Source organism: Eleginops maclovinus, chromosome 12 (genome assembly GCF_036324505.1).
Source record: "Eleginops maclovinus isolate JMC-PN-2008 ecotype Puerto Natales chromosome 12, JC_Emac_rtc_rv5, whole genome shotgun sequence".
Classification (NCBI taxonomy): domain Eukaryota; kingdom Metazoa; phylum Chordata; class Actinopteri; order Perciformes; family Eleginopidae; genus Eleginops; species Eleginops maclovinus.
Window position 1 is genome coordinate 1,309,028 of NC_086360.1, and position 144,179 is coordinate 1,453,206.

Below are 144,179 nucleotides of genomic sequence, written 5' to 3' on the forward strand. Positions count from 1 at the left end.
CATAGCACTGTAATGACTTTACATTGCTTATTCTGTCGCACAAACAGTAAAAGTTATTTATATCAGAATCGCTTAATGCTATGTTTACACATTTGGTGTATGGTGGTGCAAACATAAACAACATAAGGAAAGTTGTAAGAGAAGATTTAAATGGAGAGAAGCAACTCAGTGTCACTATTGTTGCTTTGCTTGTTTTTCTCAAGTCTTTAGATGGTTTATTATATTTTTTAGATTCTATTGAATTATTATTATTATATAAAGTGTCAACTGTCAGAATGGAACGAGGAACACAGCAGCTCTGTACAGTGCAAAAAAAGACCACCAGGAGTCCCACCAATCAATAAAAAGAGAATAACTTAATGAATCATCAATCATCCAACTATTTAGGGACATTAGACTGCTATTTCCAAACCTTTCACTACATCATTTATCTTCCATCAAGTGTGTTTTCCTGATCATACAGCCCTGAGGCCAACAAATGTAAAGACTTAAAGTTGAATTTACAATGAGTAATTTTCCATTAGTTGTTGTTAGTACTGATAATCTAATGGACAACACTAGAGCACCAGCAGGTTTATCTGGTGATATTACTCCCAAGGTTGAATTTAAATGCCCTGCTGGCGTCATGTGAGGAATGTACCGGAACAGAGGAGGAGGATCCACTTTAATAACCAAGCTAGCTGTGAAACCCTAGCTGTACTCTTCTTCCCTGTTGCACTAAGCACTTAAATGTGTTAATGTCTGTGTGTTTTGTCAGCTTGAACCTGTGTTTATGCTTGGACATGCACTTTGGTCCTCTTCAGAAGGGCCAGAGGCATGGTGGAGGGGAGGGGAGGCTAATTTGGGTGGGAGGGTGTTGGTGGAGAGTAGTATTGTGGAACGGCAGCGAAAATAGGACTATCAGTTCCACTCAGATAACCCCTAGCTGTCATTGGACCTCAAGCCAAGCTGTGACCCCAGGGCTTGAACTCTGGTCATGTGACCAGGCAGTAAAGTGACCAGTGGTGTGGCTCTGCTCTGGTCAGAGAGGGGCAGGCTGTCCATGAAAGAGGTTGCTGGGAGAGGAAACGGAGAGGCAGAGGAAGACAAGAGAGACATGATTAGACCGGGCCCACTGGCTTTCTTTTAGCCAAGTCTGTGTTTGAATGGGGTCCAGGCACACTGGGAGAAGCATGAAATGGATACATGGGAAGGTAAGAGCTATTGCGTCCTCTTAATGAGTCATACTTAAACCTACCAGTGTGAATGGGAGAAAAGAATTGTTATTAACAAACGCTATCTATTTAAACGGTTTTCTGGGATCTTAATATTTCCATTGTATACCTTTTTTTGTTTGATTGAGGCTAGGTTCTGTCTCTTTCAATATGTGTTATAGAATGGAGCTAATCTATAGCTACATATCTACCAATGCCTGCATGATATTTGAGGAGTAGTGGCTTTTGAAATACTATTAATGGATATAATACCACTATTGAAAAACGTCCAATTACTCCTTTAATCGCTGCTAAAGACCCTTTCTGTACTTTGAGTAGATAAATGCTACAATGCTTTTCCATGTGTGCTACATTTGATAGGATTATCCTTTTATGTTGAAGGTTGTTAATGATTCTCAGGCCAGGCTAATGAGCTATTGCAGCTTTTGCTTGTGATCGATGCCTTCAAGTGCCTTGTTTTTGTGTGGGTTATGACATGTCTTGGTGCGGTGGTGATTTGCACAGTGAGCTTCCATCTGTATTGATCTTTGGTATGTGTGTGTGGTTTGTACAGTGGTGATGTGATGGAGCTCCACTCTGATGGACCATCACAGCCAGCCCAAAAGAGAGTGCTTTCACATATTGCTTTTCTTGCCCTTTTGTCTTTTTAGTTACTTCTAATTTTTTTTTTTTTCATGCTGCTTCAATCTTTGTGTATTTTCACACAAAGCAGTTTTTCAGGTGTGTGACTGTTATGAGGAGATCTTCCCTTGAACTTTGTTAACGATGCTTTCCCCAGCTCACTTTTAGCTCGTTGTTTTTCTGTTGCTTCATTTGGCTGTTTACTTGAATTATTTTAAGTGCTAGAATAAAATAACCTTCCTTTTGCAGTTTTTCACTCCCCCCCTCCCCTTTGTATTGCAGGAGTTTGGAATTTGAACCTTTTGCACTCTTAAGATATTGCCCACATGGCAAAGCAAAGTGTCCGGGTCTCCTCGTCACTAAATGTCCTTTGATAAGCGTTTATCTCGCTTATTATTGATCGTACAGTTCACTCACATCGCTTTAGCCCTAACTTGCTTATCCTCAAATCAGAATGGCTCAGGGAGTTGAGACAATGGAAGCACGTCTGTTAGTATCTCCTTGGTTGGATGTATATTCCTTCAAGGTCTTGAGTGCAGCATTTGGAGGAACCATGTTACTGTATTCGTCCCATCCCCCTCCGTTAATCCCTCAGCCAGAAGCTACGTTGCTTTTGCTCCAGCTGGGGGAGGCTTTACTCCTCACTCCTGCTATAACACACTACATCACCTTGCTTCTGCAGGAAACCTTTGTGTTTTAAATTAAGTATTTATTCAGAAGAGCAGGCAGAAAGGAAGCAGAAGAGGCCAATGTGGAGAGAGAGAAAGGGAGCATGGGAGGTTGTTTATGTGGATATAGGTGCAGGGGACAGCAGCAGTGTGAAGATCAATAGTGACAGAGGGGGAGGTCAGGGACTCGTGTGACTCTGTAATGCTCGACTATAAATAGCCATTGACCGAGGCAGCTCTTTCCAGTCATGCTCGTTCCTTTTTCCTAATTTCACTGAAACATATCCATCTCCGGGACAGAGCCTTGTCAAAGCAAACACCACACACAGGTCCATCATGTTACAGATCTTTGTCTTCCGAGGGGAGTGTTATTTCAACTGCTATTCACCCTCCCCCAGCTCATCCACACTCAGAGGGTTGGAGTTTGCAAATGTTTTTTCTTAATGGAAGCACATATTTCTCCTATGATCAGCAGAGGCACACACGACTCCACATTTTACAGAATTTTGCTCCATGGGAAATATCAGTGGGAGTTTGTCTTGAGGTCTCTGGGAAGTCCCCTCCCTCCTGTTAATGAAGGGGAGACTCAACATTCATTAACAGCACGTGTGTGTGTGTGTGTGTGTGTGTGTGTGTGTGTGTGTGTGTGTGTGTGTGTGTGTGTGTGTGTGTGTGTGTGTGTGTGTGTGTGTGTGTGTGTGTGTGTGTGTGTGTGTGTGTGTGTGTGTGTGTGTGTGTGTGTGTGTGTGTGTGTGTGTGTGTGTGTGTGTGTGTGTGTGTGTGTTGTGTGTGTGTGTGTGTGTGTGTGTGTGTGTGTGTGTGTGTGTGTGTGTGTGTGTGTGTGTGTGTGTGTGTGTGTGTGTGTGTGTGTGTGTGTGTGTGTGTGTGTGTGTGTGTGTGTGTGTGTGTGTGTGTGTGTGTGTGTGTGTGTGAGACAAAGCCATGGCTGTAAAAACTCACCACATGGTTCATACGAGAGTGTGCTGACCCAACAGTAAAACAGTTCAGCACCAAAAGCAAACCGAACACACTGATCATCGTTCCACATTTTTTTGTACTCTTTATCATCTTTTCTCTTTAATTATACAAAAAATGTTGAATGTAAACATTAATGGGAGATCATTAAAAGTAACAACACACTTTAACACAAATTTAACTGAGAAACTGTTACCTACACACCCTACATTCTTTATTTACATTCTACGCAAATGGAGAATGAAACATGATTAAGTCTAGTGTCAGATTTTACTGACTCCTCTTGTAAAACAACTACGGAAATAGTTTAATGCCAAGATCCTGTTGGGTAACTTTAGTAAACCTTCTGTATGAGAATTTGTGACATAAGCATAATGTTGGTTGGTATCAAACCGTAACACTAATTCTTGATCTTAATGTTAATGTAGCAATAAGTTGCCAAAGGTATATAATAGCAAATCTGATGTTAAATATCAGATTTATTCTATTAATTTCTTATTTGTTCAGATTATTCCTTATTTAAATTCAACATTTTTATCCATTTTTATCTGTATCATATTTTAGAACTTTTTTTTTATTCTTCTGCTGCATCGAAAAAATTGAGATCAATAAAGTTACTCTATTCTACACTTCTTTTGCAAAGTGAAAACAAGTTTTGAGGAAAAAAAAACCTGTTTTAAGTAATGTATTGTTAAGGTATAGGTAAATAATCTTTTCAGATGCAAACAGCGCTGACAGTGTGCCAGACTCCTGCAGTCGCTGCCTTTTCCCACATTATTCAACAAAGTAACATCTCATGTGGCCTGCATTAGCATAACAGTCATATGTAGCCTGTCTTTGGTGTGCTATCACTCAATGCTAATGATTTAGCCTCTAAGCCTGGGTGTATATTATCAAGACAGCAATGTCAACAGGTCGCCATTGTCTCGTGGTTGAGCCTCAATCTGCAACTCCATGCAGGCAATTTTAGAGATTAGCATCACAGTGTGGGCTGCAGGAATGCTGGCTCTGACTCATGGAGGGTCTTCAGATGCCTTAACCTCTCTGTGTTAGATGTGTGGTGTCTCTGTACATACCAGTCATAGTCTTGGGGAAGGGGGGGTGCTCCCTTCAGCCCCAGGTAGGAGAGATAAGTAAGATAGGAGGAGTAGAAGAGATATGAGGAGGGGGAATAAGAAAGGCTTTGAGAGAAGGAGGAAGGGAGGGGGCCAGCAGTAGAAAAGTACAGCACATTCCTCCATCCCCCGCTCTTGTGTCAGCCGGGCATGATTGTGATGGAACGCCCGAGACAAAACCTGAAGAGAAACCCCTTCAGCAGCAGGCCTTGTTGCTCTGTCAGCCTCTCAAAGGTGGCTTTACACTGTGTGTGTGTGTGTGTGTGTGTGTGTGTGTGTGTGTGTGTGTGTGTGTGTGTGTGTGTGTGTGTGTGTGTGTGTGTGTGTGTGTGTGTGTGTGTGTGTGTGTGTGTGTGTGTGTGTGTGTGTGTGTGTGTGTGTGTGTGTGTGTGTGTGTGTGTGTGTGTGTGTGTGTGTGTGTGTGTGTGTGTGTGTGTGTGTGTGTGTGTGTGTGTGTGTGTGTGTGTGTGTGTGTGTGTGTGTGTGTGTGTGTGTGTGTGTGTGTGTTGTGTGTGTGTGTGTGTGTGTGTACAATAGGGAGATTAGGCCAGGATACATCTCTGTTCTTGGCATGACGCAGCTCACTCGCGTCAGATGGATGAACCTGGGCATTGTTTAAACGTTCCCACAGGAGAGCAGGGTCTGGATGTAGCCCAAACATATTATGCTGCTCTGTGCCTTTTTAAGTGTGAAATTAAACAACTGTCCCTAGTTCCATATGACAAGCGATGCGCTGCGCTGCTCTCTCAGCATGTCATAGTGTACATGGGTCTGCACATTTTCGGGGAACTCCAGCGCTGTTTGTCTCTGGCGTTCAGGGGCTGAAACTGCTCCTCTTGCATTTCCTGGTTTGTGTAAAAGTTTGGAATGAAACCCAGGCTGACCCCTGGGAAACAATGCAGCCTTTAATGGGCCTGCGGGGGTGAGAGAGTGGGTGTGTGGAGGGGTGAAACAGAGCATCGGGGGTTTCTGCACCCGAGATAGAGAAACAGAGGGTGGAGTTCAAGATGAAGCACTGCTTTTATAACTCTTCATGGTCCTCCTCACTTCTCACTGACCTTAATAAGGACAGACTGCATTTTTGTAAAAGATGGAAGACTTGCAGAAAGAAGATTTAAGAAACAATGGTGACATGGAAGCCTAGATATCCTGACTTTTAGTCCTCAGTATCTCTCAGGATACTCTATATACTACATGTCCTGTATTTCTATTATTAGCATTCTTTATCAGACCCTCCCCCCTGCCTTGAAGGCATGTCTTTCAAACTCTATGTTTCCAGGCTTAGTTAAACAAAAAGGTTTAATCCCCAACACTGTGAAAAAACGTTATCGGGCACCTTCATGTTCTTTTTTCCAACTCACTCAACTACTCTTAAGAGCCACACAAATATTCTAAAAGGCTTAATATTACTGCAATGATAAAGAAACTGAGCATCATGTTTGAAATGTATTCATTTAAGAGTTAAATCCATTAACGTGGTAATGGTCACGGAACATGTTGTCCAAACTTTGGTTGCCATGGATAGATTTGTGACCACAGGCTCAACCTTTCTTTGTGACTATAAAAAAGTGAGAGAGTTCTTTAGGTCAAATGACCCTTTAAAATAAAATGTGTTTAGGATCTGGCCTAAATCCAACTCTGTTCATGCTTTTTATTTCAGAGATTGAATTTGTTCTATATGTGCTATCTCTGTCTCAGTGGGTGTAACTGGTAGCAAGACGGGCCTTCAGGAAGTTAGTAAATGTCATGAATATTTAATTGTGATCTACAGGCAGGAGGAGGAGGAGTCATAGGATGTGACAATCTGAGATCAAGTGTGTGAAGGTGTGAATCATCCTGTTTATATGGTGGCCATGCACTTGAAAGACAGGGTGATAGATTTGGCAAATAAGCCCAAGTGAAGGCAGCTAATAGCCATTGTTTTTTTTCCTCAGTGTGGAAGTCAGGCGTTTCACATAGGCTGGCCGGAGAAATATATGGTTTTAATGTGTTCCCTCGATGAGCACATGGGCTGACAAATGGCTGGCTGATGAGGTGGCTGTCATTTATTTGATCTTCGTCATGTTTTATGATGCCAGGGTCCCTTCACATGACCTCACGCTCAGCTCTGCTTACAGTACCATGTGCAGAGGGGATCTCTATACAGTGGAGGCTCTCCAGATGAGACTGCACTCCTGTGAGGAGGAAGGTTAAGTCCTCCTCTCAGGCTTCATGGAGGTGTCACTCTGATTCATTCGGAAGCTAAGTAGCTAAAAAGCTCTTTATTAAGACACTTACTAAACCTGTGCTTAACGGTGCCATCAGTTCACACTTATACTGTGGTTTTTAGAAAGTTATGGTGGCCATCTTTCTTCCCCCCCCCCTCCCTTTTCTAGGCCAAAAAAACCAAAAACAATTATGAAAAGAGTTCTGCACCTTTTTATTTAACTATTTCTTCTTTGTTACTAGCATCTTAAGAACAGTGTGTGTTGCCCTGATGAAGGAGCGGGAGATTCTCATTGCCAACAACTCTGTAACTGTTGTGCATATGACACTAAAGCCTGGAATCTTTTAAAGGTTGTAGCCCTAATTATTCTGACTTTTCTGATGATGGAACAGCGTCCGTCACCTCTGTAATGCGTTTAGGTCCCGCCGTGGGCTCTTAAAGAGTGGCAAGTGGCAAGACTAATTCTTCCACTGCCAGGGCTTCCTCTGAGTTGCCTTAACCTCTGTGCTGTATAAAGTTAATCGCCAAAATAGTCCAATTCTAATCCCAGGATGGGCTCCCTGCGTGACGCCCATTGTCTCTGTACAGTGAGGCTGCCGTCCCCACATTTAAATGTTAATCTGTCTCTGGGCATTAGAAGTCCTCAATTCACCATTCATTATCTGTGAGAGGCTTTATGCCATGCACACCCCCACCTACTTCTAATTACCGTTAGTACATCAACCCCCCCCCCCCTCTGGGAGGCTTAGCTCAGTCACATGCCTCTGCTGGGCTGGATCTTTAAGTTATACACACACACACACACGCACACACACACACTAGTCCTGCTCATCTAAATGTTAAAGACAATGTGTCTCTGGCCTGTTTATGTCCAAACCCTGTGTCTTTAATCAGCGGTATGTGGCCGTGTCGACCCTTTGACAATAGGCCCAATATCAGTTAACCTCCGGTCTGTCCCCTGAGATAAACAGTATCATCTGGGGGGGGGGGGGGCTTTGTTGAACCCCTTCACAAGGCTCATGAATCACAACATTTAAAATCAACATATATTTGTTTGATATACTTTATGTTGGAAAACTTGCTAAAGAAGATCCAGATGAGAAGTACTTTATTGATCCCAATTTGGGACATTTTTGCAGCAGAATAAAAAGACAAGGCATTGTACATAAAAAAAAAATGAAAAGACTAGAAATCAACAATGAAATTTAAAAATGTAAACATCTCAATATGAATGAAATAGCATTAAAAAGAAGAAAACATACATGTTGAAATAAAATGTACATTTCACAAAATATACAGCAGGATATATATATATGTATATATATACATTAAGTGTGTAAAGAAATGAGTATTAAATGAAACGGGAAGCTCAGCTAACAAATGTTAAGAAGGGAAATCCTGTTTGGATTAATAAAAAAATCATATTCAACACATTTGTGCAGATAATGAAATATGTTTAGTAGCAGCTTAACACATGCTGCCAAACACACAGCACCTGCACTGGAGTAAAGAAAATGGTATAATATTAAATGTTACTTTCATAAAATAACAATTAACTAATGGGAAGAGGCTATTGTATGATAGCGTAGGGTGGTTCACCTGGCCAGTCCTGAAGTGAGCGGGTTCCATACTGGAGGATTAGAGGCGGTTATTATGGCAGGGAGCTTTGTCTGTTCGATCAGCAGGTGAGGAAACCTGCCTGTTTGCCGTCTGTGTGTGTGTGTGTGTGTGTGTGTGTGTGTGTGTGTGTGTGTGTGTGTGTGTGTGTGTGTGTGTGTGTGTGTGTGTGTGTGTGTGTGTGTGTGTGTGTGTGTGTGTGTGTGTGTGTGTGTGTGTGTGTGTGTGTGTGTGTGTGTGTGTGTGTGTGTGTGTGTGTGTGTGTGTGTGTGTGTGTGTGTGTGTGTGTGTGTGTGTGTGTGTGTGTGTGTGTGTGTGTGTGTGTGTGTGTGTGTGTGTGTGTGTGTGTGTGTGTGTGTGTGTGTGTGTGTGTCTTACATTAATCAGATATCCAGGTTAATCTGGGGCTCAGCAGGCAGCATTAACTGCTGGACCTCAGACCTGTTATGTCTACTTCATTTGCTCTGTGGCTCCTCATGCGCAAACTCCTTATGAGCGTGCTTGCTTCTGTCCCACACATCCTGAGTATGTGTTCATCAGGACAACCACCTTCTGTCAGTCCAGCATAAAAGCTCTTCCTATCCAACAACATTGGTGCTGCCTGAGCCTTCTCCTGTTTAAAACTCAATCACTAAAATCTTGATAACAGCCTTTTTCCACTACAACTATCTTGTATTTGCAGGTTTTTAAATGCAGGATCCCACTGAAATTGACTATAGACTCCTTTCCTATGAGCATTACTCAAATAAGACTTTATTTTGTTCCTTAAGTGTCAGATTACGCGTCCGTTATTGCGTCAAAAAGTAGGTACCATCAGAGCCCAATCTTTTCTTTTTAATATGTTACTGATTCAGTCTGTCTTCAAAACTGTCAAACCAGAGAAGGTGTGTGTTGGGTCCCTGGAGGAACTCCTAAAGATGATTTAATGAGTCTTATTTAGTCTCTGTTGAGTTTCTGATATTCAAGGCACAGTTTCTGTTGTCCGGCTGCAGTACGGTTGTTTCTGAGGCAAGAATAAGTAATAAAGAAATGTTTAGATCCCTGTTGATTTCATGTATTATTCATCCAGCTCAAACGGCTGTCCCAGCCCTGTAGCAGAGAATGAGTCCAGCTGGTGTCATGTTTCCATCACTGCCCATAGAGCTGGAGCAGATAAATACCGTGACTGCTGCACATTCATTGGTCCCAGGAATAAGTGCCGCTGGTAACCTTTCCCACTAAAGACAAAAGCCAGATGTTGGTGGGTTTGTGTTCTTAAAGAATGAAGAGCTCAAGTGTTATATCATTGTAGTTATTTAGAGTTTGATATTTCACAGACGGCAGGAGCTTGCCTGCTCACCAAAAGGGACAAAGAGGGAGTGTTGAAATGAAGAGACTGTTGGAGGATCCTCTCACTCACTGAACATTGGTGGCTTTTGACCCAATAGCCATGTCTGCTTGTGCCCCTCCTCTCCACACAGATGTTAACTTTTCATAAACACTTCAACAAAAAAGTTTTGTTTTTGTTTTTTTATGGAAACGGCATTAAGAGCAGAAAATCACACGTCTATGTTCCCAATTTCTCTGAAGTGAATCCTCTCTCCTCTCATAACATGAGATGTTAGCGCTTTGCTTTTTGGACTATACTGAGGCATAAGCATGGCTTTAAAAGAAAACAACATCCAACTCAATGTTTAAACGATACTGTATTTGTTTTGCATCTTAAGTGAAATACAAATATTGTATTTCCATCACCAGGCTTAAATGTCTAGAATTAAAACAAGATATTTAAAGAAATTAAATTAAGTAGCTGGATGCTCACAGTTTGCATGTCTAACCTCAAACTGCATTGCCCTCATGGTTGGTGATTTATTGATTATTGGCTTTTGTTCAATGTTTTATGAATTTGATATTCCATGCAATGATCCCTGCCCCACAAATACCAACATTACCAATACTGTATCGGATCAGGACTTCCTACGAGAGTGGGAGACCTTTAAAGAAACTGACTCTAAGGTCGTATCAGTCCAGCCTGATCCCAGATCAGCAGCAGGCCACATTCCTGCTTCAGCCAGTCTTTGCACTGCAAGGCCATTCTCCGTAACCATGGAGCCCATCCCATCTGTTCCCAGCGGCTGTCAGCAAGGGGTGGGTGTGTGTGTGTGTGTGTGTGTGTGTGTGTGTGTGTGTGTGTGTGTGTGTGTGTGTGTGTGTGTGTGTGTGTGTGTGTGTGTGTGTGTGTGTGTGTGTGTGTGTGTGTGTGTGTGTGTGTGTGTGTGTGTGTGTGTGTGTGTGTGTGTGTGTGTGTGTGTGTGTGTGTGTGTGTGTGTGTGTGTGTGTGTGAGATAAAGCTTAAGATGTGGTGAGCAGAGAATATGTGCTCCCACTTAATGCTCAGCTTCCTGAGTGAGTTTCATCATGTGCATTCTGTAGCTGGGAGGTAGATGGGGATTAAGGGAAGATTTCCAGCAGCTCTCTCACTTTGCTGTCTTAACAGTATGAGAGTACCTTCACGATTAGTAAAGTAACTTCATGAAGAAGGTCCTCGGTCTCTCTTTGATCCTCTTCCCGCCCTCTCGTATGTCCCCAAACATCCAACGTCTTCATTGAATCACTTTGTTTTTTCTTGCCATTTGAATGTCTCATTTCCAACCTTTATAAACCTGCGACACATACAGTGTAATTTCTAGCACTTGATTCAGGACACTCTGTGCCACACGACTCCCTGCATGGAGCCACCACTTCCTCCTACTTCAGGTCTTTAATGCCCTCACATGTGTTCCACGTTACAGGCCTCATTTATTCCTGTCAGAGCAACTTCTCACAGTTTGCAGTGATCAGCAGAAATTGCACTTTTGGCAAACAGAAGGCTAATGATTGAGAGAGCGCTGTGTGGAACATCCAGGCCAAGACAGGCCGAGATGTGCCGGGCCTGGAGGAGTTTAAGGAGACCAATTGTAAGAAGAAGTCTTAGGACATTTAAAAAGTCTAAATGGATTGATATTTAAATAACCTGAATTGCATGTCTCAAATGGATTGATGGAGCACATTTGAGCAACATTTGAGATGAATAGATCGGAGGTCTCTGCTGAAAGAGGCCTCCTCGCGTGATACTGCTGTTCGAGGAGAGAAAGGAGAGACTGTAAACAAATCAGTCGTGTGGTTTCAGCTCGCTGCTGAATAAAACATGCACAAGACGTCTCCCTCCCTGTCCTGCTGCCTGTTACACCTCCACTTTCACAAAATGAGAGTTGGGGCTTAAGAATTCTTTGGATTAGCCAGCGCCTGGCTAGTGCTTAAGCCCCATCCGCCCCCATGATCTCAATTAAAAACGTGTGCCTCCAGCGAGGTTTTTGCACCCCCTTTTTTTCACGTGTGGATGAAGTAGTGTTAAGAACTGGATGGAAGTGGTTCTAAAAGCCTCCTTTCCTTTTTTCTTTTCTGTCTCTCTGTAGATGATCCAACGGACCAACGTACTTGCCTTATCTGTGGAGATCGCGCCACAGGCCTGCACTATGGCATCATCTCTTGTGAGGGCTGCAAGGGCTTCTTCAAGCGCAGCATCTGCAACAAGCGTGTTTACCGCTGCAGCCGCGACAAGAACTGCGAGATGTCACGCAAGCAGCGCAACCGCTGCCAGTACTGCCGCCTGCTCAAGTGTCTGCAGATGGGGATGAACCGCAAAGGTAACGTGTGGACGCATCACATATTTTAACCCCATAACGGTTATGAGAAGTTCCTTTGTATCCCTTTTTTTCACATTTTTGGCTCCATGTTTTTTATGGATAGTAATGTGAAAACGTCTAGCAATTAAACCTTATACATACTTAGACATATCATGAACATGATCTTTTCTTTTTTTATGAATAAATTAAATGTAATGGATTGACAGTTCCATTTGAATGTTTTAAAACATTTGCTTGGCTGTATTCGTTAAACGCTTGAATCTAGATACAGTCTCTGATGACTGGGCCCCCCATAAATCTTAGTTTATTAGGTTAAACCCTGTATTTATGAGATTATTGACAAAAAACATATTTTTACAAAGCTAAAACGTTCATACTGACATGACTCCATCAAGTCAAATGAAATAACTTTATATTTGTTAAAGTGCCAAAGGTTCAGAACCATGGATCACCTGCTGGAATGCTGTCTTGTTCAGAGACAGATAACAGTACCTGACAAAGTTCTCTTCTGGTTTTATTCCTGCTAGAATTGACAACCATATGATATTTTAAATGTTTGAAAACTAGAACTTTGTGATACACCTACTTCATTATTTTCAGTAACTCTAAATAAACTAAATCAACAAATACATCTACTTATAAAAACTTCAAACATGACGCATGCCAGGGCCAGGCAGAAAGGAAGTCCCCTAAGGACCAGAGATGAGTTAATCCCAGATACCATGCTGCCCCCTAGTGGAGGCTGGTTTTAGATAACCCCTCAGTGCTGCTTCCGCCTGATGGCCTCATTTAAATGATTTATTCTTCAAATACTGGGATGAAAGCAGGCATGTCCTGGCACGAGACATACATTCAATTCCCAGCTTCTAATATACCAATCCCATGTCAAGAAAAAAATCTTAACCTGCGCAACAAAAAAAAGTTGAAAAATTACCAAATCACCCCAAATGTTGTGAAGCAAAGCCCTGTGGGATCCGTCTCAGCCACTAGGTAGAGCTCTGACACCAATCCTGATCCGTGGTGTGTTCATGGACCACGTGTAGATTGAAATTTCTGATCTTTCTTTTTGTCATGCAGCGATCAGAGAGGATGGCATGCCAGGAGGGAGGAACAAAAGCATCGGGCCCGTTCAGGTACATCACTTACTTGAATACTAGAAATGTTGTTTTTGTGACATTCACTGACCCCCGCCGGCTAAGAGTCACTCTATACATGTTATTGTGGCTCAGTCCCAGAGCTGGCTCAACATGAATGCATTGAAAAAACGCCCGCTTCCATTAAAAGACGGCTTTGTCTCTGCGCCCTAATGAAAGCAGGACCTCTGTGGTTCATATGGAGTGAACTGCCGTCTCTGTGTGGTGAATGATAGAACTGAAAGTGTTTTGACCCCAGTCGCAGATACAAGACACCACGTTTTCCGGCATGCTAATGCCTTTCAAAATGCCTTTGTCTATTTTCTCCCTTTATGGACCGGCCAGGATCATATTATTTTAGGTGTGTGTTTATCAATCAGATACACACACACAATTTGCTTTCTTTCTGTCCTTTCTTTTTTCCTTTTTCTACCTTCCTGTTTCACTGTGTCCTTGCTCCTCAACATTTTAGTGAAAAGCAGTCAATGCTGATCAATTAAACTAGGACACGGCGCTTTCCTTCGCTCCATGAGCTCACACCCTCTCCTTCGCTCCATGAGCTCACACCCTCTTTGTTTGTTTGTGCGTGTTTCAGATCACAGAGGAGGAGATAGAGCGGATCATGTCGGGGCAGGAGTTCAAGGAGGACGCCCCGGAGCACACCTGGGGCAACAACGGAGACAGTGACCACAGCTCGCCGAGCAACGGAGCCTCGGAGGGCAACCAGCCTTCCCCTGCCTCCACTCTGTCCTCCAAGTGAGTCCCTCATCAAGTCCTCTCAGCGCCAGCACTCACCCCATCATTGTGATAATGAGCCGGCCCTGACAGCCTAACACCTCATTCCCATCGTTGCCAGACTTTAGTTAAAGTATTCATCAGCTGAAGAATGCATGAATGTGCAGCTCCTTGGGCGCGCAGATGATAGCAAACACAAAGAACCCTCTGCTATCTGCTTTTCTTGCTATGGAGACGAGTGCATTGTCTATCTGCAATCATCAAGGACAGATATTGTCTAGCTACTCGCATGACTGTATTTAATTTAGTCATTTAGAATAAACATCAGCTTTATCACCATAGCCACACAGCCTGAGAGCTATTCAGAAGAATTCTTGAGTTATCAAAAGAAATCTGAGCAGAAATAAACAACAATGACAGAATGCATGTGCTTGGTATGCAGGAACAATGTGAAGTGTGTTGTGTCTACAAGTGTTAATGATGGAGGGAGAGGAGCTCCACCAAAGTGTTAGTTTAAAGTCTTTTTGTCCAGTACGATATCTCAAATCGTTCACTAATGCTTGTAATGTACTGACATATAAAAGAGAACAATGGGAACAATGGAGCGTGAGATGGGCCGGACAATCGGAGCAGCGGGAGCGGTACTGCAGTCGCTTTACCGCACCGTTGTGACAAAGAGAGCTGAACCGGAAGGCAAAGCTCTCTGTCTACCGGGCCATCTTCGTTCCTACCCTCACCTATGGTCATGAAGGATGGGTCATGACCGAAAGAACGAGATCACGGATACAAGTGGCTGAAATGGGATTTCTCCGCAGGGTGGCTGGCATCTCCCTTAGGGATAAGGTGAGAAGTTCAGTCATCCGGGAGGGACTCGGAGTAGAACCGCTGCTCCTTCGCGTTGAAAGGAGCCAGTTGAGGTGGTTCGGGCACCTAGTGAGGATGCCACCTGGGCGCCTCCCTAGGGAGGTGTTCCAGGCACGTCCAGCTGGGAAGAGACCGAGGGTTAGACCTAGGACCAGGTGGAGGGATTATATCTCTTCGCTGGCCTGGGAGCGTCTTGGAATCCCCCAGTCAGAGCTGGTTGATGTGGCTAGGGAAAGGAAAGTTTGGGGCTCTCTGCTGGAGCTGTTACCTCCGCGACCCTGACGGAAAAGCGGGAGAAGGTGGATGATGGATGGAGATATAAAAGGTCCCTTCAACCTGAATTAGCACAAACACTAAAAGGGTTATTAAACACATTGATCTCTGGGAAGCACTTCAATATGATTGACACAAAATGTAAGATTAATCCTTGCTATATGGAAAAATGTTCCCTACATGATGTAATGTCTCACCTCTGACCTTTGTGTGCACCCAGTCGCTCTGTGGAGATGAACGGCTACACGGCGGCCCTCAGAGACCAGTACATCAACAACTCCATGTCCACACACTACCAGCTCCTGCCCCACCTGTTCAGCTACGCCGCCCAGTCCGGCCTGCTGGCCCCCCAGCCCCGCAGCCTCTACCCACAGTCCCACCCACTGGTGCTGCAGCTGGTGGCAGCTGAAGACCTGGCCCCCCTGGGAACCCCTATGCTCATAGAAGACGGGTGAGTCAATGGAGACGCTACATTTGATGCGCCCGGCCCCCTCATCACTGCAAATGGAACACAGATCAGGGTATCCAGCACGTGTTGTTGCTGTGGTGACTAATAAAATGGACCTGCATCATGTTAGAGCAGGGTGTCCAAACTACGACCCGCTGTCCATTTTGAATTGGCCCTCAGCAGAAAGTCTAATGGAATGTGGCCCCCACCTGAAACTTCTTATATTGTACTTCTTAAACATACAGCTCCAGAAAAAGTTCAGAGACCACTCCACATGTTTCTTAAATCTTTATCTCTACATGTATGGCAGCCATTCCAGTGTCTGTTGAATTCCAACACAGAGAAATGTTGTCAAAAGTTAATGGAATACAATAAAAAAATAAAGTAGTATTAATTCAGACATAACTATAAATAGTGAAACCAGAGAAACTGATATTGCTGAAGTGGGCTCTTCATTATTCCCGGGGCTGTGTGTGTGAACAGATATTACACTGCAGTATTCATGTGTTAATAAGACCACTTTGTGAATTCCATCATTTAAAGTTGAAAACTTGTTCTAACAAATATTAGATGATAAAAAAGCCCAATAACTTATTTTCACAACCAGGTTGAAATATACCCTTCATATGTGCCCTTATTATCAGCACTCTGAGGCTCCTGTTTAAGGGATGAGCTGCAACACTGTCTGTAACAAAATAAATGAACCCTACGGAGAGCTGCGATGGAGGCTGTTTTTTATAAAAGCATATTCAAGTATCAAGCAACATTTAGCTACATTTAAATGGTTTTAATAACTTATAACTTAACTTATGAGGCAATAAGCCTCTCCTCTAGTGAGGGGCCCAGCCCTTCATATGTTTTCTCTATGTGGCCCTCAGTGAGAAACACCCCTGTGGTAGAGCTAAGATTTGCTTCCACTACAAACCAATATTTTGGAGTTCTTGCTGAGTTCTACCCCCCTTCCTTGTTTATGACAGGTACAAAGTGACTCAGGTGGAGCTGTTTGCGCTGCTCTGCCGCCTGGCAGACGAGCTGCTCTTCCGCCAGATCTCCTGGATCAAGAAGCTGCCGTTCTTCTGCGAGCTCTCCATAGAGGACTACACCTGCCTGCTGAGCTCCACCTGGCAGGAGCTCATCCTGCTCTCCTGCCTCACCATCTACAGTGCGCAGATCTTTGGAGACCTGGCCGACGTCACCGCCAAGTACACGCCGTCTGACGATGAGCTGCAGGGGTGAGTGGCAGGAAGCTGTGGACAGATGTTCCATAAACTTGGGTCTAATAACTCTGTCTAAAGAAGTGGACAAAGTTATTGTTCACCAGTTTTAAGCCATTTTTAAAAGTCAAATTCCTATCTCAAATTCCAAGGTGGTGTCTTTGGTCAGTCTATAACACAAAGGTATTCATTTTACTATGAGAAAAGCAAAGAATCTTCATATTTGAGAGGCTCAGAATATTTTCTTTGCTACTTCTGAATGAAAAATAAATTCTTTGGATTAAATTATCAATTATGCCGACTTTAAATTGATCATGCAGCAACATATTATTAAGTAACTGAATCATACGTGTTGGTAGTATTTCACGAAGGAGAAAGGTGGATGGAAAAGTAATAATAAAAAGCAGAGTTGCTCCACTCTGACCTCAGTATCTCTGAGAGTTGGATATCTCCCTCATCACAGCAGGGGAAGTATTGTGTTTGGCTGAGGGCCATTGAAGCGGTCCGTGAACGGGGGGGCCTCCTCAGGACAGAGCTGTGGCTAGCACCGTCTGACATGTGAAATACACGCATGTCCCACGCCGGGCAGAAAAGGATGATTGGGGGTTTGTATTTGTGTAAATCACACCAGAATTATCTGACCTCCTGACACACACTCTCCTAATATACGGTGCTGCTCTGCGGCCCCCGTTACTCGCCTGCAGTTTAGCAGTGCATATCTGATTTACAGAGACACGTTTGTGAGGCAGAGAGACAGGGCATTGAGTTTTGAAGGGTGGAATTAAACTTTGTGAACCTTTTCTAACTCCTTCAAACAGCTGTGGGATTAGCAAAATGTTTGTTAAGCACTTTCAGAACATCTGACGTATTCCCTCCCTTATTCTTTCCGTGTTCATTGAAGCATAGAAGCTTAAGATAATGGGGCTTGAGGGATTTTAAATGTTTTGGCAGTGGATTTAAATGTGAATGATATCATTATTTTATACGCGTTCCACTGAATCCCAGTCTTTCTTCCTGCTGCCACTGGGACAAACCCTAAAACTCTTCATTTCTATATTGATATAAATGTTCCTCACCACTGCGTATTCCCAGCATAATGAGCATGTCTGTGTGTCTCCTCAGCTTTAGCGAGGACGGGATGGAGGTGATGGAGAGGTTGATTTATCTCTTCCGGAAGTTCCACCAATTGAAGATCAGTAACGAGGAGTACGCCTGCATGAAAGCCATCAACTTCCTCAACCAAGGTAACGATCTGATTCGACAGAGTTCAAGCTTTTATCAACCCTAACAGTACTCTCCACACTTTCATAACAATAAAGCTTCATTTGTGTAGCACATTTTATACAGCAAGCACTTCAAAGTGCTTTAACAACATGGCACACACTACACAATAAAACAGAGAGCAAGAAGTTCCCGTAGATCAGAGGGTTAGACATAACAACATAATATAACATCTTAACACTTTAAGAGACACAAGGAGGTCAAAGGTGTGATGATATAGTAAAATAAAGAATCATCCCTCTTGGAAAAATGAAAGAAGACATAAGACAAAATGAAAAGATACAGTAAAATATAACAACCTTTTAATAGTTATAATAAAAGTTAAAAGACCAGGAAATGTCGCTAATAAAACTGTTAAATAATACAAATGAAAACCTCTAAAATAAATAAAACCTGTCCTTCTCTGTCTTGTCTGCAGACATCCGAGGACTGTCCAACACCTCGCAGCTGGAGCAGCTCAACAAGCGCTACTGGTACGTGTGTCAGGACTACACGGAGTACAAGTACCCGCACCAGCCCAAACGCTTCCCCGAGATCATGATGTGTCTCCCGGAGATCCGTTGCATCGCAGGTAAAGATTCTGACAGCTGGATAGAGCCACCCTCAGTATTTCTATAGTCTTACTTATATAACGGTGGACTGGAAGACCTCAGAGCGCCACGCAGAGGCCCGTCTGATACATTTAAATGATTTACTTTCATCGATACATTTTGATATTGTGTTGTGCTTAAGAATTGAATCAAGCTTTAACTCGCATCCCCAGGCCAATCACAACACATCCTCAGGTGCAGACAAGCCTGGAGGAGTAGTGGAGATAACATCTGCACCAGATCTCACATTTTTTGTATTTATTGGGGTACTTTTTTGAATGTATTATATGAATTGACTATCAGCATTTCATGCGCAATAACCCACATGTTGCTGTGGTTCTGTGTTTTTCTTGCATCTGTTAGAAATGTTTTAAGTACAAATGTGTATTTATGTATAGATGTCGCAATTGTACAACATCATTATGGTCATGCTTATAAAGTCATTGAATTGAATTGATAAACCCGGGCCAGTATAAACAGAGGATCACAATTCGTTTCTTCGTCCCACAATGGGGAAATGTGCAGTTTTCCAGCAGCAGAGGTTTAGTGCAGATAAAGTAGAGATAATAGGCCTGCATATAGAAAGTAGTATGATATGTTATTTGCTGATAAATTGAGAGAAGAAACAATATACTTACAATGCACAAAGGCTTTGTTTATACAAACGATGCACTTTAGTGAACGTTTACATTTTTTAATTGGTAGAAATAGTATGCCATCTCTGCTCTGCTGTCCGCTGTGTAAGCTAACCCTCCGGTGTTTACAGGGAAGCTGGTGAACGTCCCTCTGGAGCAGCTCCCCCTCCTGTTCAAAGCAGTCTTGCACTCCTGCAAATCCAGCCTGACCAGCTACAGGAGCGGCCCGCCGCCCTGCGTGACCGCCTCCTCTGGAAACTAGACACCCCCCATTGACCCTCCGAGGCGAGGGACTGGTCTCCCCTCTTGTGAATGTGACAAGCAGCTAGTTTGTTTTTTGTAACTTTTTTCTTTATATATTTATTACACGACAGAGCTGAATGTATGCTGATTACACTGTGCACATGCTTCTGTACAAAACAAATGCTCGTAGATGCATTGGTCTTTGGAGTTTACAAGTGTGTATCCAGTTTGCTCAATGTGTCACTGTTGCTATTGTGAGAGCTAGACTTTAAAAGAGTTTATTTTATTCAGACGGGGCGGATAGACACATGTGACGAGTGTTTGAGACTACCTCAGGAAAATGTTGTTGCTATGTTCAGGTAAATTTTCTTTCTGTTAAATGAAGAGTTCCCCGGTCTAAAACCAAATCCCCCAATCAGAGACTGAATGTCCACGGGAGCTGCTTAAATCAAAGATTGAACCAGTGTTTAGCTTCACTGGGAATGCAAAAGTTGAGCTTCTGTCTGCATGGACTCATTAGCCCTGCTTTATGGGAGGCGGTCGTGTCAGTTTAACATTCCATTGGTTAAGGTGACAGATGTTGGATCTGCGGGATCTTCATTGAAAAAGGAGCATACGGGTATTTTTTACAATCAGACTGGGGATGTTAGGCTTTATTGCGGGGAAGGGGAGTATAGTTAGGTTTTTAGTTTTATTGTTTTTCTTTTTTGACCAAAGTGTTATGCAATGCTTTCTTCAAACACCCCTTGATGGGTTGGGGGCTGATAGCTCCACAAAAAATCATTCTTATCAATGAAGGATCAGGATAAGAAATGAATCAATCTGTTTCAGAGGGGCGACCCCCTGCTGGGCAGACGAGTGTGTTGCCGGATTTCATTCTAAATGCTGCTAAACATGCACACATGGTTGTGCACACATATATGCATAGAGCAGATGTGATGAGATTGTTTCTCCCTCTGATTCTTTCAGATGGCTTGTTTTTGCTCAGCTCTCTTCAGTGCCAGGAACCTGAAGCATTGTAGCCTCGACACACTATCAACCGCATGTATCTCTGTTGGTTTAGAGGTGAAGTTTGTGAAATCCTGGATTTTACAATTATTCAGAACAAACCAAAGATCAGAAAGCTAATGCTCGGTGTTTTTGACTGGTTAGAGATCTTCTTGGGTCATGTATACCTGACCAACTAGAACCAAAATGGAACTGACAACAAACACTTGGCCGAGAGTGTTATCTTCTGTCAGCTCATCCAGCTTCAAACCCAGATTAAAAACCACTGGTCCGTTCAAAAGTCTTATTGGGCAGTTTTAGAGGAACTTGGACTGTTTTCAGGTCTTGTCAGGTCCAATCAAACTTTTGCACAGACCCAAGACCAGAAGCAGTTTAAGTTGGACCAGATCCAAATCCAAGAGGCCCTAGATCGTGTGGAGCCGAGCTTCAGGTCCGATTGATTATTGGCTAAGGTTGGCCAAATGACCAATAACCCACATCTCTTAATGAACTGGCTGTTAAAAGTTTGCAGATTATCAGCTTAAAGGATGGATTCAGTGCGACTGTTTCTGGCAGTGTGTCACTGCGGTCGAGGTTCAGAGTTTAAGAGACCACATCGTTTAAAAAAAGCCATATAGAAAATGGTCTTTACTTTTGAAGTTTGAGATGATCATTTCAAGCCGGAGGAGGAGTCTTCCTGATTCCTCAGGTTCTTTGCCATTTCATGACGTACGAACAATTTGAAATGAAGTCTTTGCAACGACTCTCTTTTTTGCACACAACGGTGGGGTTCGGAGACCTTAACCTTTGACCCTGGCCCATACCCACCCAGTGTGTTCCGCTCTCTCAGGTCCCTGCAGACCTGAATCTAAACAGGGTAAAGTGAGTGTTATGTTTTGCATTCAGGAGTTCCTCAGTGACCATGCTGATGAACTTGTAGTATTAGTAGATGTAGGTTCCAGGACATTGTAGGTCCTCTGTAGAAAAGTGTTTTTCTCTCCCCCCCTTCATTCAGTGGATGTAGTTTGAAGATGAGACCTGCAGGGAGAGTTGGTGATGGACGGAGAGGTGGTGGCATGTTCCGCACCTCGCAGCCTCCCACTGCAGGGCTCCGTGCTCATAGTCAGCCGCTTTTCATCTTTTGATTTTTATACATGTTCATGTTCCTTTTTAGTTATAATGTTAATGTTTTGGATTTTTGTTGTTTTTCACGTATTCATTGTCTTTCTTGTGGAGGGGGTAGTGAAAAGAGCCCCTGTCTTTTTCTAAACTTTGAATGAATGCTTTACTTTTTTTTTGACAGGATTTTTAGTACTCATTCCATTGTCCACTATATTTTATGGAACAGTCATACACAGGCGATGTGAGCCATGTTTCACATGGACTATACTGACATCTCGGAGCCTTTATGTATTTCTGAATCATTTTACAATGCAAATGTGATGCTTTGGAGCCATCTGCGGTTCCAAACCTGAGTTAAATTACACTAATGTTCTACCACTAGGATTCTAAGAGCAGCTAAGACGGGTGTGGACATATTTTTGTCTCACTATTTAGTCAAATGTTCATCATGCATCACACAGGCTTCTGAGGTTAAAGGGTCATTTCACCAAAAAGCATACCAAAAGCATTTAATATTTTTTCACTTGCCTTGTAGTTCAGTTTTAGTTTTATTTGTCCAGGCTTTGGGAAATGTGCCTCTATATTTCTGCCATCATCTCTAAAAATGGATGGTGAACGGAATTGAGCTCGTTTTGGGTTGGAAGCAGAAACTCAAGAGACCAATGCCTCCAAATCTAACCGCCAGATTAAACTGGGGAACTGAGAAAGTAAAGAGTGTTCATGTCTTCATGTTGAACTAAACCTAAAAACCACATAATCTCAGGGATATGTTTTTTATGTAAATTCTGAGCGATGCATCATCAAAACAGAACCAGCTCCCCCTGAAATCCTCCTCCACTGTTGAGACACAGCTTCAGTTTAGTTTCATAGTTACTTTTTCTTAAAATTGCTGCCATTTTGGACCTACGTCATCAATCCCACCTACTGTGGATGTATCTGTAGCAGGGTGGTCGACAACAAAGTCACTTCATCTCAAAGTAACTCTAGGAATGCTGAACATCACAGTGCTGAGATCTGACAGTGGGAGAGGATCTGAAGGGGGCTCTTTCTTTAATGTAGCAGCAAATATCAAACGGCTCCTCAACAAATGAGGACTCACCACGGCTACCTTACTGTGACTTCCTGTCAGATTTTGAAACACGTGCTGAAGAAGTGTTCTTTTTTTATTGTCTGTATTTGTAATTTTTTTGCAGACGAGGGATATGTCATTTGCAATTTCTGTACTGAAACTACCTCTTTATTTGTCATCATGTTGCTTACTTTCAAATAGAATTTTTTGTCTTATTTATTGGTTTCATTGCACCAATGTTCTATTTTGTCTTTTTTTTTTTCACTCAGTGACCTCCAGATGAATGACACGCTCTGATACCTGTTTCCTTAATCTTTATTTTTTTTAATCGTGTAAACATGTTGCCTCATAATCCTCTCTACCTCAGACTTGCCTGCTGTCAGCAACTTTTATCTTCTCTGACTTCTGGCTTTCTCTCATCCTCTACCTCTTTCATTCATTTCACTTTTGTCCTGTTAATCATAAGTCCAATACCAATGATGTAAGAATGTCAGTGTTCAGATGAAGCATGGCATCATGCCTTCTTGTTGCAGTAACCAGTGCTTTATTTTGTGTGTTGACTTGTTACCCTGTGGCTGTTTGCTGTGTCCACTGTACTCACCACATCCTGATATGACAGTTATTCCTCTGTGCTCCATGATTGTTTTTCACTGGTAAGAAGGAACGATAGCTAGCCATTTCATATCAGATTCTGATGGACCATCCATCAGACGAAGAGTTTGTGGACAGACATCTCCTCGTGTTTACACGCCTCACTCGTTGTTTGACCCTGGCGCTGCGGCACGCTACTTCAGATAACCGTCTTATCTCTGGGGTTGGACCTGTATGGCTTTTGAACAAATGCTGCCAGCCTAAATTACTGATATATAACGTCATGACACCCAACTATTGTAATAATCTTCCAAACGGCTCTGCCTTTACACCAACATTATGGGTCATATTTGCATTCTACAAACATAAGGTAAAGGTTGTGAAGAAGCATGTTAAAGGCATACTTCAACCCACCCCCACAGTTACCTTGCATTCGTGAAGAAAGTGTGTCTCACATGCCTTGATGAATCAAAGCAAATCAGGTTAGACCTGAATACAACAACAGCCCAAAAAACGAGTACATCATTTTAGGGTCAAAGTTTTCTTTTAATCAACTTTATTCCGCAGCTGTGGTCAGGGGGAATCCATCATCCACCTGGCCATCAAAGCCACACGTCCAGCCCCGCCACAGTAGCACTCTCAGAACCCTGAGAGGAGGAGCTCTGCAGCGCTCGGTTATAGAAAGACCTTGTCGTAAGGTGCCTGTTAGATGTTTCGCTACAAAGTCATGACATCAGTAATGTTCAGCAACAAGCATTGAGTTGCTGCACACTTTTAAAAGCTCTTACTATAACCATGTGCTCCACAATTCCTGCTGCAGCCGTCAGACTGTTCAGGCCCCAGTCTGAGCCTCAGCCCCTGCTGTAGTCCTGCAGGACACGATGAGTTTGGGAGAAGTAAAGGATGATCGTGACATATCTCAGGGAAGAAATATATTTACACACGGTCATCATCTGTGAGCAGACGTTTGAAATGCTTTTTTCTTCAGGAATCTCTTGTCTGCTATTAATACTTTAACTACCTGTGAAGAATGTGATCCATTACGTGTTAAAAGCATGTTTAGAATGTGTTAGAACTTGAAACCAAATAAATGTGAACGTTATGCAAATGTACTCGGACTGTCCTCCATTTTTCTGTCCATCTTTGACTTTGATACGCAGAGGAAAGCATGTGATGAGCAGGTGTGGTGAGTGTTCAGTCGTGGTTATTGGTTCATTACCAGGCAGTGCTTAAGAGCTTCACTTTGTTCGGAGTACGGATAGTTTGGCCCTGACCCACTGCTCAGCGCACACAATGACTTATTCATGGTAGGATAATCTCATTAAAATAGACAGTGTGTTTCCACCTGTGAGGCAGTACTCTGTTCTAAACCTGCCAAATGAATTCATTTACTAGCAACAACAAGAAGCTGTATAATATATTTATACATAATATATTTATATATATATATATTTATATATATAAATTTATATATATTTATACATAATATATTTATATATATAAACAATACATAAACAGCTATAAGGAAATCAAACATAATCTGTTGCTGTTTTTATTCATTTATTGCAGAATTCCCTGATATGAAAATACTTTCCATTCAACCATCTGGTCTTTGTCTTTATCGGTATTTACCTGATGTTTATCTTCTGCAACTTTGAAGTTCATGGTGTATTTTGTAAAATAAATGTTCAAATACAACTCCATATCCATCTTTACCAACATAAAATAGTTGATTCCACAGATGCCTTCACTGCTTTTTTCTAATACTTTATTTTTTAAATTAAGACAATTCTACTTAAGCTGGCAATGGTGAATATTTTCACAAAGTCTAGAAATCCAAAATCAACCATAAATGTATCCATGTACCTTTTGTGTTCAAAGCCTTCCTCCGCCATACAGCTCCATGGCTCCATTAGATTCACAAGAGTGAGAATGAGTGGCATAATGGGAACTGCTCCTACACATCCTTAAGTGCAACTAAAATATTCCAGGAAGATGATGTCACTCTACAAAGAGTGAAATAATGCTTATAAAGCAACGTGTTGAATTGAATGAGGCGGTGCATCGGATAGCTTTCACTCAGTCCAGGGTCAAGGCTAGGATGTATCAATGCTTCAACACACTGACAGCTTTATGAGAACATCACTGTCTTAGAATATTCATTCAAACTGACTCGAATGATAACGTCAATCTATATTTCTTCACCAGCGACACAGGGACTGAGACAGCATGCAACATATAGCATAACAATAACATACAGTTATTGTGAGTTACACAAGGAGGTCCATATTACTTTCATATTAAGAAGTCCCTGTGTCCAGGAAATAATCAGAACCAAACCTTCCGTAAATTGTGATGAAATGTGTGTTTTCAAAGTCTTCCTCTGCTATGCAGTTATCTGTGTGCTCCTAGAAACAAATGCAACTCAATTATTCAAATGTACAGATGGCAGCAACATGTGGAAGATAATATCAGTCACCATACTACTTTGATATTAAGAAGTCCCTGTGTCCATGAAATAATCAGAACCAACCCTTCAGTAAATTATGGTCTGTGTGAGTGTCGATGATCTTTAGTGCCAAACAAAGCTACCTCTCAGCAAACACAGGGTTACAGGTGATACCATCCTCCTCCTAATGTGACTGAGATGAAACAACCATATTGCTCGAAATGTTAAACGATTCCTTTAATATAACACTTAAATTAGCCCTGTGCAGTGCTAAAATTAAGCAGCTGTCCAAGCCTAAACACCCAGTCCCCCTCAACACACACACACATATGCCGATACACACACATCATGCTGTCAGTGAGTGATGGCGGAGGGCGGGCTGCTGATTGCATCATGAGTGCGGAGCAGGCCAGAGGTCCAGGAGGCATCACTTCATCTCCTCAAGGCTGACGGAGGAGACTTTGACAGGCCGTCCTAACCCTTCCACCCCCCCGAAAAGGCCACCAATCAGAAGAGAGCCAGTCAAGGCTGCGGATCCCCCTGGGCACAACAACACCCCTGAGGGCTGGGGTGGGAGTGGGGGCTCGGAGGATGGATTTTGTACATGATTATATAAAAGGGCAGTGTGAAGCGTGTTTATGTTCCCGTGTGTTGGTGTTTCTGGGCTCACCTTGGCACAAAGCAACAGACGCTGCCCTTCACATATGCCAACCCCTGAGATTGTGTTATCTGCTCCTAAAGTCCCACATCCTGTCTCTACGTCTCCACAGGGAGATGGACTTTACTCTCGGCGAGGGAACGTTGATCACATTCAATGAGGTACTCTGAAAATATGAGATTAGATCACAGTTCACCCATTTGACTTGTTTTAGCCAGATCTCTGCAGTAAGGGCAGGAACACTTTTATTGCAATCAATAGAAATAATATCCAAAGATAAGCCATTAAAACAACTTCTTACTCTTTACTTGTTAAGAACAGTTGCCCTATGCTTTAAAATAGGAGGGTTTATGTAACCAAAACAAATGTCAGTTCCCAATCAGTCGATATGTGCATTTTCATTCAAAATAGAAGGTAAAGCTTACTTACGCAGTCAAACAACATGTTGGGGATCCAAGCAGGACAACTAAACATTGTGGTCATGGTTAGAATAAATATTTGTAATATAAATATCATAATTAGTAGTTATGAAACAAAAGTAGGGTAACATACGTTTATACATTTTGAGTTTTGCTTTCACATGGGAGACCAACAGCGGTCTCCTGGGTCCTGTGTTTGTTTGACCCGTCTATCCTCACCTCCGTCAGTTGCTTAGACCGTTTCATAGTGACGCAGATGGGTTTAGATTTGAGTGTAAAGCACTGTGCATCTCATACAGACGCTAGAGGATGTCTAGAGTGAGATCATCATCACAGGTCGTGTTTGGCAACTGCTGTAAAAAATGTAATCAACTGCACATCGCATGATTAGAAGTCGTCACATTACTTTACTAATTACTCATCGTCCAACATGATTGGTTATTGGTCCCAGCCTTTATGTACTCTACTTTTCTTTCTGTGAAAAGGGCTTTAAAGAAGAATAAGCCTCCATACCATCAACTTAACAACAAGATATTGGGTTATTTACTGATGCAACAACCCTTCTCCGCCTGTCCCTGCACAAAGCAGCATCTGAACTCAACTAAACTGATATCAATCTTTCCATCCAGTTTCAGTATGTCAGCAAACAAACTGATCATGTTTTGCTTTTATTTTTTTTCTATTTCTTAGATGCAACACTTTGCCTATTTGTAGTCATTTTGTTTTTGTAGACTTTTGGTAGTTTCCTGAAGGGACATACACCTCTACACACCTGCAGCTCACAGTACTGCACACATATACACCTATCAACAGGGCTGAGCAGTAAAGACAACATACATTTGGTAGCATTTATGATGTTTTCACATCACGATTAAAAGCCTGAAATTGTAAGGAGAACCTCTTGTATCGGGTAAATCTGACCGTATGAGGAGTATGTGAATGCAGCATTGGCTTTGAATGCATTGCAGTGCCATTCTGGTGCTTTCTCTGGGTTTGACTTGTCTTGTGAAGGCCAAGCTCTCTGGCAGCATGAATAAAAATGGCAAATTGTTCATTCATGTCAGTTATTCTGAATGATCTTTCAAAAAATAGCAAAAGTATTAATTTTAAACTCTCTTTATTGCATCCAAGAAGAAAAACATTACCTCGTTTTCTTTTAGCAACGTTTTTACTATCATGTTTTGAGTTTCAGAAAATAACCTTATGTCAGTGAAAGAAATGTTTTGCGTCATTTGTGTCTCACCAACGGAACACTTCTGACATCAGATCTGTGAACTGTCAAAAACACAAAGAGCTGCTTCACTCAGTTTATGGAATAATTTGTACTGCATTATAGAAATACACCACAGTGTGCCCGTGCACGACACTAGAAAAGATGTAAAACCGTTATGTTTAACTGTGGTTGAGCTGATATGTAATCTTGAAGGACTGAAGCTGTAAATCAGGGGTGTCCAAACATGGGCCCAGGGGCCATCTGGGCCCATGTTTAATTTTGATTGGCCCACAGCTAATTCTAAAAGTATAACTGAATATGGCCCGCACCTGACACTTCTTATATTGTACTTCTTATATATGTACAAATATGTTACAAAGCCCAATAACTTATTTGCATAACAACCTTGAAATATCCCCTTCATATTTCAACTTTTTGTATGGGTTATAACTGCAAATCAGAAGCTTTGATTAACTGTCATTTGTCCGAAAAACATTATTTCAATATTCTAAATATCTGTTCTGGTTGTGTTCTATATCTATCAGGAGATGTGGTTTGGGGCAGAACATCATTGAGCATGTATGAGAGGCATCTGAAAAAAATGCCTGAAGGATGATTTTGAAAAAATGTAATCTTTGTACAATGTTGAATTCCACATCGTAACACCTCAAAAATGTCACTCAAAGAGAGACAAACCAACAATGAGCGATTCCAAATGACCACAAAGAAACATTTAAACAAGCACAAAAAGGCACAGAATGACCCCAAAACATCCCACAGATATAAAACAACAACAAAAAACACTCAACAGCTTTAATGGTATGTTTTGGTCCTTTGGGAGAGGTGTTGTCCCGGGGGCCTCTGTCTCTTACATGTCACTAAATGCCTCTTCTTATTCTCTCTCTGTATTATCTGTAGATTCGAAGGGGATTGCAAATGAGGGAAATGTAATTTCTTTACATAGCCCAAACAAAGGAACTGAAACACAGCAAGTTCAACTGAGGCAAACTGAGAGATTTCATGAATTAAAACTGATTTTAAAAAAGGCAGCTGTTGCAGTAGAAGTTTATTTCAGATATGCAGTAGGCCTGTGTTAATCACTAATTTGCCTTTAGTCATAGATTCATCCAGTTGAGAAATATTATACATTGAGGATTTGCTTAAATACGCTGATATATTCAAATGGTGCTATACAGCCGCGGGAAAAATTAAGAGACCACTTCAGCATTATAATTTTCTCTTATTCTCCCATTATTTACAGATTTGTCTTTGAGTTAAATTATTTTTTATTTTATTTTTATTGTATTCTATAAACTACTGCCAATTTCTCTGTGTTGGAATTCAACAGACACTGGAATGGCTGCCATACATGTAGAGATAAAGATTTAAGAGACATGTGGGGTGGTCTCTTCATTTTTTCCGGAGCTGTACATAATGAGTTTTTTTTTACAGAGATACAAGTATTACTGATATTAAATGTGACAAACGGTCCTCCGTCATCACAACCAGATGTTTCCAGAAAAATCCATCCAATCCAATACAACCCTGTACTCAGCAGGGTTGTGTACTGAGAAGACCCCGCTCCCCCTTCTTTGGTTTTGGCCTACTGTATTTACGTCATCCAGACACATGTCAAGGCTAGAACTGGCTGTGCAGCTCTGCCAAAACCCTGCCTCTTTGGCTTCTCCTGGCTGCTGTTAGCAGAGCGTGTGCTCCACCACTCTCCTGAAGCGTGCCTTCACCAGGTGTGGTCCTCCTCCCGCTGCACTCCATTGCGCCCCCCCCCCCTCATCTCGTTCCCCTTGACCCTGATCCGCTGCGACCTAGACGCCGATAACTGGAGAACAGCATTGCCATTCCTCACCCCTCGCCAACTGACACACTTCCAGAGGGGGATAACCTTGTTCCCCACATTTCTCTAAAGCCTCTGCAGCCGTTACCTCGGCGCTCTCCCTGTGTCCTCATGTCACCTTCCCATCTAAGTTACTGACAAATCATGATACAGCCATACAAATGCATAACCAATTGAGTTGAAATAACTACATCAAATATTTTACATTTGTCTCCTGCTTGTTGACCAAAGGTTTCTTCTCTCACAGCGATGCAAACATAGGGGTTTCCTATAACATGACTGTGAATGTGTTCAAAGACTACATAAAAACTGCGCAGCAGATGCCAGATTCATAACTTAACAGTCTTTCTTCACTTGGATTTAGTTCTCATTTTTTTTGCTGTGTTTTGTAAATATATGTATCAAAAACTGTCTTCCTCACCTTAGTGTTAAGCTTGTTCTCCAGTCTCATGTGTGTGTTTTTAGAGGCTTCTTTTATGAAAGCTTATTACCAGCAGCAGGCCTGCTGTGGCCTTGAAAATGAATGGGACAAAAATCTACACTTCAACATCTGGTATCCAAATAATTAAATCCTTCAGCACCATGCTCATAACGCAATAAATAAGTGTTCCACAAAATGATAAGACCGGCAATTATCTGGTCAGAAAAAGCGATTTGAAAAACAAAAGCTGTCAGTTTTATTTCAAATGTTCAGTTGTTATGAAATGCAGGATACATCTTTTAAGATCTCTCTCCAAATTCTGAAAGGGGAGTGTCAGTCAAGGACTGTTTGAAGGGGGTGAGATGAGTGTTTGGCATGGATTATGGCAATATTTGCAATGTAGAACTCTGCAGTACATTTATATCCACAGGTGCTGAAAAAAGTGTGCACAAATGGTGTGTTTTGACTTCAGTTGAACTGCCTGGCAAGCATCTTGTGCAATTAATAATAATTATTTGTGTCAGCCATGTTAACATTAAAGGTGCCCCATTATGCAAAATGCAGTTTTTGCTGTCTTTTATACATAAATGTGTGTGTCCGGTGCACATCTCTAAAAATGGGGGTACAAACGAGCTGATCCAGATTTGCTTCGGTTGTGACGTCATAACCGAAATGTGGGCTGGCTTTACATTGAACTCCTCAAAACGTCCCATCCACGTGACACGTCCCAACCTATCGTCCCCCATATACAGTTGGCGAGCTGAATCTTCCCCCCAGCTGTGTGTGTGTATTCAACAGGATGTCTGCAGGAGGGACTTAAAGTAAAGTTGTTAAATATATATAATATATATAATGTCACTGTTCTAGCGGTAAACACTGGAGAAAGAACAAGCTATGAGCTGTATCAGAAACAATGCGCAACGTGTTCTGGAAGTAATATGGTCTGTGTTTACATTAGCAAGCAGCGCTAACACTCAGAGCTAACGCTGTACTGGAGAGACTGTGTGTAATTAAGGTCCTGTCCTTGTGGTAAACCGAGAGAGAAACGTTTGAGCTCCATACTGTTTCAGAAATAATGCTGGATGTGGTTTGAACATAATATGGGGTTTAATCACGGCAGCGTTTAGCTGAGTTTCTCCCGGTAGAAAACTCTCTTCAGAGGAGAGATCGTGACGCTTCAAAGGGGCGTGGCCAGCAGCTCCAAAGGGGCGTGGCCAGCATTAGCTTCAAAGGGGCGTGGCCAGCAGCAGCTAATTCATTTAAAGCTACAGTCACAGAATCAGCACTTCAGGAACAGGGCTGAGATAGAGGGGGATGAGGCATGCTACAATCTGTAGATTCTGTTTAGTATTTTGAGTAAAACACTTAAGACCTGTTTTGTATAGATATGGCCTTACAATATCTTTTTCAAATCTAGTGTAATACGGGACTTTTAAACATGTCAGATACCGCATTTCGACAGCACATCATAGGTGACAGCAACATACTGCCATACCAAAGGCAATGGTGTTGATGTTGCTTCTCAGTTTGAAGAGGAGCTCTGATTAGGAAAAAATATGTAAAAATGCAATTTGTTTAGATTGGGAAGATACTGTATACTGAACTCCAAATTGACTCTGAAGGCAGAGACAATAATATGAATATGTGTGTGTTATCGGGTAAACATTTGCATCCTCACTTTAAGCCTTTTTGTCTCATGTGCTTTTTGAATGTTGATTATTCAAGCATTTGTTTAAATAACTTGCTTTCTATTTTTGAAACCTCTGTGTTTTATTCTGCTTCCGCTGCCTTCGCTGTGACACTTTTGCTTAAGAAAGGCAGAATTCAGTAATAAAACACTGAGCGGAAATAACGACAAGTTTCACATGTGAATTCTTCCAAATCAAGTGGTTCCGTCCACGCTGCTGCCCACTGTGATGGATTACCCCACAGGAGATATATTTAAGAGCGGGCAAGGTTGCAATTCAGTTCAGCCAACAGTTTCCTATTGTTAACTGAACACAAAAGGCAAGTACAGTGAGGAATACTGTCAACAATAGGCTGTTCAAACTCAGGAACCTTGTCAAGGGCAAGAAGAAGTGGTCATGTGTTACGCACCGGAACTCCCACCCCCTGAATTAAGACTGTATAGCTCCAAAAGTGTACAGCGTTGATGCTAAAATGATGTTTTTGAGCTGTTATTCATTTGGCATTCAGTGTCCTGATGATGAATTTCTCAATACTGAAAAAATGCCATGTTATTTGCCACCAATTTATAAAATAATGCTTATTTTTAGCTGCCAGCTGTATTAACTTCCCAGATAAATACATCCTTTCTAATGAAATATGTGCAAAGATATTTGCAAGCAGTTGAGTATGACTAGAAAAGCTAAACTCTTTAAAGAATGCCAACATCATTAAACTCATTTAAATCAACATACACATTTAAATATTGACTAAATCAAGGCCAAATACACAAGGTACTGTACAAACAGTAGCTAGCTAACGTTAGTAACAGTGTTAGCCACGCTAACAGCAGTACTGACTGAGCTGTCAGCCATTCTAATAGCCCTAACAATGTCCTGACAGAGCTAAAGTTAAAAACACTTCATTTTTCTTATACTGTCGTCCTGAATGGAGTTCTATTCATCATTTGTCTCGAGACTGCTTGTGGGATACCCATGTATGTTGAGAAGCACGGAAGAGGAGAGCTTTTCAGTCCCTTTAAGTACAACCGGAGGTAGTCTAGTTCTCGTAGTTTTGAGAGGAAAATATTGTACCCTGTACTCCCCTTATCTGAAGAGTTACCCTCTACAAACATATAAAACATTCTTATCATAGGTCCATTTTCAACAACTGGCAGATCTTTGAGACTGTACCTCCAAAAACATATATAAAAATGCCTACACAAATACATAGACTACTGTTAACACAACTAATTAATTGAGGGAAGAGTAACGGGCTGTTAACTGTTTCTAAGATCAAAACAGCACTGGTAGGTGACATAAAACCACACTCAGAAGTGTACCACTTGGCCCTGCAACAGCCACTGTCACAGGATGTGGATTGACATGTGCAAGGACTTGGTATTTAAGGTAAAACATATGCCATAACCATTCTAAATCTTGTTAAATTGCCCCCGAGCTACAATGTGTAGTTAGCATGTTGGTTTTATATGACTTTGCCATAAGGATCCTGCAAGGCTAAACTGAAAGCAGTCAACAATGAGCTCCAGGGAGAGGCTGACACCTGGCCCACATGATAAGCGCTATGAATGCGTTCAAGGCCAAGCTCAGTGTTTGAACCTCACTTCTAAAGAACAAGAGGTGTCACTGGCCAACCAACAAAAGGCTGAGCAGTACTGTCTTCTCCTGGACAAAGTAGCAAGAGTTCAATTGAGGTTTTGGTAAGTTATACATCTGGAAGGATTGCTGCATTTGTTTCAAAGCTATCCCTGCACATTTATAAAGAACAGGTAGCATATAAATTACGTCACGTTTTTGTTTTCCAAGCAGAGTTAGTTGATTTAAAAATCACTTACAACTTACAACAGACGAAAACAACCAAATTACAGTATAGGTGCCTTACTGACAGACACCCCACAGACGGCTGACTGGACGAGCCAGACTACAAAGCCTTCACAGACAGCATCCGGTCACATCACACTGACTTTTGCTTTTTGATGGCATTGTGAAAAGTAATGACAATATTGAGCAACCTGCACTTAGCATAACTGCACTTACTGAGAATTTTGTAAACAAACATAGGAGTTCAAATGCTGTAACAGCACAACATATACTTCATAGGAAGTAGAAATAGCAGGGAGCGGGCAGTAAGGGTACAAGGGGAGGTGGCAACTCCACTTGTTTCGGGAGTATGTGCAAAGATATCTTAAAAATATATTTTAGATATCTCTGTTGTCTGTGTTTGTTTTGAGAGTGTGTCAGGATGGATCACTTTACTTTCTGCAAAATAAATCTACCTACGGGTACAAATACATAACCTGAACACATTGTGAGTTGTCAATTAAATATATTCTTTTAGTTACACCATACATAGAATCATATACACAGATGTATTTCGTTTTATTATATGATTAGCAGCAACAGGTTGCTATATGCCATGAAATTAAAAATAAATAAATAAATCTTACGTGGCTGAAAGAGATCAATCCCTTTCGCGCAGTACATGAGTGAAATGATGCTCCAAACGCCCACTTTTCTGAGAACACGGAAAAAAGACTTCTTTTAACAAAGGCAGTTGCCAGAACCCTGTTTCTGTTGAACTTGCTTCGTAGTATACCCCCCAGGAGTCACATTTGATCTAACCTGTCTAACTGCAGCAACAGAAATGTTGATGGACCCACAGGAAGTCGGGCAATAACCTAGGATCAATGGCCAGAAACTGGGGTTTGTGCCTGTTAAATTCAAGCTAACCATCTCAGGTCAAGGTGGGGTACTGTCTCAAGAATGGAGAACAGCTGAAAACACCTACATTCTCACCACCTGTACCATGCACCAGTGTTGTAGTCAAGTCACTATGCCTCGAGTCCAAGTCCAGGTTAAAGTCTGAGTCAAGTCCAAGTCATTAAAAAAAATTCCAAGTAGAGTCTGAGTCGAGTCCACTACTCATCCAAGTCAAGTCCGAGTCCAGTCCCTATTGATCAAGTCCGGAGGGGGACACACGATAGCAGAGCGAACAGGTACAGGAGGTGTAGAGCGATGAAATCATTGTCTACTAGTTAATCGATCGCTGATGGCGTCGTGCTCGCGGACGGATTAAAAAACTAAAACTAAAACTAAATGGGTCACGAAACACACTTGGGCGGCCGTTAGGGCAGCCCTCCCAAGTAAAGCCTATGTGTGGGAAACCCTGTGTTGTTAAACTTCATAAAAACATAACTGTGGTCCCGCAGCTCATAGGCGTGTCCTAATGGTGGGCGCTATGAACTTTCATATGCATTGAAAGGGCGAATAAGAGAGCTTGACACACACATCACTCACAAAGATGTATGCATCAAGCTCTATTATTGCCCCCCTAGCTCCGGCTGTGAATCACGTAGGATCTCGCGGGAGAATGCATCGGAAAAAGAGAGTCTACCGATTCTGGCAACATTTCTAGGCCGTATTATGGCATAAATACTAATAGAAACATATCCAAAACGTTTGCGAAAACGCGCCGGCGCGTTCATCGACCCCAGGGTTTTAATGACAAAGTCAAGTCCTTTCCAGTCATCGCGAATCCGAATGCACGAGTCCAAGTCCGAGTTCAACTCATTAGTGCTCAAGTCCAAGTCAAGTCACGAGTCTCGAGTCCCGGACTCGAGTACTACAACACTGCCATGCACTTAGACTTGCTCACCACCTCCAACTCATCGACTCCTCTCTGATGGCCCTGAGGAGGTTCACTGCCTTGCTGAGTTGTTCTCAGTTATAAGTATACATTTCTGAGGAGAAGAAGGAGCTATGAGAGGCCTTTGCTGTACTGTCCTCAGAGTTGCAAATCTTCATTGCCCAAAAAATAAAATGCTTTCCATTAAAACCACCTGCTGCACCACCATGTTAGAATCAGGGAGAGAAAGATAAGCTATAGGTCAACCATCATCCTCCACCACTGAAGGCAATAAGTGCTCAGGGTGCTTCTTCTTTGGGAGGACTTTTACAAAGATCCTAGCAGACACAGGTGGAGACAGTCTCAGATCTTTACAGATCTTTCCGTCAAGCTTCATTAAATACTATCTATCGGTTTTAGGTGCAAGAAGCTACTGTTGTTAGAGGATGGCTGCAAAAAGGCTTTTTATTGGCCTTGATTACCAAAGGATTGCTCAGAGATTTAGAGCGCCACAAAAAAGATAGCGTAGAGTCAAGAAGGGACTAGAGCGGTGGCGATTGCGGATGATGTGAGAAGCTGGTGCTTTTATTAGTTAGCATACTTTACCAGACTCCTGCTAGCTAAATTGCATGTAGCTGTTGATTTGATAGTTATTGCCCAGTTGCTCTTGATCCATGTGAAGCTTGATTCTCAAATCAGGATAAATTGTAATTGTTTTTTAACATACACACCTGGAGTGATGTTTGGAACCAGAACTAGCCAGACAGCACAAGTTTAGGATAGTCCTTCCTTCTTCAAACAGCATTTCATGTACTCTTCTTTGACGACTTTACCGGCGTTCTAGCACCTGCACATTTTACTTTGTTTGTCCTGGTAATAAGTAGTACTGTCTTTACATTGTGTGTTGGTGTTTAAACATTGTCTGATTTTTCCCACCAGTGTTAGTCAGTGGTTAAAGTATACCAGCAGGGGGCATTAGTCAATAAGACAAGTTAACATCAATTACTTATTATCCTCTTCAATCATCCATCACTCAGTGAAATGGACAGCTCAGTTGATATACTGAATTCATTCTCACGAGTAAGGTTCAGAAGCTGTGTGTTATAGATATCAGAGAGATAAATAAGGTTTTTTGGTTTTTATTTGACCTTGTATGATGACACTGAGGAAAGCCCCTGCCATGTCTGCTTTCTCTCCATGCCATTGTAGTCATTATATTTAATTTCCCTTTTCTAAGTGGTTTGTTGTGGTTGCACTCCGGCTTAGTCAAGGACAGAAATGAAGACGCTGAATGCATGCTGTTTTAGCACAAAATCTCACTATTCTTCCTTCTTATTGTGGAACATGAAGTCCTGTCATTCTCCCTCAATCACAGCTGTAGTATGGATTAACAAGCTAGTTGTGAAGGTTTTGAATATATTTACTAACTTTAACAGTTTTTTGTTTGTTTTTGTTTTATAGGACCAATGAATTAAGACTGTACTGTATATTGCATGTATTTAAATGTTTTTCCCCCCACTTATCGCTTTTACTCTACGTGTCAACCCCTACCCATTCACACACATAAGCCTGCATCAAAGGCTCAGGCTGCTCATCAGAACTTTATTCTTTTACACTCTGTCTGCATCAACATTATTTGGGTGTGACCTGTTGGTTTTGCTTCCTGGGCACTGCCGAGGTTCCCATGAGCAAAGCAGAGTTCCCCACAATGCCCCTGGCCATCAAGTGTAGCTTTCCACAGCCAGCAGAAGAGGCCAACAGCTTAAGACTCATCTTTTAGATTATCTTTGTTATTTATTTATATTTATATTGTTTTATTTATTTTATATGTTTGCAATTTTATTATTTATTTTACTCTTTGATTAGCGACATTCCCTTTTAAGTTGTTATTTTCTTTAACCTTTATTATTCTAAATATTAATTTTATGATTATTATTCATATCTTATTTGGGTTTGTATTTTTATATATTTTTGGTTTATGTATTTTATAGGTTTTTATATGTTATGGTATTTTTTGGTTTTGCCTTCCTTCATTTTACAGAGAAGGATCATTATTTATTTTATTGTGTTTTCTTTTTTATGATCACACCTTTAACCTCCTGTGACTCTTAAACTGTTATATCATGCTGCTATGCTGCACATGTGCTAAAGCAGAATCAGAATATCTTTATTGTCATCATACATTTCTTTGGCATCTCTCTGCAGTAATAGAAATAGACACAAATAAACAGATTTCACTTATGTTGGAACCACCAGTGTTACTAATGATTGTGCTACAAGGCAATTATTCATAAACACTGAAATAAATGCTCCTCATTATTTTATCAGCAATGACTGTGACTGTACACCTGTAGTGGAGTGCGGAGTGCACCACAGCTGAGGAAACATCCATCATTGGTTGTAGAAATGCAACATAACATCAAACAGTATTAAACATTTCAAGAACAGACAGCCCATTGTTTTCAATCATTTCCACTAGAACTGTGCATACCACTGGGCTCAGGCTGGACTGTGGAATAAGGATTGCCATCCATGGGATCATGCCATCTTATATTACAAGCCGGAGTACAACCAAAGTTTTCGCCCACTGGGACTAAATCAGGGAATGGTGTGATCTCTTCCTCCCACAGAAGCTTCCTGGAGCCTGGTACGAGAGGACAGGGGAAATACAGGTCCTACCATCCATCAGCTTGACCCACATGAATTGGCCGGTGCCAGCGTCACATTAGGTCCAAATATTCTGCAACGCCTTAAAATGAAGAGGCATGCAGCGCTGTAGCATACTTACGAATGGATGAAAATCATGGCCAGATCTACCTGGTGATTGACATTGCAAAAATCCAGAGTAGCACCTTAAAGTCTCTGAGCAACTGCACAAAAGAAATTGAAAGGTTGACTTTATTTAAATGTATTATCAACAAATTTCACACAACTGTATATGGTTAGTTGAAAGAAATAATATTAAGTTGAACCTAATATTTTTTACTTTTTTATGAAATCTGTTGACATAATACATTTGATTAAAGTCAACTTCTGAGTTTTTTTAGTGTGCAGTGAAACAACTAAAGCTCACGTTGAAGATCAGCTAGTTCACCTTGCCCCGAGACCGATCCCTTTCTCAGGTGGTATATCTGATTAGTGAGCTCCTTAGCAGAGAAGGCGACACCCTCGGGTTTCGGATGAGCGTCACTTCTGGTCAAGCATCATGAGACACTCTACCGACTTGGAAAGCCCAACAGAAGTGGCATGCCATCAGACAACCTTACAGAGGATAAAGTCAAAATCATGCTGGTAGACCCCAGCTGTTAATGGCACGCTGATCAGATGAGTGTTCAGTGAACACACCGGTGCAGACTGCCATTTAAAATATCTACAGCAGGCTTGTGGCTGGCCCGATTGTCCTCACAGCCATTCCCGACAACAGGCCATCCTTCTTACCTACCACAGAGTGGGTAACTAGGTGCAAGTAGCTATGTCTAATTGGGGGCGGCTGTACCAAAGGCTGTCTATCGGCTATGATTACCAGAGCAGTGTGCTGGGAGGTGGACACTTAGAGCAGAAGGTGAGTGAAAAGGGTGAAAAGTGGAAAAGAGGAGAAACTACTCTGCGTGTGTGTCCTAGTGTCCAGTAAGTCACATCATGCATGTAATCAGCCATTTATACGTATTGTTATATTACTTGATATTTCTTCAACCTTTTAGTAGATGATTTAGCTAAACTAGGGAATATGTTTGCTTGACTCTACACCTTGTTGTATTATTTGGTGCATTGCTTGCATGTAAAGAAGTTACACTGCATTAATGTATTTGTATATATTAACTTAAGGAGGGGAACATCCATATCAACTAACATGGGTATTTGAGTCCATCATGAAAATGTACACGATTTCTATCAAAGTCATAAACTGGTCAGAGTTGACCCGAACATGACAGGTCAGAATAAGGCAGTTGTAGAAGTTACACTTCCAAGACACATCCATCTTTGCGATATACATCCATGTTCCTTTTGTGTACAGTTGAACAAGCTAACTAAAATATAGAAAGAAGTTTATGTCCATGTTTTAAAAGATACTTCTTGAACAAAGGTTAAGCAATCCTTTATTCCTGTCCTCACTAAACGCCCAGTGATTGAAGCACAATCTTCTTTTATCCACAAATATTTGGCCACTCCAGCAGAACAAGGTTGTGGTGTGGGGGTACAAAATTAACAAAATATAAAGGATGAAGTCAAAACATGACCCAGGCCTACACCCTTCCCCTTTTTTTATTTTAAAAATACATCTGGGAGACAGAGACAGAGAGTGTCTGATGCTGGGGCTCCACTGACCTGTAGCCACAGCACACTTGGAAAACAAAATGGTGCCAGAGACAAACAGCAGATAGACCATCATTCTCTGTCCCGGTGACAGAGGGCCCCACTCAGCAGGGTCCTCCTGCTCCATGCAGCCGGGCTTGTTTTCTGGGCTGTGCTCCCTGATAATCCGCTGAGCAGATAGAGGCTAATCGCGGACCTGGCAATGACTCTGGGAGGTCAGAAGTCAAACAGACTGACTGAACCTCCCTGTATGCACATTCTGCTGACTAAACAATCTGATGGAGGGTGCATTTTTTTCAGAGGCTGTGCATCTTTGACAGGGCCTGGGTTCGATGACTGACAGGATATTTAAACGTCAATTCATAATTTATTTACATTGATTCCAACAATTAAAATGATTAAATGTCAGCTCTCCAAGGGTAAGTAGCTAACACGATTGATTGGAAACATGATTATTTGTCATGATGCCACATGTCACTTATTGTTTATACTGTATAACATGAAATACAAACAAGGTAAAAAAAAAACCGATACCTTGTTAAATGATATACATTCTACATATTCAGTTTAAACATGTAGATCATAGGGATAATTACAAATATTTCTGATGTCATTTGTTTTAATTTTAAGAGAACATAAAAAACCCCATTGTTGAGGCCTATTTATACAGTGTCCCCATTTCATACATTTGGAACACAGCATGACCCAATACAGTAAGCTGTCCCATATAATCCAAATAGTTGCACCCTTGTTGTTATTTTTGACTTTATTACTTTTACTTTATATCTGCATTTTCCCTTTTTATTAATACTTTCCCATCCTATTGCGAATCATTCAGCTTTGTTTTTGTTTTTTAATTCTAGTTTTTCAATCAACATCAGGCATGGGTCACTAGTCTTCTAGTATTTGAAACCGCTTTTTTAACGTGTTGGTCTTGTCTCGGAAACGACTGCATTTGTACTCGGTCTCGGAGTGATAGGATTCGAGATTTTATGTCAACACCCCGGCTGTGGCTGGGGATGTGATTGGATATGCGCCACAATGTCTGTTAACATGGGACTTGTCTATACCGGCTGTTCCCCCCTCACCTCTCCCCACCCCGTTCACACACACTCAAACGGTCTTGAAGTGAAGATGTTGGGAAATTCAACAATAATTACATTTGGCTATACAAACCACAACAATGTCAACTGCCCACAAACACTCAAGAAAAAGGAGAGGTAAGTGACAGTGCATTCACATTGACAAGCTAGGTATCGCTAACTATCTCACTTTAGCCCGGTCTGTTCCAAAAATGAAAAATGTTTCATAAATCTCTACCCCCTTACAAAAACATATTTAGCGAGTGTTAATCACTAAAATAATACATAAATAAACATATTTAGTGCCATAAAGTTACACCTTCCAAAAGTATGTGCTGTAAGGTTATGTCTCAGAGGAGCTAGCTTCAGTTGGTTGCCAGCTAACGTCATTTAGCCACCTCTAAGGTGTAAAGACTATGATTGTCTAATCCAAATGTAGCCTAATTTTATTTTGAAAAATGTGGCTAATGTAATGTGTTACTTTCGTAATACTGAGGGAACAAGGCATGTGGTGACAAAATATTTCCAATGTGCCTTTTTGTGTCTGATAAACAGGGACAAGACATGCCTCATAAACTTGTAACTTGCTCATGGATTGTAATGCATCAAGGTTAGCTTGAATATCGTTCATAACATTAGCTCCTCACCACTCCCTCAATTGGGCGACAGAGCATAGAATGGAGATCGTATAACAGAGGGAGAGAGAGAATGTGTGTGTGTGTGTGTGTGTGTGTGTGTGTGTGTGTGTGTGTGTGTGTGTGTGTGTGTGTGTGTGTGTGTGTGTGTGTGTGTGTGTGTGTGTGTGTGTGTGTGTGTGTGTGTTTTGAAGGGTTTCCCTTCATTCTGTGTGTATGTGTGTGTGTTTGTCTGCAAAGCTGGTTCCTGGTTGCTCTGTTTTTTGATTGTTGCTTAGACCTACAGCCCCGGGAAAAATTAAGAGACCACTTCATTATCATTTTCTCTTGTTTTATTATTTATAGGTATGTCTTTGAGTTCAATGATTTGTTTTAATTATTATTACATTCTATAAACTAATTTCTCTGTGTTGGAATTCAACAGACACTGGGATGGCTGCCATACATGTAGAGATACAGATTTAAGAAAAATTTGGAGTGGTCTGTATTTACCTTACAATTTATATTACAATGTATTTGAAAAAATATGATAAGGTTGAATGTATATCTTACTGTTTGTATGTAGATATTTTAATAATGATGTGGATCTTTCAGATGAAATTGACTATGGTGTCTTCCACATAGGTGTATTATGTTGGATTCACGTCTTGATTGGGTCTCACCCTGCCTTGGTCTTGGTCTTGATTCGGTCTCGCCCTACCTTGATCTTGGTCTTGACCTCTTAAAGTCTTGGCATACCTTCAGCATTTTTGTCAAGCAATTGTTAAGATAATGTTGTGCTGCATATATCTCTAAGGGAAAGTTAATCAAATTATCACCAAGGAGCCTGTTGAGATATCTTTAGTTAAAAAAATAAATACATTTAGGGCACTGTATGTTTTTTTATTCCATAGCCAGGTAGAACATTGAGAAGAAATTAGGGATATAAACCTGAAAAAAACATTTCATCATAACATGGAATGGTATAATGTTCAGAAGGACTGATATTGATCGTAGACCCGAAGACAATCTAAGTCTAATTCAGAGAACCGAAAAAATGAGCTAAAGCAACTTTCAGCAACATTCCAGGAAGTAGCATCTTTGATTCCCCCAATTAAGATTTTATAGAAATGGTCAGATTTGATGAAAGAACTCATCAGATCAGTAAAACACACTGACACTGACAGATATGTGGACTTGTTGAGCCATTCCCACAGTGCTCCTCAATCTGCTCAAATAATTATCACAGGATTGAACCTCTGTTATTTCTGTGAATGTACTATTTCAGAGGTTAGTCCTATAAGCTCTGTGAGACCAGTGGTAAGGGTTCATTAAGCAAGATGTGATTAAGACATCTTAAGGTTAAAGTATGGTAATCTATCCATTACTCCTCTCTTTAAAATTATGCAGGGGGTGTATCAGGACCCTCAGTTGGTTTGTGTTTCCACACAATGACGGTCAGCAGCTCACTGCTTCCTGCCTCAGCTAACAATAGAAACTTTGACTTTCCTTAGCGCTTACCAAGCAAAATGCCCTGTCAAAGTCAATGAATATTAATGCCAATGTCTTTCATTCTGCTGATTCATGTATGCTGGGACTGAAGTGTGCAATCAACCAGCAGATAAATATAGAAATGTACAGCCTATTGTTTCCATAGCCATTGTAAAATAATCTTATTAACTGAAAATATATCTGTATCTAAATGATTTTCAGTGATCGAGGGTATTTAAGTACGATTACAAGTACTGTTTAACTTTTATTGTGCTTTCACTTTAAAATTCTACATCACTGCACTTTAAAAATATTATACCTTTTATAGTCCAATATATTTATCTGAGAAATCAAGTTACTTTGCAGGTTCATATTATAAATACAAAATATACTCAACTAATAAATGATGATGTTTTATTAGTAGAACAAACTAGACAGCAATATATAAAGTAATTACCCATACTGCAACAAGGAAGTGCTGAACAAATGAATGCATCAATAATAAATATGGACAGTGATATTGATATTCTCTTAAATGGGCCGTTCTGTATAATCAATCATTTTATTTTGTGTTTTACCATTGTTGGTGCTAATTAGTTTTTACTTTAACAAAATAATCATTTTACTATGATACCCCAAAAAAGTGCAACTCCTAATGAGCATATTATTTCAAAAATACCACTACTAATCATAATATATAAATAACGATAAAACCGTTCTGATTATTATTATTATTATTATTATTATTATTATTATATGAAGTAGTAGTATCAGTAGTTGTAGTAGTAATATAACTACTAGTAGTGCAAGTATTTCTATTGTCATTGTTATTGTTATTATTATTATTATTATTATTATTATTATTATTATTATTATTATTATTATTATTATTATATACTATAATATATATACTCATCATACAGCCTGTGTTCTTATTGTTTATGTTGTTTTGTTTTTCTGCTTGTGTTTTGTTTAGTTTTTGTTTGTATTCTGTGTATCTTGTACCGCAACCTTGAGAGTTTTGAAAGGCACCTAAAAATGTATTTGTATTATTATTTTAATAAAGCTGCATTATGGCAGAACTCGATACTGTATCCGGCCGGATGTATTCACCTCTAGTGAAGCTTATATCGATAGAGTTAAAGTTAGCTTCAGCTGTGTACACATTCAGGAATATTGTAGAGTCTCTCTGATCATGTGAAAGCTCCTCTGCGCCTCCTCCACCCGCAGCTCCGCTGTTTTCACAGAGGAGGCAGTGAGCATCCGTCACGTGACTCCATGTCCACCAATGGCGTCACGGCAGTGTAACTTTAGTGATAAGGGAAGCGCCGTAAAGAGCGAGTGGACCGAAGGAGTTCCACTCTGAGATCTTCATGGTCATCATCACACACGCAGCATAACAGCGGCCCTTCTGGCTCCAGCAGCACACACACTCTGAGCCTCCGGATTTACTGTGTGTTTCATTGTGATCTCGGCAGCAGCCAGGCTGCAGCAACATCAGGTTTCAGTTCAGACACTCATCCCTGACCGGCTGCTGTCTGCTCTCATGTTGGGAGACAAGGCTCACGGTAAGTCTGTCTGCTGATCTGCATTCACAGCTTTCAAATACATAGATCGATATAACATTTGTTATTTACAGTAAATAAATACATTTAAATCCAATATATGTAGGTAATTGCTTTAAATCAAGGGCTAACTGTGGCCTGAACATACCTATTAAAACTTAAGGCATCACGAGTTATTCTCTTCTTAATTATTAAGAAGAACTGTCTTATCAGGGAATTAGAGCAGTTTGTAATAGCCACGTTTCTGCCCAATTAAAAACGTTAAAGCTGAACCAAACAATCCAGTGACAACATTGGCTGTTTAAAATTACATACATAACAACATATTTAAAAATGATAACATAAAGGTAAAATGTTACTGATACAAAAACAAGAAAAGAAACCAAAGATTAATAACTAGTAGCCACAATAATTGAAGTTGAAAGTTAATAAATAGATTATTGCTTTTAAAATGTTAGTTAAAAATAAATTGATAAATAGTAATAATGTTTCAAAATGTTAAGTCCGGGCTGTTCCTGGTACCGCGCGATACCGCTCGAAGCGCGCGTGCCCCATGGACTGCATCTAGCTTGAGGCGGCCTGCACAGCGTTCGCTTTTTACTCACTTCCTCCCGTTTGCTCAGGTCAATGCACATCTTCATGTAGTGTCCAGTGCAGTTGGCAGCAGTTAAATATTCAACACAATAATGTTTAATATAACAATTCACACCGCGCACTGAGGCTGAGCACGAGCCGTCCACGGGACACCGAGCCGCTTCACATCTGCTTTATCATTATATTAATATGATATCTATCACCATGTCGGCTCAGATGCTGAGTGAAGGCTTCATTTTATAGACGTTTACCCTGCTCATGTAGCAGCTACAACTTGAACAGAGAAGTCAATAAAAGACATCCGTGCAGGTTAAAATCATCCAGTTACACGTTGGCAATATTTGATCATACTTTGGAGAATAAATCCAACATAAAGAAAATGCATGCATGTATGGGCAGTTTTACCGAAGTAAAACTCATCATTTATTATTCTTATATTGGTGGTTCAGTGGATACATCTACTTATTTTTATTTTTTTCCATTGATGGGCTGTGGCAAATAAATGCCTCATCATTCCGTGGGTCTTTATATATCTATAATTGATGTATTTATATATGTTAATAGTTTACCATATCGTGGTGTATTTGTATGTTCGAACTTAATCAGACAGGCTAATTCTGAAATAATATGGGTCTAATGTAGGAAAACTTCCTACATCAATATGTATTCTATATTCCACTTTAAAAAAAAAGTGAATATAGATTACTAGCCTATGTTTTGGGCAACGTATTGTCTTTTTATTTTATAAACAGGATTGTAATTAGACCTCATTACAAAGCAAAACAATTATTATTTTTAAAAAGCCTACAAATATACACGCAGTTTATTGTATTTCTTTCTTTATTTTTATTAAAGTTTAAATAGTGTAATTTCGATTAAATAGGCACAAAATAAATACATTGTATTAACGTACGTCTTTTTAGGGAATTTTAAAAAAAATATCAGCCGCAGTCTATTTAAAAATGTTCTTTTATTTTCTTATTGGTTTTGTTTGTTTTTTTGTCAGAATAATTAGCATTAAATGCAACAACACAGAAGAGTAAATGAAACATAAATCACAAAGAAATAAAACCAAGTTTTCGAGAAGATAACGAAAAGAGGCGGCGCGTTATTTTTGCGTAATTAAACAAGATGTGACACCCTTTGAAACACGATCAGATTAAATACCATCCCAGAACTCACATTAAGACTAGCCTACCATGTATTCATTTTTTCGACATTTTCCTACGGACATGCTGTATCTGCATTTTTCAATCATTATGGCGTTGCATTGTGTGCGTGCGTGCGTGCGTGCGTGTGTGTGTGTGTTTAGGTGTCACTTTGAAGGTTATGGAGTACACATATGATGACGACCTGGAGGAGCTGTGTCCTGTGTGTGGAGACAAAGTGTCCGGGTACCACTACGGCCTGCTCACCTGTGAGAGCTGCAAGGTAACCACACAGAAACACTGTGATAGTATAATAACATGCATTCAAACGGGTGATTTCATCGTGGTCGATATGATGAATGATCACAGCAAACTGTTTAAAGGTTATCTCTGAATATTGTGGAATTTAAAATAATATATCTTTGTTTTAAATGTGACTTAAGATATGAATGTGAATTAGAAAATGCAACATTACTATTAGCTTAAATAATGGTTTTTGCTTTTACGCACACCTTGCCTTTATGGAGCATATATTATGGGATAGTAGTCGTTTTTCAGCCGTGACGTTTTATTCCGTGTGTGCTTTCTGAATTTGTAAACACGTGTTTAACAATAATGTCTCCCCCACTGCTCCTCTCAGGGCTTTTTCAAGAGGACAGTGCAGAACAACAAGAGGTACACATGCGCGGAGAACCAGGAGTGTAAAATCGACAAAACCCAGAGGAAGAGGTGTCCCTTCTGCCGCTTCCAGAAGTGCCTCAACGTCGGGATGCGGCTAGAAGGTACACCTTAATAAATATATAAAGATATTAAAATACACCAGGACTATAATAACAATAACAATAATAACAATAATAACAATAATAATAATAATAATAATAATAATAATAATAATAATAATAATAATAATAATAATAATAATAAATAAATAAAAACTGTCACTATATAAATATATTTGAATGCTTTTATTAAGGGGAATAATAAAACCCGGCTTTTTTTTTTCAATGTCTTCTACACTGTTCCAACAATAATTATTTGTATAAAATATTTCCTGATTTGTGGGCTCTCATGTTATTTTCTCTACACATGGGATGGGATTAATTCCCGGACAGCAGAGCAGGAAAGCACCTGCTTCCGCAGCAGAAAAAGGACACATTCTTAACTTGCTGATAAAGCCCCGGAGACTCCCCTGTTTTAAATCAAAAGCTCTATTTAGGCTACAGGGAGGAGCAGAGCTGCAGATTCTTCTCAGCCCTATAAATGGAAGTATGAATGGCCAACATGAACAGACATTCTGGTCCAATGGTAGTTAGGATTGTACTTGTGTGCTGTAGAATCATTCAGAGGTGTTTCATCTGTAAATCTGTTCTTCACCTCTTGTGTGACAGCGGTGCGTGCAGACCGCATGCGTGGGGGGAGGAATAAATTTGGCCCCATGTACAAGAGAGACAGGGCCTTGAAGCAGCAGAAGAAAGCTTTGATACGATCCACCGGCTTCAAGCTGGAGAGCGCCATTCCTCCGCCGGCCTCTCCTCTGCAGACCGACTATGGCTTCACTGGCACCCTGCACAGCCTGCCCACCATCTCCAAGAGCCTGCTCCCCTCCACCCCGAGCTCCATTACCCCTACAGACTACGAGGCCAACCTCTATGGACCCCCATCCCTGGGCATGGCCATGCAGTCCCACGTGCCTCTCACCACTCAGTACCAGTACACAGCCTTCCCTGGCAGGGCAATTAAAGCCGAGTGTCCCGACTACACCAGCTCCCCTGAGTCTCTGACAGGATACCCCTACCCAGACATGTACCCCTCGGCCTCACCACAGCCGCCCAGCCTGCCTCCGCTGGTGCTGGAGCTGCTGCGCTGTGATCCAGACGAGCTGGTGGTGCAGAATAAGATCGTCACCCACCTGCAGCAGGAGCAGAGCGGCCGGGGCCGGCTGGACAAGCCCAGCACCTTCAGCCTCATGTGCCGCATGGCAGACCAGACTTTGTTCTCCATAGTGGAGTGGGCCCGGAGCTGCATCTTCTTCAAGGAGCTCAGGGTGAGTCCCAAGACCTTCATCCTCACACACAGCTTTAGTTTGTCTCTCTTTAAATAACACACTGAAACTTTGATTAAATGTATTATATCAACAGATTTCACACAACTGTATTAGGTTAGTTCAAAGCAATGATATCCAGTTTAAATAAAGAATATAAGGTTCAACTTAATATAACTGCTTTCAAATAACCTAATACAATAATGTGACATTTGTTCACAAAACACATTTAATTAAAGTTTTGTCAGTGCATGTCAGTCTTACATTAGTCCTGTTTTGGTGACAACTAATAAAATATATTTGTCAAAAACTTTAAAAATTCTGAATTCTTTAGAGACTGTAGCTGCACGGGTATCCATCAACTCTTAATTAGTGTAACTCATATGCACTTTGCAGAAAAGATAGAAGGGCCAAGTTGCAAATGGATGAATTGATGCAGGGAACGTTCAGCTGTGGCTCTGCACTGATTCTACTCCTCTCTCATTTTACGCAATACATGTCCATTTGTTTGGTTCGGTTTGTTCTTTCCTCTCACTTTCTTTTTATCACTATTTCTCCTGCTCACCTTAAGATATCATGGCCCTCATTACAATAAAGCAAATTTGAACAATGTTTGAATAAATCAACTGGTTTGGTAGTCGAAAGATCAGAATGATGTCATTCTAATTCCTTGTGAGCCTGTCTGCTCTAAAAGACCTCCTATGATTGCTCTGATTAGTGATGATAATCGTATCACAATAATCATAATGTCTGTCCGCTTGTTTAGGAATTTATGAATCAAAATTGAAATGTGAACTTCAGAAGGACTAAAACCCAGAGAGCTGTGAACATGTGTCCAGAACAAAGCTGGACTTTTTACAAAAAGTAATAGAAAAATTGATCTCGTCTGCCTTTATTGTAGTAATTCCCCCGCTCATAGATTGCCTCAAATTGTATAAATATATGAAATTCACCAACATTGTCAAGATAACACAAATCTTAACTAATGCATTTAAAACAACTTTATTTCTGAAGGTCATTAAAAGTGGTTTTAAAGAGCTGCCTGCCATTGTGGATGTCCCCCCCCAAAAATCATCACGTTAATAACAACTTCCTTTATTCTTCTTATATTTTGCTAGCTTTTCTCTGACAACATAACAAGGAAATAGCATTACAAAATCATGGTTACATAACATTTGCTTTGCTCACAAAGAGGGTTTTGTGTATTTTAAAGATGAGGTGCATGTTTTAGGTCTGTAAAGATCACACAGGTGAAAACATTCAAGTTGATGAAGTTGATTTAAATAAATAAGATTGAGACACTGACTTCTTTAGAATTAACATCCTTGAAGTAATTTCTTTATATTTAGTACCGGGCGAGATATTTATGAAAATGTAATTCACTGTGATGGTTTGGCGGACAACCTAGATCTTTATAAATGTATTTCCATACATTCAACTGGAGACCTGAAGGGAATGCATGATACATGATGTTAGCTGAAACAAAGCTGAAGCATGCACACACACCAGCACAGTCCCGTTTCCAGTGGTGTAATAACTAAGTACATCTACTCAAGTACAAAATAGACGTACATGTACTTTACTTGAGTATTTTTACATTATGACTCTTTATACTCTTACTCCACTACATTTTGTAGGCAAATGTTGTTCTGTGTGTTCCATTACATTTATTTTGCAGATTTAGGTTGTTAATACAAAATATAAATCCACACTTATTAGGTTGTATAATTAAAGGTTTAATGAGGTGAATAATCCCCACTTTACGAATTGCAACATTGAATGATCAACACATACTATGAAAGTATTTTTCGGTGCTAATATTTTTTTTACAAAAAGGTTGAATGTAGGGCCTTGTAACTAAGTATTTCTATACTGTAGTAGTGCTACTTTCAGACAAGTAAATAATCTGAGTACTTCTTCCAGTCATCACCTTGAAACTTCCCCAGTTGATGACTGAAAATAAGGTCAGTGTTTTTACTATTATACATTTTTGAAATTTCGATAACGCAAATCAAAGCATCATCTAATGCTAACTTCATTTTTTTTAAAAAGACACAAATAGACTGAATGTGTGTTTGGGAATCTTTCCTTACACTGAAAAATACATGATATGGAAGCAAAATATTCAATCAAAACTTACCATTAGTAAATATATAGAGTTGCATTTACATAGCACCTCTGTAGCTTTTCACCACTCTATTCACACATTCATCCACTCGAATGACAGTGCTGCCACGCTGATCTTGTGAATAATAGATGATCCACCCTTCCTCCTAGGCCACTGCCGACACACAGTGTGCAAAACAATCATGTTGAGTGTCTCACAAGCTCTGTAAATCAGATTTAGCTGTGCGCTAAGAGAAGAAAAATATAAATTAAGCTTCACGATCTTACAAGATGCACACTGTGTTCAATGAAAATGTAAAAAAGGAATCTTTCTTGGCCACTGTGAAAGGAGAGGACGGCTGCGTCTTAATGTGATGAGCTGTACAGACACACAGGGATGAGGAGTCACTACGTGTTCCTGGCCTGTGTTCCCCTCCCACAGTAGCTGTCCTCACACAAACACATGTGGGTTTAATGAGTGGACATATATCAGTGTCCCGCTCCATCCTCCCCAGCACTGCGTCTGTCTGTGTGAGCCGTCCCACAGACAGATGTAGCAGAGGACATTTCTTATGATTTAGTCACTCAGTCAGATTGATGTCCCAAGCTGGAGGAATCAATACAGTTGTTGAGGTGCTGGTTGTGTGCGTGTGTGTGTGTGTGTGTGTGTGGTTATAATTATTATATGACAAATCAGATCAGCGAGTTTCACAACAGGGAAGAAAATATGACCTCTTTCTGTGAGTCATCATATAATGAGCTGACGAACAAACATCTGTGGAGAAGCCACGGTCAAACAGAATCAACAGATGAAATATTTAACAACAAAAGGCTGATTCTGGCCTTGGTGAAATGTGCGATTCCTCTCTGACTACTTTTCAGTTTATTACTCAGGTCCATAGGCGTCATTTATGGGACGTTGGGTCCCCACTACATTTGATAATGGCCAATTTTGTCCCCATCATTTTGCATTAGGATCATTTGCTTAGATGAAATGGTCTGAAAATAGCCAAACAGAGAATTCTGCTTAATGTTTTTTTTTTTTTTTCAAAAAAGTGTCCCCTCCACTTCCTCTAACAAAGTGAACTGAAAAAAATGAAAAGTTGTCTTTAATTAAATGTATGATATCAACAAAGTTCACATGTATTTAAACTTAATATTATTGCTTTCAACTTACCTATACAGTTTTGTGAAATCTGTTGACATAAAACCTTTAATTACAGTCAACGTTTCAGGTTGTTCAGTGTGCAGGTCTGTTCCTGTCTGCTTCCACACATTCACTTGTTGGTTCCAGATCTGCCTCAGGCTTACGTTATCTTCTTAATACAAACCTTACAACCATGTTGCCGAGACTCTTCGCAGCTGTAACGTCTGTTTAGCTAACATGCTAAGCAGAACCTGAGCGTGATCGCTTGTCCATGTTTCAAATTTCTGCTTGGATTCTCTGCTTGCACTAAAACAGCAGCAAGAGATTGAAGCGTCTTTGTATTGCTGCCACAGGATGATTTCAATGATGTGTGAAATGGCTCTACATAATGGCATTACATTTAGTCATATTAAAACTGTAATACACCCCAAATTACAAAATAAATCAAGAAAAGATTGGAAACACTGGTGCATTGTGGCATTTTGTGTTCCTATAATACAATACATTATAGGCTTGTTATAATCTGAATTTGCAACACATTTTACATTTAATCTGCTCGCAGTGTGTCCAAATACCAAACTTAAAATATGAAAATGAATGACGGTGACGACTGAATTCTTAGTGTCTACGAAGACTGAGAAGCTGAAGCGTCTGCTGTCATGGTGGAACCTCCCCGGTCTCGGAAACAAAGAGCACATTGTGGTTCTGAGGAGAAGTTTTGTAACTTCTCCGACAACAAGGTATTTTAACACTCCCTGTCAGTGGCTGTTCTAAATCAATTTTACGGGGGGGCCAGGCTGGGGCCATTTACTTTATGAGAGGGGCATAATAACACTGGTTAGAAAAGACAAAGACGGTATAAAAATGTTGCGTAAAATAAACATAAAATAGAGTTGTTGGTATTTGTTTCTGTACAGGTATTGATTTCAGTAACTTTAAGTTAAACTTCTTGGTTTCTGTATTTATTTATTTTTATTTATAGTACTTGTTTTAGTAACTAAGTTATGATTTTATTTAATCACACAAACAGTAGCTATTTGCTACAATACTGAATATAAGTTTCAGTTCAATCTCTGCTGTACATCAGGGTCTCTGCATCCCAGGGTGAAGTTTCCTCTTCTTTCACAGATAGCTTACAGAGGAATATCCTGCGGTTTTGATTTTTATTCGCTCAACGCCAAGTCCTGAATCTTACTTGAAGTAAGAGGGAACAGCCTTTGGTCGGAGAGGACACTGTTGTTGTTTGCTGAGACTATAATTCTGTGTTACATTAACTCCGCCTATCGCACCAGCAGTATAGCCAATATAGCATAATATTATAAACTTTTGTTTTTGAGGGGGTCAGCGTTACAGGGGCCCCTGTTGCCCCCCCCCCCCCAGAACCGCCCCTGCTCCCTGTGTAGACTGCTGTTATGCTGCCATGCATTTATTTTTCATTTGAGAAACGTAAATGCATTTAGAAATAGCGATAACTACTATTTCAAGCCTCGTGTTGTTGAACCCGTTGCTGCTGTACTGATGTTAATGACAGGAAGCTATGGCACAAACATCTGAGTCTTTGCTCACACACACTGAAAAACTGACTTTACATAATTGTATTATTATTAGGGGTGTAACGGTTCACAAACATTTCGGTTCGGTACGTACCTCGGTTTTTAGGTCACGGTTTGGTACGTTTTCGGTACAGCAGAAAAAATGATCACAAAACATAAATGATTTTGTTTTTTTTATATTATTATCAAACGGTGAATATTCTCTCAAATGAATACAAAATATAATAAAATAAACATTAAGGTGCAGCATTTCGAAAATGAACTACTACTTGAACTGTACTGTACTATTCACATCAGCAGCTTGATATTAGGACTTGTTGTCAGCTTGTACATGCATTGTACTTTCATATTTATTTTCAGAAAAATGAACATGTCCACATTGCTTGCAGAAAGGGCAGATCTGCTGGCACTAACAATGTTTCCTGCTGTGGAGAACATCCTCTCGCTATAGTGGTTCTCAAGACCTAGACTGGTAGAATTAATTGTATAAGTTGTACAAACATTACATTTTTTCCAACTATACTTTTGTATGTTATTATAGATAGAACATAAAAAACGGTGAAATTAATGGATTTTTTATTTTTTATTTGTTTCGGGAAAAACGAAACAAATTGGAAACAGAATAAAATAAATTAAAAAATGACATTCAAATTGCTTTATTTAATATATATCGTGGATTCTGGGCTGCTAGCAAACATATCATACCTACAGTTAATAACTAAGTACATTGACTAAAGTACTGTACTTAAATACAACTTTGAAATACTTGTACTTACTGAGTATTCCAGGTTTTGCTACTTTTTTACTCCACTACAGTTCAGAAGTAAATGGTGTACTTTTACTCCACTACATTTATTTAGTCCCTTTAGTTACTTTACAGATTTGGATTAATGATGTGAAATATAATCAACCCTTAAATCAGACTTTAGTACTTCTCCCACCTTACCCGTAATTGGAGCGACAGAGCTCTGATTTATGGCAGAAAGCTGTGCATTTCTCCGTCTGAATATGATGCATTTTGGCCAGTTGATGGACAGATTGCTCCTGTTCACGGGAAAAAACTTTTGTCAAACGAGCATTTTCCACATCGAGCCTTGTAGAGTGTACGTTCTGAACACTGCTCGCTGTCCCCGGAGGGTCTGTGAGCGAGCAGCCACGCCCCCCACACACACGAGAGAGAGGCCTCTCTTGTGAAGAGAGCCGAAATAATATTGCAAGTTAGAAACGTAATTAGTTCGATAAAATGTGCAATATAACTTTGATGTAGCAATAATACACAAGAAATCTATTATTATTATTATTATTATTATTATTATTATTATTATTATTATTATTATTATTATTATTATATTTTTTATTCTAACAAAGCGCAACCAACGTTTGTTTACAACTTCCTCCCAAGTGGGAGGTGGTTTTGCACTTCAGTCATTTTTCTTTTGGTACCAGTGATATTCACGTTCGGGTGATGCCTTTTCAAATGAGTGTGCAAGTTTGATTTATTGCCAGCCGCATAACCAATTTGACCTGAACAATGCCGACAAACAGCTTCGGTTCGGTCCACCTGTCTTTGTCCGTCATCCGTGTATGTAACCGCGAAACCAAAATGTACCCTAACCGGAGACTTAAATGATGCTGGAGGATTTTCAAGCTCAACTTGAACTGCGGTCGCAATATCGACTGTTCCGCAAACAACTGACTAAATTCCAACGCACCCCTGAACGCATCCCTGACCAGCTCTCATAGTATGCCTCTCGTCCAATGCAATGACTTGGTTGCTCTATGACGTTGATCCCAATGTTAGCAAATTACACTGAACGCAGCGAAAGAACGCAGCACCTGAGATTACTTCCAAAACGATTTTCACATGCTCAATTTTTTACCTTCAACGTTATATTCGTTCGGTACACTTCGGTACACACGTGTGTTATTATTATTTAACAGGTTCCATAGAACTGTATTAGGTTAGTTGAAATCAATAATATTAAGTTGAACTTAATACGTTTTATTTAAACTTAATATTATTGCTTTCAACTAACCTAATACAGTTGTGTGAAATCTGTTGACATAATACATTTAATTAAAGTCACTGTTCAGCCACACATTTCTGAGCCACAGATAATCACATGCATCTGCAGTGGCATAAGAACACATACAATGATGCTGTTCTTTTCAGTTGACTACACTGTTCACAGATTTTAATGATGGTAAGGACGGTGATTTTAAACTATGACCATCACCATGCCTTGACATGACTCTCAAAAACATTTAATAATGATAGTTGCTGCAGGCCTACGTATTGTAACGATGGGTTTTGTCAGGAAAATGACTGTGAGACTTGCGGAGGGATTTAAATAGTTATTTATAATGCTGTTGGAATTAACAGATATGATTTCTGGCTGTAAACACATATTATAAAGTATTGATTCAGCCAACCTATGTTAATGTCATTATGACTTATGATAAATAATTTAGAGTGCACATTTGAAATAGCTGATTTAGCTCTGATAGACATACTGAGTGGGGAAAAAATATATATAAAATGTTATTTCTTCCCAAGTAGCAGCACCATAATACAGAGTAAAGTGATATTTATTTTAATAATAATTCGGAAAGCACAGGGTATAATTTACTGGGGAAGATTACATACACAGATTTCCTGTTTCACTCTTTTGTTAGTGTCACAGTTTTTCTCACAAACTGTGCAGCCCTATTTTGCCTCTTCAGAGCCTCGGTTCATTCCTATGTGGTGTGTTTCTGCGGACAGTCAGTCCCCTTGCTCTGTACAGTGGACAGAAACATGGACAGCGAAGCTTAGCTGTCCATATTTTGCAGAGAAAGCCGCTCACAGTGTTTTCTGTTTCCCTGGGCTGGATAATTACATTCCATGCAGGCGATAACGCTAAAATGTCTCCCCTCCTCTGCTCTGCTCTCGCCGCGCTCAGATACATTGTTGCTGAATTCTGAGCAGAATTGAAGCTATTGATTTGTGCAGCTTCCCAGAGGTGGGCTTTGTCGTGCCTTGTGTTTGACCTTCTATTCACCTGTTGAATATGGAAGCTGTTGCAGAGGAAGTGCACACAATGAACATCATAAATGTTCAGCTACTAAAGGCACTATACAGCAGACACGTAATTTAAAGTAATGTGTCAGAGCAGCTTTGAAAATATATGTTATTGATAATAAATAAACAGAGTATTTAAAATTGAAGCAACACTAGGCAAACTTGAAAAATAATGATCATCTTTTGAGATATGAAGGTTTTTTTTCTTCCTGTGTGCTTATTGAATCCTCCTCAGTGACATTCTAACATGTTATTATTTGAGCAGTTAGTGAAGTTAAGCCGTTCAGCCATTGGCTGAGTGTCGTATAGGTTCAGTGAGTCTGCTGCTGAGCTTCTGATGCTTCCCTGTTGATGTTCTCCTGTCTTCAGCCTCATTTCATTTTAAATGGTGATTACACATGCTCTTGGTCAGGTGTTGATGCACTGAAAGCTCGTCCCTATAGGCTCCTACATTATGTTGTATGTTTGTGTGTCTGACCTTTTATAGCAGTTCACTATAGCTATGCATAGACTTTTATTTCCACTCCTCTAGATTTTTAAATGTTGATACAAACACATATATCAGTGCCAAGGTTACTAATGACACCCTGGATTCTGAGATTGTCCCAAAGAAGATGAGGAGGAGACTCACATCCTCATTGTGGAAGGCTTTTTGCATTACACCTACATACCTTTGATCGACGTTGCTGAACCAATGCTTCTTTATATCCATCCCACTTGAAGAATGCAAAAAGAGGAGGTGTTCTAGGAACTACACGGTGCCAGACCCCCCCGGCCTGTTCGAGGGCCACTTCTGGCCCATTTATTTGAAACACAAGTACATCCACTATTATGCAAAATGCACTTTTTGCTGTCTTTTATACATAAATATGTGTCCCTGGTGTGTAAGTAGACGAACAAAGTGTCAGAAAATACAAACCTCTCTCTTTTCCTCCTTACCCACATCTCTAAAAAAACGGGGATACAAACGAGCTGATCCAGATTTACTTTCCTTATGACCTAATAACCGAAATGTGGGCTGGCTTTACATTGAACTCATGGAAACGTCCCATCCACGTGACACGTCCCAACCTATCGTCCCCCATATACAGTCTGCGAGATGAATCCCCTCTGCAGCACCTCTGTGTGTCTGTGTATTCAGCAGGATGTCTGCAGGAGGGACTTAGAGTTGTTGTGTATATAATACATATGCTGTCTCTGTTCTAGTGGTAAACACTGAGAAGTGTTTCAGAAATAATGATGGATGGGGTTTGAACATAATATGGGGTTTAATCACGGCAGTGTTTAGCTGAGTTTCTCCAGGTAGAAAACTCTCTTCAGAGGAGAGATCATGATGCTCCAAAGGGGCGTGGCCAGCAGCAGCTCCAAAGGGGCGTGGCCAGCAGCAGCTCCAAAGGGGCGCGGCCAGCAGCAGCTAGTTCATTTAAAGCTACAGTCACAGAATCAGCACTTCAGGAACAGGGCTGAGATAGAGGGGGATGAGGCATGCTACAATGGGGGAGCTGTTTGCTACTTTGAGTAAAACACTCCAGACATGTTTTGATATGGCCCTACAATATATTGTTCAAATATAGCATGATAGGACACCTTTAAAATGGAGTACTAGACCAAGTCCAGTGTAGTCCAAGACCGGGACCAGTTATAGTCATGGTAAAGAATGTCATACGTTGTATTATGCTAATAGCAAATGTAGCAAAGTTAAAGTATATAACTGTCTCATAATATTGAATCATTTGAATTATGTGTCATCCCTAAGACCATGACAAGGCACATGTCCAAACATTGAACTCCGGTCCCTTCAGGCCTGCTGTCTTAGCTGTTGAAGCTGGTGGATTGTGAGTGTCAGTAGCAGGAACAACAAAACAGCCATCATGTGCCACGAAGAATAGCATATGCTCATGCTAGTGCTAATGGAGATCCTAATAAAGACACACCTTCGCGTTCAATGTCTATGTTATACTTTCCCACCGTAAAGCCTTAAGCATAATAAGAAGTGTCATCAAGTACTGTAGTGAGGAAAGTATTATTATATAACAAGCTGTATTCTTTATATTTTTAACTTCACACATGTAGACATTTGATAATTTGATTTCTGACCTAAGTTTTAAAGGTTTCATAGTAATGTTAAATGAAATGTAACCGTCCACAAATGACCACATGGATTAGTCTGCACAAATGTATAAATGTTTTTGACTTTACTTTTCGAGGGGGGGGCCTTCATTTTTAAAGGTCAACACTTTCCTAAAGTCCAAATATCATCAACATAAGCATATGAAAGAAAGGTGATGAAAACAACAGCTTAAGCCTGAACAAGAAAATGATCAACACTTTCCACAGCTTTATCCTGAGCCCCTCTGCCCGTTGCATCTTCCTCTGCCGGCAGGACTATCGTGCACACATTTTATTTCCTGTCACAATCTCACAGATTTTGGCTTCATGGCTGTGAGATAAAATGTGGCTCTCCCAAGTAAAAGATGGCACTTGACAGGTATATAACCTAAAACATCATCCTAACCTAGTTCCACGCTCTCACACGGACAGACAGATATAAATCAGCCCTCCGTGATCTCAGGGGTTTCAGAGGGATGTTTGGCTGCAGCTGAGTGTCCAGCTCCTCTTGGAGAGGAAGCACAGGAGGTCACCGAGACCTCTTGCTTCCTTAACCCTTTCCTTTATCACTGCACAGCCAGCCCCGCTGCACCAGCTCAGATGTGTCCAACAAGATTGGAGCATCTCCTCTGCGACTGATATATAGTTTCATTCAGATGGACAGTAATTCTGTCAGCCTGGTGTCAGATGGATGTGTGTCTGGGCCTATTAGCAGCTGTGGCTGCAGAATTACTATCCGCTGTGTCCTTCACTTTACAGACAATATTGCAACAAGGGGGGGGGGGGGAGGGGGCTTAATCTAGAACACAACCATCCCCCAGTGCAGAGCAGATGTGACTTGGAGGTGTGTGTATGTGTGTGTGTGTGGGTGTGCGCGCGCACACACACACACACACACACACACACACACACACACACACACACACACACACACACACACACACACACACACACACACACACACACACACGCACACACACACACACACACACACACACACACACACACACACACACACACACACACACACACACACACACCAATAACAACAGGCATCTTTTCTTTATTTGTCTTCCTTCCGTTTATGCTCTCTCCATTTATTCATCTGTTTTTGTCACCTACTTTCAGCTTTCAAAGAATATTGGTCAGGAATACTAAAGGAGTGACAGTGTGCATGAACTGAGTGAACCTCAGGTATGACATAATGTGTTGTCCCTTTGTCTCTGTATTTATTTCTGGGTCTTTCTGTGTGTTTCCTGTAGGTGGGAGATCAAATGAAGCTGCTCCATAACTGCTGGTCCGAACTTTTGGTCCTCGATCACATTTTCAGACAAGTGCAACATGGACAGCAAGACAGTATCCTGCTGGTGACCGGCCAGGAGGTAATGACCCAATGACACACACACACACACCTTCCTCTCAGCACATCTCACACTCTTATATCTGCACTGCAATACATTCAACATGTGGTTTCTCTGGCCTTATCTCCAATCTCTGGTTGTTGTTTCAACCGGCTCTAACACCAGATGAATGAAGGACCTTTTTTATCTGACAATTTTCAGTCACATGAAAGGCCTGAAGGTTGACAGCAGTGCTAACATATTTGTAATGGAGCCACGGATGGTTGTTTCCTTGCGCCTTAAAACAAAAAAAATCTTTAAAGGTGTTTTTTTTTATGCCATGTTAAACTTATACATAGACTGGTTCCTCTGGAATTGTGTGTTCTCTCAGATGAACACACAAGAGGTAAAAAAGTTCAGAGTAGCTTTGTAAGGCACGGTGACCCACCGCTCCCACTCATTGGAAGCAACTGTAGAATGCATTAAAACATCTTAAATGAAGTATTGATTTGAATTCATTTGTGCACAAAATCAACTGTAAGTGTTCCATGCTTCTGTGGTCCAGGACTGGAACAAGGGGGGATTCACTGACAAAGCACTGTGAACATGCTGTCTTAAGCTAGCCGCCTTCATTGCCCAGATAAATGGTTGAAATGAGGAGAAATTTAATCCTAACACATTTATTTCATCAATAAAAATAATTTAATCATAACATTACAAAGGATAATGATAAGAAACTTGTTTTTTAACCTGATTGACACTAAGGAATACAGCAGGCCACGTCTTTCAGTGTTGTGTCTTTTGCAATACATTCATTAGCAAATTTGGACCACCACCAGTTTCCAAGCTCCAACCTCCAGTCCACTTCTAGATTGAAATATATATATATATACTGTATATATATATAGTTAGGTCCATAAATATTTGGACAGAGACAATGTTTTTTAATTTTGGTTCTGTACATTACCACAATGAATTTTAAATGAAACAATTCAGATGCAGTTGAAGTGCAGACTTTCAGCTTTAATTCAGTGGGTTGAACAGAAAGATTGCATAAACATGTGAGGAACTAAAGCATTTTTTAAACACAAGCCCTTCATTTCAGGGGCTCAAAAGTTATTGGACAAATTCAATAACTGAACATAAATGTTCATTTCTAATACTTGGTTGAAAACCCATTGCTGGCAATGACTGCCTGAAGTCTGGAACTCATGGACATCACCAGACCCTGGGTTTCCTCCTTTTAAATGCTCTGTCAGGCCTTTACTGCAGTGGTTTTCAGTTGCTGTTTGTTTGTGAGCCTTTCTGTCTGAAGTTCAGTCTTTAACAAGTGAAATGCATGCTCAATTAGGTTGGGATCACGTGACTGACTTGGCCTTTCAAGAATATTCCACTTCTTTGCTTTAATAAACTCCTGGGTTGCTTTGGCTGTATGTTTTGGGTCATTGTCCATCTGTATTATGAAACGCCGCCCAATTACTTTGGCTGCATTTGGCTGGATTTGAGCAGACAGTATGTCTCTGAACACCTCAGAATTCCTCGGGCTGCTTCTGTCAAGTCTCACATCAGCAATAAACACTAGTGACCCAGTGCCACTGGCAGCCATGCATGCCCAATCCATCACACTGCCGTGTTTTACAGATGATGTGGTATGCTTTGGATCATGAGCTGTACCACGCCTGCTCCATACTTTTTTCCTGCCATCATTCTGGTAGAGGTGGATCTTGATTTCATCTGTCCAAAGAATGTTCTTTCAGAACTGTGCTGGCTTTTTTAGATGTTTTTTAGCTAAGTCCAATCTAGCCTTTCTACTCTTGAGGCTTATGAGTAGCTTGCACCGTGCAGTGAACCCTCTGTTTTTACTTTCATGCAGTCTTCTCTTTATGGTAGACTTGGACATTGGTTGGCTGTTGTGAAGGGGTTTCTCTTCACCATGGAAATGATTCTGCGATCATCCCCCACTGTTGTCTTCCGTGGACGTCCAGGTCTTTTTGTGTTGCTGAGTTCAACAGTACTTTCTTCCTTTCTCTGGATGTACCAAGCTGTAGATTTTGCCACTCCTAATATTGTAGCAATTTCTCAGATGGGTTTTTCCTGTTTTCGCAGCTTAAGGATGGCTTGTTTCACCTGCATGGAGAGCTCCTTTGACCGCATGTTGTCTTCACAGCAAAATCTTCCAAATGCAAGCAGCACACCTCAGCTCAACTCCCGGCCTTTTATCTGCTTAATTGATGATGACATAACGAAGGACTTGCCCTCACCTGCCCATGAAATAGCCTTGGAGTCAATTGTCCAATTACTTTTGGTCCCCTTTAAAAGAGGGTGGCACATGTGAAGGAGCTGAAACTCCTAAATGTGGATACCCTCAAATGAAAGCTGGGAGTCTGCACTTTATGTCCTTGTCCATTATATAACTATAATTGGAATATGTTTCAGTAAACAGGTAAAAAAAAAAAACTTGTGTCAGTGTCCAAATATATATGGACCTAACTGTATTTACTATATATATATATATATAAATATATATATATATATATATATATATATATATATATATATATAATTTTGGATGGATGTGTTTCAGGTTTGAAGGATTAACCAGTTAACATTTTATTAAAAAAGGTTAATACAGTGGATATTCATTTAGATCAACACATATCTTTTACACACTGCACAGTATTATTGGTAAAAACACACTCTAGTTTTCTGTTCTTACTGTGTGTTAAGGAAACAGTACATACTTTAGGCAGTTAGGATTTCAGACTTCTTATTATATGGACGACTGTGACACAGGTGTGAATTGAGCATATACCAATCAGAGGGTCACTTGATCCCCGCCCAAGATGTCAAAGTGTCCTTACGCAAGATCCTGAATCCCAAATGCTCCTTTAGGCTTATCTATGGTATTGAAGTGCATGTACATAAATAACATGTTATGTACCCTTTAAAATACTGGGAAGCAGTCTTCGTTTTGAAAAAGTAAAGCTATAATTATCAAACGATAGTCCACTACAGGTCTTACACTTTATTTCCTTAAAGAGGCCCTATTTTACTTATTGGGTTTTCCCTTTCCTGTAGTGTGTTAAATAGTCAGGTAGTCATTGAGTTTGGTGGTTTTAGTGTTTTTGGGGACAGGAACGATACTGACATCAATATGTAACATTCACCTATTGGCTAAGACTCCAACAAATTGTACGTGATAGGCGAAGGGGCGGGATAACTCATGCTGCTGACCAATCACAACAGAGCCGGCCAGCTAACCAATTTGAGCAGACTGGGCTCTGGTTTCAGACAGAGGGGGGAAAAAGGAACTGCAGCACAGGCAGTATGAGAAAAATAAAGAGCTTTCTGAACATTAAAGCATGGAGACATGTCACATTCACATGAACATAATGACAAATATGAACCTGAAAATGAGCATTATATGTTCTCTTTAACTGGAAATAGAGGAGAGAAAAGAGCAACAATCTTGACTTCGTCAAGTAAAAGCCAAATGTGTGTTTTAAAAGGGCTTCACCGGCCCGAGCCGAATGATTCTAACCAGTATTCTGTTTGCAGGTGGAACTGTCGTTCATCTTGTCCCAGGCAGAGGCCACGCTGTCGGGTCTGGTGCAGCGTGGGCAGGAACTAGCGGCCAGGCTGCGGGCGCTGCAGCTGGACCGCAGAGAGATCGCTTGCATGAAGTTCCTGCTCCTGTTCAACCCCAGTGAGTCAGACCCAAGTTCCTGCTTCATGCTGTGATCAGGGTGCAGATGCTTTGGCCAGAGAAAAAGTGTCAAATGAAAGAAACATCAATGATTCTTCTACTTCATAATCAGAAAATACAGGTTTATCCCAGCTCAAGGCTCAAAACCGGTTAGTCGGGCTAAAACGGAGCAGCCTTCGTATTCCATATACCCTATCTTATTATGTTTTAGTATTGGAAAGAGTAAATTAATGTGTTTGAATGATCATGTGTGTGGATTGTGTGTTTTTAGAAGAAGGGCATGTTTTTGTGGAAATCAATCATCTTGCAGGGTTGCAGGGCCATACTGATGCAGGGCTTTGGCGGAATTTCAATAGCAACATTGACATTTTAATGAAAAAATGTCACAATTGCAGATTATCTGCAATACCTACCTACGTATATCTGTAAGGTTACAGACATCCGAATTGGCCTTTTTCTCTCCAATAAATTCACTTAATTAAATTTTTAAGGTTGACAAAAGCCAACATTAACAAAGATATCCTCCTCCATTGTCCACTAATGGCATTCAAAAGAAGCGTAATGGATGGGTCTATCATTCGATGGCAGGACCGACATTCATGTTGCGGCTTGTACAGATGGAGAGAGCATAGATGTGCTCCCCAGATTCTCAGAAGTGTTTGCTGTTTAGCGCTGGCAAGCGGGGAACAAAGACCTTTTGAATGGGGAGAGCACTTGTCATAGACAGAAAATATTTGCTGTGTTTGCCTGCGGCTTCTCTGCTCGCACTCTCGCACTCCCTCATCTTCAGAGTCAGGTTTGTCGGGGGTAATTTAATTGCCCTTAAGCAGTTTGAAAAGATGATTCAGAACATTGATTCAAAACATTTAATTACTGTGTGAATGGATTCTCGAAGATGTGCTCAGCTGATGCTGAATGCCAGTCCACCGAAGAGCTTGGCTATTGTCTCTCTCTTACACACACACACACACACACACACACACACACACACACACACACACACACACACACACACACACACACACACACACACACACACACACACACACACACACACACACACACAAACAGCCACCCACAGGCCATGCACTCAACTTATACTCAAAGCGTAGAAACAGCGTACAGATAAAACTAAGGAGCTTTCCTTTATATCATAAATGAATGATTTGTATTCAACATTCATATTGTATTAATGTTCTTCCTCATACAACACTATTCACTTATATAAAGATACAATTTAAACTCAATATTATCTTTGAGCAGCTGTACAAACTATTTCCAATCATTTTCCATCAACACATGTAAATGCGATGTCATTTGATAAAGAATGAGCAGAGCTTCCTACTATCCTTTTCCTCTGGATATCGTTTTGATTGAAAGTGCCAGACAGATCATAAGGTCAAGATAAGACTACTTTGTCAAACTTCTATTTCCATCTCCAGAATAAATATTAATAATTAACTGTTCCTGTCTGAAATTTCCTCAGGCTGCTGGAGAGCTCAGAGGTTAGAGCAGGCGTCTGACTCTTGAGCCCACCCAACAATTCAGACAATGTTTCCCCTCCAAAAAAGAACTCTCTGGCATGGAAAACCTCTTTAAAAAATAAATAAAAATCTTAAATAATGGGAAGACACTGCAGGAGAGACATTTGAACCTATAGATATCACCATGAAACGTGTGCAGTTTATTACTGCACATCAAATCTTCCAATTAAATACACGAAACATTATCTGATTGATATGTTGGATGGATGGATGATAGATAGATACTTTATTTATTTCATGTATCGAAATAATTTTGATATAGCAGCATTTTGACAGTAAATCTACAAGAATAACAAAATTACTCAACAATTAGAATGAATATAAATAAAATACAAACACAAAAAGCTACATATTCTCAGTAAAAATGACCTATATTGAGAGGGGTATCTTAACATTATACAATATAGAATACTCTCTAATATATCCATTGTAGTGAACATAACAATATAGTGTACTTGACATTAAAGTATGTGTACAGGTGCTATAAATAAATGAGGTAGTGTAAGTAGGCAGCAGTATGTAATGCAGTGTGTGCTAATTGTTATTTTCCCTGAATGTGTACTTCTGTCAACATTTCCTGTTCTTTTCAATGAAAAACCTTGGCATGCCGTTTTATCTAGTATTGGGTTAATTTTTTATTTTTTGTCTCTATCTATACTGCTGTAACAATGTCAATTTCCCTCTTTGGGACAAATAAAATCATTTAAATTCTGATTCTCAACAAATTAGGAAACTAGTTATCAAATATTTTGCCCCCCTCCCAGACCTGCTCATTGAAGATAGAAAGCCTTTATTGCCACTGTACAAAATATACTACAAGATTTTTGGAATGCAACAGTGAGGAAAACAGACAAACAATAAAAACAGTAGGCAGACAATCAATCATACAGGGGGGAAAACATTATTAAGATCAAAAAGCTATGAAGTGTATTAAATGATGCATGTTGTCCTGTGTGTGCAGATGTGAAGCTGCTGGAGGACCAGGCGTTTGTGGAGGGGGTGCAGGAGCAGGTGAACGGGGCTCTGCTGGAGTACACCTTGTCCAGCTACCCTCAGTTCCAGGAGAAGTTCAGCCAGCTGGTGGTGCGTCTGCCGGAGCTGCGTGGCCTCAGCACGCAGGCGGAGGACTACCTGTGCTACATGCATCTGAGCGGGGAGGTGCCCTGCAACAACCTGCTCATCGAGATGCTGCACGCCAAGAGAGCGTGTGTGTGAGGGACACACACAGGTTGCTCCTCCGTCATGTGTTGTTTGTGGAGGTGAGAGTGTGTGTGTGGGAGGGGAAGTATGTGTGAGAGGAAACAATCAGATGAAGATATACAGGTTCATGTTGGGTCATCTTTGTGAGGCCTTTTGTTTGAGCTGGAGAGGAGAAAATGTTCTTTGGTGTTTGGAATTATAAAGAGTCAAGGTCGTTTTAATATTTTGAATGTTAATGTTTTCATATCCTGCAGAGCTACATAAATGTGACCTTTATAAACTGGATTTTCTACCCTGTTTTCAAAAATCTAAAATTAGAACTGCCTGTAAAGTTATATTGAATGACTAAATATCACATCCTACATCAGAACAGATTTTGTACGTTCCGCAGAGCTGCCCAGCCAATATTCAATCCAATAATGCTGAATAGACATAGTGTCCAGATATCGGTCCATCGTTCTCAAACATCCACACCTTCATATCATTATGATATCAATATGAAACGGTTGGGTCCAATGCCACTCTAGGGTGTTTTTAGGGAAATCTGGTGCTAGGGCTGCTGTCACATGAAACAGTGAGACCCTGCACTTTTTCCAACAGATTGTGTAGCCTCAGAAATTGGAATTTAGCATTAATTGATTTTGATCCAAATGTAAGATCCAAATTTATGGCAGATTATAAAGTGCACTGTTCCTAGATAATCATAATATATTTTTAGGATGAGGACAGGCTGCAGGGTAACACAGAACACTGTGGTGCTCTCAGATTACTGATCATATCTCTGCTCTTTTTTTCACCACAATTGTTCAAAAATATAAGCGCTCTTTGGGGTTTAATAAAGCTTTGTTTTAATCTATTTAAATTTTTAATATATTGAGATATAAAAGTCAGACCATTTAAGAAAAACTCGTTTTTATTCAGTTATTCATCAAACACTTACCAGGAAAGATAACATGACAAAAGTACAGGTGAGGAAGAGGGACACAGGCAAAGGAAGGATAGGGGGGTAAAAAGCAAACCAGAAAGAGGCAAAACTGTACACAGCGATGTTTTCAGACGAAGGAGAGCAGAGAGGAGTAGAAGGAGGTGGCCAATCATGCATGTGAATGACAGTGGAGTCTCTTTCTTTGTGCGAAGATGTGCCGAACAAAGGGAGCATCTGTCAGCGTGCGCCCTTCAGTTTTACAGAGGAGCAGACACAGCCAGAGAAAATACGCATCTGGCAACATTTGGTTTCACGTTTCCTTATAAAACTTGATTTTATTACAGTTTAATGCCTCGAGAAACAACGAGTCTTCAAAAAATGCAGGTGGCATGTTCACACTCACATTTGTTTCACTTGTCAGCACGTAGTACTGTAGGTGTGAAACTGAATGGCCATTTTTTACACCTTAGTCTCCAATGTGTTCAACGTTGGACAGGAACCATTGGGGGGGGGGTTGATTATGATAGGTTAATGTTCAATATTATAAAAGCAAACATCCCATAAAGACCCAGAATGTTTTCCCAAACTTAACAACATGCATTGAGCAGAGCCATTAATACATGTATCTGTTCTTAGTTGCCTCAGGCACATTTTGTAAAACTAAAGATTGTTTGAAAATACATTATTTAAAAATCTAACAATGTCAATAAATGACACAATTCAGTTACCGTCATTTTTTTTCATTTATTTGTTACAAATTCCTAGTGCTTGAACAGAACGTTAGGTCATCACTGAAGCTTGAGCACATTTATGAAGACCTGTGTTGATTTACATTTCTGTAACTCAACTTATATAACCTCCCTCAGTGTCATCCACATCGGGCAGCAATTCTGAAGATATTTTCAGACACTTCTTTCCTAGATGTAGTAGCTAACAGGATGTATCTCAGTTCTCAAACCTGCCCATAGAGCTCTGATCACTCCATAGTTTCTCAATCCGAAGCGACGTCAGTGATGAATCACTTTCCTACTGATTCAGAGTACACTGAGAAACTGAAACGTTGACTTTAATAAAATATATTACGTTGACAGGTTCCAAATAACTGTATTACGTTAGTTGAAAGCAACATTTTTAAGTTGAACCTTTTATTTTGTATTTGAACTTAATATTTTAGCTTTCAACTAACCTAATACAATTGTGTGTAATTTGTTGACATAATACATTTAATTAAGACACAGTTTCAGTTTTTTCAGTGCAGTAGAACCATGACACAGCATTTACATAACAATTCATACAATACATTTAATATTTGTTATATTATTTGACCAACGTATTTCCTGTACATAATTAAATAAATAAATATGTTGGTCTTTAATGCAAAAACTGTCTTATCATTCTAACCATCATGCACTGATAAAACTGAAATGTTGACTTTAATTAAATGTATTATGTCAACACATTTCACTTAACTGTATCAGGTCAGTTATAAAGCAATAATATTAAGTTAAATACAAATATTAGGTTCAACTTAATATTAATGCTTTCAACTAACCTAATACAGTTATGTAAAATGTGTTGCCTTAATAATTTAATTAAAGTCAACGTTTGAGTTCTTCCAGTTTGGGTCACTAAAACTCTCCCCTGATATCTGAGTCCTGCATATTGTATACATTTGAAATATGAGACAGGTAATACTGCAGGCCCTATGAGCCCCACACACAGAATCAGCACTCGAGTGATTCCTTGTACTATGGTAAAAAAAATTGTGTATATTGTCCCTAACTGAAGTCCCAGATTGAAAGCACTCTTTTTAAAGCACATGACTCTCAGCGATGATACCTGATATTCACTGCCACCGAGACCGAATGAAGAACAAACACTCGGTCTCAGAAATGTTTGTGATGTTGTGCAGTTCGACATTTAAAGCCATTCCTCGTTGGTCCATCTCCAGGTATCGTAGACAATCACTCCGCCTGCCTTAACTGAATGTCTGCCTGAAAGCATACACACACCTTGGTTTTCCAGTTGAGATAGCGCTGTGTTATCACTATGTACAGTATATTTATGTTGTGAAGTGAATATCTACTGCAAGATGAAGATACATTTCAAACAAAAGAGTTCTACGCTTTATGTTGAGGTCAAATCGCTGCCATGTGGAAGTGATTCTCTTGATATTGCCTTTGTTTTGGCTCTTGTTCACTTTTTATTTCCCTGTGAGTTGTCAGTCCCGTCTTTAACTGTGTTTTTTCTCCCAAAAGAGAAAGTGACCAAAACTTCTTTTCCTTTAAATATATTTTATTGTAATAGCATTAAACCAATAAATTCTAGTGAAGTAAGCTCCACGTGTGTGTCGACTATAATTTCACAACATTCATCAGCTGTGCACACATGATACACAGCTCATATATACAACATTGGTTATAGCTGTCATAGTGTGGCTGTTATTGAGCCTCGTCTAACATCAGAGAGCCATTATTCACATCACTTTCATTTAAACACCCAACATCAGTCTCAGAAACACTTCATTACTGTCCTCATTTAATGTCTGCTCAGAGACACATCAGTCTCACTGTGGAATCTGTCATTTGCCCACTAAAGTATAGCTATATATAAACTATAAACATACAAACATGGATTTGTTCCTCCATTGTCCATCTACGGCAGGGGTGCACAAACTACGGCTCAGGGGCCAAATGTGGCCCGTTGTCCATTTTGAATCGGCCCTCAGCAGATTCTAAAAGTACAATGGAATATGACTTGGCTTATATACTTATATTGTACTTCATAAATATACATGTGAAAAATATAACAATAGTCATCTGTTAATAAGCCCAATTTCAAATAAATTCCATAATTCAAAGTTGAAAACATCTTCTAATAAATCGAAGTTGATAATAAAAAAAGCCCAATAATTTATTCGCAATGACAAGCTTAAAATATACCCTTCATATTTCCCCTTATTATAATAAATCTGGGGCTTCTGTTTAAGGAAGGAGCTGCCAACAGAACAAATGAAACCCGAGGAAAGGCTGTGATGTACGCTACTTTTACCTACATTCGTTTGATTTTGCTAACTTATAACTTAACCTATAAGGCAACATACCTCACCTCTATTGAGTCGCCCAGGCCTTCATATGTTTTTCTGTATGTGGACTACAGAATTGTCTAAATGTAGAGCCTGTGGATTATGTTGAAGAACACTGGCTGACAACAAGAGGTTAAACTGCTAGCAACACCAAACAGTGGGTGGTGGTTCTGAGGAAATTGAAAATGAAAATAAATCTATGTAACGCATGGCATGAAATTCCTTAGTCAGTTCTCTTTTTTATCATGAGTCGTCAGTTTAAGGTCAGTGGCTGATTTTGTATTTTTATTTTTCTCATGGTTTGCAACTGGCTACCGAGACCTCTACATCAGGATAGATGTCAAGCGTCCCGAGTGTGGGAGAACTACAGCATGCCCACAGCCTTCGGTGGTGAAAGTGGATGAAGATGATGCCAAGTCGGGCCAGTTCCGTTTTGCAGCTCTGAACATTTGATTGGCTATCTGCTAAATATTGACATTTATTTTAAAGAAGTAACTGCAGACTCCATTAACAATGTAATCTTCTTACAGATGGGAAAGTCTGCCTTCTGAACAGCTGTTGAAAACCATGCTGGTAACATTATGCAGAGAGTGGATCTCCAAGATGACTTCTAGCTCGTCAGAGGAAAGGCTTTTATATGTTTGTCGTGTGTTATTCAGAGGGGAATAGAACCTGGTCAGAAACATGATTACCAAACTTGACGGCACCATGACAGCTAACCTGACAGAATACACACTGAGACTGAGCAGACTGAGGCACCATACTGTGTGTTTCAGTCCGATCATCACCAGTGTTCAACTGTGTGGAATTGTTTTTACAACTAAAAACATCACAAGTGAGATCATGTTTGGACCTTCTGAACAGGCACGTAAGGCTGTCCAAGCCCAGCAGAGTCATACACATCTGAGGTGCGCTCACACATTCAGCATGGTGTAACAGCCTGAGCCTTTCACTCACACTGCATCCTGCTGTAAGTCACAGAGGGGGAAGTGAAAATGGATATTGCTTGCAACTATTAAGAGCAATGGAGGAACAAATCTAAAGCTAATGTTTGAAATCGAGTTTAAAGTAAGAGACGTGCTCCCTGTTCCCTCAGAATATCTGTGGGATGTGTGTCACACAGCTCCACGCCTGTTCAGCTGCATGCTACAGTCTGACTCCCAACAGTGAGACAGTGTACAGGGAGGTTCCCCAAACGTAGTCATTCCCATTGAAAATGTTGTGAAACTGTGAAGACAACATCTCATGAAACACATTATATTTCAGTATTTGGAGCCACATGCCTTTGTTCTTTGTGCTCAGCTTGATTTGCTGCTGAGCTGTAGATGTATTTACATAAAACACAAAGACAGAAGAGTGAGAAGCAAGCCCAGCGTTAACATCGGTCACACATGAGGGCTGGCGCACTAATCATCTGATTTCAAAGAACAAAACTCCAACATTCTCTGAGTTTATAAAGTAATATAATTTTGAGAAATTGCTCCACATTCAGACAGTTTTTGTAAAAGAACCAAATGGCTTTATTATACAAGGTTAGATCCATCCCAACAACTTCCGTACTTTTTTCCTTTATTTTGTCAGATAAATTCTTCACAAAGCTTTTTTTTTCTTGGTGATTTCATTATCAGAAATCAAAGTTTGTTCATATTTTTTCATGAATTTGCAATTTTAAAGAGACAGTTCACATGCTGAGACTCAGAGAACTGGTGAGAAATATGATCATTTTTAGACAGAATTGTTGTTGTTGGTGTATGTGTATTGCTTAAATGAGAAAAAAAATCTCCATTTAGGGTGGCTTTACACGGAAACGAAAACGGCTTAAAAACGCAAAACATTTTTGCGGATGCACTATATCGTTTAGATGGAAACGGCGTTTTGGGGGGATGAAAACGCAAGAAAGTGAAACCACCCTCCAGAGTGGAATTCTTGAAAACGCTCTACTGTCGCGCCACCGTGTAAAGGATGAAAAACGCAAAACTTCGTTTCTCGTCACATAGAAATGACGTGACAAGCATAATAAAGCGCCAGAAAACCGAGGGAAGCACATTAGAAGGCCAAACGTCAAACACTTTTGCGTTTCCGTATGCACGCAGATTTTCACCCTAAAACGCTCGTCTAAATGCAGATTTAAAAGTGAAAACGAAACGCCACTTTTGCGTTTTTGTTTCAGATCGTTTCCGTGTAAAGGTAGCCTAAGTCACTGCTCTGAAGAACTCAAGGAGTTCCTCCAGAGCTGAGGACTCCCTGGCAGACAGAGTCAGAGACAAAACTCAAAATAAAGGAACATGGATCTGAACTGGAAACAGAGCCGTGTGAGAAGAAGTGGAGTTCACTTCTTCATCCTTCCTTCCTTATTTTATTCCACTCTCATTCTCAGCTGTGTGTGTGTGTGTGTAGCGGCGGTGTACGTCTTCATGTGGGATCTGTGTATGTGTCCATTCTTTCAGCTCGTATCAGGATCCAGTCCATTTGCAGTTCAACAACCTGCGGTAAAATAAAGTGAGATGTGTTAGCTAAACTCTGCTCCAGCTGATGTTTAATGTCGTTGCTTCAGGAGTGTGTTTGGGTACAAAGAGAGGAGGAGAAAGGGGGAGATGAAAAGTGGAGGGAGAGAGAGCAGGTGTTGGAGTGGTTAATGGCCGACGGCATGAATAGCTGGCCTCGTGCGCTCCTGATTAAGGGAATGAACTTCTTCTTTGTCTCGTCAGTCAACAATGAACACCAAGCAGCACTCCAACACCATCCATCAGGCACTCCTCTCAGACGGCTCAACATTTAATGAATCTAAAAACTTCCTTTTCCCTACTGCCAGGCAATTTAGAGCCATTCACAGTGACTTGACCCGCTGGAAACATGGGGACCATCTGTTGTGTTGGCCTGCACATTGACATCAACAAAAGCCTTTGGGGCAGTTTTCACACAGGCCCTATGCTGAGCACTGCGCAGGTAAAGAGAGACAATCTAGGGAAAATAAAACCCCTTTCACTCTTTGTCCTCCAGTCAGCTTTTCATTGCTTACATCCAAGTCGTTATAAATGAATGCTAGTACCCAGAGCAATGCCAATGATTGTCATGACCGAAACATTGTATTTTGTTTGTCAGAATTAAGGAAAGGGAATTTCCCTTATTTGTCTTCTGAATAAATGCAAACAAATATTTGAATTGTTGTTCTGAGGGCTGCAACACACAGAGCAGTTAGAGCTTAATGCATTCCTAACATGAAGAACCAGGTAGGGAGGGGAGAGGGGGGTATATGTGGATGTTCACAGTCATTTTTTTTGAAAATGCATGGATGGAATAGACCAAACTCATGTCCTAAATTGAATTGAATGATTATATATTGGTCAAAAGGGATGTATTTCATATCAGCAGTGAGAGAGGGAGTAGCAGTGTGGTGCCATACGTCAGTTACAGTGAGGAACAACATCACCCAGGCCCAGGGGCGAACATTTCAAATATACAAAGCACTTTTGTAAGTCCAACCAGTTGTCATAGCCCTGCGTGTTTGAAAATGATCCAACAAATGTTCAATATAGACAGTGAAGAACACAAGCACTGCACTTCTGTAATAACTCCTTTCACTGATCATGCAAACATACTCATACACAGATCACTGGTTTGGGCTGATTGTGTTCAGACCCACGCCCTGTTACTAAAACCATGGTGCTTGAAAGGCACATTTACATTTTCTCTCAGAGGGCGTCGCACACTGTAGAGGGTGACCAGGTGCCAACAAGCCATATGTGGGGCAAAAAGTATGTTTGTGCGGGGCAATGTGGGACAATACATGTTTGCGTTGCTAAGAGCTGGTTTAGATTATAATAATGTCTATCCAGGTGTTTCCTGTGAGTTTCGGGGGAAGTATCGCATCAAAACCTAAATTCACAAAAATGTAGTAGGTTGGTTGGAAGCAAGAATATTTTTTTTAGAACCTTATGTTTTTTATTTAAACTTCATATTATTACTTTCAAGTTACCCGATGCAGTCATTTGAAATCTGTTAACATAATACATTGAATTAAAGTAAACGTTTCAGTTTTTTCAGTGTAATTATGACATGTGAATTATATTTAAGTAATTAGTTGGCACATAGTAATAGTAATTAGCCTCTATAAAATCAGCATCTTCTTATTACCCGTTATCTCTGAGGCGTAATCTGAATGCCTAACAGAGAAGGTGGAACCCTTTCCTTTTTTTGCATGTAGCATTAATGACCTGTTTTGTAGCAGTAATCGAAACCGACATCCGACTTAGGTTTGTTTTAAATACATTTTAACATCCCTTAAAACTGTCACAAAAGTAGTTATTCCAGGAATAAATTTATGTGAAAGAAACACAAATCATTTAGTTTGGGCCCCTGCCCTAACATCCTCTGCAGGGGCCTGCTTGTGTTGCAGGACTATATCAAAAACTCATATACATTTGATTGAATGAGCACCACTGCAGGTCTGCAGCAGCTGGACTATAATTCCATCACACTTAATCTACTTTTAACTTTCTGATTTCCGTCCGAGACACTTTGTTCACACACTTTGACTTTGACTTCATGCTTCACCCAACAGCCAACATGCCCATCTGTTCATGTTAACTGCTGATGTTGTTACATTTACTTTCCCTGTGTGGTATGAATTTCATCTAATCTCATCAACCAATACCAACACTTAAATTATCTTAAGATCGAGCGAGGACGTACCTGATGGCTTGTACCCTGTAAGCTGGACCACCTGTTTGAATGGAGACGACATACACCATGTAAGTTGTATTTTTAGTGACCTATGACAGCAGCTCAGTGATGATTCATGCATGTGACTTACTTGGTTTCCTGATGCTGGTTTTAAAGAGAAACTCACAAAGCTTTCCTTCCTGAAGCTCTCTGAAACACAAAAACAACTCTAAGTTTGCATTTCACTTTCAGGAGTAACACAATTCAGAACATGTAAGACAAAGACAGTCGTGGTAAGTGAGAGTCCGCAGCTAAAGAGAAAGAGAGCAGGTCATGAGGGTGTGTACTTTTGTTTTCCACAAGGAGTTCAACTTCTTTCCAATGAATCATCTTTAAAGGTGAGATGGGATCAATACTGCTTACAGATGAGAGCACTTTAGGATTTGACCATAACTCAAATGTCTTCAGTTCATTAGAACCAGTCCATGTCATGCACACTGCTTTATGAGGGCACTCAAAGCAGGATTTATTTCACTCAGAAAGAGCAAACACTGATAGGAGCAGATGTAACGCACTATATGGGAAATGTGGTTGCAAACTCAAATTCATTTTTAGTAACACTTTTGAAATAAAGTGTTATTAAAATTAATATTAGTAATACTGGCTGGAAACAGATTATATTATCCATAATAATATTAGTGGGAGGAAGTTTTACATTCTATAGTCTACCTCCGTCTGCCTGTATGATACTGAACACCTCCTTCTGTAACACTTCAGACATGTTCCTGCTGCAGAGGTTCAGTTGAGCCTTCAACACTAAAATAAATTTGACATTTGACAAAACACAATTTACACCGTCTCCATTACGGAGTTGGAGTTGATGGCACTGCCTTGGACTGGTTTACATCATACCTCAAAAACAGAAGCTTCTCCATCGACATGGGCATTTTTTCATCCCGCCCGGCTAGTCTCCCCTGCGGTGTCCCACAAGGCTCCATCCTAGGTCCTATTCTGTTCTCTATTTACATGCTTCCTCTCGCACAAATAATTCAAAAATATAATGTTTCCTGGCTCCTGGTTGTCCCACACTCCAAGCATTAACTCAGGGGCGACCGAGCCTTTTCTATTGCTGCGCCAAGACTGTGCATCAGCATCCCCCTCCCTATCAGATCGGCCCACTCCATTGACTGTTTTAAATCCAGGTTAAAAACACAGTTTTATTCTCTAGCGTTTGACTCTGTGCCTATACATATGACCTGTCTGTATGAATGTTTATGATGTTGTTTTTTTCCTTTTATTTATTTATCTATTTATCTTTTGATAAACGTGTCTGTCTGTCTTTTAAATGTGCTTTATAAATAAACGTGATTGATTGAAGGATTTATTGATTGATTTCTTTGATTGATTGATTGATTGACAATTTCATTTAGTGGTGCTGTTTTTGTTCTCCTCTGGACCTTTTTTAAATGATGAAAAACAAAATTTGAACAAGGTCAACCCCAAATATTTTCAGCTCCAGCACACACACAGACCCGGGTCACTCGGCTAACCGTTCTTGATGACCAATGATGTGGAGGTGGAGCTGGGTGGTCCAGACGTCTCACTAGTCTCCGGGCTGGAGGGGGTCGGGGGACTGCGGCCCCAGGAAGTGATCGGGGCCCTCTGGGAAGGTAAGAAGCTGGTTGGCTGGGAACAGTTCTGAAATACATCATAATAATGAAGTTCTTCAAAGTGATGAATCATCATTAAATATAATATGTATATCACCACCACTAAAACAAACCATGGCCATGCAGTTTTAGTAAGCTGAAATATACATTTGTAAGGAGGGAATTTCTTTTCTGTCCGGCACTGAAATTTGTTGACGAAATACATTAAATCAAAGTCGACGTCTCAGTTTTTGGTGTGTTCACGGCTGTGTTCCTTTCCCTCACCGTGAAAGATAAGGCCTTCCTCTTCTCTTTGATCCTCTTTATGGCATTCCTCACCTAAATGAGAAGCAGTGTTTACACCCAATGGTTGGTCCAAAAGCCTGGCAGCCTCACATACCGTACACCGATACATTCTGAGATTCTGCCGCAGTGCTACAGGCAGCAGCACTCACAATGGACTGAATGCCTCCTTACCTCCGTGTTGTAAACAGCATACACTAAGAAGATGTACAGGCCCTGTAGAGAGGAGAGAGGCACATATAATCGCTGGAAGTGGATAAGAACAAATTCCATTTCCATTCTTGCAGCTTTTATTGACAATACCTTCAACAAGTCCATTTAGTCCTCCACTCACTCTCAGTCAAACTTTGCTTTACGAACAAAAGGAGAACCGTATTGCAAAATAGCTTTCATGCTCTCCATCTGTGTGGTTTTTACTCCCTTTTGGCATGAGCTTCAGTCAGATTCAGCAGGATGCAGCACTCAACACTCAGCTGAACTAAATCCAAATTAGTTCTCTCCCTTGTGTACCAGAAATGTAGTGGGGATACTACAAAATGTGAATCCATCCAACCATCAATGCTCCAATGCAGTAGCCCACCCCTCTTATGACCGGGTTGCCTTTAGAGAACTTGTTTCTACATGAGCATGTGAGAAAAAAGAGTGTTTACAGGCAAGTTAAAAGCCTGTCTTCATACAGAGGGGCAAGATGTGATTATCTTTGGGACAACACATTCATAGTGTTCCTCCTGCGTGCTTTCTCAGTGGGCGTAAATGTCAGCTTGTTCTTTTCTGAGACTTGCGGAAATCGTTGGCCCTAGCTCTGTTGTGTGGTGGATCTGATTATCTGTGTTGACTGTTTATCTGTTTAGATTTGCATTTTTCCAAACTAAATCACAAAACAGACCTGGCGCCCCTATGTTCATGATAAAAGTGTTTGTCAGTGCCTGTGTCGATGACATTGATGATTTTTTCAAAAAACTATTTCTTGAGTGATTTCTGATTTGCCACCTCTTTGTTAAGCTTGTTTTGGTTTAGGCATTGGATGTTGCTCACAGCATGCAGACTGTGTCAAAGTCAGACGCTCCGAACACAACGGTTCTGTACCATCCCGGTAACGCCTTTCATTATTCACATGGTCTCTTGTCATGAACACACAGACAAACAGTAGGTCATCTCAAATGTTCAAATGAGGAGCTGTGGGCTGTGTATGTGCAGCTGTGTGTTTAAAGATGTGATTACATTATGGTAAACAATGTCAGATATGGGGACTGTTGTTGAGGGACTTTTAGGACACATTTATCTCACTATAACTCCATGTGAGTTAGTTGCTTTGTTTTTCGAAATGCCTTACAGGCTACACGTTATATTGCCTGATCGAGTGTTTTGTCTTCCTCTGGAAATAAACAACTTTTCAAATTCTCTACACTGCTGGAGCTGCTGCAGACAGAGGCCTTGGTGTGTGTTGCCAGAAATATAGAAATGAATGTAAAAAGCACTAATTATGGAAACAGAAGAGACCCTTGGACTAGTTTGGATCTTGTTATTCAGCAGTGTTGCTCTGCTTTCCTGGCCTTTCGACCTCCCCGTCATACTTTGCTTTTTATAGATTGTTGAAGCAGCCCAGTGAAATAACTTTCTCTGTATAAAGAAGACGATGGGCTGGCCCAGCTTCATCCTCCTACCTACATGAGGAAGAACTCCTACTGTTGTGTTATCTGCCCTCAGCTGGACACTGGCAGTAAATCTGAATTAACTAGCAGCTCTGTGGGGGTCACCCAGGGGCCAGCTCATTGTGATTAATTAAAGACCAGGGAGGGGTGGGTGGGGTAAGACAATACAGGGGGGAGAGAGATGTGCAGAGTGGACGAAGAGTCTAATAACAACAGGGACAGTGTGTGGAAGCAGACTGAAGCTAGGGAAGAGAGAGGAAGTGGAGTGCTGCGTTATCGTGGGGGGGAGATTGAGGGAGATGTGGTATGACCTGCCTCCTCCCACACACACACACACACACACACACACACACACACACACACACACACACACACACACACACACACACACACACACACACACACACACACACACACACACACACACACAGCGAGGGTGAACATATTAGCTGAAAGTTAATTTTAGCGATAGCAACTAAGTATGCTTACTCGAGCACTGTGTACATAAGGTTCTCCACTCTCTGATATCTTTCACATCTAATCCACAACATTTCAGAAGGAAATATTGTATTTTTAAGCACTTTATTAATTGGTTTAGTTGAATACTCGATTCTGATTGGTCAATTCAGAACATGTGACACGTTGTTAATCCAGTAGTGTAGACCGCTGTCAAAGAATATATAGAACGTTGTTAAATCGTCAGATAAATCATCAGAAGAAGACAGACAGGAAGTGAACACTAACAGGAGGTAAACACTAACAGGAACACGGTCTGGGCTCTGCAGGGTTTAAGGACTTGTTAGTGGATCAGAAACTGTGAACAGACTTGAACAGTTACAGAAAACCTCAATCAGTGCTGCCGTAAAGTTGTTGTTGTCTCAGTCCCAGCTGTTGGTGCGCCATGGAACAGAGTTTTTTGTCTTAGCGAAGAAGTACGATAAGTCAATCATTTAATTTCATTTAATATTGGGAGTCAAGTCGTTATTGTGTTTAGAATCTGGCCGTGTAATAAGCGGATTCACTTCCCGGCTCCCTGATCAACCTGTCTGGTGTTCTTTTCCCCATAATGACCGCCTCGCTACACATTATCCCTTACGTATTTATTTGGTTACTTCGGTTACTTACTTACTTACTTACTTACTCAAGATAACACTTATTTCATCCCAAGGCAAAATTCTAAAGCTGCCAAGACAGAACGTAACACGCAACAACACATTAATGAATTCATAATAATGTATAATCTTGAATTCATCTTGTAGATATTTACTTATACCTTTGTATGCTAAAATCTCTGTCCCAAGTTACATTCGGAATGACAGCCTGCTTGTAATAGAATATGCTCTTTACTTTCACTTGAATATCTGGCTTCTTAGTCCAACTTGGGTGTATATTTTTGAGAAACTCATAAAGTGCTCATAAAGGTTGATTTCTGCATCAGTGATAAAACAGACCTGTTTTTCTCTCTTCTGTCAGGCACAGCTCAGAGCTCTGAAGAGCACCAAAAGATATTATATTCATTTAGTGTTATTGTGAGTAAAGATTTTGTTGCTGGTATAAACAGTGAGAAGAAAAATAAATATTTAAACGGTAAAGTGGTCTGAATGGGTGTCTGACGTTAGCCCCCGACCGGATCTTGTTTCATGATTCTACACACTGGATTCAAAAAATGAACATTTTACGATTAAAAGTCATTGTGCAGAGCTTTCTTCATACTTAAAGTGGTAATGGATAACATTTGTGCTTCAGTTTATCATTAGGAAGTAAATGTTGATTGCACAAATTGATATAGTAAAATAAAGACAGCATCTGCATATAACCTTTCAAGATGGTATGGCGAATATGGTGTCTAACACGCGCAACTTTAACTCTAATTCTGAATGTGATTCCATTTTGTTTCTCTTGAGATGTGTTTTAGGACTCTACCAACTGCTGAAGGAAATTTCTTTTTAACAGCTAAATGTTAACCAGGTGGTGTCTGACTGTGTCTGTGTACAGCAGGTGGGGTACAGCAGGTGGAGTACATCAGGTGGAGTACAGCAGGTGGTGTACAGCAGGTGGAGTACAGCAGGTGGTGTACAGCAGGTTTACAGCAGGTGGAGTACAGCAGGTGGAGTACAGCAGGTGGTGTACAGCAGGTGGTGTACATCAGGTGGAGTACAGCAGGTTTACAGCAGGTGGTGTACAGCAGGTTTACAGCAGGTGGAGTACAGCAGGTTTACAGCAAGTGGAGTAAAGCAGGTGGTGTACAGCAGGTGGAGTACAGCAGGTGGTGTACAGCAGGTGTCTGGAGCTACCTGCTGCTCCTGAAAATCACTCTGTAAGTGGGAAGGTGTGTTTGTTTACCTGGAGGGCATTGAGAGCGATGAAGACATAGGCCACAACTACTGACAGATGGACCAGCACTCCACACAGCCAGGTCAGACCCAGCACCGGCAGCAGGATGAGAACGGGACGGGTCACAGCCCTTCACACAAACAAAACACACACACACAAACATGAATTAGAAATGCACTAAGTGAAATGTACATTATGGGCTAGAATTACACTCCATACATGAGGCATGAAAAAATGATCTAACAGACCACTGAAACAAAGCTGTGTTGGGTCTCTTTCTGGTCCCTGAATGCTCTATATACCTTCTCTTTGTCAAATATTTTACAAAACATATACTATATACAGTGGGGCAAAAAAGTATTTAGTCAGCCACCAATTGTGCAAGTTCTCCCATTTAAAAAGATGAGAGAGGCCTGTCATTTTTATCATAGGTATACCTTAACTATGAGAGACAGAATGAGAAAAAAAAATCCAGGAAATCACATTGTAGGATTTTTAAAGAATTTATTTTCAAATGATTGTGGAAAATAAGTATTTGGTCAATAACAAAAGTTCATCTCAATACTTTGTTATATACCCTTTGTTGGCAATGACAGAGGTCAAACGTTTTCTGTAAGTCTTCACAAGGTTTTCACACTGTTGCTGGTATTTTGGCCCATTCCTCCATGCAGATCTCCTCTAAAGCAGTGATGTTTTGGGGCTGTCGCTGGGCAACACAGACTTTCAACTCCCTCCAAAGATTTTCTATGGGGTTGAGATCTGGAGACTGGCTAGGCAACTCCAGGACCTTGAAATGCTTCTTACGAAGCCACTCCTTCGTTGCCCTGGCGGTGTGTTTGGGATCATCGTCATGCTGAAAGACCCAGCCACGCCTCATCTTCAGTGCCCTTGCTGATGGAAGGAGGTTTTCACTCAAAATCTCACGATACATGGCCCCATTCATTCTTTCCTTTACACGGATCAGTCGTCCTGGTCCCTTTGCAGAGAAACATCCCCAAAGCATGATGTTTCCACCCCCATGCTTCACAGTAGGTATGGTGTTCTTTGGATGCAACTCTGCATTCTTTCTCCTCCAAACACGCCGAGTTGAGTTTTTTACCAAAAAGTTCTATTTTGGTTTCATCTGACCATATGACATTCTCCCAATCCTCTTCTGGATCATCCAAATGCCCTCTAGCAAACTTCAGACGGGCCTGGACATGTACTGGCTTAAGCAGGGAGACACGTCTGGAACTGCAGGATTTAAGTCCCTGGCGGCGTAGTGTGTTACTGATGGTAGCCTCTGTTACTTTGGTCCCAGCTCTCTGCAGGTCATTCACTAGGTCCCCCCGTGTGGTTCTGGGATTTTTGCTCACCGTTCTTGTGATCATTTTGACCCACGGGGTGAGATCTTGCGTGGAGCCCAAGATCGAGGGAGATTAGCAGTGGTCTTGTATGTCTTCCATTTTCTAATAATTGCTCCCACAGTTGATTTCTTCACACCAAGCTGCTTACCTATTGCAGATTCAGTTTTCCCAGCCTGGTGCAGGTCTACAATTTTGTCTCTGGTCTCCTTTGACAGCTCTTTGGTCTTGGCCATAGTGGAGTTTGGAGTATGACTGTTTGAGGTTGTGGACAGGTGTCTTTTATACTGATAACGAGTTCAAAAAGGTGCCATTAATACAGGTAACGAGTGGAGGACAGAGGAGCCTCTTAAAGAAGAAGTTACAGGTCTGTGAGAGCCAGAAATCTTGCTTGTTTGTTAGTGACCAAATACTTATTTTACCGAGGAATTTACCAATGAATTCATTAAAAATCCTACAATGTGATTTCCTGGATTGTTTTTTCTCATTTTGTCTCTCATGGTTGAAGTGTACCTATGATAAAAATTACAGGCCTCTCTCATCTTTTTAAATGGGAGAACTTGCACAATTGGTGGCTAACTAAATACTTTTTTGCCCCACTGTATAGTATACTGTGCGCCAACAGAAAGAGCCAGAAAAGTAAAGTTTTCAAGGTTCGATTATTTCCTCCTTGAGTCCTCAAACATCTCTGCACTATAGATTTTCCCGCCTACCACACTCATTCATACTGTTCCATTGCAATGCTTTCAGTTATCCTGGTACTTATACAGCCAATAATCATTTTGTTGGGGCAAGGCAGAGAAGGTTTGCCTTTGTTCAAACCACTATTGTTGTCACGCTGCTGCACCTGGGCAGAGAGATTGAGTTTTCAGACTGCGCTGTGTCTGCAAGGACAAAGCCTGCACTCACTTCTCTCTCCTGCCTTTTATTTTCCAATGTTGTTTTCGTTCTAATCCCCTGAATACATGTAACACTCTAGAGCTGGCACAGACATCTACTTTCAGTATGTTTGTGAGGGAATGAAGCGAAATGGTGGAGGGAGGGGGGGTGGTGTTGTGGCATTTCCATTAGACAGAGACTAAAAAAAAACCAATCTGGATGGAACTATATAATGTAGAGAAACTATAGAAGAGACAAGATACTCATTCCAAAAGAAACATTTGGAATTTTTGGAACCAGCTATGTGTTGGAGGTGCAGTGTTAGTTTCAGAAGGCTTCCTCCCACTGCAGGTTTGAGCTTTTCTGATGCATTTTGGGTTACTGGACAATGCAATTACACAGTGTGTAATGTATATTGAGATTTTAAGGCATATTAACATGTTTTCCAAAAATGCTTGACATGTTTCTTGCATATAGCTATACTGCAGCAGGATTAAATTGTTGTATTACATGCATGTAACCATAGCAACATAGACCCAGCACAATGAAAAGTGAAATTATGTTGCTGCTCAGCCTCTCACTGGAAATCACACGTCATTTATTCGAATCTGAAGCAGTGTGCTTAGAGCTGTGTTTTTCTCCAAAAACGTTTAAAGGTCCCCAATTATGCAAAATACACTTTTTGATGTCGTTTTACACTTAAGGAGACACAAAGTGTCAGAAAATACAACCCTCTCTCTGTTCCTCCTTACCCACATCTCTAAAAACAGGGCTATAAATGAGCTGATCCAGTTTTGCTGTCCTAATGATGTAATAACGGAAATGTGGGCTGGCTTTACATTGAACTCCTGGCAATGTCCCACCCACATGACACGTCCCAATCTATCTTCCGCCATATACAGTGGGCGAGCTGAATCCCCCTCCCCAGCTGTATGTCTGCAGGAGGGACTTAAGAGTAAAGTTGTTATATATACGTATATATATATATATATATATATATATATATATACATATATATATATATATTATATATATATATATATACATATATGTATATATATATATATATATATATATACGTATACGTATATTTTTTAAAGAATTATATTCTTTTTCGAATTTTTGGGCAACCATTGCCTTTAATACAGTGACAGTGCAGTTCAGAAACGGGGAGACAGAGGGGAAGACGCTCGGCAAAGGGACTCAGGCCATATTCGAACCTGTGTCCACCGCATGGGGATCAAACCCCAGTATATGGCCGCCTGCTCTACCCTCTGAGCTATACGACGGCCGGTTTGACCTTCATTTTGAGAAAAATCATAGAAATTAGGGAACAAAGGGCTTTGGGAACATAGGGCCTAATTTTCAAAATTTTCAGTGAAAAAAAACTACTTAGAAATGAGGGAACATAGGGCTGACCCCCTGGAGAGACTATGTGTAATAACCAGTGTTGTGTAATAACCAGTGTTGTGTGTAACGCGTTACAAAAGTAACAGAGTTACAGTAATGTATTACTTTTTGCTGTAACACAGTAACATAATGCTTTACTTCTGAAATGTCGGTCATATAATACCCGTTAGAATTCTCAGTAACGCAGTTACAACAGATTTTAACCTGAAATGATGTGGTGTTGTGTTTCTAAGAATTCACAAACATGGCGAGACATTCCAACACCAGAGAAACAATTGTGAGGGTAGAATAGTTACTCAGTAAGCCTGCTTACTATTGGTTAAGAGGGCTGCAGAAACAGATTCACAATGCAGAGCTGCAGGCTCACAATGCAGAGCTGCAGGCTCACAATGCAGAGCTGCAGGCTCGGAGAAGAGAACAGAGAAAGACAGGAGTGCGCGCAGGCCAAAGCAACAGAAGGTCACTTTCTCTGGGTCTGCTGCTTGAACCCCAAGAAGTTGAGAGACTCGTGGCAGAGTGTTGAAGATCTGCAGCCTCTGTCCTCTGTGGAATCACCGGCTTTTAGAAAGCTTGTCAGCCAAATCCCCGTCAACACACCAATGACAAGGTGAGCTAACGTTGCCATGGAGACCCACCTTAGATTTAGTTTCTTTTCTTATATAGACTTTTAAATGTTACATTTTAGATAACTATTTTAATCCCATCATATAATAAAGATCATTTTAAAACTGAGTAATTCTTGTTGTTTTATAACCCATTATTTGGTCTTCCAGCACCGTTTTCCTAAGTTTCCTTTTTCTTTTGATTTACAATTAATAAAAGTGACTTTATTCTGGAAAACGTCTCTGCCCCTCAGTCCTGAACCTTTGTCCTACTCTTTTTATGTTTATATCCTGGGGTGCAAGTCCCCAGGTGGCGTTGTCGGTCCTCCATCCCACTTCATTATAATGTTAGTTTAACCACACCACCCCGCCACACTACAATGGGGGATCTGTTTGGTATTTTGAGCAAAACACTTCACATACATGTTTTGTGTAGATATGGCCCTACTATATATTGTTCAAATATAATGTAATATATATCACATCAATGAGCCACACTGCTGCAATGGGTGACATGTTGATCCACTACCATGAACACACACTAGTGTATTCTGACTCAATCCCACACACACCGTCCTGCTGCCAAAGTACTAACTACAGCAAAGAATGCAGTTTAGTACGGTGCTGAAAATAGTCCCCCAAAAATAATTAAATTGTTTCTCCTACTCGAGGGACGTTTGATAAAATTGTTAAAAAAGCTGTTTAATGACATTTCTAAAACTTTTCTAATCGGGGGATGATTGAGTGTGACATTTTCAAAGATTTGACTAAACGGGAATGTATTGTTTAAGGTTGAGAACCAGACAGGGTTGGGTTGTTGGAAAATAAAGAGGCAGATTATGACATACACGGTTGGTTTGAGTGTTTACAGAATTCATTGACAATAAGGACGGCATGGCCGGCCTTATCCTTCACTGTGATTAGAAAAAATAATAGTAAGACAATATTTTCTGTGAGATGTGCTGAAATATCAACACATGGAACTGATCACTAATGTGTTATGTCTAAATATGTAACATTTAGTCTTCAAACTGCCCTCAGTAATGAAGACAGTTCAGTAACTTTGAAGTTACAATAACTCCTGTTTGCTCACACACCTTCATGTTGGGAAGAGCAGAATCTTGAAGTAACAGATTGCTATTGCGATATGAATGCTTGCAGTAAAGACAGAAACCAAAGTACAACACACACGTGCACACACACACACACACACACACACACACACACACACACACACACACACACACACACACACACACACACACACACACACACACACACACACACAGTTGTGATGGGACCAGGTGTTAAGCTGATAAGCCCTCACAACTCCCACAGCTGATTCCTGGTCCTAAACTCCAAATCTCTCACACTCTCTCTATTCACTGTGGCTGGCAGCAAAATGGAAACAGCTAGTGTGTGTGTGTGTGTGTGTGTGTGTGTGTGTGTGTGTGTGTTTGTGTGTGTTTGTTTGTGTGTGAGAGAGAGGCTGAGAGTGGGAGCTCGAGAGAAAAACGGAGAGTGCACAAAAATCTGGAGGAGAGAGAGTGGCAGAGAGAGGTAGAGAATCCATTGTATCTCACCAGCTGAGGTCAAAGGTCTGCATCTTTGATGCCGAGCTTGGACTGAGCATCTTAGCACGACGACGAGCGCTGGAAACGGTCACCATGACAACCCGACACAGCACAACTGCATTGACCTGAAGGCAGAGGAAAGCAGCATCAACATGGCCCCCAGCACAGGGACGGGCCCCTGCACATCCACTTAGCCTCCACCTCACATGAGGAGGAGGTCACTCCTCCTCAGGAGGCGGGAAATCACACTTATCACATTTTTCACTGCACCTGACCTTTCTGAAATAGCAAAATGGAATATAAAGAAAATATATAGAAGGGGAATAAAGAAGCTCCATCTTCATGTTGAGAGATGGAATCTTTTCTGTATCATCATCATCATCATCATCATCATCATCATCATCATCATCATCATCATCATCATCATCATCATCATCAACATCACCATCATCATCATCTTCTTCGGCCCTACGCGTCAAACCATGACTGTTCATGTACACCTACAGTCCCTCGTGATTACTAGCTGTAGTATATTTTATGGGAGGAAAGGAGGGGGTCAGGCTTTATATGATGGAGAGCCACCGTCTGTGTAGAGAGGAGGTTGGGCGGATGGAGAGGCAAACAGCCAAAGGACTTTCCTCATGGAGAGGGATGTTAGTGTTGGGTATCGTCGACTTATTTTAACTTACATACATCATTTAGCTAAGCATGTTGCATGAAAGGTTTATTTGATCCCAAAGCATAAACCTCCCCTAAACCTAACCACTTTGTTTTGTTGCCTATAACAGAGTAGTAATGTAACAAATAACTTTGTCACATGGTTAACACACTTTAATAACCTCCAGTAACATCTGTGTAGGACTATCAGACCATCCAGTGAGTTCACACTGATGCTGAGGGGTCCCCACCAAGCTGCTCTGCGTGGCGGTCGGGGCTGAGAACCTGTTAGCTTGCTAATGCATGTCCGTCCTCATTTCATATTGATTGAATACATCATTATTTTGGTCACTTATTTTTACACCCTCAAACTCAAAGCATAGAATAATTTCAAGGTCTTCTCCAAAAAGTTCAAAAAACATTGCCACTATACTGCAGCCCGTTTATTAACAAAACCAAGGAAAATGGATCACATCACTCCAATTTTAGCAGCTGTACACTGGCTCCCAGTGAAGCGCAGAATCTATTTGAAAATGTTTCTTCTAACCTGCCAATCACTGAATGGAAAGGCACCATCATATGTTATTCCTATTCTATTGTCCCTCTATTGTCCCTCAAGTGCATTAGTTGGAAAGGAATGGTGGGCTGAGCAGAGTGCAGGTCTATTAGTAGTTCCTAGAGTCTGCAAAACCAGATCAGGAGTCCCAGGCTCCCTTTCTCTGGAGTCAGACAGCGTCTAAAATGTTGAAGACCTTCCTGTTTAATAAAGCCTATAATAAGGGCTAATTTAAGATTATCCTCTGTTTACTCCTAGTCCTACATTTTATGGTATTTAGTATTTTTGCTGTATTTAATGTAGTTTTAATTTCACATACTATCATGTCTTTTATACAATTCTTGGAATATCATTTAACTTTCTCACTGTGATCTATGTTTGTAAATCTGTAAAGCTCACTGAGGCAAAATTATGCCAAATGAATAATGATTTGATGATTTGATTTGATTTGAATACCCATACAGATTTACAAGTAACCCAGAAATGGAGGTCTGGAGTTCAGTGAAGCAGGTTTAAAACACACACACACACACACACACACACACACACACACACACACACACACACACACACACACACACACACACACACACACACACACACACACACACACACACACAATGATTACATACCGCCAAGACAAATATAACCGGTCCCACGAAGGCCCAGATGGTGTCAGTCTTCACATTGAGCCAGCAGTGATCCTCTGCCTTGTACTCATCCACTGATACAGCCAGTGTTACACCAACTATGAGAACAGGTAGTCCTGAAACATATCAATAAAAGAAAAATAACCCTGTTGGTGTGGTGACAACACAAGAATCAGCATGTTTGAATACATATTTTTGGAGCATACTGTTTAGTCTGTTGGCTTCTCTTCTGTATTTAGTCTAAAGCAAAACCTGGAGCTCTGAGCGGAACACCTTAATATTGTTAGTGTTTGTGGAACTTGCTCACACACTGTTCTCATCACACACTCACAGATGGATTTGGGAACATTACCAGTAACAGCTGCAGAATGTTTGAACTGGGTTAAGGTTCAGTACATGACCTCATGATGTTTAAGTGATGATATAAGTTATCATCATTAATTCATCATTGCATTGGACAAACCAGTAGCTGCTACTGTGGGCTGTAATTTTAATTACACCCCCCAACATAAAAGAGCTAGGAGGCCCAAAGAGGGTCAATAGAGGACAGGTCAGGGTCATTAAAATGTCCGGCACACATCCCCGTCGACTATCAGATCAGAAAAGGTTGAGTCCAGAGGACGGTGCATGCTTTTATTGTTTTCAAAATGAAAATCCTTTTCTGGGGAGTTTTTTATGGCACCAGCCAGTTAGATTTTAATAGTGCAAAGTGTAGTCTTATGGTAATACTGCAAGAAAGGTCATGGGGTCAAACACGGGGTTCCTCCTCTAGGGACAGATGATTGGATGGGATTAAAGATGCTTCGCTCCAGCCTCAGAGAGATTACAGACAGATAATACTATACTGAGGCTGAATAAAAAAGTCACTCCCAGAACTGCCCTTTAGTCAGCTGCAAATATGGTTTGACCCCAAAAAATAGCAACAAAAGGTTTCTCAATGGACTGTTGTAGTATCAGGTCTACTTAATGTATCAAAAGTATACCAAAATCTGATCACTAGAAAGGTCTAATTTTCGAGATGGCGTCCAAGATGGCCTTAAAGGTGCCATAGAAAGCATCTATCTGTATTTTAAATTGTTCTCTGATGTCTACAAAGAAGGTATTTAACTTTGGTTGATCCAAAAAATGTCCAGATGCGGTTTAACATGCCCATTTACAACCCTATGATTTGGTCCTAGAATGAAACAAGCTGAATTGCCTTATTTGGGGCTCATTTAAATAATTATGATGAGCTCTGCTCTGATCGGCTGGTTTACAAGGAGCAATCCATGGCTGCCTCAGAGCCCACAGAAGTAAGTGAAGTTCCCAAAACTGTGAGAGATGAACCATGCAGGCTATTGGCATCCAACCTTACATGTTTGAGTCTTTATCGGAGGAGGAAACCGATGAATTTGAAGAACAGCCAGTTGGTCGGAGATTGGAGAGCAACGTCACAGAGTGGTTAGTGTTAGCGTTAGTGTTTCCAGTAGCTGGTGTATGCAAATGTTGGGCTGGACTACCGTGTGTTACCTCACACACAGGGATTGTTGTAATTCATCCGTTTTACCGCTGTGATATGCATATTCATGATTTGCACGTGAAGGAGGAAACAATGGTGTTTGAGGTTCACGGTATGTCAGTTCAATGTATCGAACTCTCCTTATTCAACTATGCCAAGATAAATACAGTTTTCCATTCTATGGCACCTTTAAACCACCTTCACTCCTTCATAATTTATTTTTTATATTGCTATTTTTAAAGTTATTTGAATGTCTAAACTTGTGTTTTGGGGGCCTAGAAATCCATTGGACCCGTACAAATTGCATTAATATGATTATATCATTTAAAATCCAATATTTGGGTTCGCTAATTCCTTATAATTGGCCTTAATCCTTTCTTCTTTATCCCAATCAAGCAATTTTGAAAAAAGAGAAATAAGAATCCTGGGATTCATTTTACACAAGCAATAGCGTCTGGTGTTGTGAGGTACTTATACAGTGTGTTGCAAGTCATGTCCATGATCTATTATACTGTATCATTGGATATACAGTATGTACAAAGAAATGTGCAATGTTATTTGGACTAATATTGGGTCGACCTGCAATTCAAGTGTTTTAGTTTTTAGTCTGTTTATGTGATTATTAGATCAACATGATCAAAGTAATGGAAAACATTTCACTACAGTTTGTTTATCTGCGCCACAATTTCAATCTTGTCAGAGAAACGGAAATTTCTGAATTCTTAAAATGAACCGACAACTTCCATTACTGGGGCGAATAGCTTAAAATATAATAACAATCTTTCAATTTGGGAAGTATTTGTAGTAAGTATTTAAACACCCTGGTCGACCTCTTCTATTGTCTTGGACTCACTTGCCTTTATGGAATCAATCTTGATCCTGGTAACCCTGACAACCAAATGAAACACCGACTGTGGACTTTAACAAAGCAATTGATCATTTCATTATATTACAGATGTTTTGTATTGTGCTGTTTTATTCAACCAGTTCACAACTCAAATGTGACAATGACTTTGGAAATTGAATTCCTCCATGCAACATAGTATGTACTGTATATGCATTCCATCCAAGTCTGCATGGAATTAATGGTCATAATTCATCCAATCTATGCTGGACCAGTCACTAAAGAGAGATGAGATTTACCCCAGCCAATGATGTAGTAGAGCTTCATCCTGCGGTCTTCACTGATGTTTACCGACACGACTTTGCTCCAGAGCAGCAGACCCTCCACCAGCATCCAGGAGAAGGAGGCCATGAAGAAGAGGTGGAGCAGGGCTGTGACCATGAAGCACGCTGCCTGCAGGATTACACAAACACACATCTGATCTGTGGGCTGGGACTCTTAGAAGGAATTGATGCTGAAGGCTGTTTCTTGAGTTAGTATTCATCGTTGATTTTAATTAAATGTTTTAAGACACCTTTTCAGTTTTTTCAATGTAGTGAAGGAAACGTTGTCAATTGTGTCCTGAAAGTGAGTGTCCAAAACACATCAAGTCATCTTTTGATTTCAAACTATTTTGGTTTTGAGACTGAATTGGAAGAAAAAGAGATGTGTCAAATCAAAAGCCTTGAACTGACACTAATATTTCTTACGCACATCTGGAGTATCACTGGACTGATGGAGTGTTAGAGTAACAGACAGAACAACCATGGCTGTATTCAGGATGTGAATCAGATGATCCAACGTGGAATGTTTTGTTTCATACAAATATTTGGTTACAAGTAAAAATGAATATAAACTCCCCCGTCAACACTTTTGGAAACAAGTTTGTACCAAAAGAAAAAAATGTTCTCGTGAAAAATGACCAATTTCCAAATAAAATAGAATGTATATATTTTTAAGGGTTGTAATTATTGAAGCATTAATGTGTAAATGTTTACTATTTAAGTATGAAAAATCATTACGTAAAGTAGAATTGACTCCAGATTGTACAGTAAGTATACCTACTTCAGTTCCACCGCTGGTTTTTAGGCATTATGTATAAAAAACAGATGAGAGCGGTGAGAGTGAATATACCCTTGCACTCATGTATGTGACTTCACCGTTCTGTCAGTTATGTTTCATGTTAAGGTTTCTATATATCTATGTCATAGAATCCTAAATGGAGTCTCACCTCATTTGCAGATGCCCAGTCACTGCACATCAGCAGCAGCTCAGCGATGGCCAGAGCAACTATCAGGTTCTTATGAACGGTGGTACGGTCTGATTTAGGGACACTGCACACACACACACACACACACACACACACACACACACACACACACACACACACACACACACACACACACACACACACACACACACAAAAACACACACACACACACACACACACACACACACACACACACACACACGCACACACACACACACACACACACACACACACACACACAGTGATTGAAGATCTCACAGCGTCCTCAGGGTTTTTCAAGAATGTTTCAGTGTGGTGCTGTTTTTTTTCCCCTTCCACTTATTGATGTGTATCTGGGTTTTATGAAATGCTTTTCACCCTCTGCGCTTTACAGAGTGCACTCTGTGGTAGTTGTGACTCACCCCACAGCGATGAAGAGGATGAAGGTGAAGAGGAGGCCACACAGAGACACTCCACAGCCAATGAACGTCAGCACCTGCAGAGCTTTTTCATTCTCCGGGCTCCTCTGGAACACACACACACACACACACACACACACACACACACACACACACACACAGAACATGGGCTGTAAATAGGAGCACATATTGTAGATATATATACAACGTGATAATTAGACAATGTTACCTTGGCTTCATAAACCTGCAACAGCAATGCAAAGTTGGTGGTGTGGTTGCAGTAGCACACAGTGTATCCATATTGTTTGGACACTACGTCACAGCCTTTGGTATTCCACCACCCACCGGCCTCCGGACTAGTTAGACACAGAGAGGACATACTGACATTTGTGTCTTTAAACACACAGAAATCTCAAGAATGTCAATATTCTATGGTATTAGCTTGCCCACGCTTTTTCATTTTCATTGCTACTTACTTGAGATCAAAATCCCAGAAGGCGCACACTGGATCATACACAGTACCAGTGGGATTCTGTAACAAACATAATATATAATGTATATGATATTTAATAAGGAAAAAACATGGCTGATATTTGAGAGATTTTGCTCACCTGGACTCTGTGCTGGAGCTGGAAGCGAACCGGTGTGCTGACCGGCTGGTCGTCTCCAAGCACTGTGGTGGATATGACCGAAGAGCCCAGCACGGTGCCCAAATACCTGGTTACATACACAAATTCACACAATATAACCAAAGTCACAAAGAGCAATTTTAATTGCATTAATAAAAAAGCAATTATTTGGGTGTTGCATTAGCTATGTTTTTCAAAGTTAATTTAAAAAATAGTCCTGTGACTTATACATATAATTGACGTGTTATTACTTTCATTTATGTTACACAGGTGGTCAATAAAATAGTTATTGCACCATAAATGTTATGCTAGCTCCTTAGCATGACATTCTGGCACAGTGTTGGAAAGCAGCTAATGTCAAGTGTGTCTGCCTCATCTGAGAAGCTGAGGAGGTGGACTCAGCTCTAGAAGAGTCAGTTAAGTCCTGTAACACATAGTGCCTGATTCTATTTAACACGAATGTGTAGCTTTAATCAGTATTTAAACATGTAAGAAAACTACATGTAAAGAAAACCAAAGGCATTGATTCCGAGCTCCACTCGTGTGTCTGTTACCTCTGGCTGCCGTCAGTGACAGTAGGAACCATGGTGATGTTCTCCTCAGGATTGAAAAGTGGCCGCAAAGAGCCGTACCATGTGTTGACCAACGTGAGCTTATGGAAGCCTGAACATTGAACACAACAGCAAAAGAAAGCTTTCATCAGCTTGTTAAAGACAGCCAGATAGACAGACATTACCGAGAGAAATGAAGTTAATTTAGGATTACTAATTGTTCTCAATGAATGGTTGTTTCAGAAAAAGCTGCAATGCGCCTCCATTTACACTTCACAGCAAGACCTTGGGAGTGTGAGTAGCTGAATGCATGCTACACATTCGCAGTTTGTCGTTCATTTTCAAGACTAAAATGTGTTTTCTCTCTTTGCAAACACTCACCGTTGTGATGGATAAGTATGAATAAGTGAGTACTTTGAATTCAAGTGGAGGAAAATGATTGGTTCTTTCAGAATTCCTACCGTTGTTATGGAGATCCTGTATTTTCTGATTTGGAACTGAAATACAGTCCAGGTTGGTGAGTTTCTCTGTCTCAGGCCCACAGAAGCTCGATCCTCTGGACCCTTCCTGCAGCCACTGCTGCTGCACCTCCAGCTCTGACAAATAACGGATAACACTTGATGGTGTAAGTGTAAAATATGATATTTAATACGGAATTACATTTAAAGGACAAAGCTTTTTTGTGGCATTTACTTTTTAATGTAAATATTTGTCCATGTTAAATTTAAGACACATTTAACACCTTTTTGTATGCTTCTCAGACCTTTGTAATATTCAAAATACAAGATTAGATTATTAATCAGAGCTGAAACCGTGTTACCATAGCAGCATATTTCTCTGGGGTTTTAAAATGTCAATACTTCAATCTCAGGAATCTACTTCAGATTGTCTAACTAGTCCTTAAGTACAATAACAAGGTAAGAGAGATTTGACACCAAAATAGAAAAATCTAAGTTTTAGAAGTTCCATCATGAGCAAAGCTGCACAATGCAAGTGGTGTGGTATGCCAGTTTTACTGTGTACACACACACACACACACACACACACACACACACACACACACACACACACACACACACACACACACACACACACACACACACACACACACATACACACACACTGATCATCATGGTCCATCATCACTGATAGACCATAGGGCCAGAGCTACAAAAGTCAAACCCATGTTGTATTCAACTGTTTTGCTTTAAAGCCCAGATCTTAACATTAATATTGATATCCTCAAAAGAAACAGCTGGGCAATAAGTGTTTTTCTCAAATGATTTACTGTAGAAAAACATTATAGAAAGGACGTTTCTACCACAATCCCACTTGGTCTGGAATCTTATCAAATCATCCACGAAACATTGGCTTCTTTTTAGTGTTAAGGTAAAGACTGTTTATTTTTCATTCGGTTAACTCTAACCTAGCCCGAACCCTAGCACTACCAATCAGCATCTTTTCTACGGTCAATGGTTCTTCTGGCATCTTCAGTGCAGCTCGAGCCTCTTCATGATGGTCCCAGACCCAGTTCAAATCATCCCTTTCTATCAAAATGTCCATGCTATATTTGATATCAGCTTGGTGTGTGCGCATGTGTGTGTGTGTGTGTGTGTGTGTGTGTGTGTGTGTGTGTGTGTGTGTGTGTGTGTGTGTGTGTGTGTGTGTGTTTTGGTGACTCACTGATGTTGGGTCTGTGAATGATCATGTGATCGGTCTCTGCCATTAAGCTGGCACTCAGGCTGGTCACCATCTGGTCAATAGCGTTGACTACATCCATGGGTCCGCTCACCACCTGAAACACACGGAGCAGCCACACCTCAGCGAAAGTTGCCCGCTCTGCCCTGCTTGTAAAAGCTGAAGAGGTACATTTCAAAATGACTACTTAAATGCCACACAATGAAAAACAAGATGCGTTCAGCATCTTTTTCTGTGGAATGCCAGCAACTACACACAGTTTGGCTGAGGAGGGCACACAGTTCAACAGATTGGCCTATAATGATGGGTGCAGTTGTGGAATTTGCCATTGTCTGGTTTGAAACCCCTCCTTCTGTATTCGATATGCCCGTCTAAGAGCTGAGCCTTGGAGACAGAGCTGGGAGCAGAGCGAGGGAGGTCTGTGGATGTGTACGGCCACAGTGTTTCAGAGTGCTGCTCATCCATTATGTCTGCCTGAGGTGGCCTTGGAGCACTGAGAGGCCGGGGGGAAGGGAGCTATGCATCTATCTATCTCTCTATCTCTCTATCTCATCTATCTATCTATCTATCTATCTATCTATCTATCTATCTATCTATCTATCTATCTATCTATCTATCTCTCTATCTCTCTATCTCATCTATCTATCTATCTATCTATCTATCTATCTATCTATCTATCTATCTATCTATCTATCTATCTATCTATCTATCTATCTATCTATCTATCTATCTATCTATCTATCTATCTATCTATCTATCTACCTTTATTACCTTTAGTTAGTTTACACAATTGGATTACTGATGTGAAATATAATCTACTCTAAACACAAACACATCATATATATTATTCTGAAATGATCTGCATAATGACTACTTTTACTGTCGCTACTTTAAGTACATTTAGATGAGAATACTTTCTACTTTTACTGGAGAAACATTTAGAATGCAGGACTTTTACTGTAACAGTATTCCTACACTCTGGTACTTCTACTTTTACTCAAGTACAAGATCAGAGTACTTCTACTTTTACTCAAGTACAAGATCTGAGTACTTCTACTTTTACTCAAGTACAAGATCTGAGTACTTCTACTTCCTCTGGTTAGATGTGAATACAATATACAAAGACTCATGCGTCCGGGCTAAAGAAGACAGAGTGTTTGTGCTACCTCTTTGATGGCCTGCCACTTGAGGGCGTTGTCTTCACTGATGATGCTGTCAGCCACGCTGATGAAGTGCTGACTGAGCTCCTGGATGGATGTCTTGTTGTGGCTGGCCTCCTTGGGGTGGGGCTGTGTGGGGACATCAGCAGCCAGAGAAAGCAACTGGATGAGGGACACCATGTCTGCTGGCTGCAGTCCCTCCTGCTGAGTGTACTGCAAGGCCTGCACAGAGATGTCCAGCAGAGCGGACACCTGGGACACGCTGCCCAGCCCTGATGGCCGCTGGCCCAGCACTGGCTGGGGGGAGGACAGAGAAACAGGATGGTTTTTTTTATCATCAAACATCAACTCCAAAACCTGTGTATTTATTTCATTTTGGATTTTGAACATTAGGGAGTGTTCCATCTCTTATATGATGGGCTGTATTTGATGACATAATTGTCATATCATTTTTCAGTACTGTATGGGAGCCGTTAACTCAAACTCGACTGTCATGAGATGTTTGTTGTGTATTATCGGGCGGGACAGCTGGGGATTAAGGCACCCTTCAGAACAGAAAGACTGGCCCTTTAAACTATTATTACAAATTGTTCAAGTTAATCATTAATCAGTATTTTTATCACAAAAGCATTGTCATTTTTAGTTTTAAAGCAAAACAAACCCCCAGAACACAGAAGTCTATTTAAATACCTAACTGTTGAGCCTATTGAATATATGACTATTTTATAATAAACTTATATGAGGCTAAAAACAAATGAAAAGATTCACTTAACATGTTTAAATAAAGTAGAAGGATGTGTGCCCAAACAATCCCTGGCTCTTTGTTCGTTGAGGTTAACAGGTAAATGATTGTTTTACAGCAAAAACCTTTTGAAGATGGAACATTCTAAGAAGTGAAATCTTTAAAGAAGTGGAGGAGAGTTTTTCTGGATGAAGACGTAGCGTTGTGTACCTGGCTTTGGTTGGAAAGCTTCATCAACTGGTTCATGAAGGCTGAAGGCTGCGAGGTCTGAGAGTCACTTATCTGCTTCATCTTCAGGAAGCGCTCTGTGCCCAAGACAACGTAACGTGAGGATGGAATGATGGCAGGATGCTCGGCTGCTCAGACAACTCACCCTTCAGCTGGACGAGTTCCACCCTGATCCTATGAACATCCTGAAGAAACATGCAGCTCCCATCTCAGCATGTCTCTGACCCCCCGGCAACAGGTTTTAATTTGTATCATAATCTTATCAGTCAACCTAGTGGATATGTATGTATGAATTGCTTCACATCACGTACGTAAACATCATCTTGTGCCAGTTGACTTTATTTCCCTTCAAGTTTTCCTGTTCACGGGTTGTTATGGGCAGACTTTCTAACATTTAGTTACAAGGGCTGAATGTTAGCCATTGAGTTAGTTAAAATGTTAATTGAAACTATTTTGTCATTGTTGACATGTTACTATTGCATTTGTACATGTGGCAAAAGTCAAAATACACAAAAACTGCTTTAGAAATATTTGAAATGTCATTAAAGATACCAGAAATTGCTTATTAGTGAGAAAAATGGGTCCAGTCTAAATGTTGTTTATAGGTTTCAGATATCAATAATTGCATTTTGAATATGTAACACAAGTGACTCATTCATTTCAAATATATACAGTAGGTCACAGATAATAAATCTCCTTTTTTGATAACTGAAATTCAATTCTGACTAGTAACAAAAGGAATTGTAGATTTCTTGACATAATTGTTTCATATTTCTGCTAGTTACAATCATATTTGAGATATCTGACCTTTAATTCTAGATATATGTTTTAAAATCATAACTGGGTACAAATTCAAGCTGACATATCAGATCTTTAATTTGATCAATCAGAGCTAAATGTTACATTTATTTACAGTATCTGTAATGTGGGATGAATTCTACAATGAAAACTGCAAATAATAATTGTAATACTTGTTGAGATCACAAATTGACATTTCCACCAGTGAGAATTGAGAGTTGATATCAACGGTTTGACTAGTGACAAATGAGTTGTTGATATCATTCATTTTCCTTGCTACTAGTCATAATATAGTTTGGACATGATGATTTGGAATCACAACACCTTTAAAATTGAGTTGCTGTACTTATAATTGAGCTTGAAAAGAGTTGTAATTAAATCTTCCATCAATTATACAAAATCAACATTTCAAATGGTAGAAAATCATTGGTCAGATCATGAATGTTTTTTTACCAGTATGGAATAATTGGTAGATATTGTAAACTGGAATCGCTACTGTTTGGACGATATGAATATGTTGACTTCTTGGAATTCTAAGCACTGAAAAAGCTATTTTGAACAACAATTAGAAGCCAAATCCTGATCTGCTTTGGTGTGCAGTGTATCCACTCACCTCTGCTACTCCTGCAGATGAATGGCAGTGGATCAGAGCAGTCTGTCAGGCTGAGGAGGGGGGGCTGATCTGAGCCGTCCTGCAGTGTCCTGCAGCCCTGCAGCTCCATCTGCTGGTGGACTGCTGCTGACACAAAGTGAGAGGAAGACAAGAGTCAGCTCTATTCATTTCTGAACAGGGATTGATACAAGTACATCTTCCTTTATTATATTTAATGTACTCAACGGTGAAATATATCAACAATGAGATTAAACGATTTAAAAAAGATTTTAAAGAACTTTGTGATTTGTAATGAATGTTCATTGAACTTTGAAATGAACTTTAGGCCTGAGTTGTAATCTTACAAAGAAAACCCTGACTGTTTGGATCTTCAGCGAGGAATAGAAACTTTGACAGAGGAGGAGTTATTGTTCATTACTGCATGGGACTCTGTTGCCCCTGAACTGCTGGAGCTGTGGGAGTCCCCTCCATTCAGCGCCTCCCTGCCTCTCTGACTCACCTCACTGCCCTCCATCCTGTTGCTCATTGTAACCCGTTCTAGCTCAGGCCTCTTTAGGGAGGAATGTATCAAGAATGACTTGAAAAGTAAGACACAGGAAAATAATAAGAGCTGGATAAGCAATGCTATGAAGGGCTGCCGGATTCTACTCTAAGAACTACAATAATGGCCCTCCGGCCCAAAATTACCGTTAAAGAAAAAGAAATGCTAGGAACATAATACTGTTTCAAGAATAAATATATATCAAACAGAAAGCAAGAACATAACACACACTGTGATATTAAAGAGTCCTCTCCTGCTGATGTTCAGGTGTATATCAGTATGTAGCGTCTCTACTTTAAAGAGTCCTCTCCTGCTGATGTTCAGGTGTATATCAGTATGTAGTGTCTCTACTTTAAAGAGTCCTCTCCTGCTGATGTTCAGGTGTATATCAGTATGTATTGTCTCTACTTTAAAGAGTCCTCTCCTGCTGATGTTCAGGTGTATATCAGTATGTAGTGTCTCTACTTTAAAGAGTCCTCTCCAGCTGATGTTCAGGTGTATATCAGTATGTAGTGTCTCTACTTTAAAGAGTCCTCTCCTGCTGATGTTCAGGTGTATATCAGTATGTAGTGTCTCTACTTTAAAAAGTCCTCTCCTGCTGATGTTCAGGTGTATATCAGTATGTAGCGTCTCTACTTTAAAGAGTCCTCTCCTGCTGATGTTCAGGTGTATATCAGTATGTAGCGTCTCTACTTTAAAGAGTCCTCTCCTGCTGATGTTCAGGTGTATATCAGTATGTAGTGTCTCTACTTTAAAGAGTCCTCTCCTGCTGATGTTCAGGTGTATATCAGTATGTAGTGTCTCTACTTTAAAGAGTCCTCTCCTGCTGATGTTCAGGTGTATATCAGTATGTAGTGTCTCTACTTTAAAGAGTCCTCTCCTGCTGATGTTCAGGTGTATATCAGTATGTAGTGTCTCTACTTTAAAAGTCCTCTCCTGCTGATGTTCAGGTGTATATCAGTATGTAGCGTCTCTACTTTAAAGAGTCCTCTCCTGCTGATGTTCAGGTGTATATCAGTATGTAGCGTATCTACTTTAAAGAGTCCTCTCCTGCTGATGTTCAGGTGTATATCAGTATGTAGTGTCTCTACTTTAAAGAGTCCTCTCCTGCTGATGTTCAGGTGTATATCAGTATGTAGTGTCTCTACTTTAAAGAGTCCTCTCCTGCTGATGTTCAGGTGTATATCAGTATGTAGTGTCTCTACTTTAAAGAGTCCTCTCCTGCTGATGTTCAGGTGTATATCAGTATGTAGTGTCTCTACTTTAAAGAGTCCTCTCCTGCTGATGTTCAGGTGTATATCAGTATGTAGCGTCTCTACTTTAAAGAGTCCTCTCCTGCTGATGTTCAGGTGTTTATCAGTATGTAGTGTCTCTACTTTAAAGAGTCCTCTCCTGCTGATGTTCAGGTGTTTATCAGTATGTAGTGTCTCTACTTTAAAGAGTCCTCTCTGCTGATGTTCAGGTGTATATCGGTATGTAGTGTCTCTACTTTAAAGAGTCCTCTCCTGCTGATGTTCAGGTGTATATCAGTATGTAGTGTCTGTACTTTAAAGAGTCCTCTCCTGTTGATGTTCAGGTGTATATCAGTATGTAGTGTCTCTACTTTAAAGTAGGCAATGTTCAGACCAACATAAGTGCTAGAATGAGTTTCTTCATTCTTCAGATTGACACAGCCTGGCTTTACATGCAATGCTTTGGCAACAAAGAACACAGTGCCAACCTTAGGCAAGTGGTCCCTCAAAGACATCCCCACAACGATTAGAATAATACAATGATTTTACCTCATACAAGGTTGTCTTTATTTTCGGTTTCCTTACAGAATTACTTTTAAAAGTGTTTTTAAATATACTGAACATAAAAAACAATATGTAGGCCAATCCCAAACCCAGCAAAGACGTGCAAATCATAACTTGCGTACATTAGGAGAGTCTCATTCCTTTTAGGCTGCTATTCCTGCTGTCTCTAATGATTAGTAAAAAAGGACCATGCTTTAATTATCTTGAAGGACTGCTGTAGGAGATTGATATATAAAAAAGAAAAAAAAAAGAAGGAACCCTTCATGGTCCCACAGAGGGGACATTTTACATTCTGCATTTGACCCATCCAAGTGTTAGGAGCAGTGGGCTGCCATTATGCACAGCGACCGGGGAGCAGTGTAGGGAACGGTTCCTTGCTCAGGGACACCAGGGTAGCATCTGGTCTTTCGGGGACATGAACTGGAAGGTCGCCCTGGGAGGCTGTGGCGCAATGGGATAACTACCAGTCCCACTGTAGTCAGCATGTCGTTGTGTCCCTGGCAAAGACACTTCACCCCAAACTGCTCCTGTGGTGATTGTCCACAGTACAGAGATATGTATGTGCGTCACATTGGATAACAAATGTCTGACAAGTGACATGTGATGTGATGTAATGAATGAAAGGACAACTGGTTGACAGAAGAAAGCAAATAACCAAGCCACATGGTTGAAGTGACCTAGCTGCTAGGTAGCTACCACATGGTAGTGGAGGAAGAGTGGATGACAGTTTTATCTGCATTATTTTAACTACTAATGAGTCACCCAGTCACTATTCCAGCGGATTGGCTGCACACAATTACAGAATTGTGGAAATAACACAATACAAGGCAATGTAAAGGCACCAGCAGGTTCAAACCAGTGTCTTGGGGTGTGAATTTACCCAGCAATTCTCAGTGTGCATGATGACATTCTAATTTAAAAGGGACAGCCCCTGAAAAGAAACTCAGCACACAGAATAGGATCTTACCTGGGCAAAACAGCAGGGCCTGCACCTCGTTCACCACTGGGTGTCTGCTTAAGAGGTCAAGATTCCAACTAAAAAGCAGTTCCTGGGTTTTGGAGGAACAGGTGTTTAGGGCACGGACATGCCTTATTTCCAGAGACATATTCCAAACATTCAGGTCAGTGATATTTCCAAAAAAAGGCTCTGTGAAATTCCCTCCAAACGAATCTTGATCCTGACCCAGAATGAGTATCCCATCACCATAGATGCTCCTGGAGGTGTCTGAGCCTGAGCCCATGTCCTTCTTGTCCCCATCTACATAGATAGCCCAGTGGCCGTTGCTAAGGCGCCATGCAACACAGATGTGATGCCAATCACCATCGTTGGGAAAGGATGCCTTATATGGCAGGTGCTTCCCGTGGATGATGAGTGCCAGAAGGATGCGTCCCTGCATGTCCACTTGGCCTCTTAGCTGGAATTCATTGGTGAACACAGGTGCAGCGTAGGAGAAGATGGTGGACACCTCATTCCACTCTGGGTTCCACTGAACTCGAACACACACACTGATGGAGGACAGGGTGGGAAAGGACATGTTGACACGAGCAAAGCCCTCACGTGAATCTCTTGGGAAGTTTAGAGCTGGGTATTGTAAATCTAAAGAAAAGCAGGGAAAGGTCATTGATCAAATTGTACATTTTTTGTATTTTCTTTTACCTTTTTTGATATGCAGCGCCACTGATTACACTCACACTGTTTGGAGAGGGCCAGAGGCTTGGAGGCTGCCTTGGCAGGATCTCTAACCCAGACAGGCGAGCGATGTCCGGTCTGCTGCAGCAGCTCCAAGACTCCCTCTCTGTCCTCTGACTGTTCAACAGTCACAAGGGAGCTGAACTGGCCCCTGCAGAATCGGTCTGCGCTGGAGAAGTCCAGTGATTCATTGACCAGATGGAAAGCCCAGTGAGAAGTTAGGTGGACCAGTTTGGATTGTTCTGGAAAGTCACGCACAGAAACCAATCACAACAAGCATGAATTAAAAATAGTAATATGAATTAATAATAGTTTCATCAAATAAGTGTGGATTATTTGATATAGGAATAAGAGAAGTCAATACCACAAAATAAAACTTCTGCCCACTGAATAGCCCCTAAAAGTGATAAACAGTCTCACCGTGTAAATCCCCCACTCTGTCTGGCCCAGCATGTGTTGGCTCACTCTCACATACCACCTGCAGGAGAACATGTTTAGTTTTAGTATTTTAACTTTATAGTGCAGCATTCGCCTGTAGGCAGCATTTCATATGTAATAAATACAGTTATCAATGCTGTATTAAAATATTCCAGTAACATATGCAGTTGATGTGCTCATCAGTAGCACATCAACTGCATATGTAAATGTAAAACAAAAAAAACAATACAATGTTAATAATAACATGGTCAAAATGTACTATTTGCAAGTTTCTGGTTTACAGGGAATAAAGTTGTTATTACCACAAAAGAGAAGAGCATGAATCCAGTGTGCAGGGCTCCAGTCATCTCTAAGGCAGTGTAGTCTCCAGCTAAAATAAACCGCTGAACTTATTTAAACTAATTATTTCCACACTATCCAGACGAAAATATGTCTCCAACAGATATTTTTCCAAAGAGTTACTTTCCTGAATCATTGATGCACTCTCCCCATTTTCCTCTAAAGCAGCAGAGAGGCTCTTTGAGCAATCTGCGATCAGACTCCATGTTCAAACCCAACTCTGGTCCTGACTCCTCATCCAGCGCCTCGGCTTCAATATCCAGCATATCCAGCACAGTTTCGGTCTCCTGACTGGGAGAGTGCCAGCGATCCCAGTGCGTCTGTTCAAGTCTCAGTCTGTCTCCTGCCTTCTTTCAGATCCCCAACCCCTCCCTCCCTCTTTAGTACCCTGCAGCCATCTGCCTTTGTCATGCAAATGCCGTAATTTTTTAAAAGACCCCTACTTACGCAAGCAGTGTCAAGCATTTGGCACATAGAGTTCATCAAGAGCAGCAGGCCAGCAGACATTTTTACCACATTCCCCTTCTTTATGCCTTCTATAGGACTCTCTTCAGTTAATTACACGTCTGTTTTATGGGTGTACTTCATAGTCAATAAAATAATAGTTCTACTCTTGTATTCAGTGTACAGTTCACCGTTAAGTTTGTCTGTTTGGATTGCTTTTGTATGCCATCAAACACATCTGCAGTCACAATACACCTGCCACATGCTTTTCATGGGCATTTGCTGATTAACAGATCGATGACTAAATTATTCAACAGGTCACATATTTAAACATTGGATCCCAAATCTAAATTTGGACAAAAAAAGCAAAAAGTTTAGGGATCAAAATGTAACATTACCATGATTGACTGAAATACAATGAGGACATTTCATGACTCCTACATTTAGACACACTATGATTTATTGCTGAATTTGTTCTAATTAGTGCTGGTTTGATTTTATATTGTATAACTCAAGTTTAATATGAATGTTATTTTTCATAGGTCTGGTCATCATTTCTAACAGCCATTAAAGCGTTGTACTCACTCAATTCATCTGAAACATGGCAAAATCTAGAGCAGGAAAAATGAGTGGGCTGATATGTTTCTAGCCTGACAATATTTTCATTGTTTTCTTGAGGTACTCTCTGATGGTTGTTAATAAGGAGAGAAGGTCCACGCTGATATTCCTAATTTGCACAATGCCGAAGGGTATGACGAGGTCATTTGAGTATTTCTTGAGTATGATATGTTTACTGGAAATAATTTTGTGTCTTTTGCAGTTACTGCGGATAGTTTTATTTTTAATATTTGAATTTAATGTTCACCACTCAGCAATTAGCTTGAGCAAGTTAGCCATTATTCTACCCTGCGTAATCCTTTAACATGCACATCTTGCCTAGTGTTGCTTCACAAACACCTGTCTAGACACACTTACAAACTGATTCACTTCAGAGTAAGACTGCTAGAGTAAAGCCCCAACATCCCAAAAGCCCAGAATCCAATGATCCAGACAAAGACTGATTGCGACCAAGCCAGGCATTGGTATTCCAAACAGGTATCCACTCTTAGTGTGGAAACTGGACAAGTGCCCATAGGAAACAAAGGCTCCTCCACACAAGATCCTGGACATTGCTCTCTGTTGTGCCGTCCTCTGCTATTGCCTGTTCAGCTAACTGAACAACAACTTTCCCCTTCCATCCCACCAGGGCTCAGACGTTGCTGTGAAAACACCAGCGTTCACTCCCCAGTGTTTGCACTGAAGAGCAATGGGAAGGCAACAACAGATCCCGAAAGGTTTCTGAAAGTATCAGGGATTAATGTTCTTATATGTCCTAAAAATGTTCCTTCAGGGGTTCAATCAGACAAACTAAATGTTCATTTTTACTTCTAAGTAATTCAGAAATTGTCTTCTGCCCCAATAAAATGCAACATTGGTCCCTGTTACTCTGGAAATTTGAACTGGAGTTCTGTGGAAACGGTGGGTGGGTGGAAAGAGTTGGGAATTTTTGAACACATACATTCCATGGGCTAACCTGGTACATCAGAAACACCAAAAAGAATAGTTCAAAAAAGATTTGTTTGGTTCACACCACTATTGTACAGCCTCGCATAGGGTACGGCCACCATAAGTCTCTTACTTATGATAATCCAGAGAATATAAAGGCAATTTTACATGACATGATGTGAAAATGAATGGGACATTTTCTGAGAGCTGGCATCTTTACATGTTCCCAATGAAGAGAGCGCATATGCCATTGCATGTTGCAGCCCAGCCCAGTCTCACAAGAAAACGTGAAATAACTACGTAACGTTTATGATCCACGTCATGCATTCGGTTTCGCTGTGGAGTTCTTCCTGTTTGTCCAAATGTCTTCTGATATGTAATATTTCATGTAGCCGAACCATTTATTACAATGCATTTATGTGGTGACTTTCAAAGAGAACAGCAAGCACACAAGGATTAAAGAATGATTTATTAAAGAAAGGTTTTTTTGCGTTTCTTAATGTAACAAGCATATCCCAACATGCATTGCGACTAAAACATCCGATCGCCGAGCTTGAACGATAGGAAGGATAGAATTATGGGTAGTTTAATTGTGTGTAATTAACAAGGAAAAACTGTTTATTTTTTAGTTAATGAGTACAGTACAATGATTTGACACTGAGGAGGATTACTTTGAAAACGCCGGATATAGTGTTTTCACGCCTTGTGACTTGACTTGACTAGAAATGAATGGGGGGAGATGTAGCAATCTCACAATTTCAGGGGATGCGTGCATAGCATACATCTTCCTGTTGAGACCTGAAATAATCTTGGTAATATCTATCAAACTAAAGATCCTACACATCCACTGGACGTAGATTCTGAAAGAAGAATATACACTTACAAGAATATACACAAAAAGCATAATGATAAATAACTATCCTACAATTCAGGATTTTCCACAAAAAAATGAATCGGGTGTCCGCCATGTTTGTTTTTTCACGCTGGGAAAGTCAAGTGACATGTACACTGTTCATTAGAAATTCATTTAAAAAATATTGTGGCCATGTCTTGAGAGGGTCTTTTGTGTACATCCTCCGTCTTGCCCTGTGGACCAACGTAGCTATTTCACAATTCAATTTCAGAATGGTACCGTTGCTGGACCTACAAGGTAGGTCAGCAAACTGTGGCGACTGGGAGGGGTCCTGTAGCCATCGTGCACCGGCACAAAGTTTGCCTGCAGATCCTCAGCAGCGTCCCTCTCTGGAGCCGCTCTCCCAGAACCCTCTGAGGCTTACCAATCAAAAAGTCTGACGAGGATGTTTTAATAACCTCACAAGTTTATTTCATACAACTCTATATACATTTAGTATGTTCATAAGACTTATCCTTTTTTATTACATTTAGTTGTTTATAAATATACAGTACGACATATATAATATAACTGGCTTAATTACACCCATGGATTGCAGGTGTTACTTAAAGATCTGTCAAAAGGATAGGTCATAATGATTCAATAAACACCTTTGTTTGAATGATTAAAATCCCAAATTATAGATTTAGACCCCCAAAAACAGCTGTTTGGAATCTCTACAACCCAAAGAAAAGAAAGAAGAAAGAGACTTTTCCTTTAACCCCAAGACTGATTTTGGTTTAGCTAAGTCCTTGTAAACCTGACAGCTGGTGAAAACAGGGAGGTGCTGGAAAGGGTCAAATACAATCCAGTGAGTCATAAAAACTGTGGTTGTTAACAGAAATGCAGAGAAAGATGCTAAGGCATTTCCCTGTGTATCCCGGAGCAACCCACTCACAGAACTCGGTCAGTCGGCAGTTGGAACATTCCTGTTTTGAAAGTAAAATGGCAAAAGTTGAAATCTACCCAATGTGTCCTGAGTCTGCTCACACACACAACAAGCATTCATACTAATTTAATATTATATGTAGAGACATAACAGCAGCATGGGTGGAGGCTGGAGTGTCCAGTGTGTGTTTTTGCATACACAGTTTCTTTACACATCAGCTCAGTGTGCAAACAGTTGTTGAGAGCTCTTTTACTGGCTCTGGGTCAACACTACAGTCTGCACACTTCAGCTCAGTTGATGAGCAACTGCCTGATCACTGAGGACAGCACCATTCAGGTGACACAGTCAGTCAGCACAACTACATAAATGTCACATTTTTAACCTGTGTGTTTTCTCCACAATAAAGAGTTGGAGTCCATAATGAGGATCCTCCGTGTTGAATAGTTAGTTATTTGCGCAATCTGTCATGTTTTTTGCCTCAAGTCAACAAACGCCTTCGGTCAGAGCTCTTTTCATCAACTTTTGGCCACAGCGAGCAGGAGCCCCACAAAAGAGGCCGGGCTCAATGACCTCCTCCCTTTGCTCGCTCTTTCCTCCACTGTAACTTCGCCGCAACTGCCACCCAGTATATTTCCATGACAACCTGGGGATTGTAAGAGCGGTATGGAAGCGTCAAACACTCGGTGGGCTCGCATCGTCGCACACAAAAGGCCAGTGACCTACATGCGGAGTGAGGATGAAGGCTTTTCCCAGAAGAACATGCCCAGCAGCATGAGAGGACAGGACAGAAATTCTGTGACAATCCCTGCTCCTTTTTCTGCCTTACACAGCTGCTTTGTTGCCAAAACGAGTCCTCCAGCATGTAAAGTTGTTTCATGGGAAATATACTGCATCTTGATCTCACACAGCGGTGACATAATACAAAAAGGAGCAGCAGTAGAGAGGAAAACACATTAAAAAATGTTCAGCTCACATCATCACAGAGAGTAAACAGTTGACCCTCAGATATAAAACATACTAAAGGCTCAGATGATCCGTGTCTGTTAACCTGAAGGCACAAAATGAATGCTCCCTTGTAAACAAACATTCCTCACTGGTCAGCATTCGGGGGGCCATGTTTGTTTGGCATAATCTGGCTACAGCAGATAGTCTTTATGGCCGCCCCCCGCCATCAATCAGGCCTGTACTGAGGGCCTGGTCGTCAGCAGCAGGGGTCACACCGTCGCTACGGAGACCGCCTTTGAGAGCAGCCATATAAACGATATAGGGTATTGGCATGAAACAAAGAGAAAGGGAAGGACAGAGGGAGAGGGACGGCCTGTCCAGTGTTGGATGTGTCCTCTTTGGACAGAATCGGGCTCCAGCTTGAGAGAGATAATACGAACTGTGTCAACCTCTGCAGAAAGGGTTGAGCCAGTGCACCGCAGCAAGGGCCACACCGAGGCATGGCTGTGTGTGATCGATCCTTAATGACATACATTTGTATTCCTGCAGAATTTACCAGAATTATCAGTTATTTTTTACTGAGTTCAAGGGCTGGCAAATGGGCGCTTTGTCAACCCAATTCTGAGACAAACAATGTGTTTGTTTTTAATTTTAAGGGGCAGTGTAAGGGGTTACGCACTACAAACTAATGCATTACAGTAATCAGATTACATTTGTCTGTACTGCAGTAATGTAATACATTACTGTTAATAACAGCAGTAATTATAGTACAGTTTCTAAGCAGGAAATGATCTGGTTTCTTTGAGGTCTTCGACTATCTGCATAACAAGAGGACAGAAAGCCCCTTTTCGTTTGAGCTGCACTCGTGAGTTAATGGATGAGGAGACGGAGCAAAACTCTCAAAGTCTCATAGCAGAGACAAACTGGTTTGTTGCAGCAAACATCATGGAGGAAACATATTGAGTAAGATACAGGTTAAGGGGTGGCAGGCGCCGTCAGACAGGAAAACTTTAGCAAGCTACCTGGAGCAGAGTTCTGATAGAAACTGATCTAAAGAGAACATGGTGTTCAAACAAAGAGCAGAAACAGAGTCTGTGTATTACTCTGCTTATTGGATTAAGGATTGGTGCTGATCTGATGAGGTTTAACTTGATATTGTTCTTTGATTTATGGTAGTTTTTTAAAAGGTAACTAGTAATGTATAATGCAATACTTTTTTGGAGAAACTACCACAATATTCAAGAAGCTTTCCATTGTCATTTTTAAAATAATTTCCCTCAGACAACCTGGGTTTGAAATGATTGTTATCAGCAGGATATGGTTTGAGTTTGGTGTCTAATCATCAAACATGTCAGAAGTGATGTTGATATTGATAAATGTACTAGACTTCTTTCTGTGACTTAATATGACTGGATGTTGTCCAATGACCAGAGTGTCCTAAGCAGCGACCTGCTTTACAGAAATGACTGGCCGTGAACTATCCAAATGAATGGATCGTAATCGCATCCTTCAATAAGCCGTGTAATCAGATGCCATATTTTCAAAGAGTGGTTCCAGCTGGTTGCCACTGTCATTTTAATCATATACAGTTAGCTTTTCTTTGTAACCTGATTATGTAATCTCTTTACATGTAATCTGTTTCTCCCCAGGCCTGAGGCTAGTAGTAGAGAAACTGGTGCCAGAGTAGCTTGTCTTTGCGGCTGTCGGAGTAGCATGAAGAGAATGTTCTCAAGTCTTCTGAAGCGTTTCAATAGCAAAGGCTGGTCAAAGTTGCTGATTGTGATACTTTATTCTGATTCTCTGGTAAAGCCAACACCAACATGACTTACACTTTCTTTGTTAGCCATCTCATATAAACACTATTTAGTATAGTTGAGCTTAACTTTACCTGCTTACCTATACAGATATTTAAATGATGTAAATACACTGAGACTCTAATACCATTTGTCATCTTCTGAAAATAGAAACCTGTCCACTTCATGTTTTTTTTTAATACTGCTAAAAATATGTGTTAGTGGTCATGGGTAAAATATGGATTCAAATAGATGCACTCATGTGCCTCTGTTTCTGTGACCTTTATGTGTCTGTGTATATCAAATCAGATAATTTGAGTCTCTTTTATGGTGAGTCTCAATGGAGAAGGCTGGCGATATGAAACGACATGAAGAGAGAAAACTGGAAATAAAAAGTAGCCGCTGTAAAGGGAATGTGGGACAATGTAAAGCATGGACCTATCGGCCCTACGAGACTGCAGTGAATTCATGTGACAGGGATTTCGCAATCACAGTTACCAATCTATAATGGCAGGTACATTTTCTTAATAGTAACGTTATGCGTATATATTTTTATTATTTACAGGGACTTTCATTTATCTGTAATAGAAAGACTTTGTTAAAAAAAAGGTTACAATAATATTATGCTGTTTTGACAGATATTTAAATTTGAACACCAAAATAGTATTTAAAAAAGGAACCTTGTGTACAGCATTAAAAAGCTAAATTACTGCAGCACTAATAACATTTTGTTTGTTCTAAACTTATATCAAACTTCTCCTGATTATGATTTATGTTTATCATTTTCAAAATGACCATTTAAATGTATTCAGTTAAAGTAGACCACAATGCAAAAGTGGGCTTTTTTAAAGATGGTGTCACAGAGCAGAAAGTGATGTGCTCACTCTCTGTTGGGCCACACTGACACCATGTGGCACACTGCTGCTTACACCAGCCTGCTGATTCATTCAAATGACACACGCTCTTATCCCCCAATACCCTGAATTCTGTTACGATGTAACCTCTTAGCATAGAGATCACACCATTGACAGCCAAGGAAGTATGTTCTTTACAAATGGAAAGACAATAAATAGATGTATTGTACTTATGCACAGGAAGTACTCAGATCTTGTACTTGAGTAAAAGTAGAAGTACTCAGGTCTTGTACTTGAGTAAAAGTAGAAGTACTCAGGTCTTGTACTTGAGTAAAAGTAGAACGACTCAGATCTTCTACTTGAGTAAAAGTAGAAGTACTCAGATCTTGTACTTGAGTAAAAGTAGAAGTACTCAGATCTTGTACTTGAGTAAAAGTAGAACGACTCAGATCTTCTACTTGAGTAAAAGTAGAACGACTCAGATCTTCTACTTGAGTAAAAGTAGAAGTACTCAGATCTTGTACTTGAGTAAAAGTAGAAGTACTCAGGTCTTGTACTTGAGTAAAAGTAGAAGTACTCAGGTCTTGTACTTGAGTAAAGTAGAAGTACCAGAGTGTAGGAATACTCTGTCACAGTAAAAGTATTCTAAATGTTCCTCCAGTGAAAGTAGAAAGTACTCTCATCTAAATGTACTTAAAGTAGCGACAGTAAAAGTAGTCATTGTTTGATTGGTCCATTTCAGAATAATATCTCTGATATGTTTTATAATGATTGATCATTAAAGTGTTCTCAGAGCTGGTAAAGGTGCAGCTAGTTTGAATGGCTTTGTATACTGCAGGGTAGCTGCTGAATTTACTCCAGGTGAACTAAAGTCTGATTTAAGGGCTGATTATATTTACCATCATTAATCCAGATCTGTAAAAGGATTAAATACATGTAGTAAAAGTACACCATTTACCTCTGAACTGTAGTGGAGCAGACGTACAAACTAGCATCAAATGGAAAAACTCAAGTAAAGTACAAGTACCTCCAAATTATATTTAAGTACAGTACTTGAGTACACATTACTCCCATAGCATTAAGGTGAAGGGGGACTTTAACAACATGAATTAGATCATTTATTCTATGGGTTTTTTTTCTCCATATTTCTTCATGAAATAACATTACTATTTCTGATCCAACACAAATCTGCCTTGATAGAATTTGAAGGAAATAAATTACAGCAATATATTCAATGTGTCCCCACGGGTGTGTAAGTGCTTCTGTGTCAAAGGAAGAGACAATGTCTTCATTTCATCTGCTCAACGTTTACCTGCAGGTCTCTCTTCATCCACTAGGTGATGCTCTGGTGTAGGACTTGACTGTTTCTTAAAATGTGAACATACTCTGTGTGTGTTTGTGTGTGTGTGTGTGTGTGTGTGTGTGTGTGTGTGTGTGTGTGTGTGTGTGTGTGTGTGTGTGTGTGTGTGTGTGTGTGTGTGCGCGCCCAGGAGAAGCTGTCAAAACATCCGTCCCAGTTGTCCCTGCATAGCTCTGCTGATCAGAGAGCAGGCAGATTTCTGGTCCCGTTTTACCTGCAGTCACCTGCAGCCGGCCTCTACAGAGATGACTGAGGTGAGGCAATTACAGGAGCCGGCGATAGAAAACAGATGTGCAATTATGAGAACAGAGGTGTGCACTTAGCCCACTCATTGCCCCAACCTCGTCGCTGCAATGCTCTATGCAATCCACAAACAGCTAATTAAGTCCTCATCACACCCTGAGAGCTACAAGCACTGATCATCACAAACACAAGTCAGAGTCAAGTCCTCCGCTCGTCACAACGTGCTTCAGCAGAAACATCAGCTGAGCGATTTTTAGGGACCACTTCAACCGGCTGCCATGCTAAAGATCCAAAGCTGTGCTAATGACTTTGTATCTTTAGACAGTGGCTTCTGCTAATATTTCTGAAGATAGGCAGGTAAACTTCACAGGCCAAGAGATGTAGTTCAGACATCTTGTAAAAAAAGGCCATCATTGTACATTATTTCCTCAACTGAAATGCATCCACCATTATCCAGTGGAGTGAAGGCTGGATGCAGTAAATGCTTAATTTGTACATCCTTACTGTAGCGGTCAAAATCATAGAGAAATTAAACAGATCTCAAAAAGTAAAACCACTGCTGAGGCCCCAGTTAGCGAGGCAAGAATGATCCAAGTCCAGCTAGATGGTTCATTCCTACATTTATTTGTTGATCCAATATCATCCAACAGTACAAGCTTTCCAACATGTGCACTGAGCCTCTCCTATGGCATGCTTGTTTAACCATGGTAAAAAAACATATACCTACTGGTGCTATATTCCCACCACCACCTCCACCTGTCTCCCATTTATACCTTTAACCAGGTACCCAAATCCCCCAGTGCCCAAAGCTGCCTTCAAAATAAAAGCATAAACAATTACTTTATCTCAAATAATTGCAATAAATAATGATACATTTGATACAAACAGAATCATCAGTATTAAGAAGTAAAATCAAAAATAGCTCCAACACTTCATCTCACTTCATAAGGGACACACCTCGGCCTGCGTGGGTCACAAATGTTTATAAACTGTGCACTGCTAATTTGTTTATGATCGTTAATCCTGTGAGTTCTGGGCTGTCGTACATACTGCTTAAACACTTTAAAAAAGATCCTGTTTATGAACTGGCTTTACAAGGGGTCAGAGGTCAGTTTCAAATGCAGGTTTAATGTAATATCACTCTAAATGCTCAGAGAAATACAGCCAACAAATGTTAGGGCTGAATAAAACAACAGATCAGCGAGTCCACAGTATCTGCGGGGCAGGGGTTGATAACTTGCACTGCTGGAAAGAATCAGGTTCAGCTCACAGTCCTCCCAAAATGCACATGTGTTGTACTACAACAGCAATGTCAGGATTGTGTCCTAAATGGAGGAGGCAAATGGACCATCAACTGTCTTCACATATGTACACAGAACTGCATTCAACCCATTGCATTTAACCCATACAGCACCAGCGAGCATTGTGAGGGGCCAATGCAAACCGGGGTCATCTTGGGAGTTGGGACTGGAAGCCTCTACCCAAGCCAAGTCTCTACCATAGACTGTATTAAGGTCTCTACAGCCTGTATGCTGACTTGAGTAAGTTCACAAACACAACTTTCAGTCGCTGGATGGCTGTACTGTTCACACTGGAAGCCGGCGTTGAATTCACAGTACTGCGGCAGGTTGACACTTTCGCCACGAGGTTTCTCCAATGAAAGTCAAGGAAGAAATTACAGAGAACATTGTGTAATAGAATGGGAAAGAGTTTTCATTCAATCTATCCACTGAATTTTCTATGAGCCTGTTGATGTGGTTGTTGGCACGTCTCTTCACAGAATAACTTGCTTCAACATGTGTTCACTACAGTCATAAAAACGTTGGTGCAACAACAACCTTGGTCCGTGCTGAAAATGTGACCCCTTCCCCTGATTTCTTCTGAACTCAAACAAACAAAAGGGTAAAGTGATACCTGCTGTCACACCGTCGCTTGTCAAAGGCAGTCTGAACGCTTTCATCACACACGAAAAGTTCTTGTGAGAAGAATAAAATAAGAGAGCTATAGAAAGACACACACCATACTTTCACACCTTTGAATCTGGTACATTGCGTGTGTGTGTGTGTGTGTGTGTGTGTGATTGTTGGATTGTCACATTTCATTTTATGGTACACTAATGAAATATAAAAACCTGGTGTAAACACTTTCCGTCACTTCAAACGCTACTCCACATGTCCCTCGTACCCCGGATGTTCACCAGAGTCTCTTGGAGTTTGTCGGGCGACGTCATGCTTCCCTCACTCTGAAATTCATAAAATGTATTGCAACGTCACTAAACGACCACAGAAATATTATGGAAGCTTCCAGTACATTGCGTTTTTATTTCATGTAATATTATTTATATATGTAGTATACAAACTACATTTATTCATTTACTTTTTGTGTATTGGGAGTCAGAAGTTCCACAGCAGAGACGCTGAGCTGCTCCACACCTTGATTTTCCTGTGAAGGAGCATCTGATTGGTATTTATGACTCAATAGAAACAAATATTTGTTAAATGATGAGGGTAATGTAAGACTAATAGAAATAGTAAATTGTAATCTCTGTCATGTATTATCTGACTGTAGCTCTCCTCCGGGTTAAATCATGTACACAACTCCTTCTTTCTTTGCCGTGAACCATGCTCCGAGAAGAAGTGACGCACAATATGAGAACAGAAGTCTAACCTGACAGCAACACCATTTCTTCACACAGAGAACAAGTGTCTCATAAATATACAACATAGCTTGCAATTAACCAATTACCTTGAAGGCTTTACACGGTTAGTTACAGATAATTCGCTTGTTAAACATTCACTGAAACATAATGTCAGGCAGATTTTCACGTTGCTATCATCGAAGGCAGAGTTAGATTCTGCTGGTTATTAGCGTTTATTTACCTGGCTACTGGCTAGCCTTTCAAACGAGTCAACGTTTCTATATATAAAATCATGAAATAAATAAGCAGTTTTAATTAAATGGCTCTTTTTGATTTTGTTGTTTTATCTTTTTATGGAAGATTGGGAAAATGTAATTGACTGTAGTCAGCAATCGAGACTTAAATCAAGCGTCAAATGATATTACGGATTTGGACAACTTTTCCTATCCAATGTCTACAAGCATAATATAGACGTACACAGGGAACTTTGTGGACGTCATTGGCCTTGCTTTTTGGCTTAAATCTTGAGACCTGAACACCTTTTGGTGTTCTTTTTTTCCACGCAGAGGTGTTCTTCTACTTGGCATTTACACTGTGCTTATGTTTGTGATAGTGTTCAGTCTGTAATATAATATCTTCCGCTGGTCACGTCGGCTTTCATGTGCTGACACACCGGCTCTTTCCCTCTCCTTTTGACTTATGCATGCCCCCGCCGACTGATAAAAACATGGAGGCCATGCACAATGAAGTGTGCCTCTGCTGATGAGGGAGAGATTGAAGGACCCACATGCGTTTCCTGTGTCTCTCCGGGCTTCTGAGGAGATCGGCTGCTTACTCAGGAGTGAAAGCCTCAAATTAAAGTGTTTGTGCTGACAAAGGACAAATGGGATTTTCCTTTCGCGCAAACGGTGCAGGATTGTGTTGGCTTGCTCAAAGTGTCAGGGAAAATAGTCTCCTGGTCGACACCTCTAATGAAACATGTGCATGAAATTAGGCATTTTACTGTCGATGTTTAGCTTGTACATAAAGAGGTAGGCAGAGGAATAAAAAGGAAAGAGATACAAGAAAGGAGGGAACCGAGGGAGAGACGCCGCTCCTCTCTCCTGTGTATAAATATGTCTTTTGTACCCTTGAAGAAAGAGTAAATTGAATATTCATGAGTGAGCATGAATAAGTGCTCTGTCAGCCAGTAGTGTCACTGATAGATGAGGGGTGGACCTGCATGGGGCTCCAATGGCCGGCTACGGTCTTCCATAGAGAGCCAGGGAGGCTTTAGGTACAGGGAGACTTGCCCGGAAACAGACAGGATGGAGGGTTTCACTTCAATCCTTGCATATTGAGCTCCACATATTAAAGGCCAGGCCACAGGCAGCTGAGGCTGGTGTTGAAATGATTCTATTACTGTAGCTGGGAGAAAAAAAAGGAGAGAAATTCTTTTCCTTTTTCACACGGCTGGACACAAGTCTCAGGGTCTCTCCTCTGATTCCTGTTTTCCAGCCAGTGAATCTGTGGTCCAGAAACCCTTCTTATTTCATCTGACAAGTTCTCTCAGTTGCTTCTCAATCCCCAGTGTCTACCCCCCCCCCAGCAAGAAAGGGAGGCTGACACACAGACGAACCGGATTTCAACACTGATATTTTTGATGTGATAATTGTATTCATGATGCCACGCCTCGGCCGCTGTGCAGCTCGTCTGTACAAGTGTACACGAGGAGTGTTCCAAATGTAAAATGTTCTGCTGAAGGGGATCAGCGAGGCTCTCCGGCCAAAACAAGGCAATATACAAAGTGAGCTGTGTTCCAGTGCGCAGACCGGCCTGGGCTGCAGCAACTCTAGTCAGCATGCCTGGCTCCACCAACACACACCAGATGGCACTTATCTTCAGGCAAAGAGAGAAGAGAGACAAAAACACACACACACACACACACACACACACCACATGAAACAAAGAGGGAATGATAGAGAGAAAGCACTGGTGCTTGACGTGTCCCAGAGGTGCCAGGCTCAGTCAAAGTTCTATCCAACACTGACTTGGATTTTTCTGTGGCTCATCTAATGTAAAGCCTAACTAACTGGAAAAAACTGAAATCCCACTACACATACTTTAAAGTTAACCTTATTTAATCCTCCCTCTCTCCTTTCTATCTTATTACTTCCATGGTCTTTCTGTCTGAAATAAACCACATTTAGATTTTGGTACAAAAAGGATTTAATAACATAATACTCCAACTCTTATACAGTATGTGAGAAGCAAAGGCTGAGTTGCCCTGACTGGTTTGCCCTATGTCTCAAACAGTGGACCCTACATTTCCCATGATGCAGATGTTTTCCCTGGATTTGTCACAGGGAAATCGGCTTTGACATAAAAATGGTGAAGCCGCTCATCAGTAAATAGGTCTTTGCATAATACAAAAATAGATGGCAGCCTGTGAGGAGCATGTCACTCTTGCGCATCAGAAGGGAGGGTTACTCATCCTTCTGTAATAAACTTAGAGAAAGTCGGGGGGGGGGATGGACAGTCTACAGCAGCAAATCATCTCCACTGTGTCCTCATTTGGTCAGCTAGTTTTTCAACTTGAGGGCCATATACAAATGTTAGTACATTTGAATTAAACCGGACCAGCGATTAGTAATACCAGGTTAAACCATATGGATCACGCATTTCTTAGATATGCTACTTTTAAAATTAAATGACGCAACTTGTACTACCGGTTTGGATGTGATATAGGTCAAATATACATGTGAATGCACAACCTAAACCCCTTTGCCTTATCTTAACCATAGTTGCAATTATTTTTTAAGATCATAATTAATCTGATCATAGCATAAAGTCTAAGAATCGTACATAAAGCCCCTTGAAGAAAGTTACACTTATAAATATTTGTATTAAATGTGCAAAAGGTCCAAATACATACGGGAGTGCCAGAAAGATGTGCAAAGCGCGAGTCATTTTCCATCTCCAAATGGCCGTCCAGAGCCATAATACAGATGGCCCAGCTGCCCATCCTTGCCTCCCACTGCTCTGTTTTCATTCCTCTATTTTGGTGATAATGTATTGTCTACAGGGTGTGTAATGATCCTCGAGAGCAGCCGTATACCACTAACAGGCACTTCTGTCAAACACATCACCATCGCTGTGCTCATTGATTTGTGTTGCCTCTAAAATGGGCTGTTTCCTCTGAGTCGGGCACTGCTGTAATTGCATCTTGCTTAAATGATTCAAATAAGGCGGTCTGTTGCTTTTACCTCCACTTCCCCTCCCTCCGTTGTCACTGTCACCCTCACTTATTTCATTACGGATTCAGCAGACTTGATAAAACAGCAGGGGTGACCCATTCTGCAGCGCTTAGCCAGCCCGGCTGAGACAAAGAAGTGGTCAAGCGGGGCAACAAATCACACCAAATGGAGCGTTTGCTCTTTGTGCAGCCTAGTTATGGAGAACTGATAGCAGCATCCAGAATACTGAATAGGTGTAATAAATGCTGAAGAAGGGGGATTCTTCTCCTAATTGGGTGAGGGGGGGTGATGGAAGCACCGGCATTCCCCTTTTTGTATCTGGAAATGAGTTCTCTGAAATAGTCTAATAGCCTGTACAGAGTTAAAAGGGGCAGAGCGATCCCCCCTACCACTCCTTCTCCTCAGAGCTATCGCATCCTGTCTTTGGGCTGACAGATAAACATGTTCTCTGCTAGCTAATTGCTCTACCTGTTTCAACCCAGTCTCAAGTGACAGGCTAGCTGTGTCTAAGTGAAGCCTCAGATCTCCCAGACCCCACAATGCTGGAGTAAAACACTCAAATATACAACAGCCAAAGTGAGGCTGAGCAACTTCTGAGGCAGAAAGTGGAGGATTATGTACGTTGAAGCGCACTGTGTAACTTTCCAAATGAGCGGCGAAGTTTACAGCTAATAGAGACGGCTGTCCGACAGGCATTGATGGATTAAATAACATGACAAGAGCGAAAGGAAATATGACAGCACCTGTCTAACCATATCTACGTCAACAAGCAAGACAGAACATGTAAGAGGAAGCCTCAGAAATTCATATCTTAGCATAGCGAGTCTCCTGCTTTTCACAATGAAATAAAGATGTTTCAAAATCAATATGCAGCCGTATACATCAATATACATGTGCTGCGGGTCCTCAAAGTATTCCATGGAGGTACCTTTGTCTGAATGGACTGCAAGTGGTCATAAAAGATGCAGGCCCTCAGCTGGACACTGACTCCCTCCAATCAGATGAATAATAGTACAAAGGGCTACTAAATCATTGAGACAGCTGCTCTGCTCTGCAGACTGCTCTAGTCCAGCACAACGCCGCTAACAGAGCAGTGCAGAGGACATAAAAGACATTGAGGCCCATAATCCTCAAGATGAAGCCTCTGCTAGCAGTCAGAACTAGAGAAGACTTTCAACCCAAGAGTCTGCGGGAAAAAACGTATCATTCTGAAGCATCAAACCCGACTCTGCATGATAAAAGCAGGACGTTGTTTCAATAAATCGGAAACTGTGGAATTCTTGGAAGTTCAAGACCGCAGTTTTTTCTGTCCTTCTTTACACATGAGGACCAGTCGACTAACAGTCCTCTTTTCTCAGAAACCATGATGATCATCTTGAATCCGTGAACTGTTTAGGAAGTGACCCAAATATGAGGCAAGGTCATATGCTAGCTAAGAGAGCGTAGCTGGAAGAGAGATGGAGAGAAAGCATGTTGTTTAAGTAAAACCCTCAAGAACATTATGATTTATTTAAGTGAGGAGAAAATATGAATAATGTATTGGCTATACGGAGCATGAATCTCTTTTGTACTAATTGTCAGGAAGGCTTGTATCCAGTGTGTGAGGGGTGGAGGGGCTGGAGGAGCCAGAGATCACAGGGGCGCTGCGGCTCAAAGCCGACCGTCCTACAGCCACAGCCATTGACTTGCAAATGAGCTCAAGGAGGCTAATTAATGGGGGGGCTAATGAAAGCAGTGGTAGGGCTCAAGTGAAGAAATAATCTAGGACCCCCATTTCCCTTTACCCCTCTTTATCTGACTTTCTCTCTCTCACTTCTACCATTCCCCGACTCGAGCGTCCTCTCTTTCCACACGATGGCTTGTGCCATTGAAGTTGATTGCAGAACGCATCAATATGTGAACAAAGTTGTTGGTGGTGGGGTGCAGTGGTGATGGGGGGGGGGGGGGGGGGTGTTAGAAGAATTAGCATTCATTTGAAGCAACCCCTCACCCCCCTCACATTCTCTCTTATTTATTCTGTAGCTTTTGGCACATTTTCTGGTTCTTCACTCCCAGGAGGGGTGATGGAGGGAGATGGAGCAGGATGTTTAAGATGTGTGACAGGCTGTTAGGGTAACTTTTGCACTTATTCCTTCTTGTTTGCACAGGAGAGGGTTAGCCAATAGAGAAGTCATAGTGTCCTCCTTGGTTGGAGGATAGAGGCGCCTGCTTGAATCAGATTCTATGCCCTGCAGTCGTCTCTCTTTGAAGCAGTGTGACTTCTCTCAGTGCAAGTGGAACTCACTGTGATTATCACGACTACTAAGGCTATGGCTACTACAAACTGTCTCTCTTATGCCTCTTTCCCACCAAACCAGCTCCAGCTCTAGCTCCGTGTTATGTAGAGCTCTTCTGCTTCCGAACGGGCTCTTCTTTTTAGCCCCAATTGTGTTTCCACCGCCCACAGCCCGAGTGGTGATGTGTCATTGAGTCATCGTTTGCGTCATGATGTAACCGTTTACGTGCCTGTTTCATAAAACCACACCGTGCCGAAATCCCTCACATCGACAACAACAATGGGAGATTGTATCGAAGCTCTGCTCACTTTGCTTTTGCTTTGTAAAAACCAAATGGAAATAATAGTACGACTTCAACACAAACTTTCCATTCGTGACAAGAGACGTTCAAATGTTCTTCCCAGCTTGCTCTGTACCTCTTGGGAAGATCAGACTCCTAGTAGGTAGCTGTTCTTCTCAGCGGACCACTGCTGCTTCAGGTTTGCATTTTCCATCTTTTTGTCGTTATGTACATGCTGGGCAAAACTTACAGCTTTGTGTTGTTGTTGGTCAGGTTAATCCCGCCCCTGCCCCCGCCCCCAATGTAAGCGTGACGTATGTGGTTCTTGTCTCTAGGCAGACAGTTTTTTTGAGCCAGATAAACTCCGGTTTTCGGTGCTAAGAGCCGGCTCCGCTGCAGTGGGAACAGGAATAAGCGGTGTTTATCGGGCTCTAGTTACGATCTGGCCCAGGATCCTGTTTGGAGGGTAAGGGGTATTAGGCCCATGAAATCCCAACAATGTCTGGAGTATTAGGTCTGGAAAGGATGCACTTTCACACATGAAACACTCAGCAGAAGATTATCTTCTTCCTGCTGCTGCTCAACACCTGTGTTTCACAATGGGGATCAATAAAGGTTTATCTTATCCATGTCAGCGGCTTTGTATTCAGAAAATACATTGTTTGGTTAGGCGAGGGGTGGCGCCTGCAGGTAAAGCATGCAAGATGTAAGAATTCAAGCATTCAAGGAGCTGGTTTTTAATGTCTGTCTCTTGCGGCAACCATTACGCACATTCATTCCTGAAGATCATCATCCCTCCATTTAGACGGTATCATTGGGGTCTTTGTAAAGACCAGATGATGTCCTGTCTGACTGAGTTGGAGTGGGGGGTTATTTGTAGACAACTTCAGGGGGCCAGTGTGTATGAAAGGGACCTTATAATGTAGAAGGTCACATTTATTGTATTAAGAGGGTTATCCAACATGAACTTTTGGATCATTTTTTCTTTAAGTTTTAGTTTTGAAAGGGAAGTTGAAACTTAAAAATCATACCACTTGTTAGTTGACTTGGACAGACATTATTCTGGAGCTTGTGGTGGAAACTTCTGAAGCAATGGAGACGAAACTCAGAGAGATACTGGAGAGCAGGAACTTGATGGTAAAACACTGTTGGGTTTATTCAGAGTTACGGCCGGAGAATTGACAAGACATTTAGACACGAGTTGCCACTGCGGATGCCAAACTAATTCCGAAGATCTCGACAATATGAAGAGGTTTTAACTAGTTCCTAATGGATAATCAATATTCTCAGAGCAGCAGACTAAACAAGCTCAGACAATATGTTTAACTTAAAGTGTCATCTAGGTCACAAATAAGGTGTTTACCGGAGCATCTGTGTCCAGATAAACTGGAGCTAGCTGTCCGTAAACAATAAAGCCCATCTTAGGTCAGCGTGAGCTTGTACCCACTGTGGGAACAACAAGGCTTCGGAAGCCCAGGCTGCCCCTCCTTAATGAAGATAACAGCATCTGCAAGGCCGTAGAGCCAGGTCAGAGGAGGACAGAGAGAAGAGATGCAAATGAGCTAAAGATTTACAAGCTTACACAAAATATTCCCTAACAGACCTGACTGGGACTTCAGCCTTTTCACATGGAATGACTTCTCCCAAAGTTAAAAAAAAGATGTGCAGGGAATTAGCTCTTCCTTTTCCCAACATTTAAGTCACTAACTGTGCCCCTGTTTAGGATTCGAAAACGTTTAGGGATTTGGATTGATTATATACAGCGTGTTTCAGTATAAAGCTTTCCCTGCAGAGTAATCAGGAACCGATTCTGAAATCTGAAGTTAATGGGAAAAGATGTTGTTATCAGAAGCATTCTAATTGCTGTTTGCGTACGGGTAAAAACCTGAACTTAAGTAAAAAGACATATCATCCTTTCTCTTCCACTTACTGCTTTGGTGTCTGCACTGTAGTGACAAATCGTCAACATTATTAACAGTGTTGGGTGTAAAGCCTTACAAAAGTAACAGAGTTACAGTAATGTATTACTTTTTGCTGATACGCAGTAATATAATGCTTTACTTCTGAAATGTGGGTAATATAATACCCGTTAGAATTCTCAGTAACGCAGTTACAACAGATTTTAACCTGAAATGATGTGGTGTTGTGTTTCTAAGAATTCACAAACATGGCGAGACATTCCGACACCAGAAAAATAATTGTGAGGGTAGAATAGTAACTCAGTAAGTCTGTTTACTATTGGTTAAGAGGGCTGCAGAAACAGATTCACAATGCAGAGCTGCAGGCTCACAATGCAGAGCTGCAGGCTCACAATGCAGAGCTGCAGGCTCGCAATGCATAGCTGCAGGTTCGCAATGCAGAGCTGCAGGCTCACAATGCAGAGCTGCAGGCTCGGAGAAGAGAACAGAGAAAGACAGGAGTGTGCGCAGGCCAAAGCAACAGAAGGTCACTTTCTCTGGGTCTGCTGCTTGAACCTAGGTAAGTTAAGAGACTCGTGGCAGAGTGTTGAAGATCTGCAGCCTCTGTCCTCTGTGGAACTGCCAGTCAGCAAAATCCCCGTTAACACACCAATGACAAGGTAGGCTAACGTTCAATAGAGACTCGTTCATATACAGTACAGTAGGTTACTGCTACCGGTATCAGGTATTATTTAGCCCACTTAAAGAGGAGAATGTGTTTAATTTCTAGCTCTTTTCCTAATGTTCAGCATGTACTGCCAGATAGATAGATAGCTTTAATTAATGAGCTGCAATAAACTACATTTCAGCATTTAAAGCCATACTTTAGAGGTTATTTTGGTGAAAGTAACTCAAAGTAACGCAAAAGTAGTGTAATGCATTACAGTTCAGAGACAGTAATAATGTAATGTAACTTATTACTTTAAAAAGACAGTAATAAGTAGTATGTACTGTATTACATTTTGGAAGCAACTTGCCCATCAATAATTATAAACCATGTTGGGAGGGAATTGATGCCAGTAACACAAACATGAAAGAGCCAGATCGGAATCTGAGGGAACTCAGCAGAACTAAATAGGTATCCTGGTTAATTGGTAGGTGAACACATTTACCAGTCTGTTGTACTGTACTGATTTATAAAGGCTAGTCATTGATAGGTATTCATGTTCTATTTCACCACAGACTGTATAAATAATGGACGTAGTATCCGTGACGTCACCCATAGGTTTGTGAAGAGTCGTAATGAAGCTCAAAGTGGGCGACTCCCACCGTCGACATCTTCTCAGTCTACCTCACTCCCGCTCCCGGCAAATCTAAATATGGACATAGGGTTAGAGCTGAAGCGGGCGTGGCTACTGAAACACGCCCATCTAGCTGGAAGCTACCAAGCCAGCGAAGGCTTCCAAGCTACATGCTACCGTATGCTACACGCGGCGCTATCCCGCTAAAGGTCAACAGCACAATCTGCGGTCTAGATACTTTATACATTCTATGGAGCAGACACACTGATAATTAGTGCTAACGGTGCTAAAATATAAATAAAATATGAATACAATTTCACTTATCGAAAACACTGGAGACCAGACTTCTTGGACGGTCTGTACAATTAATCGCACAGCAAGCCATATTATGTCTGATATTTGCATTCAAAATGCACCAACACCACCAACATGTCCGACAGCTCAAGTGCAGTGACTGTTAGCAGAGCTACCAGCGCAGACAACTAGCGGCTAGCGCCCACTGACGGCGCTAACCTGTCAATCAAAGCGACCACACCCTTAATTATGCATAACAATAAGCCATAATATAATTAAAACGGGAGAGTTATATAGAAATTCACCCTCCTCACAGTTGTCATGAATAGGGAAATTAGCTATAGAGACCAAAAGCTATTTTTGTACCACGCTGTACATGTTTATTTCTGCTGTAAAAATAGGTATTTTAACATGGGGGGTCTATGTAAACTGCTCTGTTTTGGAGCCAGGCCACGCGGCCATTCGATGAACTGCAGTTTTTGGCACTTTCGTATGTGTTTCACTGCTCAGCCCCGGAGGTTGCCCCTTGTATTTCACACAGGCTCCGCCCTCTACTGGACTCTATGGGTTCTACCCTTCACTAATGACACGCAAGCGTTAACACATTGAATTTATGTCAACATAGTCGGCCAATCAGGACAAACCTATCCGAACGCAAGCATAGGCCTCACAGTATATAAGGCAGCTACACCGCTGTCTGTCATCCTTTTCTCTTCAGCGATCGGCGAGCCAACACCTGATTAAAAAAAAAAAAAATCATATGAAAGAAGTCTTGCCTGGAAAGAGCAAAGGCCGATATTAGCACGTTGCTGCCTTTCGTGCCCCGGGCTAATGGCAGGTGCTGATCCCCACCAGCTCTGCTTGGGTGCCTGGGAGCAGACCACGCCTTCCATCTCCGTCCTGCGCTGTCTGTCAAGCACTTCCGCGGCTCAGACGCCAGCAACGGTAGGACTATTTCAGGAGGGACTACGTCTCCCCACAGTGCGAAGAGACCGACAACCCTGTGCTCGAGGTGGTGGACATGGTAGAGGCCTCTCCCCGGGCCAAGCTCCTCTCGGGGACTTGTTCCCGGTGGTTCCTGCGACATGGGTCGGGCGGGCGTCCCCGCGCCGGCCTGGCTGTCCCCAAGGAACCCCTGAGGCGACAAAGGTAGGTATACATCCGTCATCCCAGCTGTGTACTCCCCCCACCACTGCTGCTGGAACCGGTAAACCGACTCCGCCAGGGGTTTTACGGTCCGGCCCGCCCAGCACAGCCGGCTTTCGTCTATCTGGTAGTGTGTGGAGGCGCAGTGGCAACAGCCACTAAAAAAACTAAAGCTCCGGGGGCAGGAATGATGGGGCTGCTGAGGGTGCAGGGCCGTACGGAGACCTCGTATCCCGGCGTGCTCCCACTTGATTAGAGCGTTGCAGCACATCTACTCCCACAGGCAGCGGGTGGTCGGAGAATAGGAAAACTCTGCCCCTGCTGCCGCGTAACAGGGAAACACGGGAATATTTCGACAAAATATTCCGGCTGGGAGCATAGCTAGCCGCGGCCGCCAACAACATGGGTGTGCGGAGCGTTTCGCCGATTACCCCTCAGCAAGATGCCCCCACCTCACCGGGGAAGAGTGATTATTTAGACGGCAGCAACGGCCAAATTAATAACTCAATACACAGTGTGGCCGACGCTGCTGGCCGTGTGATGTCCCTGGCCACAGTGGAATCATGCCACGTATGGCTGTGGAGTATCGGGGGATTTTGCTCGATGCAGGCAGGCTACATGCCACTCAGAAAACAGACAGACATCCCTTCTTCAGGCAGTCTGCAGACTACGACAGGGTGCGACGGTGACAGCTATGACCATCATGCAGACCTGGGTCTCATGGCGGCTGCTCACCACATGGTATCGCTGGGGCTACAGCACATGCGTCGCCTGCAGAGGTGGTTTGCCAGCCTTCATTTCAGGAGAAGCAAACAACACCTGCTGACCATCCACCACGCCCCGGAGTCCGCTCCGCCGCCTTGTTGAGCACGGTGGAGAAACTGCGGTTGTGGGCCTCTCAGAGAATGTGTTATCTCAGGAGGCCCTCCACACTCCAGGACTGGAGAACACCAGTCCAATCACCCTTACTGCAAACACTGCAAACCCTTAATAGGGAAAAAAAAAAAAAAGGGAAAACATGTGCTGGTGAGGAGCGGCAACCGTACCACAGTGGCCTACATCAACAGGCAAGACGGAATCCACTCCGCCGCCTTGTTGAGCATGGCGTAGAACCTGTGTTTGTGGACCACAGAGAATGTGTAATCTCTGAAGGCCCTCCACATTCCGGGACTGGAGAACAGGGGGCCGCCCTAATGTGAAGAGGCGGGACGAATGTGCTTCACCCGGATGTGGTGAGACAGATCTGGGTCCAGTTCGGAAAAGTGGAGGTGGACCTTTTCGCCAACCTGCGCAAACACCCAGCTGCCCCCTATGGTTTTCCCTGGCTCTGCAGGACAATCCACCCTTGGGGTGGATGCGCTTGCATATGAGACATGGCCAAGGAAGCAGCTTTACCCACTTCCACCACTGCGTCTCATCCCTCCACTCCTGGAGAGGGTAAGACTAGAACAGCTGTCAGTCGTTCTGGTAGCACCAGGTCGCTGCTCGGTACCGTGGTACGCAGAAATGACACAAATGATGGTGGTTCAGCCCTGGACCGTTCCTCAGTTCTGGGGAGCGCGGTCGCAAGAAGCAGGGGCAGTAGGGGCGTTTCCCACTCTGGGCCAACCTCTCCAGGCTTGGCTCCTGAGAGGGACAACATCCAGGCAGCAAAAGCAGGATCCACCACAGCCTGTTACAGGACAAAGTGGTTGGGATTCCAGCATTGGTGCGAGGAAAGGAGTCTAGAGCCTCTCTATCCTGTACATTGGGCTCTATTCTATCCTATTTACAGCTACTGGTGGACAGGGGGCTTGCTCATGCCACTGTCAAGGTGTATGCAGCAGCCATCTCGTCCTGCCATGAGGGATTTGGCGACAGACCAGTCTTTAGCCAACCACTTATGAAGCGTTTTTGCAGGGGGTCAGGAGACAACGCCTGGTGGTGCATGTCTGCAATGGGAACTGCCATTGGTGCACGAGGCTTTGGTTGCAGAACCATTTGGACCTCTTGAGCTCTCCTCTCTAAAGGCGTTGTCATTTAAAAAAAAGCTTTGCTGCTGGCATTGACTTCTGCCAGGAGAGTGTGTGAACTCACCGCTCTATCGGTGCACCCGAACTGCCTTTTGATTCGTGGTGACTGCAGTGGAGCGACACTCAGACTGAACCCCTCCTTTGTTCCAAGAACCTAAGGAGTGCTTTCAGTTTGAGGGTTATTCAAATAGACAGCTTTAGCAGTGTATGAAATTCGGCCAAAATAGGAGCTAGACCACAGGGCTAGTAACTTTCAAAAGTTACTAGCCCTGGTGTAAAGTTACTAGACCAAGCAAATCAATGTATGTCGTAGGCACGCGCATCACGTTTTCACATCATACACCACAATTTTCATAATAATAATAATAAAAAAAGCGATTTGGCGGACTTTCAGCTCAGAAAAGATAAAATTGGACATTATTGTTATTTTGTATTTGTGTTTTCAGCTATTTTTGGCATGATTGTATTATCAGTATACTTTAGGCTGGGATAAGTGACAGCGCTTTACATTTTCTTAAAAGAAAAAACACAGCAGATTACAAACAATAATTTATTAAAGTAGAACAACAGACTGAGAACAAGGGACATGAACAATATTAGCAGTGGATCAAACGATCAACATCAGTTCATTTAGGCAAAATGGTAATACAAACCGTAATACTTGCTGTAATAGCAGTAGTAATTGGTCTACAACAGACTACCACAATCATTCCTCATCCTCACCAACAAGACCTCTATCTTCCATCTCACCATCGTCAGAATCTACATTATCCTCCATGTCTGTAAACCAGTCTGAGTCATCAGAGTTTATCTCATTGGTTTCAGCTTCAACTACTGCACCCCCAGCAGCTTCAGCAACCATTTGAGCACCATCCACTCCGTCAACTCCATCAATCTCTTCCTGCACTTGTTTGGCTCCCTCCAAAGCTGCCATTCTGCCTTTCTTTCTTCCCTCCATGAAGTTGGGTCTGCGATTGTGGTTTTGATTCCACTGGTGAATGGCAGATGATGGATCAAAATCCTTTGTAGGTTCTGAGTGCAGCTGAATTGTCATGAGCATTGTCATGGTGGTAGCCTTCAGTCTATTCCTGTACTGGGACTTGGTAATCTTCATTTGAGAGAATCCTCTCTCACACTCAGAGGTGGCGGCAGGGAGTGATAAGACCAGATCAATTACATGCAGGATATTTGGAAACGTGCTCTTGTAAAGCTCAAACACAGATGGCCAGGACATGGAGTGAATCTTGTTCCCCTGGTTTTCGTACAATGCTTGTTTGAGGGAGGTCCACTCTGCTTCGATTGCACTTACATCTACTCCAACATTGTCGAAGTGCTCCCTGTAGTGGTCGATAATCACTCCAATGAAGTCATCCCCAAAATCATCTTCATGCTCCTGAGGCCATGACTGCATGTCCGCTATTTTTGTAGCTTTGAGGACTTCACCTCCCATGTCACTGAATCTCCGGGCTAGTGAACCAACCAATGCCTCAACGACCTTCTCAATCTGGCCTGAAGAGTGGTCTACCCCTGTTAGGGTCTGACCTTCAAAGGAGTTACAGTCTCCCTGCTGGAGTTTCCGCTGCTCAGGTCCTGCCCTGAAATAGTGAAACCAGCACCAAAACCATCACCACCAAAAATAAAGGCATAAAACAGTTGTGATTTACAAAAGAACCAGCAATAGCAAAGAGCATTTACGTAAATAAGCAAGTGGTTAAACAACTAATTAGAGCAGGAAATGACTTCATGATTTAATGAGCAATGTATCTATATTACCGGTCCTTGAATTTGTTGATGCTGGTCATTGTGGCCTTCAGTGCTTCATGTACATGATAGGTACAAACTTCTCTCTGCTGCAGCGTCTTCGACAGTTTGGAGAGAACGGCCAGAATGTCACTTAGGAAGTGGGCAAAAGTCATGGCATCTTTGGAGCGCAGCGTTTTCAGGAGACCTTTTGCCTTTGCTTGCATACCACTAGCTGTCCTGGTGGTGGCAACCTGCAATTCATTTAATATTTTTTTTTAATTTCAATTTACAAAAATGTATTTCAATATGTTGCCACAGTGGATATCAGATGATATCATTCATGCAACAGAAAATTCATCGGGCTGTTAATAACATGTTATTATTATCAAATGTCTTGACTGAGATGAAGAACAATTGCACGGTAACCACGCAACATGTTTTGCAGTGCTGTGTGGGTATGGCTAACCCAGCGCGTTCCTCCAACTCGGACAGGCCAGATCTTGGAGATGTTGGTGGTACTGAAAGCTGCCTTCAAACCAGCGGCCTGTTTAGGGATCCTGTAAAGCTTGTACAGAGCATCCAGGAGGACATAGACTTTGATGAACAAAGAGGCTTGTTTCATGGCTTCTTTGAAGGCCAATTCCACCCTATGGGCCATGCACTGCACCATCAGTATGTCTCCACTGATTCTTTCCCGCATGAGAGCGATCACCCCAGCCTTTTTCCCGGTGTTGACAGCCGCCCCATCGCCAGCAAATCCCACAATCTTCTTCATCATTTCTTCCTTTGGGATCCCCGGGAGCTTTACAGCTTGCATTATAGCATCATAGATGCCATTGGCATCTGGTTTGTCACACTGTACAAGTCCAAGGAAATTGCAGTGAGTCTTGCCATCCACTGCAAAGTGCAAGTAAACAATCTCTTGTTCAGTGGCAGAGACATCTGTTGATCCGTCGGACATTATTGTGATAAACTTAGCACTCTTTACCTTGTCTTCAATTGCTAGACGGGTGATTTCGGCTATAGCAACCAAAAACTCCTTACAGCTCTTTTCATTTCTGTAGGTGCTGCCGAGATCCAGGCCCTTCTTCTCATCCATCTCACACATCCATTTGAAATCAGAAACTGGTCTGCAGTGCATGGCAAGGGCGTGGGCATTTATGAAGAGTATCTTGAGCTTCTGAAATACTTTAGTATTCAAAGTCTCAATGGTCTTCTCGGCTATGCTCTCACCTTTCTTCTTATTCCTGGCCTCATACTTCTCCTGGGCTTCCTTGTGGCCGTCAGATCGTTGGTGACAGACTAAAGTGTCATGCTTCAGGTTTTGACACCCTTTGACAAAGGAACCTTGACTTCGCTTTCTGAAGATATCCCTCTGTTGTCGGGTTTCAGCATGGGGGCCGTATACAGTTTGACATGGCAGGCAGAATAAAGTTTCACTTTCGTCCACAATCAACCAAGGAAATTCTGCTTTCCATGCAGGCACTACACTTCGTTTCCTTTTAGTGGCATCGTATGCCTTATTCACTTCCTTTAAATCCATTTTCTTTTTCTTTTCAGGTGGTTGGTTAGGCGTGAGACCACACCACTGACGGAGCATGATTTTGCTTTGTTATTGTCAACCTCTCTTGCACAGCATCTATAAGATTGATTGTGAACATGTATTTATTCATTCTTTATACAGTACATTTAATGCTAGTTCTGATTATATTACTACTATTACTCACAGACTTGCAGTCAGGGGAGGCAGAGGAGGCAGAGCTAAATGTGGTATAGGGCCAAGCCCTTGGACTACTAAACTTGTTGACTTGTTATAGTCATTTTTTTTTCTATAGGCCTATTATTATTATTATGGTGGGTGTATGGAGTTTGGAGTTTTTTTGTATAATAATCTGCGAAATCCCTAAGACAAACCTTAAATAAAATCAAAAGTGAATAGGGCCATTACTAGATCAACTGCAGTGAAAACGCAGAAGGGAGGCAAACACAGTAGCTAGCTCTGCCTCAATGAGGGGGACGTGCGAGAGCGCACCAGTCGGGGTTATGCTTGTTCTGCCGTTGATCTGAGCTACGTTATGAGGCTACGTTATGTCTTTGACGTTTATGACCTTGTTCGTCAAAATGGCAGATTTTATAGTGATTAAGATAGGCCTACTCGTAAATCTGACTGAAAGTGGAAGTGTCTGCCTCGCCAGCCACGAACCTCACCGTATGTCACTGCTAGATCTAACATCTCCTCATTGACATCTCCATCCATTTTTTATGTTTTACAAATGATTTAAAAGTGCTAGTTATACAAATCACCCAACATTTAACAGTGTACACGATTAGCATTCAGGCAAACTCATTACAAATATACTCCTGTGTGACCTTAACTTCTAAAACCAAGATTATGTTCACCGTAAAATGACGTGGCTTACCTATAAGATTGAACGCTAACTTTATTACATGTTATCGTGGGCAACACACAGCATGAACCCTACGGGTTATCAGAAGGGACAAAAACATTTGAATAAACAAATTATTAAGACACGAATGCAGCGTGTGCGAAATAAGACCAATCTTATGTTGTGCAAGAGAGGTTTACAATAGCAAAAATAGGTTCGCGATGACGGCCGTAATGCTTGTAATAGACGCTCCGTGCAAAGGGGCTGTAAAATTGCCAGACACACGGGCAGGCAAGTGCATAGAGTTACTAGCCCGGTAAGAAAGTTACTAGACCCGGGCTTGCGGGCGTGTCGTTATTTCGAACCCTGGCTTTAGCCTTCCACCCCATGAAGGGGACAGGGAGGCGAAATTGCATCTCCTCTGCCCAGTTCGTTCGTTGGCACAGCTACTATCAGATGCACTGAACAGCTGTTTGTGTGCTTTGGGGATGGTGTGGCCGGTAAAGTTCTGTTCAAGAAACGCCTAGCAGGATGGCTTTGTGAGTGCATCTCACATGCCTATAGGCAGGCGGGGAGAGCCCTCCCCACTGGTGTCCATGCACACTCTACATGTGGGGTGGCTGTATATCTTGGACATGTCTGGATCCTTTTCATCCGCTGTGCTTGCGGGCGTGACACAGAGATATGCAAGATGGCGTCGAGGATGGCTGCCGTGTCTCGAGCTCCTCAACAACTCCACATCTTAGTGTTTTTATTGTTTTACTTTGTTGGTTGTTTTGAATTTTTTTTGCAACATGCAAACCGCCCAAGCGAGCCCTATCATCCAATATGATAGAGAACAACTTTTACACATCAGGTCGCTGGTGGACAGCAATAATCCACGACGACCTGCAAACAATGGAGAGTCTCAGTGTTTACCTGCTGGAGCTCTACCTGTGGAGCGCAGGAGGAAGAGACGGCGAGGATCCCGGGCCGGGGTCCTGGTCAGGCTGAGGAAACGTGAAAACAGGCCTCCTCTACTGAGTGTACTTCTGGCAAATGTCCAATCCCTGGATAATAAGCTGGACGAACTCCGTAGCAGGGTGGCATTTCAACGGGACATTAAGACCTGTAATGTTTGGTTTTCACGGAGACTTGGCTCAACCCCACGATACCAGACGCCGCCATTGCTCCACACGGATTCTCCATTCATCGCCAGGACCGGACAATAAACTCAGGGAAGAGCAAGGGAGGAGGTGTCTGCTTCATGATTAACAACAAGTGGTGCTCAGATGTGGAAATCATTTCTTCGGACTGTTCTCCCAGCCTAGAGCACATCATGATCGGATGCCGGCCTTTTTATCTGCCGAGGGAGTTCACATCGGTTGTTCTAACAGCAGTGTATGTTCCGCCGCACGCTGACAACAACACAGCGCTGGAGGAGCTGTATGGGATTATCGACAGGACAGAGACTTCTCGGCCAGAGGCCGCATTTATTGTGGCCGGGGATTTTAACAGAGCCAACATGAAGAAAGTCCTGCCGAAATACTATCAGCACGTCAGCTGCCCCACGCGCGGTGGAAATACACTGGACCATGTTTACACTCCTTTCCGGCATGGATATAAAGCCCTCCCCCGCCCCCCCTTTGGCAAGTCAGACCACATATCTCTTCTTCTGCTCCCGGTTTACCGGCAGAGACTGAAGAGGGACCGACCTGTGACAAGGACAGTGCAGCGTTGGTCCGAGCAGTCTGACTCTGCTCTCCGCCACTGCTTTGGCATCACGGAGTGGTGTGTGTTTGAGGAGGACGATATAAACACACACACTGACGCGGTCATTTGCTACATCGGCAATTGCATCGATGACGTCGTGCCGCGGATTACTGTACAGACATTCCCAAATGAGAAGCCCTGGATAAACGGCGAGGTCTGAGCTAAATTTAAAGCACGGGCCATCGCGCACAGCGGCGGTGATTTGGATGAGTACAGGAATTCCAGGTATGCACTCCTGAGAGCTATTAGCAGTGCGAAAAGACAATACAGGGACAAGGTGGAGTCGAACTACAAGGGATCCAACGCCAGAAATATGTGGTCTGGACTGAAAACAATAACAGACTACAAAAGGACAACGAGTGGTGCTGAGGAAGTGTCTGCATCTCTCCCAGATGAACTGAACACATTTTATGCACGCTTTGAGAAGCCCCCAGCTGTGGAGGCACAGAAGGCCCAGGATCCCTGCTCACTGGTTTTAACCAGTGCAGATGTGTGTAGATCTCTGAAAAGGATCAACACACAGGGCTCCTGGACCTGATGGCATCCCTGGCAGTGCTCTCACGGTGTGTGCAGTTCAGCTGGCAGATGTGTTCACAGATATTTTCAATAGGTCACTGCTCCAGTCTGTAGTCCCCACATGCTTTAAAGAGTCCATCATTGTCCCTGTCCCCAAAAACACAAAACCCATCTGCCTCAATGACTACCGCCCAGTTGCACTCCCTCACCCTCCACACTGACCTTGGGCTCAACAGCGCCCTCTGTGACTGGATCCTGAGCTTCCTGATGGGCAGATCCCAGGCAGTGCGGATGGGGAACATCACATCCTCCACCTTGACCCTCAACACCGGAGTCCCTCAGGGTTGTGTGCTCAGCCCTCACCTCTACTCCTTGTTCACGCACGACTGCGTGGCCACACACAGCTCCAACACCATCATCAAGTTTGCTGACGACACGACCGTCAGGTTTCAAGGTTTTATTGGTCATATGCACAGCATATACAGCGTATATGTTGGCAATGAAAATCTTATGTCCGATGCTCCTCCAACAACTCAACATACATGGTGCAAATAAGATAAATAAAATAGTGCAAAAAGAGAGAAGAATATTTACAATAACAACAATAAAGATTTGAGGATGTGAAATATATACATATGTGGAATACATTGAAAGTATTTAAATACTTTACTCTGTAGAATGAGGAGGTATGGACAGATGCATATATTACGTATAACAGATGTATATGGGAGATATGTACAATATATAGATATGTGTATTATAAACAGATATGTATGGCAGATGTGTATATATATATAAATATATATGTATATGTGTACTATAAACAGATGTGAGTAGACATTCACACAGCTCAGGAGTTCAGCAGTCTTATAGCCTGTGGTATAAAACTGTCCCTGAGTCTGGTGGTCTTGGTCCGGATGCTGCGGTACCGTCTGCCAGACGGCAGCAGACAGAACAGATTGTTGCTGGGATGATGGGGGTCCTTTAATATCCTACCGGCCTTCTTCCTACACCGCTGGGTGTAGAGGTCCTCCATGGATGGCAGCTCCGTCCTGGTGATGTGCTGAGCAGTTTTCACCACCCTCTGTAGAGTCTTACGGTTGAGGGCGGTGCAACTGCCATACCAGGCGGTGATGCAGCCAGTCAGGATACTCTCGATGGTGCACCTGTAGAAGTTGCAGAGTATCCTGGAGTCCATGTTGAACTTCCGCAGCCTGCGGAGGAAGAAGAGCCGCTGTCGAGCCGTCTTGGATATGACCCTGGTGTGATGTGTCCATGTCAGGTCCTCACTGATGTTTACCCCGAGGAACCTGAAGCTGCTGACTCTCTCCACAGGAGTCCCGTCGATGGTGATGGGTGTGTGTGCCTCTCTCTGCCTCTTCCTGTAGTCCACAATCAGCTCCTTTGTTTTGCTGACGTTGAGATGGAGGTTGTTGTCCTGGCACCAAGATGTCAGGGCTCTGACCTCCTCTCTGTACGCCGTCTCGTCGCCGTCTGTGATCAGGCCGATGACGGTCGTGTCGTCAGCAAACTTGATGATGGTGTTGGAGCTGTGTGTGGCCACGCAGTCGTGCGTGAACAGGAGTAGAGGAGAGGGCTGAGTCACACAACCCTGAGGGGCTCCGGTGTTGAGGGTCAAGGTGGAGGATGTGATGTTCCCCATCCGCACTGCCTGGGATCTGCCCGTCAGGAAGCTCATGGTCCAGTCACAGAGGGCGCTGTTGAGCCCAAGGTCGCTGAGCTTAATAATGAGCTTGGAGTGCACGGAGGAGTGGTGTTGAAATGCGAGAGGGGGTGCAATGGTGGGGGGAGATAGGGGGTGAATATTTGGGGTGGTGGGCGAGGAATTATGACGTAGGTATATTTCACTGTCCAGGTGGGTGGATAGTGTGGAGGGGGGGTCAGGATGTAATAAGGGGTACGTGTTGAATAGTGATATAGATGGGTGGTGTGTAAAGTGTGGGATGGGAGGTTGTGGGGGGATTTGTGTGGGGTTTGAAATGAGAGCGATTTATAGGATGGCGGTGAGAATGATAGAGTTTGGTGGGATTATGGAGTTGTAGTTGTGAAGGTGGGGTGTTGGAAGGGGGGGTATATTGGTGGTAGATGTTTTATTGTAGTTATGAATGTATGGTAATTGTGTTTTTGAGTGGGTTATATTGATGAAATGATTAGGATATATAGAGAAAAGTTGTATAAGTGGAATTGAATGATGAAATAAAGGGGGGTGTAATTGGATGTTGAGTATTAAATGATATATTGCAATAAAGGAAAGTGAATGGAGGGGGGAATACTAAAAGAGGAGACTTTAGATTTTTTTGGGTTATTTATTGATGGATAGTTATTAAAGAAAGAAAAATATATTTCCTTTTTATCTGTATGATTTAGTCCAGGGAACCACATTTTTCTGGCGTTGGAGCCCTTGTAGTTCGACTCCACCTTGTCCCTGTATTGTCTTTTCGCACTGCTAATAGCTCTCCGGAGTGCATACCTGGATTCCTGTACTCATCCAAATCACCGCCGCTGTGCGCGATGGCCCGTGCTTTAAGTTTAGCTCGGACCTCGCCGTTTATCCAGGGCTTCTCATTTGGGAATGTCCGTACAGTAATCCGCGGCACGACGTCATCGATGCATTTGCCGATGTAGCAAATGACCGCGTCAGTGTGGTGTTTTATATCGTCCTCCTCAAACACACACCACTCCGTGGTGCCAAAGCAGTGGCGGAGAGCAGAGTCAGACTGCTCGGACCAACGCTGCACTGTCCTTGTCACAGGTCGGTCCCTCTTCAGTCTCTGGCCGGTAAACGGGGAGCAGAAGAAGAGATATGTGGTCTGACTTGCCGAAGGGGGGGGGCGGGGGGAGGGCTTTATATCCATGCCGGAAAGGAGTGTAAACATGGTCCAGTGTATTTCCACCGCGCGTGGGGCAGCTGACGTGCTGATAGTATTTCGGCAGGACTTTCTTCATGTTGGCTCTGTTAAAATCCCTGGCCACAATAAATGCGGCTCTGGCCGAGAAGTCTCTGTCCTGTCGATAATCCCATACAGCTCCTCCAGCGCTGTGTTGTTGTCAGCGTGCGGCGGAACATACACTGCTGTTAGAACAACAGATGTGAACTCCCTCGGCAGATAAAAAGGCCGGCATCCGATCATGATGTGCTCTAGGCTGGGAGAACAGTCCGAAGATATGATCTCTCACATCTGAGCACCAGTTGTTGTTAATCATGAAGCAGACACCTCCTCCCTTGCTCTTCCCTGAGTTTATTGTCCGGTCCTGGCGATGAATGGAGAATCCGTGTGGAGCAATGGCGGCGTCCGGTATCGTGGGGTCGAGCCAAGTCTCCGTGAAAACCAAAACATTACAGGTCTTAATGTCCCGTTGAAATGCCACCCTGCTACGGAGTTCGTCCAGCTTATTATCCAGGGATTGGACATTTGCCAGAAGTAAACTCGGTAGAGGAGGCCTGTTTTCACGTTTCCTCAGCCTGACCAGGACCCCGGCCCGGGAACCTCGTGGTCTCTTCCTCCTGCGCTCCACAGGTAGAGCTCCAGCAGGTAAACACGGAGACTCTCCATTGTTTGCAGGTCGTGGTGGATTATTGCTGTCCACCAGCGACCTGATGTGTAAAAGTTGTTCTCTATCATATTGGATGATAGGGCTCACTTGGGCGGTTTGCATGTTGCAAAAAAAGTTAAAAACAACCAACAAAGTAAAACAATAAAAACACTAAGATGTGGAGTTGTTGAGGAGCTCGAGACACGGCGGCCATCCTCGGCGCCATCTTGTAAATTTGGCGGCCTGATCACAGTTAGCCAGTTAACCAATTAGGCTGTACCCATACAGGTAAGCTACGGCTCGACTTCTCCACGGTCACAACCGGAGGGTAAGAAGCAGAGGTGGGACCAAGTCATTGTTTTGCAAGTCACAAGTTAGTCTCAAGTCTTTGCTTTCAAGTCCCGAGTCAAGACAAGCAAGTCCCGAGTCAAGTCCCAAGTCACGACCGACAAGTCTCAAGTCAAGTCCCAAGTCCTACCGTTTGAGTTTCAAGTCCTTTCGAGTCCTTTAAACAACGGAGAAATAATATTTACACAAATCATGTTTGCTTTTAAGATCTGTATATATTTATCAAACCAAGAACATTGTTCAAACACATTTGAAATAAACAAAGGCAAATGTAATTTCCACAGAAAGTGCTGACATTGTATTTCCATTGCTTATTGCACTATAACTGTCTCAAAAGATCCTCATTTTTGCAAAACACTCTTCACCTTAAAACTTCAATCTAGCCTTGAACTAAAAAACATGTCTTCACCCTAAAACACGTATTTGGAGGATCACAAAAACAGTTGAATGTAACTTTTCCAAATGTGTTACCACTTTATAAAAAACATTTTCAGTCTTTTTAACTCATTTCAAAACCTAAGTGTAACCTTAACCTTTTCAAACATGTCCCCACTTTATACAAGATATCCTCACTCCCAAAAAAGTGTGTGTGTGTGTGTGTGTGTGTGTGTGTGTGTGTGTGTGTGTGTGTGTGTGTGTCTGGATGTGAAGTGTCATGAACATGACAATGAACAGAGTTGTGCTTTTCTATGTCAGGGCCCTATGCTGCATTGCATTTGCAAAAGATCAAATTGGCCAAAAGTCTGTCAGTCATTTGTGCACGATGGGGACGTAGTATGATGCCACCATGGCTGAAAACTCGCTCCACTGGAGCACTAGAGGCAGGCACTGCCAAGACTCTGGTGGCCACTCGGAAGAGTGAAGGAAGAGACTTCATGTTCAGTGCCCAGAACAAAAGGGAGTTCTGTCCTGTGGCTGTGTCTAGGTAGTGACTTAGCTGTAGTGATGGAGTGGTCCCAACATCCTTCTTCTGCCTCTTATGGTATGCAGCAAACAGCCCTTCTCCTTGTCCAAGGTCCTCTTGCTCTTCTTCATCAACCAGAGGCACAGGTTGCTCAGTCTCTGCAGCATCTTGCAGGATCAATTCTGGAAAAACATTTAACAACAGCAGAAACAAAAGAGCTCTTATTACCATTGGTGTTGGTGATACAGTGTTAGACTGAAAAATGCAATTATTGATGCTGTCAATCAGACTACGAGAAAAAAAGTTGCATTGAAGTCAATAATATTTACCTTTAACTTGTTGTTCCACCTCTGCCTTGATGTCACGAATGACCAGTACATGGTGCTCCACCCACAGCAGAGGAAAGGCTGGATCCAAGGCGGCTGCTTTGAGGTAGACTGGGTCTGAAAAGGGGGCAGTGATCTCATCTTGAGTCCCAGCCATTTTCACGTTAATGAAGATCCCAAGAAATGTTTTGTTTAGGGATGCCTAGAGACTTCCGACCAAGCCGCTCAGGAAATGAACTTGAGGCTTCAGCTTCTCAAGGTGATGATTGAGGGACAAGACGGATGGAACAACACCGTGTCAAATCAGTTGCTTCTCCAAATGGCTTCAAGATGTCCACCAACTCCTTCAACAGATTCCACTCCCGTGGTGTGAATGACAACCCCTTATGCCCAGCCTTTTCTAGAATGGCACAGAGCTTTAGATGATCACACTGGAGAACTGCCTTTACTTGCCTCAGTGTTGAGTTCCATCTTGTGTTGACTGCAGCACGGATGCCTTTCTGTTCCCCAAATTCACTATCAAACACATCTTTGAATGTTGTGCTTGTGTGCAGCAATGAGCTAAGTTTTGATAACTTGGAAAGAGAAGACATGCCACTTTTGTTTCTTTCAAACCGTCTCCCACCACCAGCTGAAGAGTATGCGCAAAACACTGCAGGCGCTGTTTCTTTGCCATAGCAGCATCTACCGTTTGCTGTTCTTCCAGGGTTAAGTCACACCAGAGACCAGGGTCATCAAGATGATCTCCGTCATCATCCTCTTGCTCACTGGGGAAGCACACAGTGAATGTCTTTCGCATGTTAGCAGCATTTTCACTAATAATGTAGTCCAGTTTATCTTTGATGTTGTATTCATCGCATATTGACTCAAATTGGTCACAGATTCGTTCAGCTGTGTGTGAGCCTTTGAAGCGATTGCAGGCCAAGAGATTTGTATTTAGCTGTATCCCCTCTTTAGCTGTCTCTTTCTCTATCCAGTGGACAGTGACACCAAGGAATCCCCTCATCTTTCCGTCAGACCAAATGTCCACAGTGACTGAAACATGCTCAGTGTTGCTCAATTGAGTTTTTAATCTTGAACGTCTCTCCCCATTGAGGCTCTCTGTTTTTGATGTCAACGTTCTGCGACACACTGGGCTGTATTTACTGTCAATTACTTTCAGAAAGTGCTGAAAACTCTTGTGTTCCACAATAGACAGGGGAAGGTTGCAATCAATTATCAAGTCGGACAGTATTGCGTTACTGATAGCCTTCTGCTGTGGATGACTCATGCTGTAATGCGCTTCACGACTGTACAAGAATTGTGAGATTGAAGGCTGTTGTGGTTCATCTATGATGCTTCTACTCATCTGGTATTCTTCAAATCTGGAACAGGTAAGCATATAAAACAGATGTCAGAAAGTCCCTTATAGCCACACATAAATTGCATTTGAAATCTCCTCATATATCAATGCTAACATTGTGTTAATATTTATTTCTGTATTATGATGAATTCTATTGTATACTGTAAGATTGTGTTTGTTTTAACATTACATTGATAAAATACATTCCCATTTTCAGTGTACACTTACTATATTAATTTATATTTGTCCTGCTTGCCATCAAGCAGCCCTTTCCGACAGGAAACTGAAGTATGCTTGTTAATTCACTCTCTCCAGCACACCTGATTCCATTGGCAAAAACAGCAATTGTACTTGCATCACACAGAAATTGCTGGTCTACTGCTGGCTCCATGATTAAGTTTAATTGTGCTATTCTATGTCTTCGTTGATAGTTCAGCTTTGTTGTGATTTACCTAAATTACATAAACGACCTGAATGAGGCAGCAGTAGACTAGCAACTCCTTTGTGCTGCAAAGTAAAATAGCCATTTTTGTCAATGCAATCTGGTGTGCTGGAGAGAGTGAGATATACTTAGTTTTCCTATTGGAAAAAATCGTCTGGCAGCAAGTTCAAATGGTACACATATTTATAATATAAAGTACATTAAACTGACCTTGACTTGATAAGGCTTGCTTTAGTTTTGCTGCTGGCAGCAGTCTACTGTGTATGATCCACTTATAGCTGCTAAGTACACACAATCTCGCTTCAAAAAATCCCAAACTATCCTTTTACAATATGAGTATGGATAAGTTCACTGTTTTGCACTTTGAGCCCCATTTCTGGTTTGTCTAGGATGAAATAGTGTTTGACACCGACATGTTAACGATTGGTCCCCCATGCTTCATGTACGGGCATTCATAAAGCGGTCCTTAAATCAACCTGAAACGTTCGTTTTCAAAGATGTGCAACTCACCGAGTGCTCACTGGTTAGTGGTGATGCTCCAAAACGAGTGTCTTAGCGAAATACAGTTTCTGTCGTGTTGAATTTGCCATTTTGTATTCCAAATATCAAGCGGAAGTTAATAGCCTACTCAGTGAGGCATCTGAAAACATAGCTAGTTCCACAATAGCAAATAACACGGATGGAAACCAAATATTTCGCCAATTTTTTTTTTTAAACAACTAAGAAAACCACTTACCACTCTGTTCTGTCTTTATCTATTATGCTGGGCATACACTGTGCGATTTTTGGAATCGCGGTATTCAGCTGCTGCTCATACTGTACGAGTGAATCGCAAGGGTTAAAACGTCGCAGCTCACGATTCCCGTTCTCACACTGTACGATCCGATGGTCTGATGCGATCTGGCTGCTCACACTACACGACACGTCGGACTCGGTCGGACTGACCGGAATTGCAAGAAGAAGAAGCCGGAAGTGGGAGATGCTTGGATTCTCACAGATGCTTTCCTGAGATGATGCTACTCACCAAAGAAAAGCGCGTTGCTCTGGCAATTTGTGCCATTCTGTGTGCAGACAGCAAAAAAAAAAGACGACGGCGACGTGTATGGACGAGGAAATGGCTTGGTAGACGTGGGCAGTATGGCCTGTCAATTCTTCAACGAGAGCTGGAGGTAAGTAAATTGTTATAATAGCACATTAGGCCTATCAGACCCTTTCAGCTCGTGTACACCAACGTGGTCAGTCAATAAATCCATAAGTAGACTACTTGTTATAGTTCTGTCAACTTTAACTGACTTTCTACTGTTCTGTGTTTGTAGTAGCCTAGGGTAGCCTACAGTAGATACAATACAGTTGAAATGTGATGGTCTATCCAATGACTGCAGCTGTCTAGGGGGAGGAACTATGCAAACAATCTTATTGATGTGATGGAGGCATCAGTTTTACTTTGACAGTTTGTCTTATTATACAACATTTAAATGTTTTGATCAGACTCTTAAATTAACAACGACATCTAACATCTATAATGCGCCTGTGTTCTGTTTTATAGGTTGATGATATGAGGGGTTTTCGGGACCTCCTCAGAATTTCTGTAGAGGAGTTCTATTTTCTTCTGGAGAGGGTTACTCCTCACATTGTGAAGCAGGATACTCACCTCAGGAAGGCCATCAGCCCTAAGGAGAGGCTTTCTGTTACCCTTAGATTTTTGGCAACAGGCAAGTGTGTTGACATATGCTCCCTATTACTCAAGGTTGAAAGTGAGGCAAGGTCATCTATCTGTCATATTAAAAATCAAGTTCACACATGCAACTGCATACAACCACACTACATCATACAACTTTCACCTTTCTACATCAGTTATGCTGGCACCTCCAACTACACCTCTTTCTATCCATGTAGGTACTATTACCACCTACTAGATTCTATTCTCAATCCATACTAAAATCTGTCGATGTTCATCTTCCCTTACATTAAAAGGTGGACTATGAGATCCTGCATGATGTCACTTCTGTTGATATTCCACGTAAACACCAAACAAAATGTTACTTTCAATTTCACACTACTAAATTAACTTTACTTATTGTCCCCCAACTTTGCTCATTGCCCATGTTGTCTCCCAAGACCGGACTTTTTCACAATGTATTCTGGGAGCAGGCAGCAAGCTGATCATAGGGAGATGCTTACGATTTTAGACAAAAATGAAAATTTACTAAAAACCAGGCAAGATCTCATTGTCCACCTTTAACATTTAAATCCACACAACACTATAGACATTTTCTCCATTTTGATAGGCGAGACCTTCAACTCGTTGAGTTTCCAGTATAGGATTGGAAGCACCACACTGAGCAGGATCGTCATGGAAACATGCACAGCCCTTACCTCTGTGTTGCGTGAAGATTACTTGAAGGTAAATTTAACTGGGAATAATAATCTAAAATCATACAGAACATCACATTACCCATGGTCAGACTATTGAAAGGTTGACTTGCACAATGATTTCTCACCTAAATCAGCTGAGTCCTTTGTGTATTTATACTGTCTTTATGAAAGGTGAAATTTAAAAAAAAAAGAACTCAAAGTGTTTTTGAAAACATTATTTCACCAGATTAATGTCATGTATTACTTTGTACTTCCTTCAGACACCATCAACTGATGCCGAATGGAAGGCCATTGCCAGCGACTTTTACCATAAGTGGCAGTTTCCCCAATGCTTGGGGGCTATAGATGGCAAACACATTTTCATCCAACCCCCTGCCAAGAGCGGAAGCCTGTTCTACAACTACAAGTCACGATTTTCCATCATTCTCATGGCTGTAGTGGATGCTAATTACAAGTTCGTCTACGCGTCCGCAGGGACACAGGGAAGGGTGTCAGACGCAGGAGTGTTTGCGCATTCGGACCTGAGGGAGGCGATGGATAAAGGCACCCTGAACTTCCCCCCTGTGGAAACCCTGCCAGGCACTGACGCTGTGATGCCATATGTGCTGGTTGGTGATGAGGCTTATCCTCTCCGCCCTGACCTCATGAAGCCATTCCCCCACAGAAACCTCAACACCAACCAACGC

The 144,179-nt window shown here is 41.6% G+C and overlaps 5 protein-coding genes across 6 annotated transcripts in view; 3 read left to right on the forward strand and 2 right to left on the reverse strand.

Annotated features, from left to right (window-relative positions):
- The first annotated feature begins 1,043 nt into the window (after positions 1–1,043).
- nr6a1a (nuclear receptor subfamily 6, group A, member 1a) lies at positions 1,044–24,378 on the forward strand. The gene is made up of 9 exons (XM_063896339.1): positions 1,044–1,193; positions 11,851–12,081; positions 13,159–13,214; positions 13,810–13,970; positions 15,307–15,537; positions 16,512–16,766; positions 17,871–17,992; positions 18,448–18,600; positions 19,386–24,378. Exons 1-9 carry the CDS (start codon positions 1,178–1,180, stop codon positions 19,514–19,516), a joined length of 1,356 nt encoding a protein of 451 aa, XP_063752409.1. The 5' UTR covers positions 1,044–1,177; the 3' UTR covers positions 19,517–24,378.
- A 20,071-nt stretch (positions 24,379–44,449) lies between these two features.
- Positions 44,450–69,464, forward strand: LOC134873648 (nuclear receptor subfamily 5 group A member 2-like). 2 transcript variants are annotated; one of them, XM_063897437.1, is made up of 7 exons: positions 44,450–44,657; positions 46,561–46,679; positions 47,037–47,178; positions 47,785–48,440; positions 59,676–59,795; positions 63,312–63,459; positions 65,965–69,464. In XM_063897437.1, the coding sequence occupies exons 1-7, from the start codon at positions 44,636–44,638 to the stop codon at positions 66,216–66,218; spliced, it is 1,461 nt and encodes a 486-aa protein (XP_063753507.1). In that variant the 5' UTR covers positions 44,450–44,635; the 3' UTR covers positions 66,219–69,464. The 2 variants fall into 2 exon arrangements, with proteins under 2 accessions (XP_063753507.1, XP_063753508.1); XM_063897438.1 differs by having other exon boundaries at positions 47,797–48,440.
- Positions 66,939–104,013, reverse strand: adgrd2 (adhesion G protein-coupled receptor D2). Its single transcript, XM_063897436.1, has 25 exons — positions 103,720–104,013; positions 103,400–103,457; positions 102,982–103,221; positions 102,257–102,886; positions 98,953–99,075; positions 97,524–97,618; positions 96,578–96,868; positions 95,397–95,508; positions 94,175–94,309; positions 93,717–93,825; positions 93,145–93,250; positions 93,010–93,065; positions 92,763–92,889; positions 92,537–92,640; positions 92,097–92,199; positions 91,126–91,279; positions 88,467–88,600; positions 86,631–86,746; positions 80,823–80,943; positions 77,002–77,043; positions 76,810–76,863; positions 76,426–76,573; positions 75,027–75,085; positions 74,906–74,936; positions 66,939–72,697 (listed from the first exon to the last, which is right to left on the reverse strand). The coding sequence occupies exons 1-25, from the start codon at positions 103,762–103,764 to the stop codon at positions 72,690–72,692; spliced, it is 3,201 nt and encodes a 1,066-aa protein (XP_063753506.1). The 5' UTR covers positions 103,765–104,013; the 3' UTR covers positions 66,939–72,689.
- Positions 104,014–128,338: 24,325 nt separating this feature from the next.
- Positions 128,339–132,290, reverse strand: LOC134874278 (zinc finger protein 862-like). Its single transcript, XM_063898354.1, has 2 exons — positions 129,576–132,290; positions 128,339–129,397 (listed from the first exon to the last, which is right to left on the reverse strand). Exons 1-2 carry the CDS (start codon positions 129,767–129,769, stop codon positions 128,509–128,511), a joined length of 1,083 nt encoding a protein of 360 aa, XP_063754424.1. The 5' UTR covers positions 129,770–132,290; the 3' UTR covers positions 128,339–128,508.
- A 9,591-nt stretch (positions 132,291–141,881) lies between these two features.
- The window catches only part of LOC134874222 (uncharacterized), a 2,824-nt gene continuing 526 nt past the window's right edge, over positions 141,882–144,179 (forward strand). Inside the window, exons 1-4 of the mRNA XM_063898276.1 lie at positions 141,882–142,286; positions 142,664–142,829; positions 143,406–143,521; positions 143,754–144,179. The exon at positions 143,754–144,179 is cut by the window's right edge and continues 526 nt beyond it. Of these exons, the coding sequence (XP_063754346.1) occupies positions 142,128–142,286; positions 142,664–142,829; positions 143,406–143,521; positions 143,754–144,179 (867 nt within the window). The 5' untranslated portion in view covers positions 141,882–142,127. The remainder of the gene's footprint in view (positions 142,287–142,663; positions 142,830–143,405; positions 143,522–143,753) is intronic.

Coding starts and splice junctions, on each gene's coding strand:
- LOC134874278 (XM_063898354.1), bottom strand. CDS start 129,769: ATGCAAGCAAAGGCAAAAGGTCTCCTGAAAACGCTGCGCTCCAAAGAT. Junction 129,398..129,575: donor ATCAACAAATTCAAGGACCG/GTAATATAGATA, acceptor TCACTATTTCAG/GGCAGGACCTGAGCAGCGGA.
- LOC134873648 (XM_063897437.1), top strand. CDS start 44,636: ATGTTGGGAGACAAGGCTCACG. Junction 47,179..47,784: donor CGTCGGGATGCGGCTAGAAG/GTACACCTTAAT, acceptor CTTGTGTGACAG/CGGTGCGTGCAGACCGCATG. Junction 48,441..59,675: donor TCTTCTTCAAGGAGCTCAGG/GTGAGTCCCAAG, acceptor TGTTTCCTGTAG/GTGGGAGATCAAATGAAGCT.
- adgrd2 (XM_063897436.1), bottom strand. CDS start 103,764: ATGACTGGAGCCCTGCACACTGGATTCATGCTCTTCTCTTTTGTG. Junction 93,251..93,716: donor GTCACTGACGGCAGCCAGAG/GTAACAGACACA, acceptor GTATGTAACCAG/GTATTTGGGCACCGTGCTGG. Junction 93,066..93,144: donor AGCTCCAGCACAGAGTCCAG/GTGAGCAAAATC, acceptor TGTTTGTTACAG/AATCCCACTGGTACTGTGTA.
- nr6a1a (XM_063896339.1), top strand. Junction 16,767..17,870: donor TCTGACGATGAGCTGCAGGG/GTGAGTGGCAGG, acceptor GTGTCTCCTCAG/CTTTAGCGAGGACGGGATGG. Junction 18,601..19,385: donor GGAGATCCGTTGCATCGCAG/GTAAAGATTCTG, acceptor CGGTGTTTACAG/GGAAGCTGGTGAACGTCCCT.